This window comes from Nesoenas mayeri (genome assembly GCF_963082525.1).
Source record: "Nesoenas mayeri genome assembly, chromosome: 1".
NCBI lineage: Eukaryota > Metazoa > Chordata > Aves > Columbiformes > Columbidae > Nesoenas > Nesoenas mayeri.
Window position 1 is genome coordinate 834,843 of NC_137541.1, and position 133,901 is coordinate 968,743.

At 53.0% G+C, this 133,901-nt stretch overlaps 2 protein-coding genes across 5 annotated transcripts; one reads left to right on the forward strand and one right to left on the reverse strand.

Moving 5' to 3' along the window:
* Positions 1 to 1,007: 1,007 nt before the first annotated feature.
* Positions 1,008 to 99,193, reverse strand: PPP6R2 (protein phosphatase 6 regulatory subunit 2). 2 transcript variants are annotated; one of them, XM_080343986.1, is made up of 24 exons: positions 98,994 to 99,193; positions 71,848 to 71,980; positions 54,163 to 54,408; positions 45,916 to 46,102; positions 45,082 to 45,219; positions 38,381 to 38,446; positions 37,116 to 37,228; positions 31,963 to 32,076; positions 30,705 to 30,831; positions 30,091 to 30,243; positions 29,217 to 29,420; positions 28,541 to 28,605; positions 24,896 to 25,011; positions 22,577 to 22,662; positions 22,212 to 22,292; positions 20,642 to 20,739; positions 17,906 to 17,963; positions 16,919 to 17,046; positions 15,736 to 15,911; positions 14,312 to 14,474; positions 13,828 to 13,916; positions 12,669 to 12,876; positions 3,532 to 3,687; positions 1,008 to 2,536 (listed from the first exon to the last, which is right to left on the reverse strand). In XM_080343986.1, exons 3-24 carry the CDS (start codon positions 54,387 to 54,389, stop codon positions 2,485 to 2,487), a joined length of 2,805 nt encoding a protein of 934 aa, XP_080200112.1. In that variant the 5' UTR covers positions 54,390 to 54,408; positions 71,848 to 71,980; positions 98,994 to 99,193; the 3' UTR covers positions 1,008 to 2,484. The 2 variants fall into 2 exon arrangements, with proteins under 2 accessions (XP_080200112.1, XP_080200113.1); XM_080343987.1 differs by lacking the exon at positions 98,994 to 99,193 and adding an exon at positions 98,503 to 98,524.
* A 7,925-nt stretch (positions 99,194 to 107,118) lies between these two features.
* Positions 107,119 to 130,674, forward strand: DENND6B (DENN domain containing 6B). Of its 3 annotated transcripts, none has more exons than XM_080358679.1 (20): positions 107,119 to 107,285; positions 114,446 to 114,484; positions 114,572 to 114,614; positions 115,944 to 116,056; positions 118,165 to 118,245; positions 119,893 to 119,998; positions 120,611 to 120,690; positions 120,937 to 120,999; positions 121,784 to 121,839; positions 122,392 to 122,514; positions 122,903 to 122,998; positions 123,099 to 123,193; positions 123,729 to 123,794; positions 124,456 to 124,520; positions 124,943 to 125,032; positions 127,187 to 127,240; positions 127,593 to 127,702; positions 128,317 to 128,419; positions 129,278 to 129,352; positions 129,670 to 130,674. In XM_080358679.1, exons 1-20 carry the CDS (start codon positions 107,148 to 107,150, stop codon positions 129,790 to 129,792), a joined length of 1,719 nt encoding a protein of 572 aa, XP_080214805.1. In that variant the 5' UTR covers positions 107,119 to 107,147; the 3' UTR covers positions 129,793 to 130,674. The 3 variants fall into 3 exon arrangements, with proteins under 3 accessions (XP_080214805.1, XP_080214803.1, XP_080214804.1); XM_080358677.1 differs by lacking the exon at positions 107,119 to 107,285 and adding an exon at positions 114,269 to 114,311; XM_080358678.1 differs by lacking the exons at positions 107,119 to 107,285; positions 114,446 to 114,484; positions 114,572 to 114,614; positions 115,944 to 116,056 and adding an exon at positions 116,889 to 116,989.
* The last annotated feature ends 3,227 nt before the right edge of the window (positions 130,675 to 133,901 follow it).

The following is a 133,901-nucleotide window of genomic DNA, read 5'->3' on the forward strand; positions in this document are numbered from 1 at the left end:
GACAGTGACCTGTCTGTGATGGAAACAGACGCAAAGATCACGTATGGGTTCAACAGGGTGGCTGAAACACCTCGGGACGGAAGGATGATCCGGTTGTGCTGCTGTGGCCGTTTCCCCTCCGGATCCTACGTGGACCCGGTCAGCACGGCAAGGACCACGGGCAAGAACCACCACCGACTGCTGCCGCCCCAGCACTGGATGGGAATGAAGCCCAACCGTGGGCTTCACCCAGCTGCTGGAACAAACCGCGCTGATGTTGTATTGTGTGAAGGGTCATTTTGTGTGCTCAAAGAATGCCCAAAGAGAACCTGATTTTCAGAGAACCTCTAGCACCAATCCTCTGGAAGTTAAGACTTGAACGTGTCTCCAATTAGGAACTCAAAACCACTAATGATCTCTGATAGTCCTGGCTAATGCAGTAGGATTGATCTCCAAATAGCAAGCAGGGTAACCCAAGCAGAAGGGGAGACTTCTTCCCCCCTCCAGCGCAATGTAACTTCAAATGATTTATTTTAAATTGCAAGGAGCGAGCAAGAAGACTTCAGAACAACAGTGCTGTGCCACCAGAGCACCTGCTTCCCAGTAACAAACAGCCCCAGCCCCAAGCCGCTCGCAGCAACCCTGGCCGCTCCGCAACCCCCGCAGCCGCGCCAGAGCCAGCCCCCAGCTCCCCACGAGCAAAAATGAACATTGGCACCTTCGGGCAGACAACCGAGCCGCGGGAACGTCACCCATCCCGCAGAACACGCTGACACCACCCGCAAAACCATTCTGTCCACCTCACTCCCCCCACACAGCACCTCTCGACACACTGCAGAAGATTTCATACGCACTACGTACGCGTCACAGTTCAAAATGAAGTAGTTTTTGAAGACTGAAGTCTGGCTGGGATGCCTTTGCTCACGACAACGGATCTGTGCGAGGTACTTTTTCATACTCACAGGGCAAAGTCCTTCTCGCAAGTGAGAATATATCTGAAAAATAAGCTATTTGGCTACCTATGTGTCAAGCTTCATGCTTTTATTCCAAAGTGAACGATTTTCCAGCTTAGGTCTTGGACTAACAACAGCAGCGGCGTTCCCCGTTTGCGCGGTGGCCTCGGCACAGCTCTGGGCCTGGATCACGGGGGCAGAGGAGCAGCTCTGGGGTAGCGATCTGCTGTCTCCAGCCCCAGCTGCATGTGGCCCAGCACCCGTCTGACCCGTGCGCACCGGTCCGGACTGGGAACGAGCCTGGGCAGAGCCGTGTCCCGTCGGGACGGTGCGGGCAGGAGCGGGTCCCGTGCTCCAGAGCCAGGCGCACCCCCCCGGCCCCGCGCCCCAGCAGCTGGAAGCACAGCCCGTCTCTCCAAACCCTCCGCCCCAGGGCAGCCGCGCGTGTCCCCCGACACCTCCGAGCCCCGAGCGCCTGGGGAGGAGCAGCACAGCCCGGTGCCGGGGCCTTTTTGCTCTCCAATGTTGTCACTAGGTACAAAGTGCAAAAGTGTTGCTGTTCCTGCATCCATTAAAAACTTTAGAAACAGAACAAAACAAAAAGTATTTCCATAATAATTCGAAAATACAAGAGTCTCCAAAAAGCCAGCAAACACCTGGTAACCTGGTTGTGCTCTCGCTCGGCACGGCGGCAGTCCCGCGGGTCGCTCTCCTCTCGGCCGGCAAACATCCCGCCGCCTGCTGGCGTTCTCCGCAGCCATCCGAGCGTCCGGGGAGCTGAGCTGCCGTGGCTTGGACAGAAGAGCGGTCGCTAACGGCCCCAAGCTCCGCACTGAACTGCGGCGTCTCCGGAGCAGAGAGCACCGAGCAATTCACTGGAACGCAGAGAGCTCCCGCTGCTCCGGACGGGTCGGCGTCGCGGCGAGTTACCTGCTCGGCCTCTGGCTTGGGACAACGTCAGCGACTTCCCTCCCGCCCCACAAAGACGTCAAATACAATCCCTCCCTGCTTCATCCCATGTAAAGTGTTTGCATCTTTTCCTCCTATGAAATGTTTCTGATAAGGCTTTATTGCTATACAAAAGCGGTGCAAACGCTGCCCAGAGGCAGCTCCATCGGGAACTTTGGTCACACGACCGCGGGACTCCTGTGCACTGTCCGAGTCCCAGCGTTAGACCTGCTACCTTTCTCAAGAGAAGCTGAATACTGTGTGCAATAACACTAAGAAAATAGGATTGAACCCCAAATACAAAACAAAATCAAGGGAGAGGGGGAAGGGGACAAGGAACTGAAATTAGGCAGAATGCTTTCTTGGGAAGAACCCCATCATTCCTGTGATGACTAACTGATCAATGCTACATTTAGACAATGCAAGTGTCTTTCAGAACAGACTGTTGGTGTCGAAACTGCGTGTCTGGTCCTGAATGCCAGCTCTCTCATCAATGCAGCATTTATTAAAAAATAAAATTAAAATGAAAAAAAAAAAAATGACAAATTGCATCACCAGGTAGCAGCCTGGCCTGGATCACACACGTCCCACTGCGTCGGCTTCATCAAGCGGGGCCGTTTAACGTGGCTTCGGCACAGGGCAAGACGTCTTCTTTCCTAAAGAGAAACCCAGAAAGCCACGTTAGAGCAACGCAACCCCTGGGACACGCTCGCTCCTGACGCTCATGTTGCTCCTGGGTGGAAACCTTCCTCTCCGCTGCTATCTGACCACCCTCCCTCTAGTTTTGCTGCTTCTGCCTGCTCAAACGTTATCAGATTTCTGATGAGCCTCCTCCAAATCCTTCACAAACCGCTAAATTTAGAAAGCAAAACAGGAACTGAGGAGTCAGCTTGGAGCGCCGGTTACACAACCCTAATTCAATAAGTTTGGAATGCGACCGTGGGGGTCCCGAGGCGCATTTCAAGGGACAGGAGTCGAGTGGATCGGCTGCTCGGAGCCCCAAGAACTTGCTGCTCACCAGCAGCACCCAACACCAGCAGCACCCGCTCTGGCTCCAGCTCAGCACCATGGCGTGGGGTTCAACCGAACACGCTCACTCCGGAGCGCTGAGCGCCCGCGAGGGCTGTTTGAGCTCCAGAACAGCAGGGGCACCGCGGTACCGATGCCAAACCAGGAGCCAGAGCAAAGCTGCGAGGTGACAGCGCTCGATACGCAGAAGGATTGGGTGCCGTATTTAAAAAGACCTAAACTGTCACATTCACAGAAGAATTATTAATATTTCTCCTGGAGATTACATGCAGTTCCAGTTCCCAAACACATTCTCACTGTCCCTCATAATACTTTAACTGCCAATGTCGATATGTTCACCTGAACACGCACACCCATGTTTGTTATGCATGAGTATGAATTGAGGCGTCTGTTGTTTCAGTAAAACATGACAATTTGACAATGTCTGGGAAATTGAAATACATGTGCAATATATGGTGGTAACAGCTCTACACTACCTGCAGCATCGCGCCCTCCACGGGGCTCCAGATCTACCACTTATGTAACCTGGACCACAGCCCAGTGGTAGAACCACCACCTTCAGGGACACGGTACAAAGCGATTCTGTGTCGGTGCCTGGCAAACAGAGCCCCGAGTGCCCCACCTGTCTTTCGTGGCTGTTTCCGTGACGCTCGTGACGCCGGCGGGGGGGTTCTGGTGCTCCTCGGGGCGCGGGGCCACGTTGTTCAGGGCTTTGGAGGCTTTCGTTGTTCCCATGTCGGCGATGGCCAGCTTGTCGATGACCATGCAGTCCGCATCGCTGTGTGGGGAGAATTCGAGTTCACATCAACACGGCAATCAACGAGGCTTCAATTCCAACCAGGAAAAGAAATATTCCTCCTCCTCTCCTAGCACAGGCCATAAAAATCCCATAAAGAAACGTGAACTGAAAAGAAACGGGAATGAAAAAGCAGCGTGTGCCTCCCGGAGGCTGCGTTTCCTAAAATGAAGACACCAAACGTGCACAGGAACAGCAGCTCCCCAGAAAGGCGTTTGCAGTCCCACGGCAAAGCCCGGCCCGCGCGTTCCCGGAGCCGGCAGCGCCAGCACGCGAAGGGCAGGTCCTCCTGGCCAACCTTCCCCAGTGCACAGGGCCAGCAGGGTTCTGGCCCAGCGTGCTTCTGATCTAACAGCGGCACCCTCGCTGCCCTGCCCTACGGATGGGTCCCCAGCGGCACCCGATCCCCCTGTCCGCACCTACAAACGACTGAAACTGAAGGACAGAAGCCCAAACCCTGTGGAACTGAGACCCACTGATGGGACGTTCCTGAGCGGCACCTTCAGAAGCCACACGCGGTTAAACAGACTCGCTTTCCGTAACGCATCAGATCCCCGTGCCCGAGGTGACGGTCCCCAGGACGTCTCCCTACAGCAAAACAGAAGCTCGAATCCTGCAAAAGGGAAAACCTGCCAGCACAAAACCTCCGGATCTTCCACACTTGTATTCGAGAGCCCCACGGTTTTAACTGCAGAGGAGGTATCTATGAACATCGCTACTTTTGGCCTTCTATGGCAGAGAACCAGGTTGCATGTGAGTGATTTTCCTCCCAGTTTTCACCCAGTCCCAGGCTCCAGAATGATTTCTCCTCCTTTCAGACAGCGCGTCTACAGAAATGGAAGCAAAGCTCAGCAGATGACTGAGCTGGGATCACATCACCAGCTGCCGGGGGAGTTCATAATGCAGACATATAATCACTGTCTAATCACAGGTAATTAAGATGTGACGGAGATTTGGAGATCAAGGTTCTATTTCTGTAGCTACTTTTCCGTGTCCTCTTGAAAAAAATACACTAAAAAAGAGGAATAATGAAACAAAAACATTTCTCTTCATAAAGGGCTAATATGCTCTTCAAAAGAAATACCGCAAGTACAAAAGTATACCTTGGAGAAACTGCAGGGGAAGGATGAGACAGCAGAGACTTGAGCTGAGTTACCAGAAATGTCATCAGAAATGAATCCCACGCGAGGCACGGGAGCCCAGGAGCTTTAAATGGCTCAAAGATAAACTTCTGCAACTCAATCACTGAAATTTCCATGACACGAGGATTCCGATGTTATGAAGTCCTGAGGTTATCTGACTGCGGATGGAAATTCCAGCCGGCTCACGGGAAAGCAGAGCTGGGCACGCAGACCTCGGCAGGACGGACGGGCAGCGGGAAACCAGCCACGGAGCACACCAGCACCAGCAGGCTCAGCCCAGAGCTGGTTCTAGCCTGGAACAAGCTCTAGTACCTAGAGATATCAGTGTCCGTCTGGGCAGCCTGTTCGAGCAGCCAGCTGTGTCCCTCAGGCCAGGCCGGCACGGTCGTCCACCCAGGTGTCCCCTCCACGCCACCAACAGCCTGGCTGCCTGTTCCAAACCCCGACCGGACAGAGCTGTTACCGGCAAGGACCACGGCTCTTCTCTGGCCCCACGGCACACGGCTCTTCTCTCGCCTCCCAGGAACACGGCTCTTCTCTCGCCCCACGGCACACGGCTCTTCTCTCGCCCCACGGCACACGGCTCTTCTCTCGCCCCACGGCACACAGCTCTTCTCTGGCCCCATGGGCTCTTTTCTCACTCCACGGCACACGGCTCTTCTCTCGCCTCCCAGGAATACGGCTCTTCTCTCGCCCCACGGCACGCGGCTCTTCTCTCGCCCCATGGGAACACAGCTCTTCTCTGGCCCCACGGCACACGGCTCTTCTCTGGCCCCACGGCACACGGCTCTTCTCTGGCCCCACGGCACACGGCTCTTCTCCCCTGAGGCTGGTTACGGCAAGCTGAGGAAGAATCTACTCTAGACTCTTCTTAGTTAAGCTCTGCAAACAGATCTCTAATACTTCTGCCTCCAGAAAGAATTAATAAATTTAAGCTCTAATTCAAAGACACTCGTACAAATGTCCCGACAATAAGTGTAAGTCTGTCCAGAACAGTGGCTTTTCATAGAAACACAGTCATTGTGGTTGGAAAAGCCCCTCCAGATCACTGAATCCAACTGTTGCCCAGTCCTGTCCCTGCCCCGTGTCCTGAGAACCTCATGTCCGTCTGTCCAGCCCTCCAGGGATGGTGACTCCAGCACTGCCCTGGGCAGCCTGTTCAATGCCCCACAGCCCTTTGGGGAAGAAATTGTTCCCACATCCAACCTCAACCTCCCCTGGCGCAACTTGAGGCCGTTTCCCCTCATGGCATCTCCCGCCCAAGTCAACTTCAGAACGGGAAATGTGGGCAGTTCTGGCCAGCGCCACTTGAAGGTGATGAACCAGGAACACCCGGGATGCCACAGGTCACCGACTGCTTTGGAGCACGGCCGGGGATCGCACAGCCGGTGAAAAACAGCAGTTGCTGCTGTTCCTGCCGAGGGGTTTCATCTCAAACACCATCTCTGGTTTGCCTGTTAAGGCAGCGAGTTCCTCCAGGCAGGTGCGATCACGTCTCCTCCGGGTGACGGTGCCGCCAAGCTCCTGGATGGCACTTCCATGATTACGTGACAAGATTACAGTAGGCATTTTAAGCTCAGAAGTATTTAAAGTACTACTACTTCCAAAGCTGTTCTTTCACATTAACTGATGCGCACGTGTATCAGACAAGGAAGGCTCCCAAACGCCGCTGCTCCAAGGTGCCGCGGCCTGTGCAGATCTCCGCACACAGGTCGGCTCTGCTCCGCAACACGGGAAAATCTGCCATAAGGACAGCGTGGGCTTCTCAGCTGTTGCTACTCGTAATATAACACATGAAAACAAGCAGTATTACACATCCTCAGGTGCTACCAGTTGGCTGTTGGTTCTTTTTGCTCTCGTGCCCAAGCCCTGCAGTCGCGGAGCTTCCCAGGTGACAATCCCATTGCTGGCCTTGAAGTGCCATTTCTTCTTGGAAACACACGATTCAAAGTTCACACTTTGCAATCACTGAAGTTGTCAAAAAGCATTTTCTATCAGAGCTGATACCCAGCTAAAGCGATACACTACTAATGGAGATGAAAGCACCAGGGGCTCACTGAATTTTTGATAACAACTCAGGTCTTCCTGTAGATTTCCACCAGCTTCATCAGCAAAACACTCCAGCGTTGCGGTTTCTTTGACACCTCTCTCGTGCAGTTTCATGATGCAAACCCCTTTTTAACACCCGTTTTGACAGCACCACTGCAAACCACGTCCCGGTTCCGCCCCGGCTTTGCAGCGGCTGTTCACCGAGAGCACCTGGGACCCAGCGAGACCAGCTGGGCTGCACGGCTGCTGGTGCTGCAACAGAAGCCAAGCTGACCCTGAATCGTGGGACTAACTGCGAACGCAGGTGCTACAGCTCCTACTGCAGCTCCTGACGCTCAATGCACCGCTGATCTGCACCTCAGCGCCAAAGGGTCGGTGAAGAATTCGGGCTGCGGTCCCATACGGACGAGGAGATTTGGGGATTGTGGGGAAATAAGGATTTGATAGTGAATGAAAGAGCCCTGGGGCTAAACGGTACCCAGCTCCAAACTCACCGCTGCAGCTCTGGGGACACCTTACGCACCCTCTGGTCTTTCTGGTGAACAATTAGTAACACGGACAACAGAAGGCACCAGGACGCACTGGGAAAGCAGCGGAGCCGCAAACTGGGCAGCAAGGGGAGGGAAAAGGCGTCATGGAGACCAAGGCTCATGCTGAGCCCACAGGCAGGTCCTTGGGGAGCGGGCTTTGCAGGGACCAAGTGCAAGGCAAGGGCAGGGGGCAGCGGCGGCCACGCTCAAGACGCTGGACAGTTATCTGTTGTTTGCTAATTAGACAAAGTCACACAGAACGGGACGTCTGGCTTCAAATCTACACGCAATTCCCCACTGAAAAGCCCAACGCTTGTGTCAGCTTAGTGCAATAATCATCATCGACGGGATCTTCTAAGTGTTCATCACTGACTGGAAAAGCTTTCTGGTGACACGGGACCTCGGATGAGTCTTTTCTTTCTCTTTCTGAAGAAATGTTCACCAATACACAGCCCCGCTTTACAAAGTGGCATCGCACTCCACGCCCCGCTCCCCACCGCATGCTGGTTCCCCTCATCCTCAGTCTGGAGCGTCCCAGTAACCCAGCCCAGTAACCCAGCCCAGTAGCCCGTCCCGGTCTGGGAGCAATGGGAGACAGCAAGACAAGCCCTCATGCTGGTGCTTCGTGCTCCCCACGTGCCAGGGCCGCGAGCAACATGCAAGAGCAACAGGCACAGGGCGAAACCCAACAAAACAACGTATCCCAGAGCGGGAGAGCTCGAAACATCCACTGTGACAACGTGACGCCGCTCGGCGGGGACGTTTCTGCGCCCAGGGGTCCCGCTGGTCCCCGGAACCGCTGCCAGCCGCTATTTCTGAGCCGTTTCAGCAATTGGGGGTTGGCGCTGCTGGTCGAACCAAAGCCGGGCGCTCTCGGCCCAGAGCCGTGAGCACCAACACGAGACGCTCGCTCGCTGCTTCTACCAGAACCCTGAGGCAGAGACTGCCCATCTCCTGCAACCTGCAGAAATCGCTCATGTTGGCTGGTCTGCAGCTCCGTTCTAAGGAAACTGCTGCAGCACCTCCAGTGTCTGTGTGCACGGTGACTAATGTGCTACAGGAGAGGCGGGGTTATACAGACACAGCGGAGATATCTTTGTTTTTAATAGAGCGGGAGCATTGTTGTTCTCTAAACTTCCCTGTTGAGCTGCTTTTCCAAGGCGCTCGGGTGAGGAGGCAGCAGGAGGGACCACAAACATACACAACAGCGAAACAGAAAAGGGACAGAGAAATATTAAAGGGTTAAAAGGTATTTCAGGTCGAGTTAATAAACTGAAAGAGAAATGAAAAGCTGCAAAGGTCCCCAGCCCGCTATCACCATACACAGCAAAAGCTGGAGCTGTTGAATTATTAAGCGCAGCTCATCTTTTAAGAAGCTGCTTAGAAACCTTATTTTGAACAATACGGCAGCGAAACACTTCGGACAGCTTTTGGAAATCATCAAGGAGAAATGCAAAAGCTCGGGTTAAGGGCATGCAATTAAAAACGAGGCACACGGACATGGAAATGCAAGTGGTTTCCAGCAACAAAAACACTGCTCGTGTTGCGTATACTGCATCCATTGTTCTGCTTTCCCCGTTAAATCCAAGTCTGATCAGTGCTTGTTCTGTGCTCCAGAACACCTGCACAGGTTTGTTAGAAGGGCAGCGTTCGCTGTTCACACAACAACGTGACGGCTGCTCTGATGCGGGATGGCGGTTCTGTTCATCAGACAACTGTCCTTCCTGGATCACAAAGCTCACATGTTTGCTGGAACGTTCTCCTCTTGGGATGAACCGTTATGAGACACTTTAATCCAGAGATTAACCTCTTTGTCCCTGTGCTCACCCACAAACTATAGCACAGTCTTGCTGGCCTGCACGGCCCCTGGGAAAATTCATTTCAATGGATACGTTCTAGAAAATAATTAGTAAACTGCCGTGATTTGAAAGAGAAAGCAAGCTTTGGGAGGAAAAGGAAGGAAACACACTGATGGTTATTGCACGGCCCCTGCAGCATGCGAGGACACACTGTTAGTGCTGCTGCGAGGAACCCCGGCAGGGCCTGATCCAGCAGCGGCCCCGCGGCGCAGCGCTCAGCACCGAGCTCTGCCAGCACACACAACACCCTGCCTGCAGAAACCGCTCACAAATGGGGGCAGCAGGAGCTCCAGGACACCGTGGTGGAGCTCACGGACATTTGGTTTTGAACAGCTCGTCCACGGCTGTGCCGACCGTGCGCAAAGGGCTGTGCCTGACCCCAAATTCAGGCTTTTCAAATAGACTTTCCAGGATGTGTTTGACTGGCTGTGAACAATGAGCTTTCCCAGCCCAACGCTCCAGCGGCAATTTTTCCAGCCCAGTGTGAAGGAATGAATAGGAGCAAGGGCTTGTCCGGTGGATGTTTGGAGCCCGGGCAGGTCCCCGTCATACATACCCTCTGTCTGCAGGTCTAAACACTCTGACAACACCCACAGCAAAGAGACGGGCGGCAAGAGCGGCGGAAACAGAGAGAAGCATAGAAAGAGAGAAACGGTAAAGATCGCTGGAAAAGCAGACACAGTTAACTTTGGTCCGGCCGCGCGGGGCCGCGGGGACGCTTTGCAAACTGCACACTCACCAAACACGGCATTTTCCACAGAAAAATACGAACAAGCAGAAGGTTCAATGCACCATAAAAAGCATCTTTTTCAAGCCTAACACACATTCTCAAGTCATTGAAGGGCGAGGTTGGGCAATACTGGAAGGTCTTTTGTTAGAGAACTTCTGCAAAACAACTGATTCTTCCACAACAAACTACTGCATAGAATTAGATACGGAAAAGGAAGTTTGCTAAATACACTTGAAGCACAGAAGTTCCGTGAATACATCTAAAACACCCTCTTGGTAGGATATTTAAACTACAAACATGGTTATTTAAGCAGAACTGTCAGTAGGAACCACACATTCAATAGGAAACAAACTGTCAGTGGAGCTCATTTCCTTGGAATCGTTAAGGAGGGTGGTAAGAAATGAATTAATTTACTATTGGCCACCTGAGTTCACGTGCGTCTGTCCCATCAGGAGGCAGATTGCTGTGATTCCATTGTTGTCACCGGTCCCTATTCACCCACGGGAGGACGTGGCCAGCAAAGCAGAGCGGGGCAGCCGCAGCCACCACCAGGAACAGGTTTCTGCCTTCCCACCGCTTCTGCTTTTATTTCTGGCTACAGTTATAGCTGTGAAAAGCTACAGACACCTTTAAAGTGGAGCCTGCGGTGACTCAAGTGTTCACTTTCTGTGCCAAAATGGCATTAGTTTTGTAGAACCGCAGCCACGCAACACCAGCAGCCTTGTCTCTATTGCAAGGATCTAGAGAAAAACAGGCTTAAAACTGCAGAGCGTGAGGCGGCAGCACAGCCCACAACAGGCAACCTGCCCAGCCCCGAAACAACCCCTACCTGCTACAGAGAACATGCCAAGAGAGATGCACAGAGCGGCTGTGACTGCAGGCAGACAGCACGTGTGTGGATACAACCGCTCCCAAACACAGGCGTTCGCAGAGGAAAAGCGTCTGGAGCAGGGGCTGTCTGAGCTACATAAGCCAATGATTTAACTAGATGTAACGAAGTGCAATGGAAACGGGAACGGGAGGCGCTGCCTTCAGCCCAGCAGGCAGGGCTTCTCCTGCTCTCGTTTTGGTGAAGCCAGATTGGCCACACAGACCAGTCCCGCTCACCAAAACGCTCCGCGAGCAGACGCACCTCTGGCACCTCGCTCGTTCCAGCTATGAAGGGGAAAGCCATCTGAGGCGGACATCAAGAATAAAAACTGGCCACGTTATTAAAACCTCAGCTGGGAGCTGCCTGGCCCTTGGTTAACTTCTCCCCTCGCGCAGCAGCCCTGTAACCCCGCGTGTCCCGAGCTCCCGGCGCCTCTCCGCCCCGCTGAGCAGCCACAACAGGGCAGAGCCGCCGGCCAGCCTGCACAACATCACTGCCGTGCTCTAAACACGATTAACCACTTGCTATACATTAACAACTTTCCACACCGGAAAACTAACATGACGTAGGTTACAGCTGTGTACTATCAACAATGCACACAATATATGCATCTATGAACCTTAACTGCAAGTAGCTTGAACTAGAGATCAAAGGGCACGTTTGCATGCAGAAATGCTTTGGTCCCAAGCCGAAACGCTCTGGTCCTGAGCCGAAATGCTCTGGTCCTGAGCCAAAATGCTCTGGTCCCAGGCCGAAATGCTCTGGTCCCCAGGCTGTTCTCAGGCAGTGAAGGAGCAGTTTGCACTGAAGGCTTTCAGGGCTTTTTGGTATTATTTGTATTTAGCTCACAAGCCAAAACTGAACAACCAATGATTAATGGAAGTAGAGAAATGGCCTCCAATGTCTACACAACAGCAAGGGATAAATGGTGAAGTATTATAAAAGCCTACAGGACACAGTGAGCAATAACAATGTGAGCAAACCCAGAGCTGACCCGCTAATAAATATCAACCTTCTGGAATATTCGATTATGCTATCATTATGATTGGCCAAGATATTTAACTTTTATCATTATAAAAACTGTTATAAAAGGTAAATAAATACCTGTTCCTGAGCCAGATGCATGAAATAAAGGGACTCCAACTAGTGGAATCATCCCCTACACACTTGTGAGGAACATGAGGAAAAAGCACAAATATCTTAAACCTGAGTGGTATTTCTGGGTCCCCACAGGTGAATGTTTTGAGAAGCAGCTTCGCTTTTCCAGGGGTCAGAGAACGCTACATCTGAGCATATGCAACTCCAGCCAAACTGGTGCCCAGTCGTGAACCGATCTTGGGATCTCCTGCACCTTCCCCTGCCATTTCCTGCTCTTCACTGTGTATTGTCTGCAATGCTCTGCACTACTCTGGCGAGGAGGGGAAGTGAGAGCTCGAATGATTTCATTCGTCCCCCTGCAGGACCCACGCCACCCCTGCACTTCCATCCCACGCGGGTCTGCTCGACCCTCCTGTGCGACCTGACCCTGATGTGAGCCCGTGTCCGGATCCTTCGTGCAGACAGACGGACGGACAGACAGACAGACGGGTGATGCTTCTGTGACGTGGTTCAGTGGCTAAAACGAGCCACAAACACTTCTTAAAATAAACCCGTTATAAATATTTTCCTCAAACAAAAGCCCTGGAGGAGCAAGCTGAGAGATGCTCACACGGGACACGCGGGGCCCCGGTGTCTAGGAGGGAAAAGCCGCGTTAACCCCAGCTGGGGAGGTTCCTTCCGCACCTGGTGAAAACAGCCTTCTCGTTCTTCGCATCCATGGTCAGCTTGATGGTCTCCTGGCCCGAGCCGGTGCTGATGGTCTCCGTGACGGTCTCGGCCTTGTCCTCCTCCTCCTCGCTGTCCGAGCCTCCCGAGGAGCTGCTGTCCGAGGCCACCAGCGGCGCTTTCCTCGTCACGCACACGTTCCAAACGCACGGAGAGGCGGCGCTGACTGAGAAAAGCACATAATTCACATTGCAAAACGAACAAAACCTCACAAACAGCTCCCCAGGTACGACCCCGAGCGAGCAGGGTGGTGTGACACCGACCGCTTGCAACTATTGTGCATTTTGAGATGATTGTTTCTGTGCCCGTCGCACATCAGGGGATACTATTGCCCAGTGCTGGAACCACCATCCCTGGGGGCTGGACAGGCAGAGATGAGGTTCTCAGGCCATGGGGCAGGGACAGATTTAGGTTATGCTTGGACTCCATGATCTTAAGAGTCTCTTGCAACTAAAACGGTTCTGTGATCCTATTCTATGATTCTACTTTTGCAAGCAGGGCAAGAAAACCAACCAAACAAAAAGCAAGGATGATTCTCCTCCCTCTCTGCCCGGCGGAGCTCGGACAGAGGCCGGAGGCAGCGCCGCGGTCCCTGGCTCTGGGTGGCATTCAAGCAGCTCCACTTTTTGAAGCGTTCAATGGTTTCAATTCCACACACACACGAAAAGCCGCTCACAGAAGTGGAACCACACACAAGTTGAATTTACTCCCAGAGTCCTTAGTGAAATTTTATTCCTCCTTGCTCAGAGAGGAGCAGGGAGAGAAATCAGACCGAAGCGAACCAACTGTTACCAACAGAAACTCACCCAACCCTTTGCATTTTGGTAAGTATTAATAACTTTATAGTCAAGCATGCAGTTTTAGAGTCTGTAAATGAAGTGTCTCCATGACACCAACTCTTACTAACTTAAATTTCACACTTTTCTTGCTGAATAGTGTGATCCCAACAAACACTCAGGACTTTTGAGTTGCTATGCTGGCAGACTGATGTCGGAACGGAAGAGGCTCCAGCGGGGTGAGCCGGGTGCCGCTGGAGGGAGGTTCTCCCAGCACACTCCGCTTGCTGAGCGGGGTTTCAAACATCTTCAATGACTCATCTGTGTTATATTGTACTCACAGTTCTTGTCTGGGCTCTGCTTCGGGTTTCCTCCTGAACCGCTGCCGTCCGTGTCGACGGGAGAGCTGCACCGCGGGCCCGACTCCGAGCTGCAGCGGGAGGGAAAGCCATGAGGACGAGGGACGGAAATCTCCGTTGTGCTTCCACATATCCCCGACACCGGCTATCGCTGAGCTTACTCTTCTTTACAGAAATATTTTTAACTTCTAAAAAATCGATTCCTTTGCTTAGTTTATGCTCTGAGTGTATTTAGCAGTGATGAATGATACATCAGTATTGCTGTGTCAGAGATGAGTGCACGGGAAGGCAAAGGGAACTATGAAGTATGATCCACAATACTCAGCCAATATTAAAAAACAAAAGGGGTGGTGAGGGGAAGGGAAAGGGAAGAAAAGGTAACATGCAGTGTCCTCCATCAAACCATATTTCAAACATTCTTTAGTTCAAAAATGATAACAAAGGTGAAAGAACGTGTGCCTCTTACCAGCAGAAGGGCTGGAAGTCGGTGAACTTGGCCCAGCCCTTGTCCTCGGGGGCGGCGCTCCCGGGGGCGGCCGAGTCCCAGACGCTGGAGCCGACGTCCATGGCCACGCAGGGCGCGGGCGGCTTGGAGCCGACGGGCTCGAACACGGCCGTCCAGCCCGAGCCTGCGGCACACAACAGCCACCGCGTTCGGGGCGCTCGGGCCTCCGCCCGCCCCAGCACCCCAACCCCGCCCCGGGGACAAGACGGACAGAGCGCCCGCCAGCACCGCTGCCCCATCCTGCCCGTCCCACCCGCAGCCCGCGGGGAAACCCTCTCTGGGCAATACGAACACGATCCGTGGGAGAGCAGCAGCAATGCAGGAGAATGCCATTAGGAACGGCTTCCTGCTGTCCACTCTGCTCCAAGGAGCCCAGTTTCCCATGAGAAGCTGCATGGCACGGCTTTCAACCATTTCAACCACTAATCACTCAATTTTGGCAACTACAGGTCAGGAACTGATATACGGATTAAAACTCTGATGATCACAGAAGTGATCTTGAGCAAAACTAAGAACATAATTTGGTTTTGAAAGTCCCAGCCCCACAAGTCTCTGCTTGACCTTCCTTCATTAGGATGTGCTTCTATTCCTACAAATCACTAGTTTTTAAAATGCTTTGTTCATCACCTTTTCTCGAGAAAGAGGAAGGATTGCAACCAGACCTGCGCACAACCAGCCGAACAGTGGAAGAGACGCACCCAAGTCTACACTCACTCAAAAATGGAACCGACATCTGAACCGAAAATATCTGACACTATCCAATGCATGTAGAGAGCGAATTACTGGAATAAACATGCACTTTGCTGACGGTTACAACACAAAGACATCAGCTAGAAAAAGCAATGTTTTAGAACACAAAGTGCTTGCACCGAATGAGAAATGAACGCTTGGGAAAAGGTCTTTGTGCCTTTTTTCAGCTGACTGAACGTGTTGTGCTGACACCACGGTGTTCACGCGCCCACAGGGCACCGTTTGCGCCGTGAGCGGGGAAACCTCGTCCCTCTGGGCACCGCAAGAGCAGGTTTACAACGTGCAGAGTAAAACTAGAAAGACAATTAGGCGGAAAAGGCAGATATGTGGAGTCTAGAGATACTCGGCAAGGGTCTGCATAAAATTCTTATGATTTAAGTGTATTATTTTGTTGGTTAGCACTCAAAGAGCTGGGGTTGTGATCACACTTGTAGCTGTGCAGCTGCCCCAGCCTAGCGCAGCGTCCCTCTGCTATTTGGAAGAAGTTGGGCAGGGCTCCAACTCACATTGCAGAGGCAAGAAATGACGCCTGAAACGGCCACCTCTCATGGGCACAGGTGGAGCTCCAGAGCAGCGACCCGGCGACGTGCACACATCTCATTTCAAACGGGACGGGCCCGTCTGAAACCCTTTACCTTCGGAGGAGTCAGAGTCTTTCTGCTCAGAAACACCGTTCTTGCTGCTGTTTGCTGAGGAAGGAGGCGCCTGCTGTTCTGTTTCCTCCTCTTCTTCCGAGTCCACGCTACAGTCGTGATCTCCGTTCTCGAGGTCGCTTTTGGACGAACTCTCTGAGGTCTGAGATGCTCCAAATCTAAACAGCGAAAACTCAGAATTAACCTAAACCGCCCAGAAATAATCTAAATAAAATGCAGGACTCCATTTTTAATGATCATTTTCCGATGAACTCGCTGGGGTCTGAGATGCTGCGACTCTCCATGGCAGAAGCTGGAATGAGACCAACCCTTGGGGCAGTTTCTCGTCGCGCCCGGAGCGCAGGGCACGAGCGGAGGATCGCTGGAGATGGCTGCAGCGGTGCTCAGCTTCCACACGGCCCGTTTCCCCAGGGAGCCCCAGCTCAGAAAGCGACCGCGGATGCTCCTCGAGATGTCGCCACTCGCCTCCTGGAGAGCTCCGCTCGGCCAAACGGTGGCAGCTGCGGTGGGAAAAACGCTGCAGCGACATTTGGGGGCTGGAGATGGACAGGAGCAGACAGAGGGGAATGCGGCAGCTCGAGTATGAGCGAGACCATCGGTTTACTGACGCCGGGCAAACGAGCGGTGAGACGTGGCCGTTTTTCCTGTCTCATTTGATCGCATTTTCAGGCTCAGAATGACAGGAACGACTCTATTGAATAAGTGACTCTACCAACGGGAGGGAGAGCCGGCCACGACCGGCAGTGCCAGCGATGCACCGGGGAGCCCCCTCAGGCTCAGGCTTTCAGCCGTTTGACATCTTGAAAAAGATTGTTCTGCCAGCTGCCCTCAGTGTCACAATTCTGCCAACCTGCGCCTCTGCGGGTACGAGGGAAGGAGTACGGTCCGAGTATTTCACGCTAAGGGGGTTATTTTTTTACATGTATTTGATAATAGACTCAGTAATGAGGTATTTCCATTATCACTGCACTCCCTTCAATTGGATTTTGGTTTCACACCCAAGACAAACCACCACCTCTTTTTGAGGACACGGGCAGCACGCTGGTTTGTGTCAGAAAAAAGGCTTCACGGCACATAAATAACAAAAAATTAAACATCCGCTTAACTGAAATTACAGTTTCTTACTATTTAGGGGGAAAAAAAAGGCTCTTTTGTTTCACCTTACCGTGTCCTTGACTTCACTTGGGTTGCATAGGTGATCTCCTTGTCTTCCCAGATATCCTCCTCCTCCTCGTTGTCGTCGAACTGCTGGATGCGCTCATTGCAGCAGGCTTCAAACAGGGAAGCGTTGGGCTAGAACAGCGGTAAAAAGAAATCAAATCCCACTCTTTGGGGGCAGAAACCAGAACTTTTCAGACACGGTAAAGTGAGATTTCCCTCTAAACAGACCAATGATCTGTCTACTTGAGCATCCTGGATCCCTCAATTAACAGATCTCTCAGTTCAAAGAGTCGGGGGTGACCGCAGCGGGTGCCCGGCCCGAGGCCGCGGCTGCAGGAGGATCCCAGCACACACACCAACTGTCTGCTCACGAAAACAAGTGCACAAACAGCTCCTGGCGCTGCAGGCTTGGGTGGCAGATCCAAAATGAAACAGACTTTCTGTATGTACAGAGCGCTGCCTAGAGCGGCCACAGAGGGAAAAAATACTCTCCATAGTGCTGTTTAAGTGACAAAGTATTTTAAGACTAAAAAAGCCTAAGTCTTAGTATTGACTAGAACTAGCTTTGGTCAGGAGACCAGTGTGGAATCACCTCTGCTAAGCCACTGTCCGGCTGCCCCAACCAGCACCGATTCAGGTCAGTAAGACAGAAAAGGCAGCGCACAGCACTGCAATATTTAGACCCGTAAGAAACCCAACCCTTTCCATTCGCCTTTTCTCCTTGTCTGTGTATGGCAAGATTAGCAAAGTGCCAATAAGGACAATGGATCCACGCTGCAGGGAACGACGACTCCTGCTCTGAGGATGCTCAGTGAGGCGACACAGGTTCTGCGAGGGGACCCGGGATGTGCCGAGTTCCAGCCGCCGCTTTCCATTGACCAAAATAACATATCGGTTCTTTGTTCTTTCCAAATGACCACGGCTAATTCAAGCACTGACTCACTTGCCGGAATCTGTCTCATGAGATAAATGTCCCAAGAGCCCCACTTACGCTGTCATCATCAGCATCGATATTGAAGTTGATCTCTGCGATCCTGTCGAAGGGAGCGCTGAAAAAGGAACAGAAGGAAACGTCAGCGGTGGCACCGAGTGGACAACAACCAAAAATACTGGATGTGACCACCCAACGCCTTCTGTGTGCGTTCCCTGCACGTTCACTTCTGCACTGCATGCAGGGGTCTCCTCTCTTTGAGACACAAGATTATTTGCTGTTTTTGAAAAGAATAGGTGGGATTTTCATTCTTGGGAGTGATTCGACACCTCTGTGACCCTCTGGCGGATCTGGTGTTGTGGGGTTTCACAGCAAGCTCTGGCGTTTGCTTAGCAGCTCTCGCGGTACCTTCGCAGCATCAAGGGCAGCTCAGTGATTTTCACCAGGTATCTCCAGCTGAACCCAAACGTGCATTAAAAATCCAATTCCTAATGAATTTAAAAACCCAACTCCTAACGAATTAAGAAGAGAAGGAGCCGTGTCACGCTGCCCCGGGATTCCCGCTGGGTTCCTCAGCTTGAGCCGAGACACCGAGAGCCGGAATCCTGCACTGGGATCTACCCCGAAATATCCGGACGGGATTGCAGCTGCTGCTCTAAACCAGTCACAGGAACTGCAGAGGATCTGTGTCCTGGTGCCTCAATCGCCCCGTTATGTTACCACGTTACCAACACGCCAACGCTGCCAAAGTCACTAACTCACCCAGTTTCTGATTTAGACCTAAGAGTGTGTGTTAAGAACAGCAGAGGGTGCTACAGGCCAGAACACCCCAACGTGGCAGGACTTTGTCACCCTTTCCCTAAGTGTGGACAGGACTATTTCTTTTTAAAGGCTGTTCAGTTAGTAAAAAATACTGCCAGGCAAACCAGCAGGACATTGATTAAGACTTTGTAAAATATTCAAATTCATATAAGCAACATTTCTCAATGGCTGGAAAAGATGCCAGGCAGCAGCACCCAGCATTCAGAACAGCTCTGCAGGATATTCCTCCTCCTGCCGTCACAGAGACAGCACCTCCCAGCTCCCAGTGCTGTTCCGTTTCATCTTCCTTCTCAAAGGGCCACCAGCAGCTCCTCACGTAACTCAACTCTTCCCTTCCGCCTGCACACATGCGAGTTCGATATTTGCTGCTACCTGCTCTGTTTAAAGTGTATTTTGTTCTTTTAAAAAACACGTAGAACCAAGCAACTCACATTCAACTCAACTTCCACCCTAGCCTGGAACGTGGCCTGATTCAAGCTGCCGACACCTACAAGGCTCAGAAAAAGAGCTGCAAAGCTGGACTGCAAAACCTTTCTCGTGTTGGCCCCGCGTCCCCGACCCCGGGGCTGCCGAGCCCTGCGGATCTCGCGGCTCCGCTTTGCTTCACGCCTCAAACCAACTCGGCAGCTGCCAAACCATTTCCAGCTCCTCATTCCATGCAGGGAACTTCACGGAGCCCAGTCGGGGCTGAAGACACGGTCTGAGCAGAACCAGCAGGGGAACCCTCGGCAAAGCGGAGGTGGAGCGGCCGCAGAGCCGGAGCCACGCTGAACGCTGCCACTTTGTGCCGGGGCGGTGCGGAGCAGCGCCGACCCCGCAGCTGCCACACGCTGCCCTGTCCCCTCCACCACAAACGGCTCTTTCGATGGAGACTTTGCCACAGGATAAAAGCGAACGGGCAAAACGAAAGAGCTGGAAACCCCCAGGTATCCTCCCGGAACACTCTCTGCCAACAAACGTGCACTAAATTGGTGTCATTTCAGAACCATTACGGCCAAGTGGGATAATTATAGCCCCAGCCACTTCCTTAGCGACAGTTTCTAAGGTGAGAAGGTGAGCTGTGGTTTTAATCAGATTACAGTGGTTCTATAAAAGCAGCACAAATTCCAACCACTGAATCCAGTCAGTCGCACAGCATTCAACGCAGCCGCACAGCATTCAACGCAGCCGCACAGCATTCAACGCAGCCGCACAGCATTCAACGCAGCCGCACAGCATTCAACGCAGCCGCACAGCATTCAACGCAGCCGCACAGCATTCAACGCAGCCGCACAGCATTCAACGCAGCCGCACAGCATTCAACGCAGCCGCACAGCATTCAACGCAGCCGCACAGCATTCAACGCAGCCGCACAGCATTCAACGCAGCCGCACAGCATTCAACGCAGCCGCACAGCATTCAACGCAGCCGCACAGCATTCAACGCAGCCGCACAGCATTCAACGCAGCCGCACAGCATTCAACGCAGCCGCACAGCATTCAACGCAGCCGCACCTGCCGGCCCAGAACCGCTGGCTGCTCCTGCCTTACCTACCAGTCCCTTTTCGGAAGAGAGAAAATGGCCAATTTTTCCCATGCACTTCATCAGAAAGCTATTCTCTCTACTTCTAATTTCAAGAAGGACTTAATGCCGCAGGAGAATATCTGTATAATTGCCTGGAGTCAGCTCTAATGGTTTGCTTTCTGGGCAATTCAATTTAATCTAGAATATGGCTGGATGATAATTGCGTGTTTTAGTAAAAAAATGTTTCCTTTCAAAATGAAGCAGCAATTTTCACTGGTTCTAGAAGTGTCTGTGCAGACTGGGGTGGGCTCCTATCCAAAGAAAAGAGGTCGACTGTTTCCCAAGCCCTCGATCAGTCTGCCGTTCGCTCCAAACCAAAGGAAGCGCGTTTAAAAACCTGAACCAGAAGAAAAATGGAGGCAAAGAGGCTTAAATGTTAAACGTAAGGCTCTTGAAGTCTTACAAACTTACTTGATGTTATCGTCCTGGTCTGCGAACTCCTCGTCGTTGAAGCCAAACTGATCCACGAAGTTGGCCGTCATCTGCTGGATCTGGTACTCGGAGAAGGCCTGGGCAAGGGAAGCCAACAATGGCCATCAGCAGCGTGTCAGAGACACCCACCGAGCGGGCTGGACACTCGGCTTCTCAGAGCATCCAAACCATCGAAAACTGACACACTCCGAGAAACCATCTGCTGCAACGCCCTTCTCACGGCAGAATGGCAAACAGGCTCCTGCGAGTCCTACAGACGCCTCCCTCCCCTGGTCTCAGCTCCTTCCAAAGGGAGTCACGACACTTTCCACTTGTTGGCTTCATTATTCTACTAGAAGGTTGTAGCAGTTTGTTCTCATCTGTTTGTTTTCTCCAATGCCACATAAATTTTACCTCGCTGCAAATGAACCTCCCCATGGAGTTCAAGAAGGTCCCTTCCCTGCTCCCAGCCCCTCAGAACCAGGCCCACGTCCCGGCATCGTGTCTTCTCCTGACCCAGCGGACCAAATTCTTCCAACATTTTCCCTTTTTTAATAATTAAGTATCAGGTGAGGAGAAGAAAGGCAGCAGTGATGTCAGAGCAGCCCGTCAGAGAACCTGGACAAAAGAATATGAACTATTTCCAGCTCATCTTTACCCTTAATGAGATTTCAGATTGCCATTGTGTTTTTACTCCCCGCAGGAAGCTTCCTCCTAATCGGGCTGAAACTCGTGTGTTCTGCTAATGCTCTTTATGTCTCAGTATCTAAAAAGGTTGGAGGAACTTGTTTAAATATTTTGTGTTGAAAAGCAGCTTCCATGTATGTGATGGAGCTTTAGCAGAGCCCAAAGGGTTCTGAGATCTTTGCTCAATGCAAGTGAACCCTTAATTACCTCACTTTTGTCCTAAGTCAAGGCTTTTTACTGCTCTACCTGCTACTGTTCGCTGCTCTTCGCTGCTATCACTTTAGTACGGCTTTGCAGTCCGAAACAGAAAGGTAAATTACAAACCGGCTTAAGGGCAAAGCTGAGCAGCAAAGCCCACCAGGAGCAGCAGAGCCCACCAGGAGGAGTAAAGCCCCCCGGGAGCGGCAGAGCCCACCACCAGGAGCAGCAGAGCCCAGCCCCAGGAGCAGCAGAGCCCAGCCCCAGGAGCAGCAGAGCCCACCACCAGGAGCAGCAGAGCCCAGCCCCAGGAGCAGCAGAGCCCCCCAGGAGCAGCAGAGCCCCTCAGGAGCGGCAGAGCCCACCACCAGGAGCAGCAGAGCCCCCCAGGAGCAGCAGAGCCCCCCAGGAGCGGCAGAGCCCACCACCAGGAGCAGCAGAGCCCACCACCAGGAGCAGCAGAGCCCACCACCAGGAGCAGCAGAGCCCCCCAGGAGCAGCAGAGCCCCTCAGGAGCGGCAGACCCCACCACCAGGAGCAGCAGAGCCCACCAGGAGCAGCAGAGCCCACCACCAGGAGCAGCAGAGCCCCCCAGGAGCAGCAGAGCCCCCCAGGAGCAGCAGAGCCCACCAGGAGCAGCAGAGCCCACCACCAGGAGCAGCAGAGCCCCCCAGGAGCAGCTCACCTGCTGCAGAGACAGCTCGTTGGGAAAGGCGCTCTCGATGTCCTCGTCCTCGCTGGAGGAGTGCAGGTGGTGCGTGCTCACCTGGAACACGGGCAGGGAAACAATACAGAACTGAGAACGCTCCAACGCTTCCACCTCACACACATCGTCAAACTGTCCCGGGGAATAACGCAGAAACATCGACTATTCACCACCACGTAGCAGAGCTGCTGCCGCCTGCAGAGCTGCTCTGGACTACGTTTCCTGCCCTTGTACGCATAACATCAAAACAAGCAGAAAAACAAATCCAGCACCATCACTTATTGTAGCTAAAGTCCAGAGGACGGCAGGCCTGTGTGAAACATGCACAGTGTCAGCGCGCTCACCAAATCCACCGTGTTCCTCCTGTTTGTCTCCGTCAGCGTCTCTTCCACAAAACTCTCCCACCTCCCTCTGCAGTCCTCGGGCAGCTCTGTAACACAGAGGGGACCACGCGCTGTCACAGCTCCGCCAGACGGGGTCACAGCCCTTCGGGCACCGTCACACCTGCACGGGAGCTCAGGAACACACCGCGTGAGCGCTCGCCATTTTACTCCCCATTTTCTAAAAACGGCACATTTTGCAGAGAAAGGAACATCTTTCATTGGGCCAAGCAGGAAGATGTTACCGGTCTTTGAGATCTTAACTCGCTCGGGCTAAAGACACAAAACTTGTACTACAATTCTCTGAAAGCAGCGTGTGTGGCTTCAGTTTTACATTTGCCTTCCTTCCTTTCTGAGAGTGGCTGTTGTGCAGCTGGGCTTACCCCCTGGATGGCTGTGTGACCCTTTCTGTCAGTGTTTCTGGTAACACCTCTGTGAATCCAGTACTTTCTGCAAGTTTATTACAGCAGCTGCTAAAGGCAAAGCAGAGGCGTCCAAACAGCGCAGGAACACGCGTTCACCACGCCTGCAACCCCCAAAGATCGACTGACAAGAAGTGCTACCATTCTTCTGTTCTTTTTTCCCTTTTTCTATCCCTTGTGGTTTATTAAGAGGCAGCAAAGGCTGTGGCCCCTGGTGCGGTGTGTCTGAGTCCATCTGAGGGGCAGCAGAGGCTGCAGTGTGGGAAGGGCCTGGGCATGGAGGGACTTGGCTGCAATTTGCAGAAAGGACATGTAAGGGAGGGCGGTGAAGAGTGTGTATATACAGGGGGGGACAGGATCTTCTCTATAGTCTCTCTGCACAAAAAGCTACCTGCAGACCTTCCATCAGCCCAGCCCATCCAGGGGGGTGCAAAAGTGAAGCCTGTTGTAAATCCGGGCGGCTTGGCGGGTTTTCAAAGGCGCTGGGGGCAAAGCAAGCGATGCAATGGCACTCGCTCCCCTCCTCCCACCAGCTGCCTCCGAGCGAGAGGGACCTCAAAGTGTCCCCACGTGTCCCCGGGGTGGGGACGGGGGTGAGGGAGGGAGAGCCAGCGCCATGGCGCGACGGCAACGGCCCTGTGGTCACACATGCCAGCCGGGGCTGTGCCACTCCACCGTCCCGCCCCCGTCTTCACGGGGTACGGCAGCACACCAGTGACTGCGCTGCCATTTCATACGCTCCTCAGACGCCAAAAACGGAACATCAAGTTGTGTTTGTGCTCCTTGTTTCCTTTAACAGATTGTCCTGGTTTTGTTAAAAACAAGTTTCTCTTTTAGTGATTTTGCCTGTCAGCTAAAGCTTCATATCAGCTGCATTTTCCTGGAGAACCAGACCCATGATTTGGTAAACCCAGCAATGGAATGCTAACTTATTGATAAGCATGGACGGACATCTTGCGAGAGGGGTGACGAGAAACAAGTGACCAAGAGACTGACCAACTGTGTATAACATCCCATTCACGTGAATACTTCATATAAAAGTGGGAAAGGGACGAGATACTCGTGATCTCCCTTTTCCCTTCTGCTTACGGCGACATTAGCAGAGGACCTTGTGAGTCGTCCCTGCGAACTGAGGCCAGTGAGAGACTGAATCCAGCTCCGCTCGGCTGCAGAGTCCAGTCCAGGACTTCGGGTGCCGGCTCTGCAGTTGCTGGGACTTTCAAGATTGGTTTTGTATATTTTGTATTATTTTCTCTATTCTTATTAGTAGCATTAGTAAAACATCTTTAATTTTTTCCACCTCTCTTCTCTCTGTCCTTCTTTCCCTCCCGATCGCCTGTGCTGAGTGGGAAGGGGGACGGGGGGCAAAAGGGGGAAGCAGGGGAGGAGAGGGGATTAACAATACACCTGCCAGGGTTTGATTGTCACCCCGCAATCGGAACCCTCGACACAGATGCAGATGGAAAATCCGATTTCCCATCACACAAAAATGTCAGAAGTAGTTCTGGACATAAAGCGTGAGAGAGCTGCGATGGCCGAGGCCTGGCGCTGTGTATGTCAGCAAGCAGAAACACCGTCCAGAAACGCCACCTTGGGACGCCACCAATAACCACCGCAAACCAACACAAACCTGGGTGAAATGACACATTTCTGAGCACAAAAGGGACACCTTCACCCTCCAGCTGCAAAACCAAAGTTCCAACAATTTCAATGGAATTGTATGGAAACAAAGAGTAACCAAATCTGGTCTAGACTTTAAGTCATGGGAAATGGTGATGTTTAACTGGAATTTCTTTTTCTGAACGGCCTGCGAGGGTTATTTACTCAAAGAAGGAAATAAAAAGGAGCGAGGAGCACGTACCTTTAATGAACTCGCTAATCTGAGTCTGCATGGGCCCCTTCTCCATGTTCTGCACCACGGCGTTGGCGATGCGCGTCAGGTGGCCCATGTTCCCCCGCCGCATGCCGCCTTCTGCCCTGCAACACAACGGGCATTGAGAGGGGAGTGAACGACGTTATCCGACTGTAACTGCGCCAAGGAAAACTCCCAGCAATGGGAATTTACAGCACTGCTGCTGAGAAAGCTCTAGAGCATTAAGTGGATGAATTCAAGAGAACAATAGACACTAAGCTACAAGTGTTAGAATTGCCTCTTACAAAAAGAAGTAAAAAAGAAGACAACGCTGAGTCTCCAAGTGGCTTTTCTTTGAGTCCGGGTGGTTCTTCACGGACAGCAAAGCAGCCGCTGAGCACCAGGGGCTCAGAGCCTGGAATGATTCCAGCTTCCACAGCCTCCAAAGGGCTCAGGAGATTGGGAGGAGTAATGGGAACCCCGCTGGGAATAATGGGAACCCCACTGGGAATAATGGGAACCCCACTGGGAATAACGGGAACCCCAGCAGCATGTCTGGAAAGGGCATTTCTGCCTTGAAACAGGAGGTGCTGAAGTGCAGCCCGGACGGAACCCTGCGATGTAGCACTACCATCCACTGTAACGTCGTCACATCGGTGTATCCAAAACCCCGAGCTCTAACTCGGAAATCGTTGCTCCTCGGCGCGGCACAAGGGGCACACAGGTAAAACCGGGGGGTCGGAATCAAACCAAACAAACCTAAACCCCTTACAAACAGGATGGCGAGAAGTTTCTACCTCACGTCACTACGTCTCCAGCTGAACAACAAAGTTTCCTTTCTGAGATGCTAATGGAGTCAACACATAATAAAGACTCGTTTTCCCTTTGGAGAAAGGAAGATGCTAAACACATCAGAGTTAATTTTGTGGTGCGTTACAGCTACATTTTTAAGCTTTTTTTTAAGGGCCCTACACACCTAGAAAAGTGTGATCCTCACCTCCCAAATCTCTAAAAAAGCATACGTTCATATGGAAATTATCTCCGGCTTTTCCCTCACGTCGGAGCCGAACACGTGTAGGTGACGAGCAGACGGTTTGGGTAAAAACCCACCTGGTCCCTCCGCACATTCCCATCCCAAAAACCAGCACACAGAGCCAAAGCAAACCGCATCTGTACGTGGGTCCTGCGGCCAGAACAGCACTGTGAGCCCAATTCAGGGTTCAGAGCTGTCTAAGAAAGGGAAACCCTAGAAATGAGTTCCCAGAGCAAAGCTCCAGCCCTTCCTGGGGGGACAATGAGAGAGACGGGTGGTTCAGCTGCGCAGAGAAGCTCCAGGGAGACCTCAGAGCAGCCTCTGGTACCTAAAGGGACCTGCAGGAAAGCTGGAGAGGGACTTTGACAAGGGCAGGGAATGACAGGACAAGGGACAATGGCTTTGAACTGAAAGACGGGAGATTTAGATTAGATCTAAGGAAGAAATTCTTCCCCACGAGGATGGTGAGATGTGGAACAGCCTGCCCAGAGAGGCGGTGCATGAACCATCCCTGGAGACATCCCAGGCCAGGCTGGACGGGGTCTGAGCACCCTGAGCTGGTGCAGATGTCCCTGCTCATGGCAGGGGGGGACGAGATGATCAACAGACACCGGCATCCTGACACGCATCAAGAACAACGTGGCCAGAAGGCCCAGGGCAGTGACCGTCCCTGTGCTGGGACCTGGGGAGCCCAAACCGCCAACCCTGGGGCAGTTCTGGGCCCCTCACGCCAAGAAAGGGCTTGAGGTGCTGGAGCGAGTGGAGAGAAGGAAACGGAGCTGGTGAGGGGCTGGAGCACAATGTGATGGAGCGGCTGAGGGACCTGGGGGTTCAGCTGGAGAACAGGAGCTGAGGGGAGACCTTCTGATCTCTGAGCTGCCTGAAAGGAGCTTGGAGCCAGGGGGGTCGGGCTCTGCTCCCCAGGAACAAGCGCCAGGAGCAGAGGAAACGGCCTCAAGTTGCGCCAGGGGAGGTTGAGGTTGGATGTGGGAACAATTTCTTCCCCAAAGGGCAGCCTGGTCCAGTATTCAGCAGTTGGACTTGATGTGCAGGGTCTTAGGGACCCCAGGTACGATCACAGCCGCACAGCCCCAGGGCCCTGCCAGGGGCTGCTGGGGACAAACCCGGGGACACAGGGACTCGGCCCCGGCGCCAACCGCAGAGCTGCCCTGTGGCTCCCTATCTAAACAGATGTTTCCCAGCGAACTTGCAAAGCGCGGCCTTCTCAACAATTCAAACCGCGGGGTGACAGAAGCCGCGCTCAGCGATGCCGCAGGGCTGCTCCACAAGGACCAACATGTTGCTCTTTCCGAGCTGCACGGCCCATCGTACCCCTGCAACGCAGCAAACCTGCAAAATCCACCTGCATTTCTGCACTTTCCAACACTTTTTATCAACCGTGTCACAACTGGACGTTACCACATTTACATGGGGTGACAAAAGAGACGTGCCGCAGCAAACCCTGCTTGCTGCCAGCTCCGCGGGTGAGCAGACCGCGTTCCCAACGCCGGCTCCCCAGGCCGACAATCGGCTGGGTCAAGAACATATGGAATAAGTCAAACTAAGAGAATCCAAGGAGCAATTCCACATTGTAACAGGAAAATATGTTACCAGCAGTCTCAGTGACGATTTTTAACAATTCCAAGCTCTCCGTTTGGAATCTCTGACTCGGGGGCTCCATTTCCTCACCGCGTACACACAATATTCTTCCTGAAAACTCTGACTCCTTCAATCGTGCCACCAAGACACCTCTCGGTAATTCAGTATTTGTTTCTTGCCAATAAAATTCTTTCCAATGTGGTGACTGGAACTGTTTGGCATGAGATATGGATGAGCTCTAATTCCGATCTAATTTAATTAGGAAAACTCTTAAGCAGCAACCACAGATATTTCTGTGGCCTATAAAACTTTGCACGGTGATAGTTGTGCAATGGAATTATGGGAAAAGTTGGTTATGAACAGCCGGGGGGGACATGAGTGGGGAAAAACAAACGAACCAAACCCAAAATATCAACCCCAAACCCAACCCAGCAACGCCAGCCTGGCAATAAGACCAAAATCAGCCCTGGGAACTGACACAGCACTGAGGTGCCATAAGGAATTCAAAATAGCGAGGGAGAACCTCAGCCTTTGGATGGACAAAGAGAAACCCAGGTAACCTTTTCACTTTAATACGTTTTGGGGTTTTTAAAAACTATTTAGTTCTTATAATCCTTGTGATCAACATGAAATCCAAGTGTTTTGTAGAGTTAGAATATTAACTGTGGGGCACATCTGGGGCAAAGCGGCTTTCCCGGCCCAGGCTGCGCGCTGCTGCCGCCTCGCACAGAACGCAACGTGCGCTTTAAAACAACGGGAAAGAACAAAAGAAAAGAGCCAATGTTCTACGGAATGAATATGCCATGTAATTTCCTGAGAAAGCAAGAACCAACCGCATTGTGTATTTGGGCTGAGATGTTATAAGAGTTAAAATAAATCATCCTTTCAAAGTATACGCCGATTTGGTGAATCTGCAACATGCAAATAATCTTAATTCTGCAACACCACCCAAATCCAAATGATTTTAGACACAATTAAATGGTAAATTATGAGGGAATATCCCGACGCGGGTTGATCCTTACTGGATTCTGTCGTTGGCTTCCCAGGCGTCCAGTATCCTCTGCACCAGGCAGCACTTCTGGAACAGCTGGCGGGACACAGACAGGGACAGCAGTGAGGAGCGGCCAGAGGAGACGCGGCCGCGGGAGGCCGGTCCTGACCTCCGGGTGCTTCTGGTGGCTCCTTCGCTCCTACTGAGCGAGAGCTTAGAGTTGAGCCGTTATTCCCCCAGCAGCTCAAGTTTCTGCTCTCTCAGTTCTTTTCTGAGAAAACATGACACCCCTGAACATCCAAAGAGCCACAGTCTGCCCTGCGCTCCGCACCAGCATGGTGGTTGTTGTACAAATGCAACACAAAACTGTCTTATTAGGGCCACAACGCAGAAGGTTAGGTAGTTGTAGTTATTATCTTTTTTGTCCAAAGTTCATACACATCTTTAGTAAAAAGTTAAATAAAAATGGATGGATTCACAAGCCCGTTAAATAAGATGGGTGGTAAATTTGGTTTGTAATTGGATGCTAAAACCCAATGTATAAAAGCAAATACGCTTTCATCCAGAACCGACAGCACCAAGTTACACGGAGCCGCTTCACAATAAACCCCGAGCTCTCCAACAGTTCGTTTTACTGTTTTCTTGCTAATGCACATCCAGGCTGAACCAACCGGTCTCAAAGCCCCAGGTGACACGGCCAGACTTACGTGAGTCACCATGATGTTCTCGGGGGTGTTTTCCGGGGGCTGCGAGCTCTCGGTGGCCACGTTCCCGTTCAGCACCTCGTCTTTGCTCTCTGGGTCGGCAGTAGTGGGTTTTCCCTCTTGCACCGAGTGCGAGAGAATAGCTGCTATGGACAGTTCCACTTGGAAATGCAAAAAGTTATTCCACGTGTATTTAAAAAATAAGTCCTGGAACAAAATGAGAACCACAAAAATTCACTCTGGGTACATCCTGCCATGCTGAACAGCCGAGCGGTACGGGAGCAGCGCCCCGCTGGGCGTTCCATCAGCAACTCCGCTGAAACCAACGCGTGTGCCGCAGCGTTCACTCCCAGCTGAGCGTGCGCCGGGTGCTGTGCCGTAACGTGCACGTTCCCCCAGCTGGAAACACTGTGCACAGCCCGGGCCCCCAGCACAGACACACCAAACCAAAAGGGCTGAACACACCAAACTCTGCGGCTGAACTCATAACAAGAAAAATATTACCTAAGTAATGTCTTTTGTATAAAAATGACAGTCTGGAAGACCGCCCCACGGTACCGGCCGCTCCCAGCGCACGGCCCTGCTCACGGCCGGACTGAACCATCAGCTCTCAGGATAAAAAAATACCTGATAACCAGACTGCTTTGCTTACACACCTTGAAACTACTGTACCGATACACGTGAAGCACGAGGTTCAGTTCAGAATACTGAACGCCTGCACCTCTATTGCAAAAGCTGTTCTGAGGATGGATGTTCCTGCCTTCAGCAAATTAGCAGAAGATGGAACAAACGCCTTGTCCCGAGCGGAGGGAGGGAAGCAGAGACGTTCCCGCTCGAGCGCTCCCCTCTCCCCTCCCACGTCCCCCGTGTCACTCACAAGTAATAAATCCATGGTACTGAGTCTGCATAGTTCCTGATTAATACTGGGAGTGTTTGTGTGGAGCAGAGCAGCGATGAGCCGGGAGCCGTGAAGACGAGCGTTCCCCAGAGGCTCCTCCAAGACCCCGATCGTGGTTAGGATTGCTGTTTTCTACAGAGAAACACATCGTGAGCACCTCGACCAACACCAAACTTCCTCAGCAGTCTGTGCACAATGGTCTGATTGGATACAGAGAGCGCGTTTCATCAGCGTCCTCTGCAGGTAAACCCCGACCATGCTCCCGCACAGAGGACAGTGTCCTGTGACCTCTGGGAGACCTGTACTCCAAACCTGAACATTAACATCAAAATACCCACTAACTCCAGGCTCCTTTCTCTTCCCCCTTCACCATTTTGACACGAACCAACAGTCCCAGTTCTGCTTCTTGGTTTTCCTCAAATACAGCTGCTTTCAAAATTCCTACCGCCTCGTCCCCCAGCACTGACTTCTAGACCTTAAGTGCCAATTTGTCTTCCAAAGATGTTTCCCTGTTCCAGCACACGGTGCCTTTGGAAAACACCCAGCGACACGTGTAAGGACAGGAAATCCCGCAAGGCTGGGAAAGGCTTTACCTTGGGAGGGCTGAGCAGCAGCTGGTGGAAATCCTTCAGCCGGGGCTCGATCCCCTGTAAGATGCTGCTATTGACAGTGTAAGACCTTTCGAATCCCTGAGTGTACGAGTCCATCAGTCCTTCCACTCTGCAAGGAAACACAACAGTCAGGATGGGACAAAGCCTTAGCGTGGCCTCCGGTCGCACTGCCCACGTTGGCCATTTTATCTTGAAAAAATAACCGTGAATACGAAAAATAGAACATTTCCAACTGCTGAATATATTTACATAACTACATTAATATATCATTTACAAGATGACATTCACGCAATCAAAGCTGTGAATGAGGTGAGTGGGAAGGCTGCCACGGAGCTGCCTGCAGAGCTGACAACCGCCCAAGCGCTCCCCGGTTCTTGAGCTCCCCACACGTCAGAAAAGCGAACGACACCAGCACCAGTTCACCGGGAGCATTTGGGACAAACCGGGAGCCTTCCCCGGGCGTTCCGAAAGCTGTGCACACACACGGCCCGACGGGCCCCGCGTCGGCAGCAGCCCCGCTCCCTCGCCCCCCTGTATCGGCAGTAAATGAGCAATACACCAACCACCAGCCCCTTCCAGCGCAAAGAAACACGTTCATTTGGGTAACGAAATGTAATTCCAGGAAGGCAGGAATGGGCTTGACAGGAACCACCGAGCCTCCAGCTCACAGACCTCCAGAGATCCCGGGCACTGAACCATTAACAGCACCGCAAATCTCAGTTTTATCTGTGCACAGGACTCTGCTGAGCAGCGTGTCTGCCCAACGCCGCCGTCTGTCCTTCCCTCCAGCGCCTCTCGTCGCCTCCTCCCGCCCCCTCAGCTTCTCCTTTTGGAGAAACCGACACTCGCAATGCCTCCCTTCCTCCCCAGAACTCTTCTGCCTTTTCTCTCCTCCAGCTCCATAAAAAGAAATGAAAGGGAGATATAATTAAAACTAAAAACTAAAGCTCTATCGCCATCTATATCTGCAGACATCACGCCGCAGATGACGCGCCGTCCCACTTCCTCGCCCACTCCGCTGTCAGATCTCGGGTTTTACGGCCAAGGCTTTGCCATCCGTGTGCAGGAGAAGCAGCTGGTACAGCTGCCCTGCACGGCCCCTGCACCCAAAAAATACACACACCCCCTTTTCTGTGCCCATTTCTAGCACTTTGCACTAGGCCCAAAATGTCCCGTTTTGCGTCGGTAAAACCCCGCCGAAGTTCGGCAGCCGCTCCGGCCGGCGGAGCGCGGGACTTACCCAGCGCGCCGCGTCTCCAGCAGCGTCAGCAGGACCTGCGTCCCGTTCACGATGCAGTTCTCGGTCTGCTCTCCGTCAAACATGTTCCTCAGGAGCTGCTCCACACATTCCTGCCTGCGGACCAACACACACACATCAGCACCGCAGCAACTGCAACGAATTGGTGGTTGCTTTCGTCACAAAATACCCATTTCTGGGCTTTCTGGGGAAAAAAAAGGCTGCGATTCGTTTTTGAGAAAGAATAAAGACATTCCTCTCTCGAGTCTCACGGTTCTGCACCCGGTTTCTGAACTTGCTTCCTCAGCATGAAGGCAAAACCTGGTTATAAACACCCAGACCCCCGCCCCTAATGTTGTTCTCTTATCAACAGGATCCACCTCCTGGTTACCAACTCCAAGAGCAGCCAAGTGTTAACTCGGTCATTTTAATTCAGCTCCAGACAAGATGAAGCCATTCACTGACAGTCTAAGATGATCCATCAGGATTGCAGCAGATGGACAACATCTTGGGTTGACTCTTATCACCTGTCGGGGTATCAGGAGATCCAGGGCCTGCAAACTGTACATAACATGCACGTTTTTAGCAGTCTTAGCTCCTTGAAGTATTTTAATTCCCAATTTCTTTGAGCCCTTAAACCAAGACCAGATTCCTCCCAAAGGCCACTGTGCTTGTGGCAGGTGAAGGGATCACAACAAACAGCTCATAGGTCCTTTCGAGCACCGAAATCGATCCTGACGCTCAAGCTCGGCCTCAGAACCGGAGAACAATCGGCACAAAGGTAACGCCGGTGTTGGGCACGCTAAGAAGAGTTATTTAATGAGTATCATCCAAATACACAAGAGGCAGAGTCAGGAGAAAGCAAGAGATCGCCATGATGAACTGAAGTCACTTCTATTGCATGCAGCCAACAGCTATTGAGAAGCTGAGATTTGATACGTATGTGTGACCGCGAGCACGGCTCCTGCCCGCGGCGCCCGCTGAGCATCCGCGCATCAGCCACGACTGGAAAAGAAGTCACCCAAAGATCAAACGAGGTTACCAGAGACGCCTGGAAAAACTGACCAGGGAAAGGAAGCGATGTGACCTGCAGCGGAAAGGTAAGGCGTGCAAAAATGTCACTTCTGTGGTACAATGACTTTAGAAATGCTGTTCTGAAACTGCACAACTATTTTTATCTATGGGTAGTTCCACGTCCCACTCTGGAACTACTGAGAGAGATGAAAACTACAGAGAAAGTCTGGAAGTCCCAGGTTCTCCAGGGCCCATCGGACCCCGCACCAGTGACCCCGGACCCGCTGGAATCTCCTGGACCTGCCGGGGAAACGACTGAGCTGGGGCTCAGCTCCAGAACGCACAGGGCTCCAACCGACCCAGCGTGGGAGATCCCGGCCCCCCAGCTGTTAGTGCTGCGGGAGCTCTGCGGGTCCCCAGCCCCACCTGCTCCCGCAGGGTCCCAGAGCAGATCACACAGGATCCCAGGGCTGGAATGGCTCACAGAAGGAGACTCCACACCCGCTCTGGGCAGCCTGGGCCAGGCTCTGGCACCTCCAGCAAACAAGTGGCTGCTCATGTTCACATGGAGCCTCCTGTGCTTCAGTCTGTGCCCGCTGCCCCTCACCCTGGCCTTGGGCACCATGAACAGAGTCTGCTCCATCTGACACCACCCTGACATATTGATCATTGATCACACCCCTCTCAGCTTCTCTTCTCCACTCGGCAGCCCCAGCTCTCTCAGCCTTTCTGATGAGATGCTGAAGGCTCCACAACCAGGGATGAACCTGCACTGATAAGCTAACATAGAATCGCAGAGTCATGTTGGTTGGAAAAGCCCCTCCAGATTATGGAGTCCAACCATAACCCACCCTGTCCCTGCCCCATGTCCTGAGAACCTCATGTCCGTCTGTCCAGCCCTCCAGGGCTGGTGACTCCAGCACTGCCCTGGGCAGCCTGTTCCAATGCCCCACAGCCCTTTGGGGAAGAAATTGTTCCCACATCCAACCTCAACCTCCCCTGGGCAACTTGAGGCCGTTTCCTCTGCTCCTGGCGCTTGTTCCTGGGGAGCAGAGCCCGACCCCCCTGGCTCCAAGCTCCTTTCAGGCAGGTCAGAGATCAGAAGGTCTCCCCTCAGCTCCTGTTCTCCAGCTGAGCCCCCAGGTCCCTCAGCCCCTCCCCAGCTCTGTTCCCATCTCTGAACATCGTGCCATTCGATGATAAAACATCACGGTGCGGCACAGGACAAAAGCCCAGATCTGCCTTATTGCTGCAGAGACACCAAAGGCGATGTCCCATTTAAGCAAGAGCATTTCCCTGCAGGGCAGGTGTGTGGCGCTGGGGAAGGTGATGAGCCCATTCTGCAGGGATTGGGGTTTTCGGTGCAGGATTCAGGTCCCACGTTCACCCGCACCAGCTCCTGTCCCAGCTCTGCCCGATACCTGTGCATACACACAGCTCAGAGCCCGGACCGAACAGCCCGGCACAGGAACGGCGCCGGCTCCGGGTCCACAGGAGCAGTCGGTGAGGAAAGGTCAGCCCGAGCCACGCAGCCTGCGCCAGGCTCTGTGAGTCTCCTTTCATCCCTTTCCTGTCAAAATGGCACCGCTAGGCCTAGAACAGACTGTTTTGTTTTAATCTCATGTTGAACCTTCAGTAAATGTTCTTAGGTTTTTAGCAACTATAGGAAGCAGTAAACACGCTAACACAAGTAAGTTAAAGCTACATTATAAAGAGTAAAGAAAGGAACAGACTAAACGTGAAAAATCAACACTTTCTGGTATACAACTCACACTTAACACTATTTGAGAAATAATTCCTAACAAAGGCACACTTTCCAAGGGCAAGTTTCTCATCAGCAGATTCCCTCAGTAACACCAGAGGCAGGGGCTGTGCAGCAGAGCGGAGCAGCGTGGGGCACCGCACGCAGCACAACGGCCTATCAAGAGAACCACCTGCTACCCAATGAATTAAAAACCCCCCAAGCTACAAATGCTCCTTTTGCCAACTGCACATGAGAACTTTTATTACCAGGCTAAGGCTGTGGAACAAGTTTCCGAATGACGGGATTCCCTTGATTCCTCTCCCCACAATAGTGACAGACCTTTAAATAAGTTCCACTAGATGATGTGAAAACACAACACAAACCAAAACAGCTCTTCTACTTTTTCCAGCCAAACTCCCAGGCCGAATAAGACAATAATATCTCTATTTACAAATCTTGTCTGCAAAGTTCACCAACCAGAAGGCAGAGAACTACGGAAGCAGTTGTGTGTGTGTGCTGCGCCACGTCGTCTTTAACTGCAGCACCACACGCTGCTTCTGGGACACGACCAGAGGTGGTGGCGCTGGCAGGTGACACGTTTTGAGGACAAAGTGGTGACAGACACCAACTCCAGCGCACGAATGGATCCGGGGGTGGCACAAAGACACAGATTTGAATTTTCATCCTCTAGTGGCAAATAAATGCAATAACTTTTTGTATGATGAGGGAGGGCTGGGGAGGCATTTCAAGTGCGTGGGCTCACAGGGTTCAAGCGCATTTGGAATAGAAGCAGGGAGATGAATGACCCAGCGCAGGCCAGGGGCGGGGGCAGTGTGGGGAGGTGTACGGGCAGCATCTCAGCACCACCAGCTCTGGGACATGTGCGCAACACCTCCGGTAAGGAACCTCCAACTGACATCGAGCCAGGAGCCAAAACCAGCAGGGCAGGGGGCACCTGGAACAGGAGAGCCCAGCGGAAGGGAAGCGGGGGGCGCCCTCCGCAAAACGAGGTGCACGGTGACACACAAGTTAGGAGAAGAAAACTTCTGCTGTCGCAGCATTTTCTGCCTCATTTTGATAAACAGCAACTTCAGGATCTGAAATCCGTCTGCACAGCGCAAGCGTTCACCAGTGCAGAACGACAGCCAGTGTGGCCAAGTGCGACTGACCCCTCGCGCCCGGCACCAAGGAACACTTTCAACACGGGAAATTTAAGGTTTATCCTCATGGGATTTCCCTCAACTATCACAATTGCAGTTCACCCTCCTCCGAATTCACTGTGAGCATTTCAGCACACGAGTGTCACCCGGTCCCGAATCAGGTGTGGAATTGAGTGACTGTCAGCAAGTTTGCTGGTGACACTGAGCTGGGAGGAGTGGTGACACTGGAAGCTGTGCTGCCATCAGAGACCTGGACAGGCTGGAGAGCTGGGCGGGGAAAAATGTAATGAAATAGAACAAGGGCAAGTGTGGAGTCTTGAATCTGGGCAGGAACAACCCCAGGTTCCAGTATAGGTTGGGAAATTACATATTAGAGAGCAGTGTAGGGGAAAGGGAGTTGGGGGTCCTGGTGACAGCAGGGTGACCATGAGCCAGCACTGGGCCCTTGTGGCCAGGAAGCCAATGGGACCTGGGGTGGGTTAGAAGGGGGTGGTCAGTAGGTCAGAGAGGTTCTCCTGCCCCTCTGCTCTGCCCTGGGGAGACCACACCTGGAATCTTGTGTCCAGTTGTGGCCCCTCAGTTCCAGCAGGACAGGGAACTGCTGCAGAGAGTCCAGCGCAGCCACCAAGATGCTGCAGGGAGTGGAGCATCTCCCGTGTGAGGAAAGGCTGAGGGAGCTGGGGCTCTTTAGTTTGGAGAAGAGGAGACTGAGGGGTGACCTTATTAATGTTTATAAATATATAAAGGGTGAGTGCCATGAGGATGGAGCCAGGCTCTTCTCGGTGGCAAACAATAGGACAAGGGGTAATGGGATCAAGCTGGAACACAAGAGGTTCCACTTGAATTTGAGAAGAAACTTGTTCCTGGTGAGGGTGTCAGAGCCTGGCCCAGGCTGCCCAGGGGGTTGTGGAGTCTCCTTCTCTGCAGACATTCCAACCCGCCTGGACACCTTCCTGTGTAACCTCAGCTGGGTGTTCCTGCTCCGGGAGGATTGCACTGGATGAGCTTTCCAGGGCCCTTCCAATCCCAAACATACTGCGATACTGTGATACTGTGATCACTAACCCATCTCCAGCCTTCAGACACAGCCACAGACACGGAGTTTCAGCGACGCTGCGGCTCACAGCAGTGTAAGACAGCTGGCACAGGGGCTGGACACACAGAGTCTCTAGGAGCCATCGAGAAGCGACAATATTAGCAGCAATTAGCTGAGCAACAGTCCTGGGCTGAGTACTTACGATTCCAGTGCTGTGAGAAGTGGGTCGGGCTCAGGTACGTCCTGGAGCTGATTGCTCTGGTCTCTGCTCAGTCTGATGATGTCGCACAGGGTCTGGGAAGCGTTTGATTGCCTCTGCAAACAAGGACACAGCGCATTTCAGTGCCAAGGGCTCAACCAGGCTCCTCCTGGCTGGCAGAGGAAACTGAACACAGCTGGGGACGCACAGAGCTGAATCCATCAGAACTGGTCACAACAAGTGCTACCAGGCTCTACATTATTCACATGTTAAACATAACGCTAATGCCCATTATTAGAAGCATTAGCAGATTTTAAAATCAAAGAGGAGATCTTCCCAAACTTAACAATTAAATGCAGTTAAAGATTTCAGAAAGCGAGGATTCTTTTTTTATTCTTCCTGACCAACTGCGTTAACTTGCAAATTCCAAACCCAAGTATTTCATTCTCCTCGCTGCTCAGGAGGTTTTCTGCACGGGGAAAAAACAACAGCTTGATAAAACCCTTTACAATCTCATGACTTTTAATACGTATTAAAAGGCTTCAAAGTAGTATTTTGATAAACTTATGGTCTCACTCCGGCAGCGGCAGCCTCTCTACACACTGCCCGTGTCAGGGCTCACGCTGCACTGCAGCATCCAGCACTGCTGAGCACACACAGAGCAGCATGGGACTGCCCGGTCTTCTCCTCAAAGAGGCAACGTGGCTGTGATGAGGGAATCACGCTGTCGGCAGCACCACCTCCAGCTCCCAAAGAACCCTGTGCCCCCATTCACTCGCTGCTGGAGCTCGGGAGGGGCCCGGTCTCTCCGTCCCCGGAGTGGAGACCAGAGCGGCTCCCGGGGCTCAACACCAAGGGTGGAATGACAGTGTAGGAACCCGACACTGAGAGCCAGAGCTCTGGCGCAGTGTTTGGTGAATACACGCTTATTCCTGGTCTAAAAAGAACTGAAAGTTACAGTGAACTGGTTCATCTAAAAGTTTTTCAACCGCTTGTGTCAAACAGCGGGTTCCTACTTAAAACCAAGTGCAGTCCCGCTGACCGCTGACACCGAGACAAGCTGACGCGGCAGTGGAATGAACAAAGAAATCTGTAGTGAGGCCAAAACCAGACCAAAAATCCAACAAAACACGTTGTAATTGAGCTAGACAAGCCGAGGACAGGAGGCCCATCCACACGGATCATCTCCTTCCACCAGCGAGAGCCACAGGTTCTTCTGGACCTGCCAGGACCCGCCCCCAGGGACCAGCCGGTCTCGCCATACTCACGTCCTCGTCCTGGCTGGAATGGATCAGCTCCACCAGGCGCTGGATGATCTTTGCTTCGTTAAGCCACTGCAGAGAAAACAGGGGAGAAGAAAACCCTTGTTTGTTATCACGGAATTCAAACCCAGAGGATCCTCGAGCAGCTTTGCATAACGTGGGCTCGTCCAGAAGGGAAAGGCTTTGCCTTTGCTTGCACAATGGAAGCTGCAGGCGCTACACGAACCCCTGGGCACCGAGAGATTTGCATCAGGATGTGCACCCTGCCCATGGACCCAAACACCCAAACGCCTCTGGAAAACACGGAACAGATCAGTCACGAACACCAGCTCCTCTGAAGCAGCATCAGCAGCAGGTTTGTCTCCTCCCATTTCCTATTCTTGGTGTCTTACCACTGTTCACACTGAACAGCTCCTCAGACTTTGGGATGACCTACCCAGGCTGTCGTCAGACCTGTCTCCTTGCTCTGTGCCAACTCCTCCCATTTCTCAGGGCAATCCATCGCTTTATCTCCCTTTGTGACCACACGCAAACCAAACAGGCCGCTGGCAAATGGCTCCTTCCAGTTTCTCCCTCCCTGGCTCCTCCTGCAATCTCAGCGCCTCATTTCCCCCCATCCCTTTGCACTCGAATTTCTACCGTCTTCATCCCAGGCAAAGGGCTGGATGTCCAATATCAACCCAACGAACCACTCAGATCAAACTAATGCACTCTCAGTTGCTTTTGAAATCACGGACCAGACGTTAATTAAAAGGAAAAAGGCTCCGGAGGTTTCCGCAATGATCTAATCTTCCATCAGCTCTTCACATGAGTCACGGAGAGGATGAGCCGTCTCCTGCTTTCCCTGCTTCTCCAAAGGCCCCGTGCAGATCTGCTCCTCTCCAATGCTCATTTCTACATGTCACCTATTCACACGACTCCAGTTACAATCCTTAGGTTGGTTCTTTACCAGCTTTGCTGTAACAACCTCCGTACAGATCTCATCCCCTCCTCTACAGCTCCATGTTGAGTGTGACGGACGTCTGACTTAAAACAAAAATTCCAGATGGCCATTTTTAGTGACTTTTTGCACGAACAACACCGCTGGTTTCCTACTACGTCTGAAATGCCCAACTGTGTCTCCTTTTGCTGCCCCTTGTCATTGCAGAAACACGAATGCTGTCCAGAAATGTTCCCAGCGTGCAGCTGGGAAACCAAGGATTCCACCCACGACCGTATTTTGAGATCTGGTTTCTACCATTTGTTCTTCCCGACATCTGGTTTACTCCAAAGTTCAAAAACCTGGTTCCTAACACATTTTTCCTCAGCGGTCTCTCTACCAACCTCTCTCTTCAGGTTCTTCCATCGGTTTCTAGATTTTCAGCATCAAAACCCAACTCCTGCCCCTCGTTCTCAGGCCCAGGGCAGCGGCGCTGGCCCTGTCCTCATCCACGCTCCTGCGTCTCCGTTCTGCCGGCGCAGCACTGCCCGCCCCCGGCTGCTTCAGTCGACGAGCGACTTTTCTCACCCCCTGTGCTCGGACACAACGACTAAACCCTCCTTTCAAAGCCTACGACGTGGCATTCTGATGACAGCTCAGGTAGCTGTCCATTAGCAACAGTCGTGGTCAATGGGCAGAGTCCAGCTGAGGCCAGTATCCAGTGCAGTGCCTCAGGGGCAGTGCTGGGGCCGCTGTTATTCAATATAGTCATCAGTGATTTGGACGAGGGAATAGAGTGACTGTCAGCCTGTTTGCTGGTGACACCGAGCTGGGAGGAGTGGTGACACTGGAAGCTGTGCTGCCATCAGAGACCTGGACAGGCTGGAGAGCTGGGCGGGGAAAAGTTTAATGAAATAGAACAAGGGCAAGTGTAGAGTCTTGAATCTGGGTAGAACAACCCCAGGTTCAGTGTAAGTTGGGGAATGACCTGTTAGAGAGCAGCGTAGGGGAAAGGGAGCTGGGGGTCCTGGGGACAGCAGGGTGACCATGAGCCAGCACTGGGCCCTTGTGGCCAGGAAGCCAATGGGACCTGGGGTGGGTTAGAAGGGGGTGGTCAGTAGGTCAGAGAGGTTCTCCTGCCCCTCTGCTCTGCCCTGGGGAGACTACACCTGGAATCTTGTGTCCAGCTGTGGCCCCTCAGTTCCAGCAGGACAGGGAACTGCTGCAGAGAGTCCAGCGCAGCCACCAAGATGCTGCAGGGAGTGGAGCAGGAACACCCAGCTGAGGTTACACAGGAAGGTGTCCAGGCGGGTTGGAATGTCTGCACAGAAGGAGACTCCACAACCCCCTGGGCAGCCTGGGCCAGGCTCTGACACCCTCACCCCAACAAGTTGCTTCTCCTCTTCCAGTGGAACCTCCTGTGTTCCAGTTTGCACCCATTGCCCCTTGTCCTGTCCCTGGTTGTCACCAGCAGAGCCTGGCTCCATCCTCCTGACACTGCCCCTTTCCATATTGATCCCCAGCAATGAGTCCCCCCTCAGTGTCCTCTTGTCCAGCTCCAGAGCCCCAGCTCCCTCAGCCTTTCCTCACACGGGAGATGCTCCACTCCCTGCAGCATCTTGGTGGCTGCGCTGGACTCTCTGCAGCAGTTCCCTGTCCTGCTGAACTGAGGGGCCACAGCTGGACACAAGATTCCAGATGCGGTCTCCACACCGTGATCTCACACTGGCAGACGGCACAGACAGGTCTCTGCTCCTGGAGAAATGGAAAACTCACCGGGTAAGGCCTTGAGCAATCTGCTCCAATGCGACCTACTCTACAGAGGCAACCAGACCTTCTTGGGGCCTTCCAACCTGCATTATGCTACAAATGAATGCCTGAGGTCCTGCACAGCCAATGCTTAAGAAAGTTTGTTATATTAAGACTTGAACAAAATTGAGTTTTCTAAAACCTGCTGAAAATCCACATATTACCAGTGTAACTTCAGTTTGGATGTTCCAAATCAGCCACAGAAAAAGAAAGTTCACACGTTATTATTTAAGACGGTAGTTGAACAAGAGACTCTGTAACAACGCACAGGGCGAGCTGTCTGATGTCCCACGGATCACACCAGGAGTCACTGCACTGTAGTACTGACACCAAACCCTCCTCGGCTGGGGACTGACCACGCAGTAGGACAGCTTTTGTTCCAAGGCAAAGATACCTGCGTTAGGCTAATCCACCCCTGGGAGCAACCACTGCTATGGGGGAAAGCCAGCGTGAAGAACAGGCCCTTCTTACCCTTGTCGTTCGTTACCCATGAAAGCAACAGGAAAAAAAAGCAGAAGGACGTGCAGGAGGGATTTTTATGGGCTCTGATCACTATTCACGTTAGACTGACAAAAAGCCGACACGGTACCCCGGCTGCCGCAGGTGAGGCTGCAGTAGCAGCCCCAGCACCGCGCTGCGGGGGCTCTGCCGAGGCCGCGGCCGCGCTCGGCGCCAGGGACGTGTCCACAACAACCGCAGCTGCTCCACGAACCCCAGCGCACGCCAGCAACACCACGTGGGGTCTTCTCACAGCACTCGTGCCTCGTCACATTCTTCCAGGTAGGATTTTACACTAGTAAGGCACAGGTAAAGGACAGACTACTTCGACGCCACTTATCTGTCCTGATGCTAAGAACTTTTCAAGAAGTAAGCCATACCTGAGCAGTAAATGATTCAAAGTCAGTGTTATTTCTTTCCCAAGTCCACAGAGACGTTGCAGATCCAGTGACACCCATCCCAGAGAACACGCTGTGATCCACCTGCACGACGGCACATTTGTCCAAGGATATCACAGTGTGGGTACCTGAAGGACAAGGCTGCTGGAAGCACCTCCTTTGAGGCTCCCAAAAGATTCTTGTGGTATTTCTGATGGTGAGAGGCCAGAGAGAGCAGGAGACGGGGCTGCAAAGAGGCAGCGGAGGCAATGGACCGTTTCACTTACGTCTCTCCTGCTCCTGGGCTGCTGAACCCGGAGCTTTCCTTGTCCCATGGCGCTTCCATCCAGCTCGGGACGGAACTGGGGAGATCTGCCTGTTCTGCAAGGGACGTGTGCTCTCCAAAACAACAAATCTGAGGCACACGAACAAAGTATTCCTCTGCCGAGCATGAGCAGAAGGAAATGGGTGAAGAATTATCATATGCTCACATTTACTGTAGGCCACTGATTACAGATCAAGGAAGACAAAGGGAGAAAACACCACAACCTGTAGCTCTGCAAACAGTTCAACATGTACAGAATGGCACTGCCACCTTCCCTCTGCTTGTACTCATCTGCTTGTCTTCTGCTGCCTTCTCCTCCCTTATCACGGCAGCAGATGTGCTGGGGAGGGGCAGTGGGACATGGGGAAAAGGTTCTTCCCCAGAGGTGCTGGACACTGAACAGGCTCCCAGGGAGGGGTCACGGCCCAATCTGACAGTGTTCAAGAGACTGGACACCGTCCTCAGACACACGGGGGGACCTGTGGGGTGTCCTGTGCAGGGACAGCAGTTGGACTCTGATCCCTGCGGGTCCTTCAGCCCAGGACACCCCGGCTGAACCAACATCACTGCACAAGTCCACACCAAAAATCCCCAAAGCCAACCCAGGGAACTGAGCTGGCTGAGAACAATCCTGGCAAAAAACTACAAATAAAAGTGTTTTCAGTTCCCTTGTCCACGTCACTTTATGGCCACATGAACACCTGGATGGCAAGGACTGAAGCGGGGGCCTCCCAGTTCCGTCCCGAGCTGATGGAAGTGCCACGGGACAAGGAAAGCTCCGGGTTCAGCAGCCCAGGAGCAGGAGAGACGTAAGTGAAACGGTCCATTGCCTCCGCTGCCTCTTTGCAGCCCCGTCTCCTGCTCTCTCTGGCCTCTCACCATCAGAAATACCACAAGAATCTTTTGGGAGCCTCAAAGGAGGTGCTTCCAGCAGCCTTGTCCTTCAGGTACCCACACTGTGATATCCTTGGACAAATGTGCCGTCGTGCAGGTGGATCACAGCGTGTTCTCTGGGATGGGTGTCACTGGATTTGCAACGTCTCTGTGGACTTGGGAAAGAAATAACACTGACTTTGAATCATTTACTGCTCAGGTATGGCTTACTTCTTGAAACAATTTTAACATCAGGACAGATAAGTGGTGTCGAAGTAGTCTGTCCTTTACCTGTGCCTTACTAGTGTAAAATCCTACCTGGAAAGAAATAACACTGACTTTGAATCATTTACTGCTCAGGTAAAAAAAACCCAAGCCCAACCGAAGGAATCAAGCTGGCTGAAAACAATCCTGGCAACAAACCTACAGACAGAAAGTGGCAAGGACTGAAGCGGCTGTGCCGGCAGAGCCAGCAGGACACAGGGAGGGCAGGACCGACTCTTTTAGGAATCGCTGGCCCGGCTCCACTCGGCGCTGCTGCCAAACCCGTGACCAGGACACCGAGAACCCCCTGGTAACGCTGTCTGAGCAAGACACGGAGCCTTCCAGCACAGGCTGCGCAGGCCCATTCGGCAGCGGGCAGAGGACGGAGCCAGCAGGACGGAGCCGGCAGGACGGAGCCGGCAGGACGGAGCCGGCAGGATGGAGCCGGCAGCACTGCCCGGCTAACACGGCCTAAGGCTCTCCAGACTGGAATGACACAGAATTAAGACTCTTGTGTAATTATCCGTGAGTCTCCGATTTATTGAGTCAAAGTGACAACGTGGACATCAAATCTCTAAGGAGAGGTGCTGCGGGACTTGTTACGCCGAATAGAATTGTGTTTCACGTAAAACTTAAGATACCATCTTCATAAATCTGATGCTCCAAAATGTCCTTTCCAGACAGCAAGGAACCCGTACCGAACCGAGGGAACTCCACAAAAGGACTTTTCCACCGTAGCAACATCAAGTGGAAACGTGGCCCCTTCACAGCCCCAAGTGACAACGCCGACAGCAGCACTTTCTCATGAAATACGGTGCTTCTCCAGCTGTACCTGGACAGCAAAGCTTCCAGCTTCCACTAAGTCACACCAACACTACCACTTGATCTCTCACCAACTGAATCGCCCACTTTCCTGTCTAAAAATGAAGATTTCCCTTCCCGGGTGAGAGCCCATAGGGCTCTGTAAGGCTCGCTTTGTACCTGTATGTTTTCCCTGCTCTGTAGCAGCGTGTTTACTGCACGACGCACCATCAGTGGCTCCGGAGGCTGGAGCATCGCTCTCCGCAGGCCACGCTGCTCCTCTGCTTTCAGGGGAGGGAGCTAAAGTGAGGGTTCCCCCAGTCCTGCTCCTCTGCCCCTGCAGGATGAGCCTCACCCAGCGCAGGCTGTGCGGGGAGAAAAACTTGTCCTACCTGTACAGCAAACTCAGCGTCTCGCTGAGATGTGTTACAACGCCGCCGGGGAAAGAGGAAGGGAAGGAGGCGGCACACGGCATCGCCTCCAAACATCACACACCCCTGAACGCAGCGAGGGGTTCAACAAATCCCTGTCCCGAACGGTCAGTCTGAACTTCTGAACGCTGGGAAGGATTACAGATTTCCTTTGCCAAAGCTCGGCAGCAAAAGCAGCCCGAGTAAGCCGTGGTTGCTATACGGAAAGGAGCTGAGAGTGCTCTTCTGCTCTGCCGTGCGAGCCACCAACGGGCCCAAGGGCCAGAGGGGCACACGCGCTGCGGAAACCGTTTTCAGAGCGTGGATCTGCTCCCACAGCAAACGACAGAAACAATTCTGTTCCTTCACGACACAAACCAACCAACCCCCTTGTTCCCAATCCCGTAAAGGCAAAAGCGGTCGTTTCTCACGTTCAGGACTTCCTGGCGCAGCGCGGCGGGCTCCACGCAGCTGATGAGGCGAAGCAGGAGGTCCATCATCGCCGACGTGTCTATGTGCTTTAGCACCAGGCTAATGAACTTCTCCTTTTTCCTTAAGAATGCAATCACCTAGAAGGAAAAGCGTCACCATCAGTGCTAACACAAGATCCAGACGGGGCACACGCAGCTTCCTGCGCTTCGCACTCTGCTCTCAACCAATCGAGCTTGACGTAAAACAGCAACGAAGCTGAGAAATTCTCCACATAATAGCATTCTCATGTCAAGGCAATACTAAATCAAATACTTCAGGAACCTTTTCTTTCCTCTGTGCCACAAAGAGACCCAAGCCCACAGAAACGAGCATCAAGAAGCTGGTGATGCTGGAGAATCTGTCATTCCACTGAGGCTCTTCATCGAAAATCTCCATTTTGATTTGGAACGTGTGTATTTCTAAAGCACCATCCAGCCCGTGTTTCCAGCACCCCTTTTACAGGTGTTTATGCAATGAGATGATTCTGGGCAACAATCAAAGGATGCAGTAATATGTTGTAGCCCAAAACCTCAAGCGTTAGCTGTGGCACAGGAACATCCTGGCTACCGCGGGTCTGAAACCACAACTACACAAAGTGTGGCCATGAGCCAGCAACGCCCTCAACTGAGGGATCCGAGGAAACTTGCAAAGCCTACATCTCAATTCCAAGCTTACAGAGGCTGTATTTCAGCTCCAAGAACACAAGGAGCTCAAGAGGACAGCAACGCGGCGGCCACACAACACAGCCAGTCTAGTGAATTAATTGGGGCGTACGGGGCCGACCCAAGCATCACCTGTTCGGTCTTTCTGGCGATGAGATTCCCGATGGTCTTGCTGAAGAAGCTGGCGAGCAGGGGGTTCAGAGGGGGCTCGTGATCCAAGAACTCGTAGAGGATGTTGAGCAGAGTCTCGTCCCCGCCGAGCTTGTCGTTGATCTGCGGCACGTCCGAGGTCAGCAGCTCGCAGGCCGTGTTGGGGTATCTGCGCACAGCAAACAAGCGTCACACACCACGCGGCAAACGCGAACTCGGGAGGAGGAGGAGGAGGAGCGGCCTCTGGGGATGGGGAACGTCCGCACGACACACGACAAGCAAGGGGCAGTACGGGCACGCTGTAAGGCAGCGTCACCCCCTGCAGCACATCACACATTTGCTGTTGGTTTGTTGGCTCTATTTCTATTTTTCCCGCTGCAGTACACACCTCAGCTGCCTCCTAAACCCAGTCACTGCTGCTTTTTAAAAGTGCTGCTTCATCACTTTCAATACACCTAAAATCTTAACGATAACCCATCGCCCCAACTAAAACTAACCCCAAAACTGAAGGGTGATTTGCAGAATGCATATTTTAGAAGGTTTCTGTAATGGTTCTGAAAAACTGTTCCTTCCACTCCTGGTGCTGGATTAGAGATGAGCAGCCCTTGCTCGTCTGCTCCTTTTCAATCAAGAGGACTAGAGTTAGAGCATCAGATCTAACACCAAACTCCCAATGACGAGCAGACACCTTGTAAAACAGCAAGAGACTCACACCCGACCTTTGGAGCTGCACTTTTGCAGTCATGTCTACGATCTGCTGTAGAATTCACCCGCTTCTCAGCAAACGTTACTGTGCCTGCTTCAGAGAGTTCTGCTCGCTTCAATCACTATGGGATATTATAGCCGACAGCTAATGAAATGCTTTTTTTCCCCTGACCTTGTATTTGTTCTTCCGGGTTGTGCTTTTAGCAATAGGTCTCATTTTTGATCAGAAAAGGTAATAACGTGTTGGTAACTCATGTTACATTCATAATTAAAGTCTCAACTGCTAAAAGTGCACACATGCAAACCAACCATTTAAAGCCGACGAGTTCAATGGTAGACACAATCTTAGAGCCAAAAGGCAGCTGGGCTTCATTCTGAAGCCGTGATTTCCTCTCCACAGGGTGCAGAGGTTACACAGGTTAAAAACGAACCTCGTCCTGTACAGCCTCGGCCTCTTCTCTGTGCACGCAGAGCTGGTTATCTTCATTTTCAAAAGCAAAACGCGCTATGTATTCAAAACCCAGCCAGTCAAATTAACATTCAAAACCCCTACGGCACAGTCCCGCTGCAAACACGTTGGCTCTTCAAGCAGCGCGGTCGCTTCCCAAACACAAACCCAACACAAACCCAACACGTCGCCCACTTCTCATCGCCACCCCAGCTCTCCCACCTTTTGTGGCTTCAGGCACAAGTCAACTCCAAGATCAACAGAAAGCGCCCACAATAACATGAGTATTTCTAGGACACACGGGGACCGTGGTCACTTGTGGAGCACACTGAGGCTGAAACAACACTTCAATATGCAGCAAGATTGCTTTTTCTAGCTTCACTCTCAATGTCACGCAGTAAAGATCTGTGGAAACGAGTCGGTGCCTCTCACGTCTCCACCACCTTTGCGGTTCGACCTGTGAGCGTGTAAGAGAATCTGGATTGCAACACTTACCTGTTTGGGTTTGGTTTTCTTTCTTAGCCAAAATTAGCAGCATAGATTCATGTAGGTTGGAAAAGCCCCTGCAGATCACTGAGTCCAACCATAACCCACCCTGCCCCATGTCCTGAGAACCTCATGTCCGTCTGTCCAGCCCTCCAGGGCTGGTGACTCCAGCACTGCCCTGGGCAGCCTGTTCCAATGCCCCACAGCCCTTTGGGGAAGAAATTGTTCCCACATCCAACCTCAACCTCCCCTGGCACAACTTGAGGCCGTTTCCTCTGCTCCTGGCGCTTGTTCCTGGGGAGCAGAGCCCGACCCCCCCGGCTCCAAGCTCCTTTCAGGCAGGTCAGAGATCAGAAGGTCTCCCCTCAGCTCCTGTTCTCCAGACTAACGTCAGATTTCTGCTCTGAACCTCAGGAACAGAAGATGAAGCAGAGATCTCCCGGCTGGCACGTCGGCCGGGTGTGCCTGAGCGTGCTGTGCTACAAAGACAGCGGCATCAGCAGGAACAGAGAAGGAAGAATCTCTGTGTCTGATCCCACCTGGTTGTTCTTCGGAACCTCCTCTGCAAAGAGCCCTTGACCCTACTGATTGTTACTGGTTTGGTTATATTCATGGAGCAGAATTTTCACTCAGGAGGGAACTCCACGCCTCCGCACTGCCCATCCAAGCCCCACTTTCCTCAGCACAGCTCCCTTGGCTCTCAGCAAGGACAACGCTTCCTGCCCTGGCCGGACAGAAAGGGTGAAGACAAGTGTTCCGGGACAAGAGCTTTCCCAGCCCATGCACTGAACGGGTTTGTGTAGAGCCTCGTGCTTTCCTCACCCCCCGCACTGTGAGCCGAGCAGCCCCCTGCCCCAAGCTGTCAGAGCCAATGTGAAGCCCATTTATTCACACGTGTACCTCAGGCCACCCGTGATTACACAACCAGCACTGACTGTATTTGCCGTATCACATCACAAACCCCTTCTTCTACCTTTTAACTAACCTGACTAATTTTGCATTATCTACTTTCTACGTCTGTAATTAATCTCCCGTCTTATTCCAGGTGTGAATGCATCGAAGAGCGCAGGACACAGTGCAAATCCACCGAACTGGAACGGGCCATTTTCCCTCTCATCTACATTTACATTTACTTTCCTTAACCAGCTGTTAGGTGGTGACCGAGCCTCCTCCGCTGCCCATGCCAGCCTGTTCTCAGCGCTCTCCCCGTTTCATTAGCAACGTCACCAGGAGAACCACCCTGTGTTTCGCTAACTCCAAACTCAGGTCCTGAGCCCCAACCCGAGTTCCCTCCCCGGACGCAGGACGGGCTGACGGAATTTGGAGATGGGGCCAGGAATCACGACACCACACCGTCTATTCTTCATTCATTGACTGGCTCACAGACCTTGCTTAAGAAGTGTTGTCCTACCTGCCGCTTCCATTCCACTGGTGTTAAGGTTGACCAGGTGAGCGATTTCATGTTCTAACACTTTTAAATCCCTGGGGTGGGTCCAGCCAGTCCTAACAAGCCCTGATTTTGCTGCCCAGATGTGAGGCAGCTGCTCTGACGATGTCGCTGTAAAGCCGGACACCACCCGGGGATCCCGACGTCTCTGTCCGGAGCACCACCACACAGGTCTGACTGCACTTACTGCTCCGGTTGCATCCTCCTTTACACTTGGACACCCGCCCCACACAGCTGGGACAAGTTTCACAGAATCACAGCATGGACTGGGTTGGAAAAGCTCTCAGAGATCATCAAGTCCAACCCTTGGTCCAACTCCAGTCCACTGATTAGATCATGGCACTAAGTGCCATGTCCAATCTCAGTTTAAAAACCTCCATGGCCGGCGAGTCCAGCAACTCCCTGGGCAGCCATTCCAATGCCTGACCACTCTCTCTGCACAGAATTGCTTTCTCATCTCCAGCCTCAATTTCCCCTGGCAGAGTTGAAGCCCATGGCCCCTTGTCCTATTGCTGATGCCTGGAGAAGAGCCCAATCCCCACCTGGCTACAACTGCCCTTCAGGTGGTTCTAGAGAGTGCTGAGCTCAGCTCTGAGCCTCCTCTTCTCCAGACTAAACAAGCCCAGCTCCTCAGCCTCTCCCCATAGGGCTTGTGCTCAAGTCCCTTCCCCAGCCTTGTTTCCTTACTCCGAGGGGCTCAGAGCACTAACGGTTCAGCCTTTAGCAAACTGCTTCTCCTAACCCCCCATCCACCCTCACACATTCACTGCCTCCTGCATCTCTTTTCCGCACCCGCACACAGCTCCCTCAGGTGGGGATGGACTTTCACCGCAGTGGGTTATTTGTTGTTAATGAAGTCCATTTACTACATAAGGGGTTTTTGGATCTTTGTAATACAAGCTCTGCATTTACCACAAGCCACTAAATGTTTCCAGACCAGCTGCGAGCTTTTCACCCCTTCACAGCACCATTTACTTCCCGGCTAGTGCCCTCGTATTGACGGAGTTCAGTCCTTGAGTCAAAAACCAACCCCAGACCCATGATAATGCCATGTACGTCTTCCTTGCTCCTGCGAGGATGTTAAATCTGAGTCCACCACGGTTACCATTACAAAGTGATTGTACACCAGGTGCTCCTTAGGGCTCCCGAGGGTACACAAAGAGTTCTTTCTCCTTTTCCTGGCTCACTGCAAAGGGCACTGGGGACTCCTCCGAGCCCACGTGCCGGGCCGCCCCGGACGCGCGTGCTGCCGGCAGGGACAGACCAACTCCCCGTCACACACGTGCTGCTCCTGCAGCCCTCGCGGCCTCCGAGTCCCACCCAGTGAGATGTAATATTAACATTAATACTTAAGGGTCTCTGTCCAGGCAGGGCAGCGGGGCCGCAGGGTGCCCACCGCTGCTCCCGTCCCCTCTGAGCGGCACGGACGCCTCTGCCCTTCTACACACTCTGTTTTCATCACTGCCTGGTCTCAACAGGTCTGTGAGACACCCGGGTACGTCAACAAGTTCGCTATAAATAGCCATTACAGTTCAAACAGTTTAGAAGCTGGTTGTTCCAGGTCTCCATCGGGTTGTTACGCTTACACGGGGATTTACTGCCCAGTTTTCCTCTGCGCCGTTTCCTCTCTGAACTTCCATCCTCCTGGCGTTGCAGGGCTAACGCATTCTGATGATTCCATTTCCACAGCACGCCCCATTCCGAGCTGCGCGTCCTTCCAAACCTATCAAGTTTCTCCCCTGTTCCAGTTTTAAAACTTTCATAACCTTTTCTTAAGAGCCAAAAATTGGATTCCATTTGGATTTAGGCAGAGCCCATTCTTCCTGCTTAGCCTTATTTATTCCAAAACCTTCCCTGGTTTCTAATAAGCTTAAACCCTCTTTCCCCTCTCCAGTGCCTCACGAGGCTTTGAAAATGTTTCTCTGCCTGGTCTACGTATGGGACTGGATGCATTTCTAAAACAATACTTCCTAAAGACCAGCTGAACTTGTCCTGGCAAGCAGGTCAGTCCAGAGCTCCCGGTGCCAAAGCCTCCGGTGTCCAACCACCCGTCCCACCGCCAGCCCTGCTGCTCCACAGGCACCTACGGACCACGCCAAGGAGACAAAGAACCCCAGAACCCCAGCCCCCCAGCTGTTAGTGCTGCAGGAGCTCTGCGGGTCCCCAGCCCCACCTGCTCCCGCAGGGTCCCGGAGCAGATCACACAGGATCCCAGGGCTGGAATGGCTCACAGAAGGAGACTCCACACCCGCTCTGGGCAGCCTGGGCCAGGCTCTGGCACCTCCAGCAAACAAGCGGCTGCTCATGTTCACATGGAGCCTCCTGTGCTTCAGTCTGTGCCCGCTGCCCCTCACCCTGGCCTTGGGCACCATGAACAGAGTCTGCTCCATCCTGACACCACCCTGACATATTGATCACTGATCACACCCCTCTCAGCTTCTCTTCTCCACTCGGCAGCCCCAGCTCTCTCAGCCTTTCCTCGGCACAAAGATGCTCCAGACCCCTCAGCATCTCCGTGTCCCTCCCTGGACTCTCTGCAGTGACTCCTCGTCCTTCTGGAACTGGGGAGCCCAGCACTGGGCCCAGTTCTGCAGATGGGGCCTCCCAGGGCAGAGCAGCGGGGGAGGAACAACCTCCCTGACCTGCTGCCCACACTCTTCCTCACCCCCCAGGTACCACTGGCCACCGAGCACAGCGCTGGCTCGTGGAAAATACCAAGCCACTGTCTGAGAGAGGGCTCGGTGAGTCAGACTGACTGGACGCCTTCCCAACACAAGCTGTATTTTATTTTGCACAGAGGCTGAGCCCCCCAGCCCGGTCTGGAGCCGCCTGAACCACCCGCTGCCTCCAAAACCTGCCAAAAGGGTTCATAATCCTGCACAGGGAACCCAAGAACATGTGCATGTAAACACTTTCATGATGAGCTCCCCCCTTCATCTTGGTTTGCATTAAAGATTTTGCTTCTTGAGAAATGCCTGTTTGTCCCCGCCTGCCCCTGTTCTCAGTCTGGCTGTTTAACATGAGGAAAGGTTTCCCCTTCCACCCCTCGGCACACGGGATCAGGGATATGAACCACCCGCTGACAGCATCCCCCACATCTCAAAAAAGGGCTCAAAAATACGGGCTGGTTAACTGACGCAGTCGAGTGTCCTGCGGGGACAGGGACAGGGCTGGATCAGCACTGGGGTGGGACGGGGATCCCCCTCCCTCTCCTCTGGTAAACACACCTGGATCCCAGCAAAGACCACAAGTCTCCATCACTCAGCATTTCCAGCGCCCATGAGCTCTCAGCGCTAAGGAAAGCGCCGCATGTAACACCTCATGTCGCACCCAGCGTCGCACAGGACGTGCACAAAGAGATCGGCGTGTGCCACGTCCCGGTTCAAACCCCTACAAATCTGCATTTGTAGGACACAAATACAAGACTAACGCTCCCGATTCCATCTGGTAATTCACCTTTTAGAGCTGAAACCTTGCAAAAGCAGCCACGTCCAATTCCAAGGTATTGCACAAAGTACTTCCTGGCGTTCACTTACATGGAAATAGTCACCTAAAGGGGCTGAGCAGCCAGCCCAGCTCACAACGAACCTCAGCAGTTCTGCCCCTTCTTCTGGGGTCTCCAGCAACAACAGCAGCGACCCACGCTGATCATAACCAACGCTGATTGTTCCCACACCGACAAACTTGCCTGTTTTCATTTATTTATACGCAGAGCAAGGTTTTATTTTTATATAAACTTAACAAAGACAAACTTCAGATTCCAAAATGTAAATATTTTCAAGTATACATTTAGTTAAAAATGTATAAACACATCTTGCTATGAGGACCAAACACACCTGAAGAGCTCAGCCCCATAAGGAAGAGGCTGTTCCAGCGAGCTGGCTCTGTAACTGCGGGGCGCTGGGATGGGCGGGTGCCTGTGCAGCACACTGAAATCTCACCTTTCAGCCACAGAATCACTGAATTTGGTTGGAATAGACCCTTAGGACCATCAAGTCCAACCATAACCAACTCCGGCACTGACCCATGTCCCCAGACGCCTTTTCAGCCCCGCAGGGACGGTGACCCCAGCACCGCGCTGGGCAGCCTGTTCCAACGCCACACAGCCCTTTGGGGAAGAATTTCTTCCTGACATCCAATCTCAGCCTCTGTACAGCTCATTACGTTGTGGGTTTGACTGTTGAAAATCAAGCTCAGCAATTTATAACTCAGAGCAGAAAGCTCTTTGCTTACAATTTGGATAAAAACCTTCTAAAGGTACTTTTGAGATACTGATCATTGTGCTTGCAAAGTCTGGAACAAAGAGCAAGAGAATTTTTGGTTTTAGACAACCTCAGTGTTGAATTATTAAAAATAAAGCATCAACCTTCAGAGAACTCACTAGAAACACCGCCGGGGGAACTGTTTCCCAGCACCCGAAGGCCTGTCTCCCGGGACCACAAAGGCCACACTCGGCGTCTCCAGCCTCGGGGTCTCTCATTCGTACGGGACAGAAAGCTGTCCTGCTTTTGTTCAAAACAAGGTTCTCTTTGAGTGAATTTGCCTGTGAGCTAAAGCTTTCTTATTAAACGCGCTCTCCTGAAAAGCAAGATACTGATTTGGGTAGCCACAGCAATGGAATGCGAGGTCATTAATAGAATGGACACACATCTTGCGAGAGGGGCAACGAGAAAGAGGTGACCAGAAACTGGCCAACCGAGCAGAACATCCCATTCACGTCATACTTCACATAAAAGTGCGAGATCACGAGGATCTCGTCCCTTTTCCTTATGGCGAATTAGCAGAGGACCTTGCAAGTTGTCCCTGCGAACTGAAGCCAGTGACAGACTGAATCCAGCTCCGCTCGGCTGCAGAGTCCAGTCCAGGACTTCGGGTGCCGGCTCTGCAGTTGCCGGGACTTAACATTGGTTTTGTATATTTTGTATTATTTTCTCTATTCTTATTAGTAGCATTAGTAAAACATTTTGAATGTTTCCAACTCTCTTCTCTCTGTCCTTCTTTTCCTCCCGATCGCCTGTGCTGAGTGGGAAAGGGGCAGAGGAAGGGGCTGAAAGGGGAAGGCAGGGAGAGGGGGTTAACAATACATCTGTCCCGGTTTTATTGTCACCCTGCAATCAAAATCTCGACAAACAGCGGGACCTACTTGAAGCGGATCTTCTCGTCCATGTCCAGGGGCGGCTCGTGCGTGATGAGGGTGACGAGCTGCTCCATGCAGTGCTGCTGGCACAGGAAGTCCAGCAGCTTGCGGTTCTGCGCCTTGCACTCCTGCAGCACGTCATCCTCGTCCATCAGCTCCTGCAGCGTCACATCCTCCTTGTCCAGCAGCTTGTCCACGTGCGACGTCGTGTTCAGGTCGAACTTCCAGAACATGGTGATGGGACACGACTGGCTGCAACGCAGAGCAGGGAGTTAGTTTTCCATCCTCACCGTTTACTTCTCCTTTATAAGTGAGCACAACACTCAATGGTTTTGCACTATGAGGCGCCACTAAAACAACCAGGTTTTTACCCTGTGCTAATAAGCTGCCTATGGCTGGTGGTGCATGAAGGCATGTGAAACTGATGCTCTGCAGAACATGCTCAATTCCACTTATGATTAAAAGGGAAAGGATTTTATGACAGTTATTTCCCCTCTAGTGCTATTAACTATGGACGCAGTTAAGGGAATTGCAGCTTTCTTCCGTAACGTTCTCCAAGATGAAGGGACTGAAGACGGCCAGGAGACCGTCTCCTTAACACACTGTCCCCCCACAGCACGGCTGCGCCTGGAGCGCTGCGGCGCCGGGCAGCAGCTCTGCTGGGAAAAGGCAGAAATCTGAGCAAAGGTCTGACTGCAATCCTTCACCAGCTCCCTCTTCTCCTGCCCCGTCCCTACTGAACCCCACAACACCTCCCAGGAAACCCCACAGCACTTCCCCGGAACGCTGATGCTGAGAATGTGGGAACAGAACCACGAGGCAGCCCGGAGAGCATCAGCTCAGCTCTGCACACAAAACGAACAACTTTCCACACTGGAAAACTAACATGACGTAGGTTACAGCTGTGTAATATCAACAACGCACACAGTATGTGCATCTATGAACCTTAACTGCAAGTAGCTTGAACTAGAGATCAAAGGGCACGTTTGCACACAGAAATGCTTTGGTCCCAAGCCGAAACGCTCTGGTCCGAGGCTGAAATGCTCTGGTCCTGAGCCAAAATGCTCTGGTCCCAGGCCGAAATGCTCTGGTCCCCAGGCTGTTCTCAGGCAGTGAAAGAGCAGTTTGCACTGAAGGCTTTCAGGGCTTTTTGGTATTATTTGTATTTGGCTCACAAGCCAAAACTGAACAACCAATGATTAATGGAAGTAGAGGAATGGCCTCCAATGTCTACATAACAGCAAGGGATAAATGGTGACATTAATTGGGAGGTATTAAAGAAACCTATGGGGCACAGTGAGTGATAACAATGTGAGCAAACCCAGAGCTGGCCCGCTAATAAATATCAACCTTTTGAAAGGCTAGATCATGCTATTCATTTCCAATTCTGAACTCTAACCTTAGAACTTGGCTTAGCAGCCAGTGGTTGTGTTACCTCCAGGGTGGACGGCTGGGCAGGGAAAACTTCAGCTGTACCATAGTGCCGGAAGCGTGTTCCTGCCCGTGCCGAGGCAGGACCCGTCACCCCCGCAGGCCGGGGGGGTCCCGCTGCTCTCACTGCGTCCCGGGACTCGCGAGTTCCCACAGAAATGCCCTAAGTCCCCAGAAACCCCAGCCAGACATGGAGCCCGGGAACAGGCTGAGCGCGGCTCTGTGAACAAGGGCTGCAAGTGAGACTCCACATGGGACAGACACCCACCTGCCACAGAAAACACCTCTGGCCAGCAGCCAGCAATGAGGTTTTGCCACTGTCCTGTGTTTTAATGAGAATATTCCCCTTCAAGCACTTTCTGCTCCATGGAGCCCTGCACTCTGCATCGCCCACCTCCATTCCACTCCCACCCCAGCGCTTGCTTTCCTTTCTCACCCTGGTTTTTCTCCGAGTGAGCTCTGTTAATGATCTCTTTCCAGTTACTTTTGAACGGTCACTAAGATATCAAACAAGACCGCGCTCAGACTGTCCCTAAGAAACTCTTCCAGGGCTGTTTCTCTTGCTTAACACGTCCCCTTTCCCAGCCCAGCTCAGGGTCTCATCCACCCGGGCTCCTCCGCGGGCCCTTCACGATCCCACCGGCCCAAACCACCTTAATGGTCACCACAAAGAAACAAGGTTTACTGAACTTCTTTTATTTAGAGTATCGGCTGCCAAAGAGCGAGCTCGGATGAGCTCGGTACAGTTTAAATTACTGATTTTCACTTCATTTTGCTTTGTTGTGTTTTTGACTGTTCTCTGCAAACTAGAAGCAGCCTTCCTTCATCCCCAGTAACGCTTTCTGCATCCTCAGGGAGTACAAGGTGCCTCGAGTTCCTCATCAGCACACGTCTGCGCTTCAAAAAGCAGCAAAGCCCTTTATCCAGCTGGGAGTTTGCACACAGCCATTCACTTCCAGCTCCTGTTCAGCGTTTCAGGTTAAATCCCTCCCCAGACACTGTCCCATCCTGCCCAGGCCCCGCGGCTCTGCTCCGTGTACGGGATCCTACGGAAAGGGAACAGCAGTGTCTGGAGGAAGGAGCCAGTGGGACCACGAGGGGACGGATGGTCTGTGGGCTAAGGAATAAAGCACCACTAATGGGAAAGACAATAAGAGGATAACGGTTATTCCCGCTGACCAAGCCAACGAGCTCAGCTCAGACACCATAAACGCTCTATGTAATAACACCATTCAGCTAAGGCACGTTTCTGACCCGCAGTAAATCGGACGGGCGCTGTCGAGGCACCCCATCCCCGGATCATTGCGATACAAGCGCGTGATTCTGCACGCCAGGATCACGACGCTGTTTTTAACCCACCCCACATTCCTGTTTCCGCAGCATCACTGACTCCAGCTGTTCACTTCGCTTTCTCCAGCATCCAAAAACATCACCATGCCAGAGCTTTGCCAGTCCCACCCCCAGTGCCGATAGGTTTTTGCAGTGATCTTTGTGAAGAGCCCACAGAAAACACTGCCTTTGTGCTCCAGGAAGGTTTCCTGCAGAAGGGGGAGCTGCCTTCCAGCCACCACTGCAGGCCAGGTTAACAGGTTATGTCGAGACTCACAAGTTTTTAGTTCCATGGTTAAATATCTGGGTCCCTGGCACTGTAACTTCCACACTGAACCTCCAGCTGAAGGGCTCATAGGAACTGCTAAACAGAACACTCCAAAAGAAACACTAACTTCTTATTTCCTTTTACCAGTGAAGTTATTGACATGCACCTTCTGTCCTATCTCAGGTCAAGGATTCTTCACCACGTGTCTCCAAAAGAAAGAGGATTCATCAGACGACACTTGAACAGCTCCGCTCCTGGGATATTTGATAACGAACCCCATGGAGCTCCACTCGGCGCTTCAAAACCCGCCAGCGCTCGCCCTCCTGTTCAGAGCTCGCTGCCACCTCAGCCGTCTCCTTTCCTTTCACGTCTTTATCCCGGAGATGGAGAAGAAACCAAGAAAACCATTGCAAACCGTTCCCTTCCGTGAGCCAGCGCTGCCGATGGGATGAAGCCCTATTTGAGTGTATCGGTGCTGCAGGACTCGATTATAAAGGGAACACTGAAGGTCTGAACGATCAGGCCATGCGAGGCACAGCCCCCCAGCACCACCTTTGTATATGTGATGGGAAGCGTGTGGTCTCAAGCAGCAGCAGCCAAGCGGGATCCGGATCAAGCGCCGTGTCTGGAAAACCACCTTACAAAGGGCCTTTTAAACCGCGGGTGTCAACGCTCCCAGTCGAACCTCCAGCACCTGCTCCTTGTAAACCACCTACGGAGAGCAGGGCTTGAATTGGGATGGGCCCGAGCTCAGAGGTACTGGGGAAACTGGGGTGAAATGGGGGAAAAACGGGGGAAGGCATCCAAAGCAGCAGCTTGCGCAGCCCTCCCCGCGGTCCATCCACCGCCCAGGTGAATCCCAGCCTTTTGGGAACCAGTCCCCCCAAAACAGCATAAAATATGACCCAGAAAGAAGTGTTTTCTAATTCAAACTGTTTAAATCAACAATATGTTGGAATTTAAAAATACAAATGTTATTTTCTAGCAGCAAGTAAGAGCTCCTGCATCCGTCTGCTCGGCTGCTGAGACCACCCAGGCCACTGAAATTGGGAGCTGGGAACAGACACCTGAATTTGGAGCTGTGTGCCGCACGGTGACAGTGACACGGTCCGGCTGTGGAGCGTGTTCCTGACAAACTGCGCCTCAGGTATTTTGAACTAACTGTGCTCAGTTATGAATTCATCTAGTGAAAAGCTGGCAACAAAGGCCTTAAAATAAGAATGTTTGGGTGCACAGTTAACCCAAATGCATATAGATTCCATGCGTGTATGTGGAATACACATGTAAACGTCGCTTTACAAATTCATATCTGTTATAAACCTGTCAATCTGACATTTTTTCAGAGCGTTTTACAGGTGTATGGGAAAGCTGTCTGGTCTACAGGAGCCGGGCTGACAAGCTGTGCTTAGGAAAGGGAGACGACTCGTCTCCCCAACCTCCTGCTGCAGACACGGACTGAGGAGAATCAGAGAACCACAGAACGTCCTGGGCTGGAAGGACCCGTAGGGATCAGGGTCCAACTGCTGTCTCTGCACAGGACACCCCCCAGGTCACCCCGTGTGTCTGAGGACGGTGTCCAGTCTCTTGAACACTGTCAGGTTGGGCCGTGACCCCTCCCTGGGAGCCTGTTCAGTGTCCAGCACCTCTGGGGAAGAACCTTTTCCCCATGTCCCACTGCCCCTCCCCAGCACATCTGCTGCCGTTCCCCGGGCTCTGTCCCTGTCCCAGAGCAGAGCTCGCCCTGCCCCACGGCTGCAGCTCCTCCCTTGTCCCGCTCAGTCCGCACAGAGGCCACAGGATGGGCCGGGCTCGGTGCGCCCGTGCTGGAGCTGTTTGCTGCCTGTGATCAGTCCCTGTCTCCCATGTTTCTGCAGCTCCCTGGCAGATCTGCGCCATGATCTCCCCACGACAGACGCGAGGCTGACAGGTCGGTATTGCTCAGGGTCCTCCTTTCCACCCTTGCTGAAAATGGGTGGGATGTGTCCCTCTGTGCAGCCACTGGGACCTCCCCCGAGTGCCAGGCCCCTTCAGCTATGATGGACCGTGGCTCGGCAACTCCATCATCAGTTCCCCTGGGATCCTGGATGGAGCTTGGGACCTCTTGGGGATGTTTCTCGGGTGGTCTCAACCCTGATCTTCAGACTGCCGTGAGGTTCGGGGCCTCCGGAGGTGTGGGAAGAGGGATCAGCACTGAAAACTGCACAAGAAAGGCTGTTGAGCACCCCAGCATTCTCCGTGTCAGCCATCACCAGTTCTCCTGGCTTATTTATTTGGGGGATAGCTGTGGATCTTCTTTAATCTTCCTTTTCTGGCCAATGGACCTGTAGAAGCCCTTTGCATTACCCTTTGCATCCCTTCCTGTGGTGGTTTAACCCGAGGGGGCAGCACAACCACGCAGCCGCTCACTCACCCTCCTGCACCCCCCATGGGAGAGAATCCAAAGGGAAGGGAGGAACTTGGACTGAGAGAAATACAGTTTAATAAAATAACAAAATACTACTAACTACCAGTAAATATATACATAAAATAGAAATAAAAGATACTCAAGGCAATTCCTCGCGAACTCCGTCCCCAGCGAGCAGCCAGTCCCAGGACAGCAGCACCCGCTCCCCACAGCGAAAAAAGAGGAGAAAGGCAGAAAGGCCTCTGCAAAATGGCAAGAGCCAAACTAAACATCCCGCACCAAAGATTCCCCGGGCTCCGACAAAAACAGAGCGAAGAGAAGAATGGAAGAGCAAACTGAAAGGTCCCAGCTCTCCTTAAATAATTAGCGTGATGCTAATGGGCTGGAATACACTCATTGCTCAGTGTGGCTGTCAGTCAGGCTCTGTCTGTCCATCCCCTCCCTCGCTGCCTCACACCCGTGGGCAGAGCTCAGAGCAGCCTCGGCTCTCCCACCAGAGCAATTCAAACATGAACTCTGTGCTGGGCTGGTAGCTCTTGTTCTCAAACCAAGTCCAAATAATGAGCGTGCGAGCTGTGGAGAAGAACGGGTTCTAACTGCCTGGAGAAACGAACCCGCACACCTCCCAACGCACTGAGACTCTGCAGACCTGGACGGTCCAGAAGAACTGCCCACACCAACGGCAACGCCTCCAGCACCGGGACGGTGGGGACAAGGACACACCACGACCCTCGCCCCGGCGGCACCACCGCACCAAGGAGGAGCCTCCTCCGAAACCAGCCGGGAAGCAGCACGACACGTACACACAGTACAGCTGTGCACAACACCCGGCGCACCCGTGCACAACACACAGTACAGCTGTGCACAACACCCGGCGCACCCGTGCACAACACACAAGTACAGCTGTGCACAACACACGGGACACCCGCGCACAACACACAAGTACAGCTGTGCACAACACACGGGACACCCGCGCACAACACACAGTACAGCTGTGCACAACACCCGGCGCACCCGTGCACAACACACAAGTACAGCTGTGCACAACACACGGGACACCCGCGCACAACACACAAGTACAGCTGTGCACAACACACGGGACACCCGCGCACAACACACAGTACAGCTGTGCACAACACCCGGCGCACCCGCGCACAACACACAGTACAGCTGTGCACAACACCCGGCGCACCCGCGCACAACACACAGTACAGCTGTGCACAACACCCGGCGCACCCGCGCACAACACACAGTACAGCTGTGCACAACACCCGGCGCACCCGCGCACAACACACAGTACAGCTGTGCACAACACCCGGCGCACCCGCGCACAACACACAGTACAGCTGTGCACAACACCCGGCGCACCCGCGTACAACACACAGTACAGCTGTGCACAACACCCGGCGCACCCGCGTACAACACACAAGTACAGCTGTGCACAACACCCGGCGCACCCGCGTACAACACACAGTACAGCTGTGCACAACACACAGGACACTCGCATACAACACACAGGACACCCGTGCACAACACATCTGTGCAGAACACACAGGTACACCCGTGCACAACACGCGGGACACTCGTGCACAACACGCGGGACACCACACGCGGGACACCCGTGCACAAAATGCGGGACACCACACGCGGGACACCCGTGCACAAAACGCGGGACACCACACGCGGGACACCCGTGCACAAAACGCGGGACACCACACGCGGGACACCCGTGCACAACACGCGGGACACCACACGCGGGACACGCGGGGCACAACACGCGGGACACCACACGCGGGACACCCGTGCACAACACGCGGGACACCACACGCGGGACACGCGGGACACCACACGCGGGACACCACACGCGGGACACCACACGCGGGACACCACACGCGGGACACCACACGCGGGACACAACACGCGGGACACAACACGCGGGACACAACACGCGGGTACACCCGTGCACAACACGCGGGACACAACACGCAGGACACCCGTGCACAACACGCGGGACACAACACACAGGTACACCCGTGCACAACACGCAGGACACCCGTGCACAACACGCAGGACACCCGTGCACAACACGCATGCAGTACATGGATTTCTGCATGAAGCACGCACCGTCTTCTGCAACATCCATCTGCTGAGGCACGTGAGAATGTATTTAGAACAATACAGGACAGAGGGACAGAGAAAAGCTCTACGTGACGGAGTTACACCCCTACGAACGTTCCAGTTTGAGCTGTATCAAGAAACAAACTAGTGTGTCTGTAACATAACTAAAAATGTTCACTTCACCTCCTTCCAAAAGGCTGCTGTGCAAAAACACACACTGAGTAACAGGCCAGGGGCCAAGGGAACCAGCCAGGGACTCGCTGAGCGTGAGGAGCACAATAAATGCTACACACGGTTTCTAATGTGAGAAGTGACTTCCAAAGATTCAAGACGCTGTTTCCCATATGTGCTGACCTTAAGACACCTACTTCCAATATTAAACACCAGAAATCACTAATAAAGTTAGGGAATACAAGATAACTGTATGAAACACATCCTATTTCTCTTGCGATTTGGGCCACTGCACACCTCAATAAAGAAAAAAAGAAAAGACATTAAATCAGGGGCATCTGATGACAAGAAATTTAACAAATGCAGACTTCCACACAAAAGGCCACAAAGAAGTGATGCTACCTGCCAACTTCAACCATTTCCCGTACCTAACCATCAAACAGTCTGCTCTGGGCTCCGGGCCCTGGGGGTGGTTAATGGCATTTGATCAGGGGCTGTCCCAGGCCCCCACCCGGCAGGAACACGGGGCTCCCTGAGGCCACAGGGCACGTTCTGCCCCCCCGCTGCTGCAACAGCTGCTGTTAGAAATGGGAGTGTTACACAGAATCACAGAACCCCGGAATGTCAGGGGTTGGAAGGGCCCTGGAAAGCTCATCCAGTGCAATCCCCCCATGGAGCAGGAACACCCAGATGAGGTTACACAGGAAGGTGTCCAGGCGGGTTGGAATGTCTGCACAGAAGGAGACTCCACAACCCCCTGGGCAGCCTGGGCCAGGCTCTGACACCCTCACCCCAACAAGTTGCTTCTCCTCTTTCAGTGGAACCTCCTGTGTTCCAGTTTGCACCCATTGCCCCTTGTCCTGTCCCTGGTTGTCACCAGCAGAGCCTGGCTCCATCCTCCTGACACTGCCCCTTTCCATATTGATCCCCAGCAATGAGTCCCCCCTCAGTGTCCTCTTGTCCAGCTCCAGAGCCCCAGCTCCCTTAGCCTTTCCTCACACGGGAGATGCTCCACTCCCTGCAGCATCTTGGTGGCTGCGCTGGACTCTCTGCAGCAGTTCCCTGTCCTGCTGGAACTGAGGGGCCACAGCTGGACACAAGATTCCAGGTGTGGTCTCCCCAGGGCAGAGCAGAGGGGCAGGAGAACCTCTCTGACCTACTGACCACCCCCTTCTAACCCACCCCAGGTCCCATTGGCTTCCTGGCCACAAGGGCCCAGTGCTGGCTCATGGTCACCCTGCTGTCACAGAACCGCAGGGTGGTTGGGGTTGAAGGGACCTCAGGAGACCATCCAGTCCAACCCCGCTGCTAAAGCAGGGTCACCAGAGCAGGTCGCATAGGATCATCTCAGGGATAGTTTCAATTATCCCGATAAAAACTAAACGAATAGGACTCCAGATTCATTAACCTTTGCACTCAAGGGCAGGCTTGCTCTGCAGCTCTAGCGCATTCTACCAAGATTCCAACACGATCTGTCACAGGCATCTCTGCTCAGAAACGCAATACAGCGTGTCCAGAGCTCTGTGATTTCCCTGCCGTCCTTCCCTGACAGTCACCAACCTCCCGCACCGCGTCCCGGCATGAGGAGCAGTTAAACCAGGAACACAATAACTGCTTTGGTACCAACAGACACTCAATCTGGCACCACCAGGCCACCCTGCTTCCCTCGCTCCTCGACTCTAACTCATCTATTTGACCTTCATCTCTAGGTGAAGACGACTTGGCCGTCAGGGTCTGAGCAACGTCTGAGCGACACTTTCCGCAAAGTCCGGAAATAAGGACCGAACACAGACACATAGAAAGCAGCACCAAAAAACCTCTCCCTAAGGTTTATAAAAACCTGCTGAGCAAACTCAGACCAACTCGCCTATGGCCACATCACAGATACTTCATTAAGCCTTCTCGGTATCTAAGGTGATTTATTCTATGTCCAGCAAAGCACCACAGTATAATACAACAAGGCTCCGATGTGCTGGGAGTTTCAGGGCTGTCACAAGTACCGGGGCCCAACAGCAGAGTCCAAAGCAGTCGCCTGAGCCAGAGCGCTGCTGGGATGAGAATGCGGGAATGGGCTTTATAAGTACCCTTAATAGGAAAAAAAGTCCTTCAGATTGTTACATTTCAACAAATTGCCGTTTCTTAGGTGCGGATGATGAAATAGCCTGTTCTGACATTACCAGCAGTCCGGTAGTTTTCATTCTGAAAGAGCTTTCCGTTCTCCAGTTCAGTCCAAGTCTATTAAACGATGAATGGCCGTTTTTCCCCCAGGGTGTGATCAGATGACAGTGTGGGGTGGCCTTTCGATGTCACCTCTGATGTGCTCCCAGAACGTGTCCTCAGCGCCGGGAGCATCTCCCAACCGCCTTTGCCACCTTTGCCCACACGACTTGGAAACTACTTTGCCCCAAGTTACTCCAGCTACAGACACCTGCATTCCGGGCACACGGGACGCGTTGCTGGGTTCCCCTACCCCCAAAACAGGCCTGAGATGGGAAGAATTTATGAAGTCAGCAGGCGAGGAGTCCAACAGACCCCAAGCCTCAGCTTTGGGCTGATGACAATCCCCCGTAAATGAAGAGGCTTTTATGATTTTCTGGAAATGCAGGAATTTGTTTGGTCAGGATTTCTTGATTTCTCAGATCTTCCCAGAAAAAGCAAAGCCCTGAGCTGCCCTAAGGACCAACACGCGGGGCAACACGCGGCGTCCACCGAGGACAACGCATGCACCTTCTGCTCCACAGCCCCATTTCTTCACGCAGCATCTTCAGCCGCATCCGGAACCTCCTGTTTGAGAAGGAGCAGTGAGCACACCCTGTGGCTGTGCCAAACCTTTCCAAACCCACAGGGGCTTAAACCCAGAGTGTGCTCTGACCTTCAACCACAGAGCTTCAAATTGTTTGGGAAGGACTAAAAAGCAGGCGGTGTGAATTCACCAAGCATCGTTCCTCCTGCCACCCACCCTGCCTTGTCAATAAAACACAAGGGGCTCGCGTTCGCCGCTCCGCCGCCCCTCTCGCAGCCTCGGGTACCACCTCTCCAGCACACCGGGCACGCTGAAAACGTGCTGGAAAGCACAAGAAGGGAATAAAGCTCAAAGGACGCGGTGGACGCCAAGGGCAGCGCGCAGGCTGGCTGCAGCGAGCTCCTTGTGCGCAGTGAAATCACCGCTTCAATTTAAATTGTGTCAGAAGCACGTGGGGACGGTACAAGTTAAGGAGTGAGAGAAGTTACAACTTCAAGCCGTGTACAGATAAATTCAAAGGAAGCTGCTCTAAGATGAGTTTTAGGAAACATTACATTGGAAAGCTTTTTCTATACATACCAAGTCAGAGTTAAGCCTCAGTCGTTATTTTAACCTGATCTCTACAATGAAATACCCGGTAACTTTATAAAACTTATTTAAAAACAAAAGGGTGCGAACAAAAAGGAGCATTTGGTAGAAGTGATGACTTTTCCTTAAAGATGACAGATCAGTTCCCTGGATAAACTCAGGGCAGGCAATAGAGACAAGTGCTCTTTGGACCATAACTGAATAGTTATCATTCAAAATGAACGTGAAGTTTCTCATCTCACCAGCCACATGGACTATCTGCTTGTCCTCCCTCCACCTCATACCACCAGCAGCTCATTCCTGCCGTCCACCGCAGTTCGCCTATTCTGCCCGTATTGAAGTTTCCGGTTTTACAAAAGGGAGGAAGCCCTGAGCTGTGCAAGAGATCAACAGCTGCAAATATCTTGGAATGAGCTTTGCAGAGGGGGAAGACGGGCAGAGCCACCCCAGAGCTGCCCAGGCCACGGAGATACTGCAAACAGCCCCGACTCATAGCTCCTCCAGCTCCACTTTCCTTCCACAACAAGTGAAAAAAGAGCTAAATCAGGGTCTGAGAACACGTGGATAAACAAACACGTGAGGGCCAAGGTTCACGTTCTTGCTGCTCAAGAGAACTCCTGCTGGTTTGCTTTTAAAGCTGTTTCTAGCTCTTATATTAGGGGAAAAAACCCCAAATGAATGCACTCATTCTAAGTGCTGAAACAATTTTTGTCCATTCCGCAGGTTTTCTGCAGCAGAAAAGGCAGCGGGAACCGCCACGGCCCGGCTGCATCGGCAAACTGCGGATGTTCGGCAGGGCCTGGACCGCTCGGAGGCCCAGCGGGATGTGGGACGGACAGACGGCCTCATCCATGGGACGGGGGTGACGGGGCCACCGCTGGACGTGCTGCTCGTACCCCGCTGCAGAGACTCAGCGCCTTCGCTTTCTCAAGTGCTTTAACGAGCTGTGAAGCAATCACTGACCTTGACACTTGTCATTGTCTCCAAATCACAGCCAAGAGTCCCCGCTGTTCACGCTTTGCTTTTGGTTCAGGAGGGTTTGTACAGATGTCAAACACAAGCTCCACGCTGCTGACCGAAGCCGGGAATTCAGCCGCAGCCGCACGGCTGGTGCACAGGTACAGGTAATTTTATCTGGTCGACCCGTCTACTGAGCAGCTTCCTTAAGATCATGTTCTGATTTACATGCTAAATAATCCAGGTATACTTTCAATCTTCATGCATAAGGAGCACTTGCCCTGTCCTGTGCATCTTTAATACTGTAATATCAGAGCAAACTAGGAAACGTGTGTCGACAGACGGCTATGGAGCGAGAGGAGGCTCCGAGATGGGCTGGAGCAAGTTCCACACTGCAAAACTGCTCTGGAGAGCGGGGGAAGGCTCACAGCACCTGCGCTGTCCCACCCAGAGCAGCTCCATGTCCCACTCAGAACCCCAGGCTGGGGCTCCAGCTGCTTGCAAACAGCAGGTTCGTGGGCAGGTCAGCGGGAAGAGCCAGCGAGCTCTTCCACAGTCACGCCATCGCAAATAGAGAGAGGACAAGTCCAACCTTAATGGCCGCTGCAAGAAACATGGCACCTTCCAAACGTTTTGTACAGAGAACAGATGGGATTCACGGGTGAGATGAAGAGCTCTGGAGGCGGGTGGGGGCTCTCCACACACACACAGAGGACAGGCAGCCCTGCTCCAGCTAACGGGGGATGGAGGGCAACAAGGGGGGCAGCAAGGGGGGCAGCAAGGAGGGAAAGGAAAAAAAAGAGCGAGTGTGCTAAGCAGCAGGAGAGCAAGAAGAAGAACTGCCCAGCAGTAGCAAAAGCTGCTACTGGTTTGGGATGAACTGTTGCCCCTTTTAGCGCACGCATTTAGTGTTTGCATTTAGCACATGCATTTAGCACACGCATTTAGCACACGCATTCAAAGCCTGCACCGGTACACTCAGGTTTAATCTGGGGAGGCCCACAGGTCCCTCCAAAGAGCCGCTCCAGCTGCCGTGTGCTGCAACGCCCACCTGGAAACAAACCGCTCTTGCTTTTCCCAAGCCCTCCAAAGTTGCCTGTATTATTTCTGAACTCGTGTACCTAACTAAAGGAAAAGCCAAAGATGGACGGGAAGAAGTCCTCTGGAACTACGTGCTGCCGGTTTTGCAGATTAACTGCTTTCTGGAGAGCATTTCTGAGCTGGATCCGTGTGGAATTAAACACCTGCTATTTGCCAACACCACACGGCAGGAATGTTTTCATATAGAGAAGGTGCGCGGGGGCTTCAATGAAGCAGCAGAACGCGAGGAGCCATTCCTGGCTGCACACAGGTTGAAAAACAAACAGAATAACATTTTCTATGTATGATCCAAAGGAATTGCTACTTTTTGTCTCATTCAAGCAGAATGTCCCAAGTCTCTGTTCTCTGTGAGGTCTGTAATGACTGTTTCACTCTGTCTCACTTAATCCTTCCACTTAGCAGGGATTTAAGAGCGGGGGTGTCGTTTAGCGCCTTCCCCAGCACCACCGGGCTGGGCAGAGGGGCCTCCACCTTCCCCGAAAACACCACGGCAGTCCGGAAAGGTAACAGGATGAAAACCCACTGACCCAAAGAGGAGCCGTTCTACTTAGCACTAAACTTACCCACCTTGCAGTGACTCTTCGGTGCCATAAAACACAAATACACTGTAGCTTCTGTTCTCCACAAAAGCTTTGGGTGAATCTGTGCCTTCCTCTGTATGATCTGAATGCTGTATGTGTATTATTTCGGGCAGGGCCGCGAGCGCACCCCGCTGTGCAGGCAGCAGAGGGCCCGAGCTGTGCTGGCAATGGCCACAATCAACCCCAAAATCCCGCAGCATTTGCCAACCTTTGCCAACAACACGGAGCGTGGAGGGGCAGGAAACGACCGCAGTGACTGAGCTGCTGATTGAAGCCCATTCCTGAGAAAAGGAAACCTTTAAGACTTTCCACATAGTCACTAAGTGGAAACACATGGAAATGCTGAGACAAGTGCATTATCCTGCTTGTTTCCATAAAGAAAGTACTTTTGAATCCTTCTGACTTTGCTGTACCATCCTTAGTGCTACAGAAATACAAAGGACAAGCACCATTTGAGCAGCTGCGCCCCTGCGGGGCCTCCCAGCTCCCTTCCATCCAGCCTGGTGCTGCAGTCCTGACAGCCCCCGATTCCCAAGGGGAATTTTAAGGTTGTTTTGTGGGTTTTTTTCACCTAAGCTTTAATAAAAAATCTCCTTTATTACCTCTATAAGCATAAATGACTTTAAGCTTTGTTACACAGATGGAGAGGAAAAATATCTAGCTAATTCTCTCAAACTGCAGCATCTGCGGAACTTGTAGAACGTACCTGCAAGCCATCAGCAGGACTGGGTGGCACCTCCACCTTCAGAACAGCTACCAAATAACTCACTGCAGCAAACCCAGTCCTGCTCTGGTGAACCTGGCGAACCTGAAGCCTAACAGTAGGTTTTTAAGTAAACTGTTACACAATTGCCAAAATGCACAACAAAAACCCGCAGAGGGACAAGGACGGCAGGACCACAGTTGATCTGAACTCCCATAGATGCGTTTTGCGGGGACAAACAGAAAACCTCGTTTCTCTGTGAATCAGCAGCTGGGTAAAACACACAAAAATACATCAAAAGCTAAGAAAAAATACAAAAAGGCAGTAAAGAGGGTCCCAAAGAACTAGGGCTGCTCAAGGTGTAAGTGATCGCAGAAGAAAAATGAATAGCAAGGCAGAAACATTTACTAGTGACAAAAAATGAGTTTGCTTAGACCTAGCAAAGGTGTGAGAGCCAGCTGCACAACTGCTTCACAGCAGCACCCAGCCAGGCGGTGCAGGGGCAGATTCAACCCAGCGCTGACTAAAGCAAAGTTCTAATGCTGGCAGAAAAGCCGCCACTGAACAACAGCACAGAGTTCATGAGCAGCAGCCGGGGGGATCTGCGGCCACCCCACTGCAGACACACGGGGCCGATCTCCGCTGCGGGCACACCGGGGACCTGCACATCACCAGCAGGTGTCTGAGCAGCATCTGCATCACACTGCGTGAATATGTCACTTCGTCCACTGTGTCCTGACTGGCAAATCCTTCCTCCCGGGCCTGGGGCCTCCTGAGCCAGGAGCGTCATGGGAACAATGTCTGCGGTGTCCCGGGACAGCCTCATCTGCAGAACGTCCCTCTGTCCCCAGCTCATCTCACACGTCCAGAGACGGGAACGGAGCTGGTGAGGGGCTGGAGCACAATGTGATGGAGCGGCTGAGGGACCTGGGGGTTCAGCTGGAGAACAGGAGCTGAGGGGAGACCTTCTGATCTCTGAACTGCCTGAAAGGAGCTTGGAGCCAGGGGGGTCGGGCTCTGCTCCCCAGGAACAAGCGCCAGGAGCAGAGGAAACGGCCTCAAGTTGCGCCAGGGGAGGTTGAGGTTGGATGTGGGAACAATTTCTTCCCCAAAGGGCTGTGGGGCATTGGAACAGGCTGCCCAGGGCAGTGCTGGAGTCACCAGCCCTGGAGGGCTGGACAGACGGACATGAGGTTCTCAGGACACGGGGCAGGGACAGGGTTGGGGGAAGGGGTGGACTCGGTGACCTGGAGGGGCTTTCCCAAGCAAAATGATTCTATGATTCTGTTCTGCGGTTCTATGGGACGTATCCCGCACTCTCGCACACCACAGGTCTCCTCCCTGCGCAGCTGTCACACACTCACTCCTCTGCCCCCCCATCCCACACTCTGGGAACTTCTTCCCCCAAATCTGCTCAGACAATCCCAGCAAAGACCCATGTCCCTCCTTCTGCAGCGCTTGGCCTGAGCCGAGCGCCACGCCAGGACCAGCAGCCCTGCCCGGGGATGCACAGCAAGCCTGGGAAGAAACGTGCCACTTTATCACACAAACAGAACCCACGCTGTTTGTTAGAGCTGTTTGGAAACATGTCTGAGCCACTGTTGAGGATCTCAATACAGAGCAGCAGTCAAAGAGGTAAAAGTAACGTTAAAGGTTCTTACGAGAAGGAACAAGCAAGTAAACAGAAGGCATGACGTGGTTTGACTAACACGTGTTTGCATCTCGGGTGCTGGTCTGGTTCCCTTCTCTCTGAAAATACAGTAGAGCTCGAACAAGTACAGCTGGTCTGATGAGCTTCCCTTAACGAGACGGAGCAGAACGAGAAGCAGCCCAGCTTCTTGGGGAAGATGCATTAAACCTGACTTGATACAAGCCTACAGCTCAGAGAAACCCCAGCAGAAAGGCACGAACGAGGTCAACAATTCAGACTGTTATTTACAGCTTCCTATAAACCCAGGAATGGGGACACCTTAGTGAGTTATCATCAGCCAACTCAAAACCAGGCAGAATGAGACACTATGTTCTGCAGGGGAAGAAGAAACCCTGGGGCACTTATTGCCGTCGATGGTGACGGAGTCCAGCCCTGCGCTGGGCTCAGAACCGCAGCGGGCTGCAGCAGTGCCTGGGGAGCAGGCTCGGAAAGGCCCCAGTCTGTTTTACAGACACCGCTGTTCCAGAGTCCCTGTGGGTGAGGCGGACAGCGGCAGCGCTGCCCCACACACCAAATCATCACCGGCAGGAGCCCGAGCCAGCTGGACCTCAGGGATGATCGTCACTTGGCTACGCTCCTATTGCCAACCACTGTGTTTTATTTCTATATATCTCACTGGCACAGCTGACTCCAAGTGCCTGAGTACCACACATATGCTCCAGTCCCTAGATGGCTTCCAGAACAATTTTAAGCAGTTTGAAACCATAAGGTGTGATGTGCAACGTAACTATGACCAGCTCCACCAGCATGTCCATTTACAGCTCACCCTAAACCTGTGATTTTCTGCAATGAAACTTGGGATCTCCAGCATTCTTCTAGCATCCTCAAGAATGCCTTAACTGATAACCCATTCCCCCAGGAGACCTTGCTTTACATGAAATCTCTTGCCTTTGTGGCACGAAGAAAGCTTTTCCCAACTGAACTACCATTAGGAGAATGAGCGAGCCGCCCAGCGCCAGCACCGGTGGGGCGGGCAGAGCTCCCAGCGGCAGCCACTCCATCCCCAAACAGCGCCAAGGCAGCGAACCCCAATGCCATGACGTGCAGTGGGACAGGGCAGCTCCTCCTGCTTGCTTCATACCGCCTGCTTAACAGCTTCGCTGGACGCTTCCCATTCTTGGCCTTACAAAAACCAGCGAGTAACCACAGCCTGTTCACTTTCATTGCCCCAGCAACAGAACCTTGTGCACGTCGTTTCCATCTGAAACAGCCAGAAGGGTTCCCAGAAGTGTCGACAGCCACCAGAAAGGAAAAGAACTTCCACCTTCTTCCCGTCCATCACTCGCATTCAATTAGAGCTCAAGTTTAGAGAAGCACTTCCCAGTTAAACCTGGTTTTAGGGATAAGCTGACCAACACCGCGTGAGTGGGCTGCAGGCTCCACACCAGCAGAGCGCAGCTTCTCAGCAGCACACAACCAGCTCCAAAAGGCCTCGGCAGCACCGTCCAAGCGCCACCACAGCTCCTCTCACATGACTCCAGGATCTAATACCAACAATGTCACTAGCAACCACCAGCACACATAACACAGCACTAGAAAGCACGTTGTCATCGCTGAGCGTAAAAAGGCAAGGCAGACGAGCATACCTTCAGTAGGAGTTACTTCAAACGTGAAATCTTCTCCACGGACAGAGAAACATTTGGGTTACAGTTCCAGGAATATACCCAGCTTCAGAAAATTCTTCTCATCCAGTGCGAGTTCTTTCTCAAGCTTTCGATCCTGGAAAAGATGTTTAACAGTTACTACTGACCAAAGGGAACTGAGGGCCAAAGACTTTTCTTTTCCTAAACAACTTCCCCACGACCTTTCAGCCCAAAGAAGGGCCTGAGCATGCTGCCGGTGATCGACGCTCTTTGCAAAGCCATCACTGCCCCCACGCCAGCCCTGCGCCCTCCCCGGCAAACCCCGGCCTTGTCCCCATGCTGGGACAGCGCCCACAGACCCCGGCCTTGTCCCCACGCTGGGACAGCGCCCACAGACCCCGGCCTTGTCCCCACGCTGGGACAGCGCCCACAGACCCCAGCCTTGTCCCCACGCTGGGACAGCGCCCACAGACCCCGGCCTTGTCCCCACGCTGGGACAGCGCCCACAGACCCCGGCCTTGTCCCCACGCTGGGACAGCGCCCACAGACCCCGGCCTTGTCCCCACGCTGGGACAGCGCTCACAGACCCCGGCCTTGTCCCCACGCTGGGACAGCGCCCACAGACCCCGGCCTTGTCCCCACGCTGGGACAGCGCCCACAGACCCCGGCCTTGTCCCCACGCTGGGACAGCGCCCACAGACCCCGGCCTTGTCCCCACGCTGGGACAGCGCCCACAGACCCCGGCCTTGTCCCCACGCTGGGACAGCGCCCACAGACCCCGGCCTTGTCCCCACGCTGGGACAGCGCCCACAGACCCCGGCCTTGTCCCCACGCTGGGACAGCGCCCACAGACCCCGGCCTTGTCCCCACGCTGGGACAGCGCTCACAGACCCCGGCCTTGTCCCCACGCTGGGACAGCGCCCACAGACCCCGGCCTTGTCCCCACGCTGGGACAGCGCCCACAGACCCCGGCCTTGTCCCCACGCTGGGACAGCGCCCACAGACCCCGGCCTTGTCCCCACGCTGGGACAGCGCCCACAGACCCCGGCCTTGTCCCCACGCTGGGACAGCGCCCACAGACCCCGGCCTTGTCCCCACGCTGGGACAGCGCCCACAGACCCCGGCCTTGTCCCCAAGCCTGGACAGCGCCCACAGACCCCGGCCTTGTCCCCAAGCCTGGACAGCGTCCACAGACCCCGGCCTTGTCCCCAAGCCTGGACAGCGCCCACAGACCCCGGCCTTGTCCCCAAGCCTGGACAGCGCCCACAAACCCCGGCCTTGTCCCCACGCTGGGACAGCGCCCACAGACCCCGGCCTTGTCCCCACGCTGGGATAGTGCCCACAGACCCCGGCCTTGTCCCCACGCTGGGACAGCGCCCACAGACCCCGGCCTTGTCCCCATGCTGGGACAGCGCCCACAGACCCCAGCCTTGTCCCCAAGCCGGGACAGCGCCCACAGATCCCGGCCTTGTCCCCATGCTGGGACAGCGCCCACAGACCCCGGCCTTGTCCCCATGCTGGGACAGCGCCCACAGACCCCAGCCTTGTCCCGAAGCCGGGACAGCGCCCACAGACCCCGGCCTTGTCCCCACGCTGGGACAGCACCGGGATGAACAGCCCCCGACTCCGCTCCCCAGACCTCAGTCAAGAACATGCATTTGTTTTCTTGACATGGCTTCAAAAGAAACCCAGAGGTTGTGAAGGAAACCCAGGGCTCGTTTTCATGTCACCCAAGAACAACTGCAGCACAATCCCCACGTCTCAGGTTGGTCTGGGCCTGGGCCTTGTTCCCAGGCCGGAGCTCACAGCAGGTTCCCGGTGATTCCCAGGAGAACTAAGCCTGGCTTAGCCTGCTGGGCTACCCCAGGTCTGCCCAAGCAGAGTTTTACCCAAGCCTCTCTCCAAATCCAGCTATTCCTTTTGTATGGTGGGTTGAGGACCAACCAGAAAGTAACAGCCCCTCCATAGAACGATAACATTCCCGCTCCATCTCGATCAAAACAGACACTCCCGTTCCAAGGCACATTCTCCGTATCTGCAGAGCCCGCAAGGCCCAGCGCCAGAACCCCGAGAAGGCAGCAGGGCCCCACCCGCCCAGCACAGCCAACAAGCCCTTTTCTCATCTTGTCAGTAATTACTTATTTGGAGGTACAATATTCACCCAAACCTGAAGGAATGAATTCACATGAACAGTGCGCACAATTTCACTGCGCATCTTTAAGGTCTGTAAATTTGACGCCTTCCTTTTTCCCAGCGCTTGTCCTGCAAAGTCTTTTAACCATTACAAACGATAAGCGGTGTAAAGCAGCGCAGACTGAAGGTCCCAGCGGAGGCGCGAGGACTGAAGTGCTGCTCCTGCTCAGGACGTCACCGCCCAGCGCCGCGCTCAGCCAGAACCAGCACAGCACCTGCGCTCAGCGCTGCCGGACCCCACACGGCCTTCGCCACCCGCAGTTCTGTGCCATATGCACCTCACGTTGTCTTCAATGTCTTCCATTTTTAAACTGAAATAACTACCCGATACATTTCCAGCTAAGAGTGGCGGGACGATGGGATCTGCCACATTCCAACACAGCTCAAAGACTGGGATAACGTGGCTCATTACTTTCTTACATTATGAACACTTACTGCTGAGATTTCAGCCTCATTCTCTTCTGAGACAGGTGCTTTATTTTATCTGATAAATGATTTGAAACAAAGCACAATAAAGTAAAATAAGAGTTTATATTTTCTACCTTCTCTCCTAGTGATTGTGATTTTTTTGCTAAGCTCACTGCCTGTTCACCAGCTGAACGCACAAACTTGCGTTCCAAACGTTGGCACACTATACCCGTACAGAAGGGCAGTTTTGAAATCAAACCGCAGACAGGTTTCTATGTTGCTAAAAAGTCTCATTAATAACAGGAGAAATCATCTACCACAAAATAACCACCAGTATCTCCAGTGACCTCCTGAAACAGGGGAGGGAAAATAAACCCAGTAGATGAAACACCCCTGTACTCACAGAATTTAGAGGAAACATAAGCTGAGGTGGGCCATGAAATGTAAAACACGCTGCAAACACGGCGTGCCAGGGCAGCAAGGGGCACGCACAGCTACGGCACATCCTCCTCAAACGCCCCGGGACGGAGCCGGCAGCACTCCCGGCTTCTATAGCAAATCATGAAGTGTGTTGGCTTCAGGAGAGCAGAGCCAGCCCAAGTCTCACCGGTGTCCCAGGAGCTTTGGGAAGCCACATCACCCCAGAAAAACAGCTCAATGTGGGCTGATGCTGCTGTAGCCCCGCAGGACAACACAGCCTTCCAGTCCAGAGACAGCTCTGAACTGGGCTGAACCTGAGCTGCCCGCCTTGGCCCAGTGCGGATTCTCTGGCACTCCGATGTTTGTGCCAGGCTTGCTCCCGCTCTTCACATCTCCAGCATACACACCCTGGATTAAATCTGCAGCGAAATTAGTCCCTGGTAAGGCAACACGCTCAAATCAATTAATAAGAAGCTCATCATTTGGAATGACAATCAACAGAATTCACTGCCGCGTCGTAAGAGTTAAGAGGCTTGTAACATTCTGCAGATTTGGTTTAAACGGATAACTGAGCTTTGGGCAGCTCAAACGTGCGGATGGAAACACTGGGAAGGACCAACCCCAAATCCCCATGGGGTATGAACAGCTGACGGGGGAGAGGGGCCTGGGGTGGGATCTGGGATTGGACACACGGAGACTGTGGTCACTTGTGGAGCACACTGAAGCTGAAACAACACTTCAATATGCAGCAAGATTGCTTTTTCTAGCTTCAATCTCAATGTCACACAGTAAAGATCTGTGGAAACGAGTCGGTGCCTCTCACGTCTCCACCACCTTTGCGGTTCGACCTGTGAGCGTGTAAGAGAACCTGGATTGCAGCACTTACCTGTTTGGGTTTGGTTTTTCCTTTCTTAGCCAAAACTAGCAGCATAGAATCATGTAGGTTGGAAAAGCCCCTGCAGATCACTGAGTCCAACCATAACCCACCCTGCCCCATGTCCTGAGAACCTCATGTCCGTCTGTCCAGCCCTCCAGGGATGGTGACTCCAGCACTGCCCTGGGCAGCCTGTCCCAATGCCCCACAGCCCTTTGGGGAAGAAATTGGTCCCACATCCAACCTCAACCTCCCCTGGCGCAACTTGAGGCCGTTTCCTCTGCTCCTGGCGCTTGTTCCTGGGGAGCAGAGCCCGACCCCCCTGGCTCCAAGCTCCTTTCAGGCAGTTCAGAGATCAGAAGGTCTCCCCTCAGCCACACGCACCATTGCTGTTCATTAACTGCTACTAGAGGAGGACTGTTTACCTGGGGAAGGCATTGGGAGAGGAAAAATGAGAGTTCCTGGACAGAGCTCATCAAAAGGTCTATTTAACTCTTAAAGAGACAATGTGAAAGCACAAGAACATCTCTAGCCGCCTGTCGCACTGGCCTGGACCCAGAACAGATTCACACTCGTCTTCCCCGGTGTCCCACGGCACTTGCATGTCGGTATATACAACAAAATGACATGCATGTTTTGACACTGCTACGTAAAAAGCAGCTCTTTTTAAACTATTTCAAACTCTTCCCACTGCCTTAGTTACTTTCATATGGTTGATCAGGAACATCAAGCAAGATTAACTAAATTCAACGTCTTACATAAGCTATAACATCCCTCCAGACGTCACTGATAAAGACAGACTTTTAGTTGGCCGGACTCAGGCAAGCAGCACTTCTCCAGGGCGCTTCTCCAGCACTTCCCCTGCAGCTCACGAGGCAAACCAAGCGGCACGTGCTTTCCATAGCAGCACCAGCCACAAACAAGCCTCTGGTCAAGTTTATCTCCACTCGCATACATTCTGGAATTCATTCAGCCGCTTCCCCCTGCTTTAACAGCGGTTAGACAAGAAATTCCCATAATGAAAGGGACAAAAAGGCCAGTATAAGGCAGGTCATCCTTTCCATCTGTGCCTCCTGCTGCAACAGTGAGAACGGCCCGGGCTGCTCAGGACACAAGCTCCTCCTTTCATGGGGTTTAAACCTTCATGGGGTTTAAACTGCCACCACAGCCAGTTCCTGAAGTTGGGCTTTTCTGAAACCATCCGCTCTTTCCTACCGTCACTTCTGGCACGATAACAAAACCCCACGGGGAACTCGGGGGTAAGGGGTGTGATGGAGAATAACAAAATACCACATCACTGATCACTTCTAAAACACGGTGAAAACTCAGGATACTTTCCATGTCTTCTCGAAAGCTGTCAGGAGTTCATCCTGCACAAGAGCCAAGAATCTGTCCTTAGGCCTTACTGGGAAACTAATTCATATCCTGTTTTCCCCAAAATAAGACAGGGTCTTATATTCATTTCTGCTCCAAAATTTATTACTGTTTTTGCACATCTAGCTGCCTGGACATTATTTAAATTGACTTTTTTAATGAACTGTAACTATTTTTGGAGTGGGGCTTGTATTTCAAGCAACCTCCAAAATCCCGAAAAATCACGCTAGGGCTTATTTTTGGGGTAGGGCTTATTTTTAGAGAAACGGGGTAATATTGATACTGGAAATGAATTCCCAGGCACTAAGGGCAAGGCTGAGCACGGCGACCACACTAATCCCGGCCAGAAGTGCAAGCTAAGGCCAGCGTCAAATGACCAAGATCGGTACTGCAGCTATTCCAGACTAATTTTAGTCCACAAAACCCTCCGGTCTGCTCCCAACCTGCACGCGGGGATCACTCGCATGACGGCTGCGCTCTGCCACCTCCTCGCTGCCAGTCAAAATGAAGGCAAAATATAATAAAATAAATAAAATAAAATAAAATAAACCCCTCCACCAACTCTTCTGAGAATCAACCAAAATATGGGAAGGTAAATATTCCCGTAGTGGCTGGCTATAGCGGCTCACGCAGCTGAACCAGCGCACAGCTCCTGAACTGCTGGTGGTTATCACCATCCACTGACACCATGCACGGTGCTGGTACTTCAGAAGAGCTCCAGGGAACCCTCCTTCAACTTCCAGTGCCACTTCTTGCGGTTCTCAGAAGAGAATGTGGCTCCCTGCACGTTTTCAGAGCACCTGGAATCTTACAGAAATTACCAACATTAAAAATAAAACACCAAAACCAAAACTAAAAAAAAAAAGGAAAAACAAACACACAGAAAAACGATAAACAAACCAACAAGATTTCCTCTGAGGCCCAAAGCAGCCCCTCCGCGCTGTGCGTGTCCCGCAGCGGCTGGGGCCTCGGTAAGGACTCACTGCCGTCCGTGAGGAGCCCAGGTGATGGTTTGGAAGGGGACCGACCGAGGCCGTTCCCTCCTCCTGCATTTCCACCTCCACAGCGGTCACAGAGACTCCTGGTGTCTCGTGCAGAGATTTGGGTTCAATTCGACACCCCACACACAGCGCAAAGCTGCAGTGTCAGTGTCACCAAGCCCTTCGGAAAACCGGCACTTCTGGGAGTGTTTCTGCAGCACCAGACCAATCTCAGCTATTTCACCAGAGCCCTTCAGCCACACAAAATGTACTAAATACCACTTAAAGGCTAGCAACTAGTTAACCTTAGATTAACATTTTAATATTATTGTCCTTTTCTGACAACAATGGAAGAATTGCTCTTAATAATCAGTGTGGGCACTTACTCTTGTTTCCAGAGCCTATGACACATTTGCCTTTTCCTGCTTTCCCGGGCGCTCATTTCCCAGCGCGAGCGCCGGAGCAGGAGGCTCCTGCGCACCCAGCGCCGGGCTCTGCAGCTCAGCCCCCAGGCTCCACACACACACAAACAGCAAATTCCAGTTCAAATCACATCCTTCAGCAGTCCAGGTTCAGAGCGACTGCACATTTCTTTTCCTCTCCACCTGGACGTCTGCAAAATGATACACACACCATGAGGCACATGAAATGATCCTGGTAATTAGAGAAGTAACCAAGAGCGGTTGCTATTTTAGACCTTTGGCCGAGCACCGTGAAGGTCTCGCAGAGGCTGACCCGTCCACAAGAGCAGTGTGGCACCAAATCTTTTCTAAGCTATTAATTAAGTACAACTCAGGATGAACGTGAAGGCCCGGTGGGTTTTTGAGTCAGACGACAGAGCCGGTAGAAGGGCCCGTCCGCAAGGTCAGGCCTAACCAGGCAACTAAACACAAGCCCAAGGTTATCTAGTGTGGTGATTTAAGGCAATTGTGGCGGAGCAGGAGTTGAGGACCGTGTTTAATTGTCCAACGTGCTGGCCGGACAGAAGCGGGAGCCCATGGTGAGTCACCTGCAGCACCCAAACCAACATCCTGCTTTTAATGACCTGCCATTCACAACAGCACAAGGGTCACAGAAAGGCAGCGATTCAGCAGGTGGGGACAGCGGCATTTGAACCCATTTTCTCCCACTGCCGATGGACGGGCTGCTCTCCCGCACTCCCCAGCAGCTCCAACATCATCCATCTGAAGAGTCTGCCAAGCCCCTCGGTAACTGAACAGGATGAGCAAGCTGCCAGTTCCATCCACACCACCACACTGTCACCTCCCGAGAATTCACACGTGCAGTACTTCTGTTCACCAAGATCTTCCCAAGAAATTTGATAACTTGGGTTATCAAGATTTTTTGACTGCACGAGTTGCTGAAAAAGGGCCTGAGTTTCCAGAAAAGCGAAGTAAACGCTCTCCAAAAGTCAGAGCACACCTGGTGTCTCGAGTGATCCCGCCAAAGGCTGCAGACACATCCGAGACCCGTGAATCCAGGTGAACGGAGCCGCAACGCCACTGCCCGGACCCGCTCCTCATCCAAACCCGCACAGAACGCCCTGGAGAACCACCCTCGGCAGGCAGATTGAACTCATTCTAGTGAAAAAACACCTTACATTTTTAGTTTTAATATATAAAATCTACAGTGAATTAAAAAATGAACCCTTGCTCCAATTCTGCAAAGCTAAAAACCCAGCTGGCTGGACCTGTCAGGCCTGGTGCGACACACACGCATGGGAACCGCCAGCAACCGCACAACGCCTCGCGAGGGCAAAAATCAGTCACGTGGAGACCAAGGCCTGCTACGTATACTTCTAGAAGACATGTAAATATATAGAAATAGTACCTAGAACTTATCATGGTCCTGACTCAAGGCACAAAAAGAAGTGATTTCAATGCAAGCACACAGTTGTACGAAAACGTGGCACCCTGGGCAGTGTAGAGGTAATTCTGACAAACTTTGAGGCTTCTGTACATTAGCCCACTTTCTTTGCGGCATCATCTCCCAGGGCTCTCCCCGCTCCGTTCCAGGGCTCTCCCCGCTGCAGGCCCTGCTGCCCGCAGCTGCCAGGCTCCTCCGTTTTCACCTCCCCATCATTTGCAAAACAACCAGACTTGTCAGTGGCTTCCATCTCTTTGTTCAATGGCACGTGCGGTGCCTTACGCTTGTCACAGCGTGAGGAAAAGGGCACACAAGAGATCATTTAATCCTGTACCAGTGATTTGCCCCAACTTCAGATTTGCTTCTGAATTACAGCTCCACAGCAGCTCCAGCCGGTCTCCGAACTCACACTGAAACGTCTCCTCCCCTGGAGCAGCATCCCCGCTCACCTGAGCCCTTGCCGTGGGCAGGAAAAACCCAGCGAGGCAGCAAATAGCCCAGGCTGGGGATGTTGTGACCAGTTTAGTACCCAGGACCTCACCAAGGGTTCATAGGAAAAAAGCCGTGCCAGAAAGGTGCAAACCGCTGTGGAACCACGTGAAGTCTAATTAAATCCATGGGCGACAAACGGTAGGCACATCAATTTTCTATGCTCGCCCACAATCTGAACATCGTGATTCAGCACTGAATTCACAGGGAGCACCCAAATAGCTGTGAACACTGCTTGACTTAACCTTCCCAGTCCGGAAAGACTCAGGGTTGGACTTACAAAACGCGTGGCCTGTGCCTCCTTAAGCCAGGTCTTGCAGCAGTTCAGGGCGCTGGCCCCGCGGCTACGCCCAGAGCTTGCGAGATACTGTCAGCATTCAAGATTCTTCGCTCTTCCCCAGAAGCGCATTTACAGGATACGGCGCATACTAATCCAGTGATAGAACCCGGAACCACAGGAGATGGGCCTCAGCGCCGCGGGACGCACTCGGCCTGGATAGGCGCTCCCAGGCAGCTCCCCGATGAGCTCCAAGGGAAGTCAAACACTCCTCAAAGCAAAAATCCCACAACACGCTGTTCACACCTCTAAAACACCATCCCTGATCTCGCCTGGATTTGTTTCTAACAACTGAACAGGAAGACGCAAGAATGTCTTATTTACTTCTATATAAGCATTTTAGGATGTCACCTGATGATTGGTGCAAGATACATGCACAGTACCAAGATTACAAAAATCCCATAAAGAATACGCACAGAAATCATGCTGCAAACAGAACAAAGAGCAGGCACACAGCTCTTTCCAGAGGTCCTGCGTTTGGGGTGCGAGAGCTGTGCGCGGGGCAAGAGCAGCGCTGTGCGCAGCCCCGCGACCCGCCAGCCAGCCCCGGCCAGCACCACCACCCATCGCATTCAACCCGTTGTTTGAAAAGCAGCTTCCCGGTGACACAGATGGCTCTCTGCACGCCGTTTGCCCTGAAATTCAACTTGCATAACCAGAGCTCCAAGCCCATTTCTTTCTGTACTAGCAAAGCAAAAATTCTGCGGAGTAAATGCAAAAAGCACCTGGTTCGAAGCCTCTGGGGAGGCTCTGGCAGCGCTGTGCTGACAAGAGCTCAGCCCCAGGCCTCAGGCCACGGGAACCCGGAGAGAAACCCCAAGAAAGAGAGAAAAAATAAACAGGAACACTGTGAAGTTGTTTGGTACCTATTAAGAGAGTTACCGGCCAACCAGCCAGAAGAAATGCGTCTGGCGAACTCCGACAGCAACGTGTTTTGCACCAGCACCAAGGCTCCATGTCTCCTGGGCAGTGTTCCACGGGAGCCGGGCTTGCCAGGAGAATCAGCACTAAGGAAATTCACCAACTAAAAAGACGCTTGAGCTCATTTTTAGTTGATCCCATGCTTTGATGATGGTTTATTTTAAAGAGCCATTCATTCTCCATTTCAAAAGATCACTGCGGGAACATCACCCGCACCCCGCGCAGCAGCTCTGAAGAACAGACACTGCCCGGTGACCACAAAGTCTCCTGAAGAAAATCTTCAGAGTCCCCAAACAGGCATTTCAGGTGAAGGGGGAGAGGACAAAGGGACACAGGGATGGGGGCAGGTCCCATTCTGCCTGCAGCTCAAACCGAGCCTGTGCCGTGGCACACGCGGCAGGTAAAGCTTTGCCGAGCTCCCCCAGTGTCTACTGAACATGCCAAGTTTGGGCAGAAATTGGACATTTTCCCTTGAGCGCTCACAGCCGCTTTCAAGCCTCTTTTCCACTCGCTTCCAGCAGTATTTTAAACTGTGTCCTCCTGCTGGAAGCAAGTTGCAGTTATGAATTTTGGTAACATCTCTGAGGCCAGTTTGGAAGCGTGTCCAGGGGCTGTGGCAGCAGCCGGAGCAGTGTCCCCGCCACCCCGCAGAGCCAGGGCCGGCCACGCTGAGCCTGGCCTTAGGAAGGCTGAGAAAGGTGCCCAGCCCAAGCCAACCCGACAAAACATCCGCCACCACCTCAGGACAGGCCTGACAGAGACCACAGCACCACCACAGCTATTTGTAGATGCAAAAGCATCCACCACCAACCCAAGACAAACGGCACGTCCATTAGAGGAGGCTGCTGGGTGAAGGGTCTGTCCTGCTTATTCCCGTTTCCAACATTCTCCTGTTCTTCACCTTCCCTCTGACCGTCAGGTGAGGGCACGTTCAGACAGAAAACACAGTTCCCCCTTCTCTGGAAAGAGTATTTCCCACCTGAGGTAGCTCTGAAAGAAAATCAGCAAGCATGGCGACTACCATAGAACCAGGCGTTCCCCAGCTGGTGAGGGGCTGGAGCACAATGTGATGGAGCGGCTGAGGGACCTGGGGGCTCACTGGAGAACAGGAGCTGAGGGGAGACCTTCTGATCTCTGACCTGCCTGAAAGGAGCTTGGAGCCAGGGGGGTCGGGCTCTGCTCCCCAGGAACAAGCGCCAGGAGCAGAGGAAACTGCCTCAAGTTGCGCCAGGGGAGGTTGAGGTTGGATGTGGGAACAATTTCTTCCCCAAAGGGCTGTGGGGCATTGGAACAGGCTGCCCAGGGCAGCGCTGGAGTCACCAGCCCTGGAGGGCTGGACAGACGGACATGAGGTTCTCAGGACACGGGGCAGGGACAGGGTGGGTTATGGCTGGACTCGGTGATCTGGAGGTGCTTTTCCAACCAAAACGATTCTGTGACTCCATGACCTGCTGGCAACATGGTACAGCCAGAGGCTGCTGGTCTCTTCTGCAGCAAGGGAACAGTGCTGGCTCCTTGTCCCCACCAGGACACCAAGGTCCCTCTCTGCAGCGCTGCTCCCAGCCGCTCAGCCCCGCTGCCAGGGTTATCCCTCCCACACACCATCAGCTGAACCTCACGAGCCTGCGCCCCTTCTGAGCCCGCTGAGCTCCCTCCGCGCGGCAGCACAGGTCTGCCCAGCGCTCCTCCCCGCCGCGTGTCACACAGGGCGCCCCAGACGCGCTTCACTCCATCCGGTCACAAGACACACTGTTATCTGCCAAGGTCAGCACGCAGCATTCGGAAAGGAAAGAAGATGCGAGTCCTTCACAACTGCAGTTCTGCACTGGAGGTGACCAGAAGAGTGTTAAGGGTTCAAGAGCAGAAACAAGGCAAGACTTGTTAGTGAATCTGCTCAAAACAACTGAAACACATACTCCAGACACACTAACAACCTGTTTGAAACAATTCTTTCTCCAGCTCCCACCACCCGCCAGCTGCTGTGTCTGAAGGGAGTTCAGCCTGCTCAGACTGACGGAAGCTTGAGGATGGTTTACCCCACACTGCACAGAGCATGGATCAGACATTAGTATCACCTGAACACATTTTAACACTTCAAGTCCTCTCCTGAATTACACGTTAGCATCTCCTGAATGTATTTTAACACCTCAAGTTCTCTCTTGTTGCTAAGGCCCTGTGCACTAACAGCACTCAACTATTTCTTCTGCTGTTGCACACCTCACTTTGCTTTCTTGAGTATTTAACCGCTGTGATCTGTGAAAAGACAAGTGTGATCCAGGCTACCTGTGTTACAGTATTCTGCATTACGCTAGCTCCAGCCCTTGGGTACCGAAGCACCGATGCTGTGCTGCTGCTCTGCACATCCCTGGGCAGGCCCCTTCAAACCCCACCAGTCACCAGTCCCCACTACCAGCTTACGGGGTATTACTTAGAATCATCGAATCACAGATGGTTTGTGTTGAAGGGACCTTCCCAGCCCCCCAGTCCCCCTGCCATGCGCAGGGACATCTTCAGCAGCTCAGGGTGCTCAGACCCCGTCCAGCCTGGCCTGGGATGTCTCCAGGGATGGTTCAGCCACCACCTCTCTGGGAACCTGGGCCAGGCTCTCACCACTCTCAGGGCAACAATTCCTCCTCATGTCTGGCCTGAATCTCCCTCCTTTAGTTTAAACCATCACCCCTTGTCCTGTCACAACAGCCCCTGCTCAAGAGTCTGTCCCATCTTTCTTCTCGGCCCCTTTTCAGTCCAGAAAGGCCGCACTAAGGTCTCCCTGGAGGTTCTCTTCTCCAGCCTGACCCACCTGTCACCTCTACCTGCCTCTGCAGTTCACCACAACCAATCCCTCCAGCCCCACGACTGTCCTGCCCTCACCTCCGATCCTGGTGACCCCATCACTGCCCATTGACCTTCTCCCACCACACTGTACAGCCAGAAATCTCTGGTGGAGCCGGCGGTGCTGGGACACGGCCCCGTGGCTGCTGCTGCAGAGCCAGCACAGCCAGCAGGTGCCTGCCCGCCCTCCAGTCTCCTCTGGTTCAAATGCTCAGAGCCCCCGTTTCTGTCTAACGGGAAGGGAACCAGGAGCTACTCAATGATTTCCAGAGCTCACTCTCAACCTCTTCAGGATTCTGCTTCGGATTCTTTAGGAATACACTCTCAGTGCTTGTTTCCACGACAAAACAACAATAATAAAAAAAATTCCCTCATTCATCTCGTAAGACGGCCAAGATTAAATCAAAGATCTCTAGTGATTCCTTTTGCATTCACAGCATGCTCAAAGAAAGGTGAAATAACCCCAAAGGAGACAAGGAAAAGCTTGGTACATAAATAAACCCTGTAGCTCAAGAAGAGAGATTTCTTTTCAGATCATTATGAAATTGTACCTGTGGTTCTCCAGCCAAACTACAGCAGCACTGGGCATCTCCTGGTGTATTAAGGAGCACTGGAGCTGCTGGAGCCACCACTCACGTGGCAGCCACACTGCTGGGGCAGCCCATGAGCCGCGAGAGGGCAAAATCAAACCAGGCAGGGAACACAGAACACCTCTTCACCCACCTCATCTGTAATTTGGAAGCACTAAGGCTTCATTAATACACACAGCTCCAAATTCAAGTTGGTATCATGTCTGCCCTTGGCAGCCATGCAACCTCCAGCAGTAACAGAAAATTCAACCTTATTACGGAGGAGCTTGTCACCTGAAAGAATGTTCTTCTCTTTAGAATCCTACTTGCAAGCCAAGCCTTGGCAGGCCTTCCATCAGTCCCTCCCTGTGCGCACGAGTGTCCCACCAACCCACCACCAACAGAACCAGGTCCCACCACCAACAGAACCAGGTCCCACCACCAACAGAACCAGGTCCCACCAAGCCAAACCCCGACGTTCGGGAGCTCTCTGACACGCTCCACACGCTTTCACAAGCAACACAACAGGCCTTATTTTCAGTGTGCTCTGCTGCAAGCACCAAAGCCCAAAGAACACAAGTAAAACAGCAAGATACAAACCTGCCTTCTGCAGGTATCCAGAGCCTTCATCTCCGAATGAGATTTAGGCACATCTGTTCCTACCTTAGTGCCACACTGAAACTGGAGCTTAAAACCGCGACGAAGGACTAAGCGCAAAGCCATGAGAAAAACAGAAATCAAAGTCTGGGCTACAGACTGCAAAATAATTAACAGTTTAGCAACAATAACACCAAGGGACATTATCTATCAAGGATTCTCTACGCAGCTCTGCAAGAGTCATCACTGCAGTTCCAGGACACCTTTAGAAGTTGCAGGACATGAATAAAACAACTATGTAACATCACTATTTTATATAAACATATTCTCACGAATCACTATTCTCTTAGCTCCCATCCCTCACTCATTTGCCTGTTTCATTTTTCTAAACCCTGAAGAAAGGCGGAGCGGGGCAGAGCAGAGCGCTGGGATGCCGGTCCCAGCAGCCGCCCGCATCCCCGGTTCACACACCCCCACTGGGCACCCGATTTCCTATTCCTAGCTCAGCAATCTCTGCCCAGCTCCGACTCCACACGGACACATCAAAGTGTCACAGAAATGAATTACAGCCTTTATTCCCTCCTACAACCGAGCATACAAAATTAGAAATTGTCTCTATTGTACTTAGCTGGCTTTGTAGTTCGCTATTATTGTAGTATGGGGATAATTTACACACTTAAAAGAAAACCTGTGAAAACTAATATTTTATACCATGCTTCAGTCTTAGTAAAAAAAAAAAATGAACTTAGTTTATCATTATTGAATTACTGCATCTTCCTACTGGCCTCAGTGCCTCATGACCTTCAGAGCTGACTGGTCAAACAGTCAGAACGTTCCGTTTTGTACAGGTGAAGGATGCATTGCTAAAAAGAAAATTCAAACAAAATCAAGGGAAGCTTTTGCCTCCAGGCCACTGTCAGGGCCTGCAAAGCTCCATCTGACCAGCACAACCGGTCATCAGGGGCTTCTGGAGGGGAACGGGCTCCATCCAGCGCGAGCACACCGACCCCCAGCGAGAGCACCCGCTGCCGTCCCAGCTGCAGGCCCAGGAAAGGACGGTTCAGAGTGTAATCCTGCCCAACAGCCAAACACCACCAACGACAGCCACATCTAACAACGGAAACGTGTCACACTACAGCAACCTGGTGTGCCAGGTCCATGGTACTGAACAGGCAGAGGTCACAATACAATCTATTAATGGCATTTTTGGGAAAGATTCAATATCTGAATTTTAATTATAGAATCACAGATGGTTTGTGTTGAAGGGACCTTCCCAGCCCCCAGTCCCCCTGCCATGGGCAGGGACATCTGCACCAGCTCAGGGTGCTCAGAGCCCGTCCAGCCTGGCCTGGGATGTCTCCAGGGATGGTTCAGCCACCACCTCTCTGGGAACCTGGGCCAGGCTCTCACCACCCTCAGGACAACAATTCCTTCCCTCTATCTAATCGAAATCTCCCTCCTTTAGTTTCAAACCACCAGCCCCATCCTATCGCACCAGGCCCTGCTGAAATGACGCTGGTCTGAGACGCGTCCCCTGCCCCGCGGGATGAGGCTGTGGGCACGTCCCCAGCTCTGGCAGGAACAAAGGCGGCTCTGCTGCTGTTACATGGGCCCCCCCCAGCCCCAGCAGTGCCAAGACCCCCGGGATGAGCCCGTGGTGCAGCAGTTCCCCGGCCAACCAAAGACCCAGCGGGGCTGGACACGAGCTTTGTCCTCTCCCCGTCCCCTCCCAGGGCCACTTCTCCATCAGAGCTTCCCAGCCCACCCCATCTCCTCCTGGAAATGCCCGGTGGCTCCAGGTCCCCCATGGCCCTGTTGTCCCCCTGCAATGTCCCCCACAGCCTGGCCATCCTGGGGGTGCTGCACATCCCCCTCCTTCTTTTAATTTAAAACCATCACCCCTTGTCCTGTCACAACAGCCCCTGCTCAAAAGTCTGTCCCCATCTTTCTTATGGGCCCCTTTTAAATCCGGAAAGGCCGCACTAAGGTCTCCCCGGAGCGTCTGTTCTCCAGCTGAACAGCCCAGCTCTCTCACCTGTCCCCAGCAGAGCTGTTCCAGCCTCAGTGTTCCAGCACTGCTGAAGCCAGCACTGCGTGCTCAGCCACAGCCACACCAGCATGGAGAGTCCTGCGCTGCAGGCGGCAGCACCAAAACCCAGCCCGCAGCACCGGCTCTGCCCGTCGCTCCTGCAGCTCCCACCTGTCCTGGCACCGCGTCCTCCTGCCACCGCGTCCGGGCTTTGCCTTGTGCCTCTCCCCGCAGCATGAGGCAACAAGAGGAGACAATCTCCGTCCCTACTCCCCTCAGAAACACTGTCCAACCTCCCAGGGCCGCTGTACACACACAGCACTCGCTCCGCAGCCACAGCGAACGTGTGGGGAAGATGGGAACACCCAATGGAGGATCCCATGGATCTGCAGATGTCACCATGTCACCAAAGACGTGTTTCAGCCTCCTGAGATCGCATCTATGGGCTGCTGATTTGAAAACACTTCAACGCACATTGCGTTGTTAGATGAGATTTACTCTTAACCAACACAGTACTGGCCAGCCAGCCAGGAGCCTGCTCTTTTTCCTCCTCTGAGCCGGCGATAGGAACTTCTGCGTTTTCCCCGAACATCCCGCTGCCAAACGAAGCGCCAGGACGCCGACACTCGTGGGCACGGGCAGCAGCCACATGTTCTGCAGGAGCCTCTTCCACCAGCACAGCCGGGGCTGTCTTGGGCTTCTTTGCTTTTAATAAAAAACTGCTGAAGGTAGAAAAAGATGAAGGCTTGTCTGTTGTACAAATACGCACACTAAATTAAGAGCTACTTCTAATTATTCTGTGCTTCTGAAGCTCCCTAATAAAGAGATGATATCAAGAAGTACTTTGTTTTGATGATCAACTTTATCCTCATCTGGTATCTAGTTAAACAGCCTTCTAATTGACGCCCTACCCCATGCTAAGGACAACATTTGCACAGCTTCTTCATTTAAATGTTACATTTTTAATTAAATTCAACACACCCAGACACCGAAGTAGCTGCGATGTTTCAAGAGATGCAGGGAAAACCCAGTCAGAAAATACACCAAACTCAACCTGAACATAATGGCACAAAAAAGCCTTTTTATCTAGGTTGGTCACACTGCCTACCAGGGCACAGTTACCTCAGCCCTTCTAACCTGTCTCCTCAATCACTGCTCATTTCAGAGCAATCGTCACACACTTGCAGTGCTCCCCCCTGTCCCTCTCCCCAGAGGAACCCTGCGGGGTTTCTGGGCTTCACTTTAGAGATCAGCCTGCAAGTGTAAGGTTTGCACCTCGCTTTGAATATTCCAAAGCTGACACACAATCATTGTTAAAGCAAACTGAACCAAATCCTGGGGATTTTAAGCGCAGGACTCCCATTAAACAGCACTGAGATACTGGGCAGACTGCTTACTGCACCTTGTTTAAGCAATACATTATTTTTTCCTGGATCACCACAGTTAAACTCTTCAGAAACAATCATTATTATTTAGATTATGACTTCAGGAGCGAGACGCTGGTGTTCAGTGGGGCACACAAACGGCATCTTTCACAAAACCCAGTTTGTCAAAGTCATTTACCACATTGATCACTGGATGCTGCACACACAGAATAAGGCAATTTTACTAGAGAAACATCATTCCGCTCAGCCTATTAGATAGTGAAGCAGCAGCATCTGCAAACTCAAGTTTCCTGTTGTGCTTTACCAGATGAAGAGCTGTACGTTTCAGGTACACCTGTCTTATCGGCACCGCAAGGGCCTCAGATGAGCAAGAACAACTGCCTGCAATCCTTTCATGGCCCTTTACACCAGTGCAAAGCTTCAAACCCACTCCTGTGGCTCCATCTACGCTTCCTGCGTGCTGCAGTCCTTACCAGAATATTCCGACATCGCGCTGTTCTACCAACCAGACTGCATGGACACGAGGCAGATATTGCTTCACCAAAACCGTGACAAACCAGTGCTTTAAACTGGATATTAAACAGATCCCTTTGCATTTTCTTCACCTTTCAGGACATCATAGAGACACAGTCCAAGAAAAACCTCACATATGCCAAGGCACTACCAGCCTGTTTGCCTTGCATGGCATCATTTAAACCGTATTTATACCCTGAACGGAAAACAATTATGTGGAAATTTCAGACCCACCCTCTGGAGTTCAAGAGGCTTCACCTGGACAGGTAAACTCTACAGCTCGGGTCGCTCCTGACATCACAGAGCAGAATGACGCGATGGTGATGGCAGGCCACAGTGTGCCATGTACTTCAACTTGCACTGCTGAAAAAAAAGGTGTTTTCCATTTCCGTGTGGTATTAGCCAAAAAACAGTCACGTGGATCACCCCACAATGTGGTTGGGAGCAGAGCTGCAGAACTGGCTGAGCCAGAGAGCAGGGGGACCAGGGGACAGCAGGGCCACGGAACGGGGGTGAGCAGGGACAGCAGGGCCACGGAACGGGGGTGAGCAGGGACAGAACAGGGGTGAGCAGGGACAGAACAGGGGTGAGCAGGGACAGAACAGGGGTGAGCAGGGACAGAACAGGGGTGAGCAGGGACAGAACAGGGGTGAGCAGGGACAGGAGGGACACAGAAGGGGGTGAGCAGGGACAGGAGGGACAGAACGGATGTGCGCAGGGCCACGGAACGGGGGCGCGCAGGGCCAGCAGGAACAGCTTCAATGCATCTCCAACTCTGGCTTTAGGCACAAATTCTAAGACACTGTTCACACTGTAACTAAATAGCCTTAATCATAACCCAAAACACAAATAAAAAGCACAGAATCTGTAACAAGAAGGCGAAGATTTCAGATGACTGAAAGGGATGACACTTACTTTCAAAGTTTAATAAAGAAACTTTGGGAAAATAAATGAACACCAAGCTTGCACAACAGATCGTCAGTCAGTACTGTGGATCTCCAGAAATACCTCAGAGAACACAGGTCCTGACGGTCACAGGAACACAGGATCATCTCAGCAAACGCCTCTGATCCCACAAAACACCAATTCCCGCTTGCTTGGTTTGCAACTCAACATTCAGCTACCAGGAGTCACGGTAAGATATTAATTGCTATATAACACCCCAAGTCTATTTGAACAACACTTCCCAAGTCAGAACTCCAGTTCCAAGCCAAGCAGACTCCGAGCAACAGAAACGTCAGCCCCATCGCTACAGACACGTTCTCTGCAGTGCTGAGAGCACCAGCATCAACCCCACAGGAACATCCACCACCAAATCCCACAGGAACACCTGGCACCAAATCCCACAGGAACACCCGGCACCAAATCCCACAGGAACACCCGGCACCAATCCCATAGGAACGCCCGGCACCAATCCCATAGGAACGCCCGGCACCAATTCCCTAAGAGCACCCAGCACCAATTCCCTAAGAGCACCCAGCACCAATCCCACAGGAACGCCCAGCACCAATCCCACAGGAACGCCCAGCACCTCATGGGCCTCCCAAGCAACTTGGCCGGAGTGAAGTATCTCCCAGCTCATTCCAAACCCGACCTCTCCACCCATGAGGAACCTAGACGCAATCAATCCTTTCCAAGGTGAGTGGTTCTTTTTGCTTCCTATGAAGTCTGCAAGTAAGGTGTGCTTTTTTCTCCTCAGCTGGAAGACACTATAGTGACATTTTATATAGCATGTCTGTTGCTTCTGTATCCGAAGAGCAGGATAAAGGCCCGTGTGCCATACGGCGCTGTGCAGACACCAGAGCAGGGTCAGCACGCGGAGCAGAACCACGTACAGAAAAGCCAGTGCGGGACTACGGGAATGTAACGTGCTGAAGAACAAGAGAAAACGCAGGAAGGGCTTCTCTCCGTTCCACCGACGTACTCCCAGTACGTTAAGGGGGTGTTAAGCATTACACACAGACAAATGTTTTCCTCTCTTACTTAAACAGGTGAGACACCCACACAAACGCTTGGCCTGATCAACATCCCCTACATCAAGCTTCACAAGTTCTATACATGCCAAAAATCGTGAACGAGAAATACTTTACAATTCCACGGGTATCATCAGACTTCCCCTTGCTGTTTTTTATAAAATACACCAGTATGGGGTTTAATCTTTTCTGCCTTGCAATTTTCTTTAATCACATACCTCAGAATTGTCCCTAACACACAGAATATTTTGCCATTTTCAGGCATAGCATCCATTGCAATAACTATATAACACTGTCCATGTTACTTGGGCTCATGACTTTGCCCCGAGATGACCTGAGACGGCCGTTCCAGCAGCACTGCCTGGCCTGCTCCGTCTCCTCCCCAGGAGCCTGAACCGCTCACTCCCAGGAACTGCAGCGGCCTCCCTGCAGCAAGACCAGCCCCTCTTCTACAGCACCTCAACACCCAGCTCACCAGAAGTTGGTTTCTTTTCATCACCGGCCTTTGAGATCCTCCTGTTTCTCCAAACACTAAGGCCGGTGTTTGGTTGTTAGTGATTTGGTGAAGTTTCTGCTTTTCCCAAAATAATATCTCCATGACCGGGGCACAGTCCAGCAGCTCTAACAACAAACCGCGGTTATGCAACCACGCCGCTCTCGCGTGACAAAGTTCGCCTGTGACTACCAGGTGATTCAGTTTCACTTCCCAGTTCCTTGTAAAAACTCCCGCATATATGTAAACCCCAAGCATACGCTCAATATTTTTACTAGCTGCTCTCTTCTAGGACTAAAAATCATTCGACAGTTTTGTTCTTGAGAACTGCACCGCTTCATTACAACGTTTTCTGCCAGGTATTTCAGAAAACGGCCCTTATAAGTTCACTTCAATTAAGTAAAACCATTTCACTCATGCAAACTGAAGTGGAAGCGGTGAGGACTCTCTCTGCAAAACACGTCACTCTCTACCAGCGCTGCTATTGAAAACGGAGGGGAAAAACAGGACAGTGCATGAAAGCGGCCACACTGAAAGCACTACAGATATTGACGCTAATGAACAGTTCTTTTAGAGGGACTACAGTCAGATAAGAAGAGACACGACAGAAGAAACAGGAAAAACAGAAGTACTGACATTAGCTGCCTATTTTGTAAGAGGAAACAGTGGGTACAGTGTAACATCAATGAAATCGAATATGCATTTATTCCTGGCACCGCAGCCCTAAAACATTACGCGCCTTCCTGCAAAATCTGGCATCCCTTTGTGTTTTTGTAAACTACTCTGCTCCTCCGGCCTTGAGTCTTCACAAAACTCAGACACACCAAACAGTCTCTAGGCCTGGTCATAATTAAATAGACTTTAGAGACAGCACAAGGAAAAAACTCAATATTTACATTTCCTAGAACAGTGATAAACTCCTTTTCAGCTGAGGATGCTCTCCATGCCAAGCACTGAGGAAACACGGACAAATCCTGCGTTCTGCAGCAGCAGTCAGCGATCTCCACAACCCAGGCTGGGCAGACAGCACCCGGAGCAGCTGCCCCCCTGGTGCCAGCCCCACGGCTGCAGCACAGCCTGCAAAACCAACCTGCTGCTCACGCATACCACTAAAAACTTCAGTTTGCTCGTTGTATCAGTCTTAAATCGACAACTATATGATTCTGAATCATTTATAGACGCTGCTTTCGAACTTCTCAGTCAGCGATGAAAGAGGAAGAAGCTTCATCAAAGAGTGCTAAGGGCAGAGCACACTGCAGAACACACCCAGCGGCCTTCACCTGCAATGGAACCAGGCTGAGGAGGGGACACCCCCCACCAGACCCACAGGGGACACCCCCCCAGAGCAGGAGGTCCCCACAGAACCTCTGCCGAGCGTCCTGCACCAGGAGCTGCCTCCCGGAACGTTCAGGTATTTATGCTCTGGATGACTAATGTGAATTAGTCAGCCAGACTCCCCGTGCAGCAGGAGAGAAATGAGCACTTGTACAGCAAAACTCTGCTCTATTTCAGACTTTTGCACCAAGAGAAAATAAGCATCTGTTTCCCTCCGTTGACTAAAAAAGGAATCCTGACTGGGTTCCTCGGATGTAGGCATGTGCACCAGAGATAACGTGGGGGAACTCTGGGGAGAGGGCTCCAGCCCCTGCAAAGTGAAGGCAGGGTCCGAAACACAATGAAGAAGTAGGAAAAAACAACCGAGCACTAAGAAAAACAATATTTCATATTAAAAAAAAAAAAAAAAAAAAAGGATAAGATGCAATAGAACTAAGCTGGAATGATCATTTAGTATTTTCTAACTTGTTAAGTAGAGTGCTGACTGAGCATCTGCTGCCCATTAATCGGGTACTCAGGAGCTGAGGTCCTGGGACTGAGCATGACCTGAATATTTCATTCTAGGCTTAGTCTGATTGACTCTAGTGCGGAATCCTGGCTTTTGTTAGCAGTAGCACCCCTGCAGCCCCACCATTCCCAACTCCGTTTACTGTCCAGCCCAAGCTCCAGCAGCGGAGCTCATCTGGTCCCACCCCGCCTGGTCAGCCAAATAAAGCAGCAGCGGATGAAGAGGGGAAGGGGAGGAAGGCTTGGGACCGTGGGACAAACCAGCAACACCTTGCGCTGCAAACCTGGATTAGTTAAACTGAACCCCACCCTATTTAAATCCAGCTCTTTTCACTCCTCGCCTTCCCGGCTCACACGTTCCTGCGTCCTCCCTTGTGTCACCGCCATCTTCCCTTGTGTCACCGCCGCTTGTGCAACTACACAAGGAGCTGATCCAGCTGAGAACCCCCTGAGCAAGGGACATCCAGGGACTGCACCGCATGGTGACACAAATATTAATGCCAACACATGGCAACCGGGAGCGGGGCCCGTGGATGTCGCTGTGGAACTGCACCCTTGGTCCTCCAGCTCGGGGAGTCAGGAGACAGTTTTCAACCTGCTAGTTTAGAGTCTTAATTGTCCTTCTAAAAAAAAGAACTCTGTCTCGCCATGAAATCACCTATCAGGTGGCATACCAGAGGACCTTCCGAGAGAAGAAAAGTAAACAGCTAAAGAAATGTGACCTTTCTCATGCCACCCTGCTGCACATTGAAGGAAGAAGCTGAAACGATCTGGAGGTTTTGCAAGACTATGAGGAATGAAAAGAAAGAAACTGCTACGCAGAAGAGAATCCAAGTCTCTTATCACCAAATGTCAAGGCATAGCCGTCACACGTTTTCTCAGCTAACATAATTCAGTCTACCAGAAAAAATCAAAGACAAAACCGAAACTGAAATATCTTGTGTTGTATTTCCCTCTTCCTCCCTGTCAGCTGCAGCTCCAGGACCTGCTTTGCTCCACGGCTCCGCGGTTCTCTGTCCTGCTCCCGGTAGCAGCGCCAGTCCCTGCGCTGCTGCTCCCGCTCCTAATTCTGCCAAACAACATCAGATTCAAAGTGACTTCACGGTTCTCAGTGTCACTGCAGGCCACAGCGCTCAACAGCAGCAAACTGCGGACCTGAAATAAAATATATATTAAAAAAAGACAAGTAGCATAGGCATTCTGGAAAGAGCAGCAGAGAGATTTGCCAACTGAACACAAACCTTGAATTCAACCGATCAATATTTCTGGAAAGTTTTCTTTGCAAACCACGCAATTGCCTACAAGGACGAGAGCTAGTGAAGGGTTCTGAGTTTGCCTCAGTAAGGAAACAGTTCTGAGCTCTGCCCGTTTGGCTGAACTAACTTCTTGAACTTTGCCATTTCACCACCACGGTATTTTCTCACGCCTTCCGGTTCCCCTGCTGTCCAGATGAGATCGAGTCCTTAAGCGCAGGACACGGACAGAAGGGTAAGAAACGCGAGATCTGCGACATGGTGACATGAAGAGGCCCCCGCAGAGCTCCCAACGCTGCGCGGGACACAAAACGAGCAGAAACAGGGAAAAGAGATACCGAGAGAGAGAGTGAACAGCCACGGCTCAACAGCTGCGGAGCTGCCACGCTGGGTGGCGATTTTAACTTCCCTCCTGCCCCAGCCACCCAGCTCTGGTTGCTGACAGCCCTTTCCCAAGCGCAGGGCCACGCGCAGTTTATTCCGCAGAACCTCCTGCCAGAGAAGACAATTTCAGGCAGGCTCCAGGCAGTGCCACGCAGCCATTTAATACTGTAGCCACTTGCGCTGCCTCAGTTTATCGAGGGCTAAATGGCATTAACAAGCAAAAAGAGAGAAACGTCACTGCCAATTCAGCCAGTGATGTCAAATTTCCCATTTGCAGACCTGACCTGAATTCCACAAAAATCCGAGCTTTTTCTGTCTGAGATTTTGAACCTTGGCTACGAAAGCTTCGTTTCCCGAGATAAACAATATTTATTTGCCCCCACACCAGAGTTAACATACAGGTAAAAACAGCCAAGGCATGTAATAATAATGTCAATATTGGTTATTGCACTGCTGGCTGGTTGAGCTGCTCAAAACAAGGAGGAGAAAAGTCCATCACAGGGGGAGGGGAGGATGGTGGGAGGAACACAGCGGAGAGGGAAAGAGAAAATCGCAATTAAAGAAACAAGCGCCCTAGAAACATGACAGCAGCCAGAAAAGACAACATACTTTTGCTTCTAATAATATTGAATCAAAGAAGACACTTATGTTCCTTTGTTGCTCCTGCTGGTCACACAGAGGCCACATTCTTTCCCTGAGCCTTATATAAACCCACCGACATCCGCAGATTTTCTGTGAAAAGGAGGTAACAAAGTCAAACCCACTCCCGGCTCATAAAGCATAATTAAGACCAGAAACGTGTTACCCTATAAATAGGGCTAGGAGTGAACTGTGGCTCCATATCTGACTGCTTGGCCGACACCGCTCATTAACACAGCCTATTAGCTCTGCTCTCCTCAATCAGCTTTTCAATAATTTTACACCCAGCAAAACAAGATCTCCCACAAACATCCGTCCCTGTAAAGTTCTCAGAAGTTCTGTCAACCCCTCAGCTGCTGCTTCGCTCTCAATCCACTGACCTCACCCCTTTCCCCCGTGACATTTACACCCCAGTTTCCCAGTTCTTCTCGTCATTCTACTATTGCCTCAGAAACTTTTACTATAACAGAATACTCTTCCATTTCTTGGCATTCCAGTTCACCCGTTTTTATGGCTGAGCTCATAACACTGTTGTAGCTCTTGCCCTTCAAGCACCAACACTTCAGACTCCAAGCCGCGGTGTTAAGAAAACATCCTACTCGATGATGTCTCTGAAGTCATTTTCCCCAACATATAATCTACAGCTTCTACACTTACACTTGTGCACACCTTATTATCAGAAACACGGGGTAAGAAAGCGCGTCCCGCTCCTCAACGTAAAGGGATTTGCTGTATCCCCAGCACAGCAAAAGAGGCTGTGCTGCTCCCGACAGCAACCTGGAGCCTTCTGAAAATCATTTACAGACTGACGATGCTTACTAGGAAAAAAACCAAACAGACAAACCTCCAAACACAAGATTTTAACGACAGCTTTCTCTCTGCTATTCATTTTGACAGCCTCCAACTTCTGACCTATGAACTCAAGATATTCAGCCTGTCCCTCCGCACCACAGCGGCAGTGGGCTCAGGAGGATGCTCTGGTGCCCCACGCCGCCCCCAGAACAAACGCTCCCCTGCCTGAGGTTTGCAGGAGCCTCCCCGAGCCTCCCCCGTTTGCTGCTCCACCTGCCTGGCACCGCTCGCCACAGTCCCAGCTCTTCCCACAAACCGCTGCAGCACCACCAATTTCCAACATTTCCAGACAGGACATTGCCCTTGGTCCCCGAATTTGCAACGTGATACCAAGAAAGTACAAAAGTCACCAGAAATGCGTCTGCAGATCAAACGCAGGAAAAACGAAGCAAGCTTTCAATTTCAGAGCATTTTGTTCTTATCCAACCCTCAGTCATCTGCTCCCAAGCATGTTTATCGGGGTCACTGAAACCTGTAGAGATCACTACGTGACACTACTGCCCATTCCAAAATGTATCTTTGCCTACCATGCTGTCACCATTGGTTGCTATGGAAATCGCTATACTACCATCCACCAGATTGTTTTTACCACTCATGTATTCTGGTCGACTGTTTGCTTTTAAGTGTCAGAGTAATAAGAGAAACCATCCATGTTTATTCTCCCATCATTCTCACAACAGCGCTTCATCACTAAAACCTGCCAGGGAGTGTTTACATGTTTGGCCTCAAACGCGCAGCCCTGCACAGGACCGCAATCACAACTTTCTTGGGTGTTTTGAGGGCAAAAATAAAGGACGCTATGAAAACAAGCTTCAGTTTTTAAAATGCTAACTTGTAAGTGGGAGATGATATGAAAAATACCTTAGATGCCTGCAAGTTCTCGGTTTCTCTTTTTCACTTCCTAGTTTGTGTTTCTAACTGGCTGCAGCGAGGCCTTCACTGAGGGCGGGAGCCCGCGCGGGGCTTGTCAAGCAGTCATCTGCTGGTGAGGTGACCCGGGGGGCGAGCCCAGCAGCTCCCAGCCCCGGTTGTGCACGGTAACCGCACCGGTGCGCCGACACCGATCCCCGCCCTGCAGCTCCCAGCCCCGGTTGTGCACGGTAACCGCACCGGTGCGCCGACACCGATCCCCGCCCTGCAGCTCCCAGCCCCGGTTGTGCACGGTAACCGCACCGGTGCGCCGACACCGATCCCCGCCCTGCAGCTCCCAGCCCCGGTTGTGCACGGTAACCGCACCGGTGCGCCGACACCGATCCCCGCCCTGCCCAGCGAGCCCGGCGGGGCCCCGGAGCCTGACCCCCCCGCCCCAGCAGCAACAGCAAAACAGCTGCCCAGCAGTGAGGCGCCAGAACCTGGATCCCCGCGACGCCTCCCCCAAAAACAAAACAGCAAAAAAAGAAAAGAAACTGTGACACGTGCATGAAGTCCGGTTTACCGCAGAGCCGGCGCGGAGCGGCCCGGCGGGGCACGGCCAGGGCGAGCGAGCGGAGCGCTGCGGGCAGGGGGCGGCACGGCCGGGACCGGCGGCTCCGGGCTGAGGAACAACAACAAAATAACAAGGTAGGAAACAAGCCCGAGGCCGGCGGCGCGGCCCTGCGGGCCCGGCAGCGCTCCGGGAGCGGCGAGCGGCTCCTCTGGGCGCGGGGAGCGGCCCCTCGGGCGCTCCGGGGCGGGCCGGGGGTGCCGGGGCCGGGGCCGCCGCGGAGGCCGGGCGGGGGGGCGGCCAGGCCTCGCACCGCCCCCGCGGCCCTGGGCCCGCCGCCCCGGCCCCGCGCAGGAAGGCGGAAGCGGCCGCGGGGGACGCAGCCCGCGGCCCGGCCAAGCCCGCGGGCAGCCCCGGGTCGGCCCCGGCGCGGCGGCGGGAGGGCGGGCGGGCGGCGGTGACAGCTCGGCGGCGCGGGCGGCGGGCTCGGCCGCGGGTCTCACCTGCTGAGGGTGCGGGGCTGCCCTCCGCCCCGCGGCGGGGCGGCTGGCGCGCTGCCTGGCTGCGAGGGCCGGCGGCCCGGCGGGCATGGGCCGCGGCCGAGGCGGGGCGCGGCGGCCGGGGCTGCGCTGACAGCGGGCGGCGAGGCGGCGGGTGCGGAGCTCCGGCTGCCTCCAAAATGGCGGCGGCCCCGCTGCTGCCCAGCGCCGCGCGGGGGGGCGGGAGGGCGGGGCCGGGCGGGGTGGGCGGGGCCGGGGGCGGGAAGGGGCGGGGCGGGGGGGGGCGGCCGCAGCCTCGGCCGCGGGGTTGGGGACAAGGGGACAGGTCGCAGCCTGCGGACGGGGACAGGGCCCGGGTCCCCGAGGTGGCTCTGGGTGACGGGCGGGCAGGCCCCGCGGGGGACACAGCGCCAGCACGGGAGGAGGGCAGGACACCGCGGGGGACACAGCCCCAGCACGGGAGGAGGGCAGGACACCGGGGTGGACACAGCCCAGCACGGGAGGAGGGCAGGACACCGCGGGGGACATGGGGACAGCGGGAGCTCTTCTGTGGCCGCTGCATTTAAGTAAATGGACGTAGAAGCGGCGAGAAGGGGAAAGTCCTTGTGATCCCCGGGCAGCTGCGGTGGGGGCGGCCCTGGGGTCGCCCCGGAGGAACCCCAGAGTGCCAGCAGCCCAGGCTGTTAGTGCTGCGGGAGCTCTGCGGGTCCCCAGCCCCACCTGCTCCCGCAGGGTCCCGGGGCAGATCACACAGGATCCCAGGGGCTGGAATGGCTCACAGAAGGAGACTCCACACCCGCTCTGGGCAGCCTGGGCCAGGCTCTGGCACCTCCAGCAAACAAGTGGCTGCTCATGTTCACATGGAGCCTCCTGTGCTTCAGTCTGTGCCCGCTGCCCCTCACCCTGGCCTTGGGCACCATGAACAGAGTCTGCTCCATCCTGACACCACCCTGACATATTGATCATTGATCACACCCCTCTCAGCTTCTCTTCTCCACCCGGCAGCCCCAGCTCTCTCAGCCTTTCCTCGGCACAAAGATGCTCCAGACCCCTCAGCATCTCCGTGTCCCTCCCTGGACTCTCTGCAGTGACTCCTCGTCCTTCTGGAACTGGGGAGCCCAGCACTGGGCCCAGTTCTGCAGATGGGGCCTCTCAGGGCAGAGCAGCGGGGGAGGAACAACCTCCCTGACCTGCTGCCCACACTCTTCCTCACCCCCCAGGTTCCACTGGCCACCGGGCACAGCGCTGGCTCGTGTCCCCCTGTTGTCCCCAGGACTGCAGCTCCTGCTTCCAGCGGCTCAGGCGCGGGCTGTGCTGGAGGCACTGGAGCCCAGCGCTGTTGTGGGGCTGGGGGGTGAACGCTGGGGTGACACCGTACCCCGTGTCCTGGGAGGTGGGGATGGATGTGGAGGGGAAAGAAGAGGAGGAAAAGGGGAGAAGAAGGAGAAAGGGACAAGCCAAGGGACAGATGGGAATAGTACCGGGATATCTCTTAGTCATGCTGCTGCTGGGTTCAGTAGATTTCCTGATTGCCTTGCCTAGATTTGTCTGCGTCCCTCAGTAAACTGCTTTTAATTGCCAGCACAGGAACTCAATAGGAACCAATCCAGTTCTGCTCTTAATTCCAAAGTGAGCTCCTGCCCTTGGATTTACCACTGCGTCTTGTCTTCTTCACTGGGCTTAGTTAGGCCTTGGCCCTGCAAATATTAATACATGTGGTTAAAATTTAACGTGGATGTCTCTGCTTCAGAACTCATGGACAGATGTGCCGTCAGAGCGCAAATGCGCCCAGGATGGAGCTGAGAACAAGGGAAAATGGGGGAATTTCCAGCAAGGCATGGGGAAAAAATCAACAGTTTTATACTGCCCTGTATAAGCACTATGGGGTTTGGGGGTTTTGCCACAGAAATGCCACCAAAAAATTCACCTGTAACTAAATGGCCCAAAGTTCTAGATTATGCTTGTTTTTTAGTATAAGGGCTTGAAGGGAAGGGCTCCAAGACTTGTAATGGTACCCAGGCTGGTAATTACCACCTTGCTGGCCATTAAGAAGGAAAAAATAGTACAACCTCAGAAGTTTCATTTCTCTGTTTTGCTACTGGACGGTAATGAGCTTATGAAGCATTTTTGTGGCATGTTGTGGCTTCTGGGGACACGCCGCCACCTACCCAAGCAAATTCTGCAGCAAGACCTGGACAGACTGGAGAGTTGGACGGGCAAAAATTCAATTAAGTATAACAAGGGCAAGTGTAGAGTCTTGAATCTGGGCAGGAACAACCCCAGGTTCAGTGTAAGTTGGGGAATGACCTGTTAGAGAGCAGCGTAGGGGAAAGGGAGCTGGGGGTCCTGGGGACAGCAGGGTGACCATGAGCCAGCACTGGCCCTTGTGGCCAGGAAGCCAATGGTACCTGGGGTGGGTTAGAAGGGGGTGGTCAGTAGGTCAGAGAGGTTCTCCTGCCCCTCTGCTCTGCCCTGGGGAGACCACACCTGGAATCTTGTGTCCAGTTGTGGCCCCTCAGTTCCAGCAGGACAGGGAACTGCTGGAGAGAGTCCAGCGCAGCCACCAAGATGCTGCAGGGAGTGGAGCATCTCCCGTGTGAGGAAAGGCTGAGGGAGCTGGGGCTCTGGAGCTGGACAAGAGGACACTGAGGGGGGACTCATTGCTGGGGATCAATATGGAAAGGGGCAGTGTCAGGAGGATGGAGCCAGGCTCTGCTGGTGACAACCAGGGACAGGACAAGGGGCAATGGGTGCAAACTGGAACACAGGAGGTTCCACTGAAAGAGGAGAAGCAACTTGTTGGGGTGAGGGTGTCAGAGCCTGGCCCAGGCTGCCCAGGGGGTTGTGAAGTCTCCTTCTGTGCAGACATTCCAACCCGCCTGGACACCTTCCTGTGTAACCTCATCTGGGTGTTCCTGCTCCGTGGGGGGATTGCACTGGATGAGCTTTCCAGGGCCCTTCCAGCCCCTGACAGTGTGATTCGGGGGTTCTGTGTCAGCCTCCCCCATGCGCACCCCGTGCAGAGCAGCGCTTCTGGAACAGCCTCCTCTGCTCCTCCAGCTCTACGAAACGCACTAATTCACAGCGTGCCATGGGGGCTGCCAGCTCGCCTCCCCACTGGACGCAGGAACAGGAACAGGGATTGCTGCTCCAGCGCCCAAAATAACCCACGGGGCCGAGCCCCGGGTTGTTTTACGAGGGCAGGTATATTCTGCACACAAACCATCCGTCTCTTCTGCGGCTCCTCGTGCTGACATGCAGGTGCTGAATGCAGGTACGACCTCTTGCATGTCCAAACAGAAAAATCAGCGTTTTGCCTACTCATGCACATATAAAAATTTGGTAATTTGGGGTTTCACATCCCCTGCTGTTGTTAAAATCCACACCGGCATGCAAGTACGGAAAAATATTATCATGATATTGTCCTCTCACCGATGTTTCAGCTTTCCTAAACAGGAAGGAGCGGATAATTTAGTGTCCTTCCTCCAACAGTTTTAGCATTTCCAGGGCAATTGTTTATTGAAATTCATGCTGTCCACATCCAGCCCGATGTGTACTTAGAAACACGCATCTCCAGTGATCTTATGATTATTTAGTTTCCAATACAGTGAAAACCCATTCAGAACAGCACTGCCTCTCTCACAGTTTGACAGTCAATTTCCTAAGGACTTTTTACTGTTTTGTGCCAGTACAGTGGTTTCACCAGGTTACAAAAACGTGACTTGACTTCTAAATCCTAATGCCTGTGAATAAGGAGAAGAAACAGCTTTGCTGTTTACGAAGTGTTTTCTCTCAGCCTGGTTTCCCCACCAATCGCCTTGAAAGTCACTCAGAATGAACAGAAAGGAGTAAAGTGCCAACGTGCCAGCTCCGCTTGAATTAACAGCGACTCAGGCGCTGGGATGGAGCCGCTGTCCTGGCCTCGAGCGACCTCGGTTCTCCCTGTCTCGGAGTGGGACGAGGCAGCTGAGTCTGACACCCGAAGTCGTCCCTCCTGCCGTCGCACCCCGTCCAAAAGTCTCGCAGAAGCTCAGCCGCAAGGTCCCCGAGATGGCAAAGTTGTCACCGTGCCAGTTTGTCATGTACGTATTGTTGACACCAATTAGAATGGATACAGACAATTTAGAAACAATCCCACCTGTATAATGTATAAAACTCCTTCTCACAGGCGCTGGAAGGGCACGGGAAGGGTTCCCAGCGCGGTGTTCCCCGCACAGCTGCAGACCTGTCCCGGACGTCGCAGATTCAGACTAACGCTGCAGTTCCAGACTAACACCGTGGATTTAGACTAACGTCACGGTTCCAGACTAACACCGTGGTTTCAGACTAATGCCGCGGTTCCAGACTAACGCCACGTCCCAGCCCAGCGGTTGGCCCGGCTTCCGTCGGGTTTGCACCCCCATCATTAGCGTGTGTAATTGCATCTTCGTCCTGCATATGCAAATCTGCAGCCTTTGGCCTGCGAGGCTGGTGAACACGCTCTCACTTTTTTCTTAGCATCGAGCATGTGTTTCCCGTCGGTTCCAAATGAACCAAAACGATGTCGTTAACATACGGCTCTGAACTTGAAAAGCTGCTGCTCTTTCACTCAACTCCATTTACACATCAAGCAGCCAGGGCATTAAATGGCGTTTGCTGTGTGACTTGCTGGACTGCCAGCTAGCCAGGGTTCGTTTGTGTCTTTGAAGCGCTGAACCCTGTTCTAAGGAGGTTTTGATTCGGACCTTGAAGTTTGGTGAAAGAGCATGAAAACCGGAGTTTTTGTCAGACGCCCAAGGATCGCTGCAGCAAAGACGTGGGCAGAGCACGGATCCTCGTGTCTCCAGACCCACCGCGCAACGAGCGTTTCGGGTTTCAGCTCCCCGGCTCTGCGGCCGGAGGAATGAGCCTGAGCCTTACTAAGCCTCACACCTAGAGCGGGCTTAGGTGCACAGTTTGCTAGGAGACTGCACGCCCAGAAATAGGATGTGGATGATCAAGAATGCTGGGCTCTATTCTTGGCTTCGAAATGAAGTGTGATCTGGAGCCTGGAGGAGATGTTATATCAGGATCGCCAAGCTGCAGTTTTGACAGTAATTCTGAGAAACACTGAAGGGAGGGGGGAAAAGTCTTAGTTCGTCCTACTGGAGTCACAAGCTCTTTTCCTAAATATAATTGTGTATTGGGCTTTCCAAACCCCAAGAATTATATTTGGCTGCTTTTTGGAGCACGTTATAAGGCCTTGTTCACATAACAAAGCTCTGAAGTGCACGGAATATAAACAGCAATCAGCAGTGAGGCTGGCGAGCTGACATTTCTTGGCTTACAGCATATTGCACGTTCCTCTGGTCTGCAGGGTATTTATGTTTCTCCTCTTGTCTGGGGAATATTATCCTGACTGGCATTGCAAGGGGAAAGGCAGGCGAACTAAAGCCGAATGCAAAATATCCTGCAAAATCTGGTAGGCCGGTTGCTCTTGAGAGCTCTGATGCAGAAGATAATTATAGATGAAAGTGTAGCAACCGCTGTGGTTGGGGTTGCGAAATGCTGTATTTACCGGGGTTGCTTAGGAGCCGTGCAAACGCGGCTGTGCCTGCGCAGCGCGGCGGCTCCGGCGGGGCCGCGGCGTCGGGGAGGCTCAGATCTGCCGCTTTCTCCAGCTCTGCAGGACCTTTGCTGCCCAAATATGGGCCAGCGGCACAGAGGCGCTTCAGCGGCTGCGCGTCGCGGGCCTGGGATGCGCCGTGTGGTGCAGACGAAGGCTCAGAAGGCCCAGCCCTCCACGCGGAGCCGATCTAAATGCTGCTCTTTTGGAGAAAACACCGTCTTGAAGCTTTCCCTGCAGAAATCCGGAGGAGCACAGGACCAGCACCTCCTTGCAGGAGGGCTGCAGAGCCAGATACCCATCAGGACTCGGAGTCTGCTTTTGTTTCAAGGCAAGCTGAGGAAATTAATTATACAAGCTTTTGTGTTTAGACAACACTAAACCAAAACCACCCTGGGGCATGTCCTCGGCTTGTGTAAATGGTCAGGAGGTATCAAAGTAAAGATCAAATGCCCGGCCTTCCCTCAGATATCCTGTGTGTGTTGTGGCGCGGCAGCCACACGCGGGCAGAAGTTGTTTCCCAAACAAACAGCAGCAGCAACACCACGGTTAGGCTGAGGATGCGGCGGGGCCATCGCATGCTGTGCTGACCAGCAGCATCCTCTTGGCTTTCATTTTTTTTACACTTGATTACCTTGACATCCTGTTTCTTCACACTTAAGCCGCACACTCCCCTTGTTGGGATGATATTGTGCCTTGCTCAGTGTGGCCATGGCCCATTATTAGCGTGCTGAGGTGCTACACCGACACCAATAATAAATTGTAATATTAACTGCTAAGTAATATCGATTATTATTTACTATAGGCTCTCAGCATGCTGTATCTAAACAGTACGCTCCATGACTTGTTTGATATTAGCGTTGTGTCCGGTCATAGAGCTGTTGCAATACGGACACGTGAGGACGAGCTCTTTGGTCTTCCTGTTGTCGAGGACTTTCCTCACCAGCCAGTTTTGCCACCGCGATCGTGTGAAGCATTGCTGAGGTCTCTGCAGACGAGACACGTCTGCTTGGGTCCTGCTTACAACCCTAAAGCGTTTTAATTTCTTAATAAATGTGTAGGACAAGTTATCAAAGAAAACAAGCAAAAAATCCAACCGTTGTTATAGCTGATTCTTGACAGAAAAGGGGCGTGATGAAAACATAAGAAAAATAACCTGAATAAAAAATACTGGACCTTTTTCGCCCCATAATCCTTTGTCCCATCATAAAAATCACCTTTAATCAGGTTCCAAGGGATGTATTGTACATCTGGTTTCACTGCAGCCACACACACGTTGCTGGCTTGCCAAGCAGAAGAAAATTTACTGTGAATAAAGAGGGTAATAAAAGTATGTACAACATCTGAGAAGTATCAGAACAAGAGCTGGCAGACTTAAAACAACATGGAAGCGCACACCTTTCCTCTGAACGGGGATGTCTCGGCGGCATGGGCTCAGCGCACATCCCAGATCCCAGCTCTCTCTTCTCAGAGGCAATTTCTGAGAGTCAAACCACGGGACAGGCAAGTACCGGAATCCTAAAACCAGTTTTCAGTCTATCAGTGTATTGGACATACAGCCAGAAGACAGAAATTCTATAGTGCTGAGAGGATCTAATCATTAATAAGGCAAATCATAGAAATGTAGACAATTCTGTTGGTTTGGGCAGAATTACCCCCAGGTTGTACCTTCATGATGCAGTTTATCTAAGAAGCGCACAGAAGCGTGTGCATCTTTTCCCCAAAATCAGGCATCGAAACTTTGTGTTACAGACCAACAAAGGGGCTTTATGGCCAAATCCCGCGGCTGATGTGGGGGCTGGGGTGACCCCTGGAGTGAGTGCGAATGGGGAGTGGGAACAGGGGGTGTGAACGGGCTTCTCCAGCACAAACTGGGCAGAGACGGCACTGGAGGAGCCGCGGGCAGGAGCTGGTGGGTCAGCGCGAGGTGGGCGCTGCTGGATCCTCCTCCTCCTCACACCCTCTGTCACTGCAGCCCCGTGGCTGAACTGGCTGACGGGAACACAGGAGGTTCCATTTAAATACGAGGAGAAACTTGTTCCTGGTGAGGGTGTCAGAGCCTGGCCCAGGCTGCCCAGGGGGTTGTGGAGTCTCCTTCTGTGCAGACATTCCAACCCGCCTGGACACCTTCCTGTGTAACCTCATCTGGGTGTTCCTGCTCTGGGGGGATTGCACTGGGTGAGCTTTCCAGGTCCCCTCAACCCCTCACATTCTGTGACCCGTAGCCTGGCAATAAATGAGCAAAAAAAGACGAGGAAGCAAGGAAAGTGAACGTGTTTTAGCCAGGAAACCTGCCACAAAACTGTCATCTACTGCTGATATTTTAGCGTTTCCGCGATGTCACTGTCCTCTCCCCCCGAGCACCGAATAAATGTGAGAGGGAACAGAGTTCATGGGCCGTGAATCTGACAACCCCGAGCGCGCCAAGGCCCCGGTTTCCCCTTCGCCATTCGCTTTGCTGACACCCCCGCGCCGAGCGCGGCTGCGGGACCTCCGCGCCGCAGGGGGGCGCGCCGGGGCGGGGCGGGGCGGGGCGGGGCGGGCCGGGCGGGCCGGGCGCAGCGGGCGCTGCCATGGACGCGCTGTGCCGGGCCGAGCCCCGGCCCCGCCGGCCCGCCGCCGCCTCCCCGCTGCCCTGGGCCCGCTTCTCCGCATGGCTCGACTGTGTCTGCGTGGTCACCTTCGACCTGGAGCTGGGACAGGCCATGGAGGTGCGGCCAGGGCCGGGGCTGTGAGCGGGTCTGGGCCGGGGAGTTCGTGGAGCCGGGGCCCGGGCGGCGCTGGCGCTGCGGAGAAGGGCCGGGCGGGGTGTGGGAGCAGCGGGCGCTGTGTGGGGCAGCGAGCGGGCAGGGGACGGTGGGGCTGAGCAGAGACGGGGGGGGATGGGGACAGGGCAGAGCTGGGGGAACGGAGGCTGGGAGCGGGCAGGGCTGGAGAACGGCCTGGGGAGCAGATGGGGCAGAACCAGCGACAGGGACAGGCAAGGGCTGTGGGGGGCTGGGCAGGACAGGGCCGGGCTCTGCAGGGCCGGGGGAACCAGGACAGCCGGGCTGGGGAGGGGGATGGAGCCAGGGGGGCGGGGGAGGCGGGGAGGGGCTGCACAGGAAGGGGTTACGGAGCCTGGTAGAATCACAGAATGTCAGGGGTTGAGGGGCCCTGGAAAGCTCACCCAGTGCAATCCCCCCATGGAGCAGGAACACCCAGCTGAGGTTACACAGGAAGGTGTCCAGGGGGTTGGAATGTCTGCACAGAAGGAGACTCCACAACCCCCTGGGCAGCCTGGGCCAGGCTCTGACACCCTCACCCCAACAAGTTGCTTCTCCTCTTTCAGTGGAACCTCCTGTGTTCCAGTTTGCACCCATTGCCCCTTGTCCTGTCCCTGGTTGTCACCAGCAGAGCCTGGCTCCATCCTCCTGACACTGCTCCTTTCCATCTTGATCCCCAGCAATGAGTCCCCCCTCAGTGTCCTCTTGTCCAGCTCCAGAGCCCCAGCTCCCTCAGCCTTTCCTCACACGGGAGATGCTCCACTCCCTGCAGCATCTTGGTGGCTGCGCTGGACTCTCTGCAGCAGTTCCCTGTCCTGCTGGAACTGAGGGGCCACAGCTGGACACAAGATTCCAGATGCGGGGGTGAACCTCACTCAGAAACACAGACCTGAGGTGTGGAGTCAGCAGGCGGCAGGAGGGGCTGAAGGGGGTGTCCCAGGCCAGGGAAGGAGTGGGGGAGCGCTGGGGCGATCAGGGGATGCAGTGGAGCGGGGGCTGAGGCGGCTCTGTCCTGACCTGCAGTGTCAGAGGCTTCTCAGGAGGTCTGAGGGGCTGTGGGGGTCACTGGGGGCCAGGGAGCGCGAACTGGGAGCGAAGGGGCTGGAATGCTTTTTCTCTATTCCCAGGCAGACCTCTGAAAGCGGGTTTGAAGGGAGTGTGATACCCAAGGCTTGTAACGTAACCGAGGGCAAGAGCTGGTTGGTGTTCTAAGAAAATGCAACATAAGGGGACCAGATATGTCTGGATAGTCCTGAACCAAAGGCGTTGTCTCGAGTTCCTTGATATTTGTTGTGTGATTGGGGAAAGGACTCCTCACTTTGCCTTTGTGGAGAGAGGTTAACGCTTTGCAGAGGGTCGAGGCTTTCAGTCTTTCAAGTGATGCTGAAGCTTCTGGAGGGAAGGGAGAGCGGCAGAGATCACGTTAGCCTGTTGCCCTTCAGTTTCCTTGAATACTGGACTATGTTTCTCTCCATGAAGCCCAAAAATATCTGCTGCAGAGCTAAGTTTCACATGCTCCGTAGTCTTTCCTGCAAAACCAGACCCGATATACCCTGCAAAGGATGTGAATACTGGGGTAATAATTAGCATTTACAATTTAATGCTTCATAGGTGTGTTTTAATATGTAGCTACAAAGGTGCTTTCTGACCAGTTTTACTACCTGTCTGGCATTATGAGGAGGGGACTTTGTGATCAAGGTGTGCACTAACATGGTTTGTTAATCCACGGAAAGGTTGGCTTTTTTTCTTCATTTTCTCCTTTGCCTGTAAGTATTGATGGGAAAATGTTTCTCATGTGACGTAAATGACCAAGAAGCCTGGGACCATCTCAGCATCTGGAGCCAACGATGCCAAGGCCACGCCATCGCGTCTCCTTTGGGTGCCCATTGTGAGTTTCTGTCTCTGCGCAAGGGTTTGGACAAGGAACGGGGTCTGTCCTGGCGAGACACCCGGGAGGAAGGCGAGTGGAGGAGAAGCTGTGTGCCAAACATCTTGTGTTCTGTTCTTCATGGGGCTGGGAAACCAAAAAGGCTCAAACTGTTGCTGTCTTACAAGGGAATTCCAAGTAAAATCATTTCAGAATTTTGGAAAAGTGTAAATGTCACTGTTGCCAGTAGTCAAACAGCATCATTATCTTCCTGCTAATTCCCTGTTTCCATCTGTTGCCTTGGTTGTTTGGATCCGGATCCTGAGGCTTGTCTCCAAGCAGGTTGATTTCTGCTGCCGGGAAGGGGCAGTTTTAGGATTTGGGCTCTCGACTGCGAGTTTCTGGGGTAAAAAATGCATCTGTGGCACCCAGCCCCGTGGCACTTCAGTCTTGGGGAGTCTGCACGGGCAGTTTGCCACGGACACTGCTGGATCGGTGTAGCTGCTGAGATTAGATCCCGCGAGAGCTCTCTGCGGTTTGTGCGCGTGTGTGTATCCCTCCAAAGGGTGATTTACGCACAGGGGCCGTTCGCACGCCCTGGGATTGCGCAGACTGACCGACACCTGGGGAAGCCCGCGCTGCCTTGTGCTCGCAGCACAGTGAGCCAGAGGAGGGAGAGCTCTGCCCTGAGCTTGCACCGCACTCCTGCGGCCTCACGTCAGTCAGCGTGTGAAGATGCGGCGTCCCGAGTGCCGTCCGAGCGCAGGATGTCCCGCAGCTCTGCTCGGAGTGCGTCTGTCCCTCAGGCTTCTCTGCCAAGCCCTCCTCGTCCTTTCCTGAAGATGTCTTTTTCCTGGCTTCCGGATTATTTCCAGATAAAGCGTCTCTTTTCTTCCCTTGCTGCCCAGACGTACGCAGAGGCCATGTTGGTGATCAGTGTGGGTTGTATGTCCTTGGTGCAGAAGGACAGAATTACCCCGGACCGAGGTGGCCTCTGTGACTGCAGCTTCACAGCCCAGAGCTCGTTCAGGGTGTCTGGCCGTTGCGTGACTTGTGTTCTGTGCGCTTGTCCTGCTGTGTAGATGTGCCATCGGCCTGACATTCAGCGAATGCCGCTCTGCTGTGATTTAAATACACGGTAGGAAAGGTGTTACAAAGGAAAACATAGGTTAATGCAGAAATGAGGTATAATTACTGTTTCTGACTCATCCACCAATTTACATTTCTTCAAATAGTCAACTACAGATGGCAAAACCACCAGGGAGAGAGAAGAAGTGTTTCTGAGCCTGTTCTCCCCGGCGAGCGGTCCATGTCCTGCGGGAGCTGCCCTCCCCACCGGCCGTTTGCCCTACAAATGCATCCTCCCGGCTCCGCAACGGCCCCGTGCACCACAGCATGGCTCCTCCCTGCCCGAGCCCTCCAAACACAGGCACTCTGTGGAGCTAGGTTACTTCAGAGTCACCAGAAGTCGTGTTCGGGGATGTGCTCCGTGTTGCTATGGCAGCAGCAGGAACTTGGCACCCTCACTGTTATCAACAGCGAAGCTTCAGTGCAAGGATTGGTTTTCAACAACATGTGTCAGCTCCGCGCTCGTTAATTCAGCATTGATGGGAGGGAGAGCTGCAGCGCAAGTTGTGACATGATTTAAGCCCTTTTGGGCTCCCTCTGAGATATCCAGGGGCTTTTACAAATAAAAAGTTCCTTATTATTTATGGACATTTGGCTTTTCAGACGTTCTAGTGACTAGGATTCTAACTGCTTTAGATTGGGTTTTTTAATCTTGGAAGTATTTTGTGACTTCACCCCTGCCCCAAACGCAGAAGTATGTGTCAGAGTGTTAAACTGAAGGGGAAGCAAAGATCACAGAATCGCAGAACAGTTTGTGCTGAAGGGACCGTCCCAGCCCCCCCAGCCCAGCCCCCCTGCCATGGGCAGGGACATCTCACCAGCTCAGGGTGCTCAGAGCCCGTCCAGCCTGGCCTGGGATGTCTCAGGGATGGTTCAGCCACCACCTCTCTGGGAACCTGGGCCAGGCTCTCACCACCCTCAGGGCAACAATTCCTTCCTCATGTCCGGCCTGAATCTCCCTCCTTTTGAGTAAAACCACCACCTCTTGTCCTGTCACAACAGGCCCCGCTCAAAAGTGTGTCCCCATCTTTCTTATGGGCCCTTTTCAGTCTGGAAAGGCCGCACTAAGGTCTCCCGGAGCTCCTGTTCTCCAGCTGAACAGCCCAGCTCTCTCACCTGTCCCAGCAGAGCTGTTCCAGCCTCGGGTCACTCCTGGGGCTCCTCTGGCTCCTCTCCAGCAGCTCCGTGTGTGTCCTGTGCTGAGGACCCAGAGCTGGACCAGCACTGCAGGGGGGTCTCAGCAGAGCGGGGCAGAGGGGCAGGATCCCCCAAACCTGCTGCCCACACTGCTGGTGACACAACCAGGACTCTGTTGGTTTCAGGGCTGCGAGTGCACATTGTTGGGTTATGTTGAGCTTCTCATCAACCAACACCCCCAAGTCCTTCTCCTCTGGGCCGCTCTCAACCCGTTCTCCACCCAGCCGGTATGTGTGATTGGAGTTGCCCCAACCCATGTGCAGGACCTTGCACTTGGCCTTGCTGAACATGTTGAGGTTTGCATGGTCCCAGGTCCCTTTGAGCTCAACCATCCAGCCAGTTCCTGATTCACGAGTGTCCCATCCATCAAATCCGTCTCTGGTTTGGAGGCAGGGATGTCGTGCGGGCCGTGTCAGATGCTTTGCACAGCTCCAGGCTGGTGCTGCAGAAGATCAGGCCTATTTTTCAAAACTGTGATAAGTGAATTTTTGCATCCATCTGTGTTTCTGTGCTCACACAGGAGCGTTTGGGCCCAATTTTTATTCTCAATTTTTTCCCCCGAATGCTGAGCACACGTCTCCAGGTGAAACATTCGCTTGGCGTACCTTGAAGTTGGACCCAGGCAGCAGCTGGGGGCCATCGGTGTCTGCTTCTGCTCTGACTGATTTGCAGAAAACCCCCTCAGAAGAGGCAGTAGGAGAATTAAAAGTCTGTCTTGACTCTTGAACTTGGGTTCCGATCATCAGCAAGCGTTGCAGAAAGCACGATGCTGGGAGATTCCCGAGCTTCCCGATGGATCAGCATCACACGTCTCAGTCTCTGTTCCTGCTCTGTCCATTACTACACAAGAACTAACAAAATAAATGTGTACATGATCATTAAATTGGTCATACCGACAAGAATTTATTCAGTCGCCTAATGCGAAAATGCAGCAAGCAGAGCCGCGTCTTCTCCCGCGGCGTCGCTGTAATTCATCGTTCACGCTGCAGCGTCGGAGGAGCTTTGGTTCCCTCCTCATGCCTCATGTGCTGCCTCATCGCCGTGGCTCCTCAGTGATCATTTTGCTCTTGTGTTTTTGCAGCTTTCATCTTCCAGAGAAGCTCTAAGCGAAGGCTAATCAGCCCCGTTTTCAATGTTCATTTGGCTCGCTGTCTGAGGCTGATGAGATGACCTTGCCAAGGAATCAGCGGGGAATTGTTGGAGCTCTCTCGCTGAGCTCCCAGCGCTGGCGCGGGGCCACCCTCGCTATTTATACCCGTGTCGGAGGAGCCGGGCGCTGAGCAGAGCCCCCAGTGCAGTCCCAGCTGACGCGGAGCCGCGGCGCTGCCCGCCGGCCGCACACAGCTCCCGTGGGCACCTCTCCATTTCTCCGGGCATTCAGCACCAGCTCCTTTCTTATTTAAAGCCACCCGCAATTTCTGCATTTCCCGAGCAGCGAGTGCTCAAAAGGCCATAGAGATCACTTGTCCAGATTTGTAAGCGTTTGGGTTTCTGTCCTCTGCCCAGTGACACATGAAACTCCTTATTGCTGGCGCTGTGTCATTTCCCACTTCTCAGGGTGGTGGTTTCTGTTGTAGATCTTGCCAGAGGATCTTGCAGTTCTGCCCTTGGCCCTGACCTGAGAACTTTTGCACTGAATTCCCTTTTATTGGATCGCCGTAAATGCAGGAGCAGCACCATCAGCGTTCGCAGAGCTCGGCTGTGAACCTGGAGTCCTCAGATGCTTTGACATTCTTGACCACGTCTCTTATCTGAAGTGCTGGCTGATAAATGGGGTGCGACGCGGTTCAGCTGTCACTGCTGTGCTGACCAAGCGTGAATCTCCCAGCCTGTGCCAGACCCACCTCTTTCTGTACCAAATAAACCTCAGCTTGTCTTTCTAACAACAGATCAAATCAGGGCAGCTAAACCAGAGCTCCAAATCCTGCCAGACTTCTCCCACTGCCCATTTTCTGCTTTTTGGTGACGGTGCCTGTAGCTGACAAGTCACTCAGGACTATTAAATAAGCATTTTCACCGTGGAGACAAGGCTCTATATCCAAGTGAGTGTCCATATAGCTCAATGTACATAGGATATGTTGTTTTCTGGTCTCTCCACACAGAACCTTTGTCCCGACCGCTGTCTCTTGGTTCTTGCTGCCCTCTTTCCGCGGTGGGCGCCGCGATCTCACCCTGCCTGGTCGTCCTCCCGCGGCTCTTCCTCCTGCACTCGTCGCCCCTCTGCAGAACTGCCTTTTCAAAGCCGTTCTTAGTCTGTCCCCACTGTTCTCTTCTCATTTAAAGGCTATGGAACCTGTTTCCACCTCTCAGCAACGCACGGCGCCAGCCTCGCTCGCTCCTTCGGGATATTTGGTGGGATTAGCAAATTGTAAGTGACTTTTTAGCAGGATTTAAAAAAATCAAAATAAAAAGTGACCCTCCGCCGAACAAAAATCAGAAATATACAAGTCAAAAACATTATTTTGGGCAACTTTTAAACTCGTATTTATGTGCAGAAATGAATATTAACACTTTCCAGGCGTGGAGTGAGTGTGCCAGCATCGTTTCAAGCGGCAGCGCAATAGGCCTGTTGTGCCTGCCCTGGAGCAAGCGGCTGTTTGCAGCCCAGGAACCACGCGGAGCCGGCGGCTGCGGGTCCCGGGCTGTTTGTTCACCGAGCCATCGACTCGCAACTGGAAACCCCAGTGAAATGAGGCCGTTTGGGCTGTCTCCAGATGCGCTGGGATAACTGCAGATTCTGCGCAGGTTCGGGGCGGTGGCTGTCGATGGATTTTGAATGGGTCCGTGGCTCTTGTAGGATGTATTACTTTGGGGAAAATAAGGCACTTAGTGTATGGAGGCGACGTTCACAGGTCTGTACAGAACTCAGGAGGGAACAGCGGTGTTAACTTACTGCCTCTCCTCTCTTTTGCAGTTGGTGTATCCTCATGACTTCAGGCTAACAGAGAAAGAGGTAATAACTATGTTTTTGCCCCCTGGTTTTAAAGATCCTGCACAGCACCAGGGGAGGTTTCTTACTGTGCCGTTTTCTTTGTTGCAGAAAACCAGTATCTGCTACTTGTCCTTCCCAGACTCCTACTCAGGTAGGTGGCGCCTGCCGGCCGTGCCGCGGCCCGCGGGACATGCCTCTGTTGGGAATGGGGTGCTGGCTGAAGGAGGGGGTCATCGCCTCGGTGCAGCGGGACCTATGGGCTGGATCTTCTACAACTGCAACATCCCCAAGGACCCGGCCCTTGGGTCACAACAAAGAGGCTTCTTGTCGTTTCAATTGCTTGCTGGCTATAGGATCCGCGATCTCGTGGGCGACGGGACAGTTTCCTGAGAACCTTATGCACTCATGCGTCACTGTGCCAATCAAATGTAAAACATCATCAGGAAGGGTGAATTCCCTACGGTTTGCAGCTGTCGACTGTCAGCATTTCTGTGTTTGTGAGTGAAGTGCTCGGTGAAGAGAAATAGATGGGGACAGGATGCTTTCACAGCAGAAGCATTCCCAAAGGTTTTATTTATAGATCAGAAGGGCAGCAATAAGAAATAAGCACATTAATTCATCCTAGTGCCTGTTTCTTTGAGACCGGGTCCTGACTGTTTGTTTTCTGCAGCTTTGCCCAGTTTGGTTTTAAGCGTTTTTAAGGATGTGCTTTCACTTGTTTCTCAGACACTCAGGCTAAATGTCCCTTTTATTAAAGTAGATTATTTACTAGTAGCAATTTCTTCACAACACACCGAGCAGCCTTTAGTCTGCTCCGGAGCAGAGTGGCTGCAGACAGTGGCCAGGACCCGCGTCCTCTCCCCCTCGCACCTTGCTGCGTTCAGCCTGGTTTTGCTCAGCGAGCTGAGCGTGTTCAGGTGTTTGCGCACTGCTGACAGCTTGCGCGCCCTCAGCCCCGCTCCTTCTGCCCGTCCGACCCGTGAGAACCCCGAGCACCTGCCGCTGCTGTGATTCCTGCGGCACGCAGCGCGCGTGGGGCGAGCGGCGCGGCGTGACCTGCGAGGTGAGGGTGCCGTGCCCATCTGGGTCATTTGCTGGAGCCATTGTGCGGGGGATTGTTGGTAAAATCAGCACTTGGATGGTCTCGGACTAAGGCTGTTTGTCGGTTTTTAGTGTGGTGGGTGAGAAGCGGTGGCTGCAGGTACTGGGGACGAACGGTACCGGCTGATGTCTGTGAGATTCCCAGCGGTGGCCTGGCCAGGTTCAGCCTAATGCCTCCGGTTCCTGTGTTCAGCTGCGTGTGCTTCCCGTCTTGCACTGTTTTTTGGGGGTTTCTTTATGCTGTTACTCTCCATTTTCAGTTTTGGATTTTCTTGTAAATCAGCACTGCTGATGATGTCAGCATCTCCGATTTAGCCACTTTCCGTCTCTCTCTTGACTGGAACTCCTCCCTAAGCGTTTGCGATCTCCTCTGTCCCAGGTGGCCTGGGGGACACTCAGTTCAGCTTCTGCCTGCGCCAGTCGGGGGGCCAGAGGACCCCGCACTACGAGGATGGTGGCGAGTACAACAGAGAAGCGCCGCTGACGCTGCAGGTCAGTCGCCTCCTGTGCGCTGCTCAGAGCTGCTGAGCAAACCTCGGTGCCGTTGTCTTAAAAGCCAAATGTACTTACGGTTGTTTTTCTCTGCAGGAAATACTCATTTTCTCTGGCTGTGGGACTAGTCAGAAAAGGGGAGAGCTCTCAGCACAGGGGCTTATTGCCACGTTAATACTTTGTAGAGGGCCGTGTTGAGAATCTCAGCTACTCCGAGAGACAGAACTGAGTCCGGGGGACCTCAGATTAGAACAGTGGTCATGTCTTCCTACAGCAAAAAGATGACGGTGGGACACAGGTGACATCCAGCAGAGTGCACGGCGACCTGTGCAGGTTTCCATGAGACGAGAATCTCCTTGTCCATGGCAAATCAGATGGTTACCTCTTCTGAGGGGTACCAGTTCTTTTCATTTGTTGCAGGACCTGTGTGTCTAACACCAGCCAGAATAACTGGCATGCCGCAGACCCACACTTCTGCTCGCTGTACACGGGCTGGTTTAACCAAACCCCAGCACTAATATCAGGAGTGGCCGTTAGCTGTGGTTTTTCCATCAGTGAACTGTCTGTTTCACACAGAGGAGGGATGTGCTGAGCACTGTCGCTTCTTTTAACTGAGCAGATGGCCATCGGATCAGCTTGTCCTCTTCTGCTTTCTCCTTCGATGCGATGCTTCCTGCGCATGTGCCTTTTTAACACGTTGCGATCTTTTTGTGATCTGCAGTCCAGGAATGGGGTGCTGGTCTGAGAGCGAGTAGGAGGATGTTTTCTTCCTGAATTCTGGTCTAGGGATTTCTCAGCTTACACATGGTCTTTACTGCTTTGTAGCGATCGGATGCTGCCTCGCAGATTCACCTGGCTTTAAAGAAGTAAGGGAAGTAGAACTGCCAAAGTACTGGATTCTGTTGTGGAAAAATAATATTTGGGAAGAGAAAGGTGACGTGACTTAAACTGTGGGGCTTCTAAAAATGACGTTAGGGATGGTGTTTGTGTCCAGCACTGCCAACTGTCCTTCCTGCCGGGCGTCTGTGGGAACGCAGGAGGCTCAGCATGTTTGAAATGGTTGCTGGGGGCTTGTATTGCATCCCTTAGTTGTCATGGGTGCTGTGAAGGAAGCACCACTCAGCTTTGTGCTTCATCCTGGGCAAAGTTTGGCTGGGACTGCTGTAAACGCCCGGCTAAAGGGGAATGGATCGGGGATGGCAGAGGACATCTCTCAGGTTAGCCTGGAGCTGGCAAAGCAAACTGGCACTTGGAGCCCATCTGTGGCAGTGGGGGATGCCTGGGTGAGCTCAGGGGCTTGACTTAGCTGCTCCTGTTAGTGGAAACCTCAATTAACCCTTTAGCAGATGGCCCTGAAGGTAGAACCATAGAATTGTAGTATAGTTTAGGTTAAAAGGACCTTCCCAGCCCCCCAGTCCCCCTGCCATGACAGGGACATCTGTACCAGCTCAGGGTGCTCAGACCCCGTCCAGCCTGGCCTGGGATGTCTCCAGGGATGGTTCAGCCACCACCTCTCTGGGAACCTGGGCCAGGTTCTCACCACCCTCAGAGACAACTATTTCTTCCTCATATCTGTCCTGAATGTCCCTCCTTTAGTTTCAAACCATCACCCCTTGTCCTGTCACAACAGGCCCTGCTCAAAAGTCTGTCCCCATCTTTCTTATGGGCCCCTTTTAAATCCAGAAAGGCTGCACTAAGGTCTCCTGGAGCTCCTGTTCTCCAGCTGAACAGCCCAGCTCTCTCACCTGTCCCCAGCAGAGCTGTTCCAGCCTCGGGTCATTCCTGGGGCTGCTCTGGCCCCTCTCCAGCAGGTCCTGTGCTGAGGACCCAGAGCTGGACCAGCACCGCAGGGGGGTCTCTGCTGCAGAGAGGGACCGGTGGGAGGTGCTACCCGGAGCCTGGAGTTGTGTGTGAGTTCAGCTGTATCTCCTCTCCATCTGCCTGTTTGCTAAACTCTGGCAGCCAGCTGAGCGCGGTGACGTTGGTGGAGCGGCGGGAGGGCTGTCGCTGTGTCCCAGCAGGAGTGGCGTTGGCTTTTGGTTGGGCTGGAGGGTTTGGCGCCAGCAGCAGCGCGTTTCTCGCTAACAGTGCCGTCGTCTCTCTTGCAGCGGGAGGCAGCTCATTACTTCGGCTACGTGTACTTCAGGCAAGTCAAGGACAGCTCCATGAAGAGAGGTTATTTTCAGAAGGTGAGTGCTGAAACCAGATAGCTTGCTACTCCTGACTGGTCCGCAGCTGTGAAAAGGCACCTGTCCCCAGCAGTAAACCAGCACCGCTTCCTACGTGACACCCACGGTGTTTCTGCAGGAAACAGCAAAGGTCACGGCCAACGGCAATCTGGGGAAAGTGTAATTCCAAACAACCCGGGATGCGGTTGCCATGGTGCGCTCATCACATGAGCAGTGACCTGCTGTCTGAATCATGAGGTATTCAAACATTTGCTTCAGGACGTGCTCCGGTGCGGCAGCCAGCGAGGGGATGTGTTCAGTATTGCACCCCGTGCTCGTTAGGCCTTAACCCCACTCCCGTAATTGCTTTAATCTTTCTTCTTCAGCAGCCGTCTGGGGATGGGGCTCCTGCTGGGCCGATGGCTTCCAACAGCAGCACCGCCAGTGCTGGTACCGCACCAGCCTCGTCTTGCCACACATTCCATGAGACAGACGCTGCGAAGAGAATACAAACTGCCTGTTTATTTCAGCACAACAATGCACAGGGCTTTGTGTTATTCAGACAGATGGGTGTGCTGCCCGAGAGCGGAATCTCAGGCTGCTTCCAGAAAGGGAAAATACTTCCATCCTAAGTCCATTTTCCTCTTTGGGTCCGTGGAATGACTCTTTCAGTAGTTTTTTCTCACATGAGGGGTTAAAATGCCATCCTCTCAAACAAGTTCACTTTGGACATACGGTTTTTAAAGAGGAACACTTCATTGCAGATCACCTGGGGACCCTGCTGGGAGATGGGGCTGCCGTTCCATCCCATTCTCTTCTCCATCTCTAGGCAGTGACATAGAGGTTCTTTCAGAGAGAAATGCTAATACAGAAATTAGTTCTTCATCTCCACTAAAGCAGTGGATTGATAACCCCAAAAACTGGAGGATTAGGGAAACTGGCCAAGATGGGGACCTGCTGAGCAGTTTTCATACGAGGCTGAAGCGCTTGCTCGGTGCTGGACGGACACAGCAGTGGGCATGCTGAATTCCTCAGCCAAGTACATTGTCACCCTTGGATGCTTTTTATTTCCAATGGCAAAGTTTTGTGTTGGAAATGAGGTATTTAAATGACTATTGCAGAGATTTTCACTTAATCAGCATAGTAATGAACACCCCCCATGGGGCTGAGGTGGAAAAGTTGTAAAAAACAGTGATATATTTCCCAAAGAAGTGTTAAAAAGAAGTCAAAACAATAACAAAAAAAGGCATTGCTGGAAACAAATTACCGTTATTTCAAGTTACTCTGTTTCAGTTGTCCGCTCCTTTGCGCTTCTCCACCTGCAATAGTTGCTTTGGTCACTTCGACCCTATTGGCAGTTTAGTTTAATTCTTCCTCCAGATGCTGGTTTGCTGGGTCCAACCTCACCCTATGAGCTGCAGGGTAGGACCTGCCAGCTTGCTGGCTCATGTAACACAAATCCCCTCCCCTGTGTGGACACCCGGGCTCTCCCGCAGCCTCACAGCTCAACAGCAAGAATTCCACCCCTCAAAGTGCTGCTTTTGAGCTCTTTCACGTTCTTCATGTCGTTTTTTCAAGTATCGCCCTCTAGTAAGCAGTGTGAGTATAAGCAGTGTGAGAAACTATCATGTTGGGGCTCTCTGACTCCTAAATGTGCCTTTTTTTCAGTCTTTGGTGCTGGTGTCGCGGCTTCCGTACGTGAACTTGTTCCAGTCGTTGCTGCAGCTGATCGCTCCGGAATACTTTGACAAGCTGGAGCCGTGCCTGGAGGCAGGTGAGCGCTCGCACCCGCGCAGGGCTCCGGGGCCGAAACCTCACAGAGGCTTTATCAGGAGGTTCCTGACAGGCAGCTGAAATAACCCAAATGAGTTCCTTCTGGAACAAACTCCAGCAGGGAGAAACTTTCAGCCAAGTGGTTGGCTTGCCAAAATTATAAACAGCTGTAAAGGATGCGGTAATGGGAAGTGTCTGATAGCATTAATAGACGACACTGTCAGTTTTGCGTACAATGTATTCCCAGAGAGGGGAAAAAACTGCTCATGCTCCATCTCTGTCTAGATCTTTATTGCACTGTTCAGCTGAATCATGGTTTATCAATGGATAACGCACAGTGCGGTGCTGCAGCTGTCAGACCTAAACCTGCACAATTATTTGACGTAGTGCTTGTTTGTAACTAGCCAGGGGGACACGTGAACTAGGAACGAGTGATCATTAGGTGGGCAGAACTCACAGACCACTGGGATGAGCTGTGTCAGCCTTGGATTAAACTGTTTCCTGTGTCTCTGCACTAGAAACAAGTGATAATTAAATAGGCAGAACTCACAGGAGCAGCGGGATGAGCTGCATTGGCCTCTGCATTAACTGTTTTCTTTCCGTGTCCCTGCAGTGTGCAATGAGATCGATCAGTGGCCGCCGCCTGTGCCAGGACAGACTCTGAACCTCCCGGTGATGGGAGTTGTCATTCAGGTACGTGTTGGTGATGATCCGTACTCAGCAGGAGACTGAGGGAGGTGGGACATGGATTCCCTTTTCCTCTGCATGCTAAAGTTGCTGTTTACTCTAGATTGTTTCCTTTATTCCTAACCTCTGTACAATTAGAATGGGTAACGGGGGAAACTTTCTCTCGTGCGTGGTTGTTAGGGAAGAAAGCAAAGTGTGTGCCCATGCTCACCGATCCAGCCCCTGGATAATCTGTTCTTATCTGTAATGCAGGTGCGGATCCCTTCGCGGGTGGATAAGCCAGGATCAAGCCCAGTGAAGCAGTTCAATCAGGAGGTGAGCTGGGCGCGGCGGGACGCGAGGCAGTGCCGAGCAGGATCTCGAGCGCTGCGGACGAGGGGGCAGCAGAGCTGGAGCGCTTTGAGCCTCATCCTGCTTGAGGCCACTGCGGCCTGGGATTAGTGGTTCCCCCTGCCCATCTGGTTCGAACTGCACCCTCTCCTGCCTCTGTCTTTCAAAGCAGGACTCTCTGCACAGAATTTGTGCTTCTAGTCGTGTGTGTGCATTGTTCTCACAGTTCTTGTTCGTCCTGCCCTGCCTGGGAATTCATACCTAGGTGGGTCTCCACGAGACGCTGCCTTAGTCTTGTGTGGTGGTTTGCAGAATTTGCTGGCTGCGCATCTTTACAGCTTTTATCTAGACTGGACTTTTTATTCTGGTTTATTTGATCTTTTCTCTTGGGCTTTCCTTTGAATAATGTTGTCATATTTCACAACTTTTGAACCCATATTACCAACGCTTCTTGGCTCTGTACCTTAAGCTCTGCCTTGCACCAGAGGAAACTAGAAAATAAAGGAGCGGATGTGGGAGGTCTTTCACATCTTGAAAAGAAGGGATTCTTGGCTTTCTTCTAGCAAAGGAAATTCATTTGCACCTTGACTATTAATCCAGATCTGGTCCTGGCTCACGCCTCTGTTAACCTTGTTCTTGTCTTCTCGTGCTGCTTGTGGAGGGAGCTGCTTGGTGATGAAGTGGTGAGTTTAGGTGGCGTTTCAGTCAGGATGCTTTCATTACTAACAGTCTTGGCTTTGTTTGCTTGTTTGTGTTCTTCCTCATTTAGAATCTGTTACCAGCCCCAATGGTTCTCCCCAGTATTCACGAACTGGATCTTTTCAGGTGAGAGCCACTGTCCTTGCAGCCTTCCCATCTCCATCTGCTGTCCCCTCTCCCTGCTCGGAGTATCCTAGAAATGACAGGCTTAATGAATCAGAAATTGCTGCTTTGCAGGGAGTCACTGGGCTTGCAGAGCTTGCGCGGTGTTTAAACCTGTGCGCGCTGCCCGTAACACAACCCGCTGCATCCTGTGGTTCTTTTGCTGAGCCAAACTTTTCAGCATTATAGGTGCTCTTCTAATAGAAATCTGCTCTAATCCACATGCTACATACTTTGCCACATACTTTGCTAGGATGAAAAAGCCTGCTGAGAGCAATGTCATCAGCAGGTTGCTTTACATTGCTGAAAGCGTTTCCTTTAAATATGTATAAAATGGTTGAGAACAGCAGGTGTGAAGACACGTGGGGTTACTGTTGTGGGGTGCTAAACGTCAATCCTAGATTGCAAACTCCCTGATAGAAGCGCATCAGGATAGGTGTACATGCGATAATTGTGTCTGCTCTGCCCTGGGCTGCAGTTCTGAGCTCGGCTGGTTGTTCTTCCCCTCGCTCACAGGTGTTTCCAGCCAGTGCTGATTCACGTCCAGATGCTGTGGGAGCTGATGTTACTGGGAGAGCCGATGGTTGTCATGGCACCGTCCCCTACGGTTTCTTCAGAAATGGTTCTGGCCCTTACCAGGTAACGCCTTCAAATTCCGAGATACGGGTAAGGGTAACGAATTCTGGTGGTATTTCACATCCCCTCTGCTGCGGAGTCGGCTGCGTTGGGTTGTTTGCCTGGGAAAGCCTGTAAGACAAATCCCATGGCAAGAGAGTCTTCCGTGTATTCCAGCGATGGTAGAGAGGAGTAAAAGTGAATGTCCCGTGTTTGGAGACCCGAGGGTTCATAGCCCTGAAGAACGTTGTCTCACCAGCTTCCAACTGGACTTTAGCCAAAAGAAAATTAAAATCCCGGAACTCCTGCACCTCTGGGAGGACAAAACGCTGCTCTGGGACATAAACCTGACACAAACACACCCTCCTCCTCTGCGAAGTCTATATGGCAACTGTTGTGTGTGTCGTTACAGCTGCCTCGCTCCTCTGCGGTACTGCTGTGACTACCGGCCCTACTTCACCATTCATGACAGTGAATTTAAAGAGTACACCACCAGGACACAGGCCCCGTAAGTAGCCCGGAGCCCCTTGCTGCACACGTGCCGCTGTCTGTGCGGAGGAAACCCCACGGTTAACATCACGCTGCTTTTTTCTTTCCCCTCTTTCTAGGCCAAACATTGTTGTGGGAGTCACAAACCCTTTCTTTATCAAAACCCTCCAGCACTGGCCGCACATTCTTCGGGTTGGGGAGCTCCGAATGTCAGGTGAGGGTGCAACCAAAGTCCTGTGGTGCTGCTCAGCCTCGTGAGAGGTTAGACGTGATTTTACACGTCCTCACTCCTGTGAGAGCTGAGAAGCCAAAGGGAAGGCTGGACTGACTTGGGCGATGTGCAGGATGAGCACCAGCAATGGTGAACGCAAACTGCTGAGAGGAGAACTCACTGCAGTGTTTGTCTGAAGCGTTAAGAGAAGGAGAAGTTCTTCCTGGGCAGGGAAGAGAAAGTTCCATAGAGAACAAGAAAGACATGGAGAGACAAACTCCAATTATTACCTATGAAGCCAAGAAAGGTTGAGGCGTTGCTTTTTTGCGATGCCTCCTTAACAGGTTCCCGTTCCAAAATGTCAGCAGGGAAGTGAGCGGGTGAGAAGGCTCATGTCAGGGCTGAGTTAAGGGAGGACATGACTGAAAATGTACAGGTGTAGGACCGGATGTTCTTGAGTGTGAAGTCTCTGGTGTGCGTGCAGTGGCCGTGAGGGCAGATTCAGAGCCTGAGCTCATCATTTGGTGTCATTCCACAGGAGACCTGCCCAAGCAAGTCAAGGTGAAGAAGCTAGCGAAACTAAGAACTCTAGACACAAAACCAGGTGAGACCTTTTAGCAGCCATTTAGTTTTATTTGCCCTTCCACGCAGGGGATTTTCCAGGCTTTGCAGGCACGTGAATGTTGCATATGTTATTCTTTGTACCTCAGTAAATCCACATTCTGGTGTTCTCTTCGCACGCTTGATCTGCTCCACGGCAGTGGCATTCCCCACCTAATACAGAAAAACTGTACATTTCTATTCTGAGCTTGAAAAGGCCAATATAAATTAATTGAATAAGTTATTTTAGTGTTGGGAGAACAGCTGCTTCGTTTTCTTGCTTTTATGTTATATATCATACCTGCTTGATAGATGTGCTGGAAGTCAAGGGAACTTGCTTAGATACAGGTGCCTGCCGCTTAGCACGCTGCTCACCGCAGGCATGGCCCTAAGCTGGCTCCAGTAAGTTGTGTCACCGTAAGCGCAGCATCAGAAGGTCCTTGAGATAGTTCAGTGTCCTTTAATCCTGCTGTGAGCAATTCTGTAATTTTGAAATTATTTTTAATACCTTTTTTAATTATCCACCCACAGCTGCCAGCGTTTGTGCTGGGAATTTCAGGTCTTATCCCCACGCTATATAATAGCGCCTCCTCCAGATACCAGGGCCAAGATTTGTTTCTAACCTCTGCTTTTTTTCCTGTTTGTTCGTTTGTTCTTCAATCTAGGAATCTATACGTCTTATAAAACATTCCTTCACAAAGACAAAACCCTGATAAAAAGATTACTGAAGGTAAGCAGTTGCTGCCGTCCTGCATCCTCTGTGCTGTGGTGGGCAAACTGTGCTAACAGCTTGGCTTAGACAGACAAAACTCTCCACGAGGAACAGACTTTTTACAGTGTGTAATGATTTGGTCAAGTATACTTGGACATGTTTATCATGCCAGTTTTAAAATGTTTCACTTGATATTATGGAGTAAATGCTGGCACTGATGATGACCTAATTGAGAACAAGCCTTATTACCAAAAGAGTCTAAAAAACCAGATTGCATGTAGTGAAATGTGAGTGCTATGTTTAACCAGAGAGTGGAATATGTATTTTTGGGCGGTACAGCGTTCCAGACTACTCTGGCCTGGTCACTTACAGCTGTAGCGTTTGCAAATTCCGCGTCTGTCCGCACCACAGAGGGTTGTGGACGCTGCTTGTGCTTGCAGGGCATCCAGCGGAAGCGCCCGTCCGAAGTGCAGAGCGCCCTTCTGCGGCGGCACCTCCTGGAGCTCACCCAGAGCTTCATCATTCCCCTGGTGAGTTGAGCGGGGACGCGTCCGGGTGTCACAGGGGGAGACCAACAGATGCTGGAGTGACAAGTTGGCACTTGCCCTCTTTTAATTGCTGGTGGCTGAGCAGCTGTAATGGATTCAGAATGTGGCACTTGGTAGAGATGTTTTACTCCGTGGAAAAGAACTAAATGTCTCTTGAATACAAATTCCAGTAATTAGCATAAAAGTCTGCAGGTTGGATATTTATAGAATCATCACAGGATGGTTTGGGTTGGAAGGGACCTTAAAGTTCATCTAATTCCAGCTCCCTGCCATGGGCAGGGACATCTGCAGCAGCTCAGGGTGCTCAGACCCCGTCCAGCCTGGCCTGGGATGTCTCAGGGATGGTTCAGCCACCACCTCTCTGGGAACCTGGGCCAGGCTCTCGCCACCCTCAGGGCAACAATTCCTTCCTCCAACAATCCTTCCTGGATCTCCCTCCTTTAGTTTAAGACCATCACCCCTTGTTCTGTCGCTACCTGCCCTTTTAAAAGTCCCTCTCCAGCTTTTTTTATCAGTCCCTTTAGGTGCTGGAGGCCGCACTAAGGTCTCCTGGAGCTCCTGTTCTCCAGCTGAACAGCCCAGCTCTCTCTCCTGTCCCCAGCAGAGCTGTTCCAGCCTCGGGTCATTGCTGGGGCTGCTCTGGCCCCTCTCCAGCAGGTCCGTGTGTGTCCTGTGCTGAGGACCCAGAGCTGGACCAGCACTGCAGGGGGGTCTCAGCAGAGCGGGGCAGAGGGGCAGGATCCCCCAAACCTGCTGCCCACGCTGCTGGTGACACAGCCAGGACTCTGTTGGTTTCCAGGCTCTAAGCGCATGTTACTGGGTCCTGTTGAGCTTCTCATCAACCATCATCCCCAAGCCCTCTCCTGGGGCTGCTCCCCATCCCTGCATCCCCAGCCTGGGCTGACACTGGGGGTTGCCCTGACCCAGGTGCAGGACCTTGCACTTGGCCTTCTTGAACGTCCTGAGGTTTGCTCAGTCCCACCTCTCCAGCCCGTGCAGGTCCCCCTGGATGGATCCCTTCCCTCCAGCATGTCAAACACACCACACAACTTGGAGTCACTGGCAAATATGCTGAGAGTGCCCTTGATCCCACTGTCCATGTCACCAGCAAAGATGTTAAACAGTGCTGGTGTGTACCGACCCCTGGGGAACGGCACTTGCACTGGTCTCGCTGGGACATGGAGCCATTGACCACAACTCTTTGAGTGCGACCACCCAGCCAGTTCCTCATCCGCCAAGTGCTCCATCCATCAAATCCACGTCTCTCCGATTTAGAGACAGGGATGTGAGGCAGGACAATGTCAGGTGCTCTGCACAGCTCCAGCTAGATGACACTGGTTGCTGTTCCCTTATCCCCCAGTGCTGTAACCCCATCATAGGAAGCCACCACATTTGTCAGGCACTGTTTGACCTCAGTGAAGCTGTGTTGGCCGTCACCAACCACCTCCTCATTTTCCAGATGCCACACTGTGCATAAAGACAGAATGTTGTTTACTGCAACGTAGGAATAGCTATTCCTGGTTATTTAATTCTAATGCCAACTCTTTGCTCTTTCCAACAGCAAATAAATAGGGAGGGACAGGAGTCCAAAACATTCCTCTTCCTCTCTGAGGCTGGAATCAAACGCCCTGTGGGTGGAAAACCCTCCCTCTGGCGCTGGGAAGCTTTGCTGTCACACTCGGGAGCTCTGTCCACGTGGTGATCACCACCCCAAGGCAGAGTTTACAAGCACTTTCCTTAAGGCATCCCTGTCTAGTCGCGCTAGAAAGCTGCTGGTGCTCTTTTGGTGACTGTCCCGCTGGCCAAGTTGGGCTCCTCCACTTTGTTTCCTCCGTCCTCTTAGGAGGTGGCAGCTGGGAGGGCAGAGCATCTGCTCACATCCCAGCCCCTCCAGCTGCTTCTTGCAGCACAGTTCTGTGACCTAAACCTGCTGCGAAACAAGCTGGAACGCTTAGACTGGTGTAAAATCACAGTATCACAGTATCACAGTATGTTTGGGACTGGAAAAGCAGAGAGTAGGAGGCTGTTGATTGTGCCTGCGATGTACTGGAGGAAAGCATCACACTCAGTGACCGCGCAAAAGGCTCCTCAGTTGTTGTAACTTTGGTTTATTGTACTATTTTTGTTTCTTTCTAGGAGCATTATATTGCAAGCCTGATGCCCCTGCAGAGAGCCATTACCCCGTGGAAGGTATGTTCAGCTTTCCTGTGACTGCAGGGACTGGGAATAGTTGTGCCATATGCTGATCACATATTCTGATCCTCTGCGTGAACTTTCCTCATTGAAGGAAGAAGGTTGTTACTCAGTAAATACAAAAAAAGTTTGAAAGCACCATTGGGACAGATGCTGCCTGTTTGCAGTAAGCTCAGCTATTGTGAATTTCATTTGAATTTTACTAGCAAGGCTGGTTAAGGTGTTCACAGACTTTTGGTTCTCATAGTTATTGAGTCTGCCTCGTGCAGCCTGTTCCTTTGTAAATACAGAACCCATTTTCCCCTGGTTTCTTTTGGGTGCTGTGTAATATGGTCCTTCTGTTGTGCAGAATCCTCCCCAGATTCGTCCTTTCCGTCAGGAAGATTTCATGAAGACCCTGGAGCACGCTGGTCCCCAGCTCACCTGTGTGCTTAAGGGGGACTGGTTGGGCCTCTACAGGTAAGAGTTTGGTAATTACTTCTCTTATCCCCTTAACAGCTGGTGCAGCTTATAATGAACATCACATTCTGGTAGAACTGGGAGGAAAAATGGAATTCCAGGGCAGAGACTGCCCACCTGAAAAACTTATACCTATGAAGAACTGGTTAATTAATAATAGTCTGGAAGAGGAAATAATAGAATCATAGAATTATTTTGCTTGGAAAAATCTTTCAATCTCACTGAGTCCAACCGTTACCCCACCCCTGGCACTGCCCCGAGTCCTGAGAACCTCATCTCCATGTCTGCAACTGCCTGAAAGGAGCTTGGAGCCAGGGGGGTCGGGCTCTGCTCCCCAGGAACAAGCGCCAGGAGCAGAGGAAACGGCCTCAAGTTGCGCCAGGGGAGGTTGAGGTTGGATGTGGGAACAATTTCTTCCCCAAAGGGCTGTGGGGCATTGAACAGGCTGCCCAGGGCAGTACTGGAGTCACCATCCCTGGAGGGCTGGACAGACGGACATGAGGTTCTCAGGACATGAGGCAGGGACAGGGTTTAACAGTTGGACTCCATGTTCTCAAAGGTCTTTTCCAACCAAACCGATTGTCCCACTCTCAGTGTCACCTCTCTTTCTGCAGGCGCTTCTTCAAGTCTCCCAACTTCGATGGCTGGTATCGCCAGAGGCACAAGGAGATGACCCAGAAGCTGGAGGCCCTGCACTTGGAGGCCATCTGCGAAGCGGTACGCGCCAGCTGCACGTGGCAAAACCAACACCAGACTTGCCAGGCCTGATGCCTGGGAGCTGAGATCTCTGCTGCCCTGGGCGATGGTTGTCACATCTCAGCCCTGCGTTGATAGGTGGGGACAGAGCTTTGTGCCCTCGGGAATCACAGCTCTGCCCCATGTCCGTGCACGGGGAAAACGGCACATGTGGCGGACAGGAACATGAGCACCTCAGCTCCCCAGCTTTGTCAGCCCATGCAGGTCCTGCTCCTGCAGCTTTTATCAGCTACTTTTCATTCCTCCAGCCATTCCAAGCCAACAGAGTGCCAGACAAAGCGTCACCTGCTGCTGGCTCCCCTAACGCCTAATGAAAATAGGAGTTGCAGTGGCTGCTGCTACAATTTATTCACCTGAGCCGCTGCTGCCTGGTCCCAGGAGCTCTGACATCCAGCCCAGGTGTATCTTCAGCTGCAGCGCTCGCTGTGCTGTTCAGCGGTGCAGATCCTCCAGCGCACTGTGGGGAATGCCAAAGCTGCCTCCTTTTGTATCTGTAACAGGCCTGATTCTGGCAAATCGATGTAAATTGTGAGCACAGCACAAGGTTCCCGGTGCCAACTGGAGGGCAGCCCAGCACTGCCCGTGTGTTACTGCGGCTTGCCTCGGCTCCCCTTGCAGGCAGGAGCTGGGTGCTGGCATGGGCAGAATGGGGAGAGCTCCACCTTGCTCGTTTAAGCTCAAGCGCAGCGAGCAGAGTTGTGAAAGGGGATGAGAAACCTCCTCCTTGCTTTTATTTCAGGCTTTGCTTAGGGGTGTCTCTTTGGGAAAGGCTTCTGTAAAGAAGAAATGTCCCTGAAGAAAGCTGTTCTCTTTCTTTAGAACATCGTGGCCTGGATGAAGGACAAGTCTGAGGTGGAGATTGTAGACCTGGTGCTAAAACTTCGTGAGAAGCTGGTAAGTTCTGCTCCCTCATTCCTATGGATCTGTGTCGCTGTGGCAGGGAGAGACCAGGCACAGGGATCGCACTTGTTGCTTAGAAGACTTTGCCCTTGCTCCCCAATTTGAAGAACTGGCAAACAGGGCAGTCACGAAACCTTAGTGTTTGCATAGAAAAGGATTCAAAGTTCTGACTCTTTTCATCTCCCCGAGGCTCAGGTGACAGGTTCCTCTCTGTTGTCTTGTACCCTGAAGTAAAGAGACAACGTGAAGTTTGTTCCATCAAAGGCAAAGAGAACTTGGGAGCGATATGAACGTCCTCTGTCTCCCTGCAGGTCAGAGCCCGGTGCCAGCACCTGCCCGTGAAGGAGGAGACGCTGCAGCGCGTGGGTCTGTACATCGAGACCATCATCGGGTCCTTGCCGGAGGATCTCCAGGCCGTGCTGCACCACCACTGAGCGCAGCCCGCGGGCGGTGGAGAAGGAAGCGCCTCACCCTGCTCCGAGCTCTGGGCAGCTGCAGTTGCGTCTGGAAAGGAAGGTTCTTCACGATGCAGCCGGCGTGCCCTGGTCTGGACCTCGCTCACAACCGCGCGTGGGTTTGAGCACACGTGGGTCAGAACTGTGGCCGAAATGGGGAACCATGTGCACTATTCTCTGTCTAGTCCTGCTTTGAGGAGCCGGGTTAGGGGACTGTAAAGGACAAAGTGTTCCCTGGGTGGCCGCTGGTGGGTCAGGACGCGGCAGCCGGGCTACTGAAAGCGTGGGGTGGGCTGTGCAAAACGTGAGCTGCCCGTCTATTCACGTCCATCTTCGTCTAGTGCTTGGGCGCTCAAAATGTCTGTGTCACCGTCCTGCCTGGAAGAAGCGGGACCAGCGCTGTAGGGGGAGTTGTTTCCCGGGGAGCTCCTGTTGATAACAGGAGGGATGTTGGTCCCCCACACACAAACGATGTGAAAAAATAGCCACGGCCCATTCAGCAGCCTGACTCACGCTGCAAGAGCCTCCGCGGGGCGGGAGTGGGAGGACGAATTGCTGGATGTGGAATGCTGTTGTTGTTTCCCCAAGGCAGAGACAGAAGAAGGGGCTGGTGCCTCTGCAGGGAGCAGAGCTCTCCGGAGATCGCGGCGGGGTGCTGTGCGAACGGCAGTAGCTGCTGGAGCTGCGCAGAGAGGAGCTGGCCTCCAAATGTCATTTATTCTGCTTGAAAAATCAAGTTTGCGTGCTCTAATAACGTACGAGGGAGCTGGAGCTCTGCCTTGGGCCATGAGGCATCTAATGCGATCAGCCCACTCACTGATAAAACATGTTGGAGAACCTGATTGTTGCAGCTGGTGTCACCCGGCCAGGAGCTGGCGGGAGGCGTGGGTCCCGCTGGGCGCTCGCCCTGCGCTGGGGGCGGTGGGAGCAACATCTCCAGCCCCCACCAAGCTTGTTCCCACCACATCCCAGCTTCCAGCTTGGCCATTCCGCTCCCATTCACCCCTTGGGAGAGACACGCCTGGGAGACGCGGGGCTGAGCGCAGGGAGGACGCGGGGCTGAGCGCAGGAAGGATGTGGGGCTGAGCGCAGGGAGGGCTTGGGGCTGAGCGCAGGGAGGACGCGGGGCTGAGCGCAGGGAGGACGCGGGGCTGAGCGCAGGGAGGGCTCGGGGCTGAGCGCAGGGAGGACGCGGGGCTGAGCGCAGGGAGGACGCGGGGCTGAGCGCAGGGAGGACGCGGGGCTGAGCGCAGGGAGGACGCGGGGCTGAGCGCAGGGAGGGCTCGGGGCTGAGCGCAGGGAGGACGCGGGGCTGAGCGCAGGGAGGATGTGGGGCTGAGCGCAGGGAGGATGTGGGGCTGAGCGCAGGGAGGGCTCGGGGCTGAGCGCAGGGAGGATGTGGGGCTGAGCGCAGGGAGGACGCGGGGCTGAGCGCAGGGAGGGCTCGGGGCTGAGCGCAGGGAGGACGCGGGGCTGAGCGCAGGGAGGGCTCGGGGCTGAGCGCAGGGAGGGCTCGGGGCTCTGCCTGCGCCTCTGCGGCCGTTTCCTCTGCCTGAGAGCGGATCCGCCCGCTGCCGCGGCATCCCCAGCGGTCCCTGTGCCGGGAGGGACACTGTGCTGTGTCCCCATCCCAGGATGGACACTGTGCTGTGTCCCCAGCGGTCCCTGTGCCAGGATGGACACTGTGCTGTGTCTCTGTCCCAGGATGGACACTGTGCTGTGTCCCCATCCCAGGATGGACACTGTGCTGTGTCCCCAGCAGTCCCTGTCCCAGGATGGACACTGTGCTGTGTCCCTGTCCCAGGATGGACACTGTGCTGTGTCCCCAGCGGTCCCTGTGCCAGGATGGACACTGTGCTGTGTCCCTGTCCCAGGATGGACACTGTGCTGTGTCCCCAGCGGTCTCTGTGCTGGGATGGACACTGTGCTGTGTCCCCACCAGTCCCTGTCCCAGGATGGATGCTGTGCTGTGTCCCTGTCCCAGGATGGACGCTGTGCTGTGTCCCTAGCTGTCCCTGTCCCAGGATGGACACTGTGCTGTGTCCCTGTCCCAGGATGGATGCTGTGCTGTGTCCCTGTGCCAGGATGGACGCTGTGCTGTGTCCCCAGCTGTCCCTGTGCCAGGATGGACACTGTGCTGTGTTCCCACCAGTCCCTGTCCCAGGATGGACACTGTGCTGTGTCCCCAGCAGTCCCTGTCCCAGGATGGACACTGTGCTGTGTCCCCCGCTGTCCCTGTCCCAGGATGGACACTGTGCTGTCCCCCACTGTCCCTGCCTGTTGCTGCCCCGGGGCTGGGGAGGTGACTGAGGCTCAGGTGGCCGAACCCTTCCTGCCTTTCCCCCGCTGCCAGCCGGGCCGTGCGGGGCAGCGGGAGGTGCTGGTGTCCCTGTCCCGCTCCCTGGGGCAGCCCTGCGGTCTGTGTACAGGGCTCAGGGGGCAGAGCTCTGTGTAGAGCTCATCTCTGCAGCTCCTCAGGGGGCCGAAGCACTAACGTATGCTAGAAAATAGGAGTTAAAAAAAAAACCCAAAAAAGCAGCCAAGCTGTGTTGTGTTTTCGAGCGTTGGGCGGTTTATGGGGTGAGGCCGGGGTTTCTCACAGAGGTGCTGTGGAGCTCGCTCGCTCCTGGTCCTCAGTCTCCATTAGACATCAGCATGAGGCTCCTCTCCCTTTAGGGGATGTCACTGTAGGGTTCGGTGACCCCAGCGCGGCTGCTGCTGCACGTCCCTCTGCCCCACGCTGGGGGTCCTGTGGGGATGTCCTGGGACCTGCTGCCCCCCAGCCCCTTGGGCAGACAATCCCCTTAGGGAGCATCCCATAGAATCGTTTTAGACATCCAGCATTAATCTCCCTCCCTTGGTTTCAAACCATCACCCCTTGTCCTGTCACAACAGGCCCAGCTCAAAAGTCTGTCCCCTGCTTTCTTCTCAGCCCCTTTTAAGCACAGAAAGGCCGCTCTGGGGTCTCCCCGGAGCTCCTGTTCTCCAGCTGAACAGCCCAGCTCTCAGCAGCAAAGCCCAGGAGCGCCCCAGCCTCGAGACCTTTATTCGCAAGGACCGCGTCCCCAGCCCCACAGAGGAATTTGGGTTGTTCACCAGCACAAAGTGTAACCCCGAAACAAAACCAAACACGTAACCCCGAAACAAAACCAAACGCAACAGAAAGAACCACCTCCCCAGGGATGGTCCCAGTCAACGTGCAGTTGCTGGAAGCTCTCGGCGTTGTCACACTGTCTGTGCCACCAGCCTCGTCCCACGGCACCCGAGCGCTCCTGAGCCTGCGGAGCCGAGCGGTTCATGGTGCAGAATGGGGACGTGCCCCTGCCAGGGCTCCTGTCCCATCACCCGCAGTCCAGCCCCCACGCAGCGGCCACACGTGCTTTGGTTCTGCGCAGTGCAGGTGGTGGGATGTTGGGGGCTTTGGGGGTCCCACCAGGGTAGCCCCCACCGTTGTGGGAACCATGCCCAGGCACGAGGGCCGAATCCAGAGAGATCGTGCCCGGCTATGGAGGGGGGTGTGAAAAGGTCCCATTGAGGCTTTGGGCAGGCTGGGGGGACCGGGACGAGGTGGCAGCTTAGGGGACAGTCCCCAGGGACTCGTCATAGAAAGGCTGGAGGCCGCGGCGGGGCTGCGGGGACGGCGTCTCACCCGCCGCCTCCTGACGGAAGTTCTGCCGCAGCCACCCGTACACTAGGCTGTGCAGGAAGCCCTGGAGAGGGACGGTCAGGGCCTGTGGGGGAGCAGGGTGAGCACCACCTGAGCATCGTCTGAGCAGCACCTGAGCATCGTCTGAGCAACACCTGAGCATCGTCTGAGCAACACCTGAGCATCGTCTGAGCATCGCCCGAGCAACACCTGAGCATCGCCCGAGCACCACCTGAGCATCGCCCGAGCATCACCTGAGCATCACCCGAGCAACACCTGAGCATCGCCCGAGCACCACCTGAGCATCGCCCGAGCATCACCTGAGCATCGCCCGAGCACCACCTGAGCATCGCCCGAGCACCACCTGAGCATCGCCCGATCAACACCTGAGCATCGCCCGAGCACCACCTGAGCATCGCCCGAGCAACACCTGAGCATCGCC

Bases quoted from the DNA above. Each gene is read 5' to 3' on its own strand.
- DENND6B (XM_080358679.1), top strand. From the start codon at position 107,148: ATGGACGCGCTGTGCCGGGCCGAGCCCCGGCCCCGCCGGCCCGCCGCC. The intron at 127,703-128,316 runs GTAAGAGTTTGG...CTCTTTCTGCAG, and splicing joins GACTGGTTGGGCCTCTACAG to GCGCTTCTTCAAGTCTCCCA. The intron at 129,353-129,669 runs GTAAGTTCTGCT...GTCTCCCTGCAG, and splicing joins TAAAACTTCGTGAGAAGCTG to GTCAGAGCCCGGTGCCAGCA.
- PPP6R2 (XM_080343986.1), bottom strand. From the start codon at position 54,389: ATGTTCTGGAAGTTCGACCTGAACACGACGTCGCACGTGGACAAGCTG. The intron at 17,964-20,641 runs GTAAGTTTGTAA...TTCCTTTTTCAG, and splicing joins GACCAGGACGATAACATCAA to CGCTCCCTTCGACAGGATCG. The intron at 15,912-16,918 runs GTAAGGTGAAAC...TTCGCTGTTTAG, and splicing joins CAAGTGAAGTCAAGGACACG to ATTTGGAGCATCTCAGACCT.